Source organism: Ochotona curzoniae, unplaced genomic scaffold (assembly GCF_017591425.1).
Source record: "Ochotona curzoniae isolate NIBS_2020 unplaced genomic scaffold, NIBS_Ocur_1.0 scaffold_1852, whole genome shotgun sequence".
NCBI lineage: Eukaryota > Metazoa > Chordata > Mammalia > Lagomorpha > Ochotonidae > Ochotona > Ochotona curzoniae.
The window spans coordinates 30,403,823-30,548,001 of record NW_024467087.1 but is presented as its reverse complement, the minus strand read 5'-3'; the positions used below and the strand labels follow the sequence as shown (position 1 = coordinate 30,548,001).

At 39.9% G+C, this 144,179-nt stretch overlaps 1 protein-coding gene across 1 annotated transcript; it reads right to left on the bottom strand.

The window, feature by feature from the left end:
* Positions 1 to 30,909: 30,909 nt before the first annotated feature.
* GUCY2F (guanylate cyclase 2F, retinal) lies at positions 30,910 to 141,854 on the bottom strand. The gene is made up of 20 exons (XM_040999789.1): positions 141,637 to 141,854; positions 133,749 to 134,563; positions 121,732 to 122,033; positions 108,189 to 108,543; positions 106,721 to 106,805; positions 102,255 to 102,351; positions 91,491 to 91,622; positions 84,554 to 84,643; positions 66,282 to 66,458; positions 63,050 to 63,206; positions 58,061 to 58,210; positions 54,603 to 54,751; positions 52,264 to 52,427; positions 51,372 to 51,564; positions 47,790 to 47,964; positions 44,427 to 44,525; positions 41,193 to 41,287; positions 33,749 to 33,837; positions 33,567 to 33,655; positions 30,910 to 31,001 (listed from the first exon to the last, which is right to left on the bottom strand). Exons 2-19 carry the CDS (start codon positions 134,476 to 134,478, stop codon positions 33,568 to 33,570), a joined length of 3,327 nt encoding a protein of 1,108 aa, XP_040855723.1. The 5' UTR covers positions 134,479 to 134,563; positions 141,637 to 141,854; the 3' UTR covers positions 30,910 to 31,001; position 33,567.
* Positions 141,855 to 144,179: the final 2,325 nt, after the last annotated feature.

Genomic DNA, 144,179 nt, shown 5'->3' with positions numbered 1-144,179 from the left:
AGTGTGTATTTCTCTTTAGATACATTATTTCTCTTCAGAAAAGAAATGCAAAAACACCCACACATGCATACACACAAACACATACTCAGTGCCTTCCCAAACAGTGTCTTTACAAGGAAATTTAATGACAAAATGATACCTTCATTCTCGAGGGTAAGAGGTCAAAGAAACCAAATTTAATGTTTTCGCATGAATGTAAAACATTTAATTTTAAAATGTTGACATGATACTATAAAACATAGCCATGATAAATGCACACAGTGTATTCTACAGCTGTCAGGTTTATTTTTTTAAGGGAACTGTAAATTACACTGTGGTTAAGACTGGTATGCTCTATGAGGGAGTGCAGATGGCAGAATAGGGTGAGAAAGATTAAAATGGATGGAGAAGAACCAGCGGAGAAGAAGCAGAGAAGGCATGGTCCCAGGTAATAGCAGTGGGAGGCCAATGTCACAGGGATACCTGGGAAACATGGACATGTGGAAACAGCAGACAATGGAGCAGCACTGCAGTGAACAGATACCTCAGCAGCGATTGCAGCTCCACGGGCAGACAGGTGGGATGGAAAGATCACCTGAAATGTAGGAGGTCACTCAAGCCATAGAACTGAGGGGCCTGCTGATTTTTTTTTAAAATGTGATTACCAACTGAGGCAGAGCAACGGAGTGGGGTGGAGTTCACAGCCCGCAGCCCCAGACTAGCACCAGAAGCAGCATATCCACACCATTTTATTCTCCCAGACCTAGCTGCCAGTAGGTTCCAGTAAGAAGAGAGGGGAAAAGTGTACCAAAAACAAAGATGGATGCCTTTGAAAACTGTGTGATCCAGTTAAAGACACAGCTGGTGTCACCCTAATTCTAGGGTACTGCTGAGTGTGAGAAAGGATGAGCAGATAATGGTACAGCCACGACATGGGATCACAGGGTCCAGAGAGAGGCAACCTAGGTACTTAGGCTATGGAGGCAAGAGAAAGCAAGGAGAGGCACAAAGTTACACAAATTGAGAACCAGGGTTTGAACCAGATCAGTAAAGTCTACCTGTAAACCCATGGATAATGCAGCATAAAAATCAGCCCTGAGGAGAAGAATCTTCTAATCTGAATTGCAATGGCCAAGGGCAAAAGCAGAGGCACAGGCACCATGAATGGGGCTATCGGTGCCTCTCCTGTAAAGGATCAAAAGGGTATTTCAATCTCAGAATTAGCTGCTGAAAATATTAAAAAAAATGTTGGATAAAGAATTTATAAACATTATTATAAACTTCCTTAAAACCAACCAGAAGCAAAAGAAGGAATTCAAGGAATACTTTATACAAGAAATAGTACCATTGAAACAAAATCAAACTGATATATTAGGAATGAAGAATATAATAGAGCAAATAAAATACAATGTAAAGTTTCAGTAATAGAATCAGTGAGACAGAAGAAAGAATTTCAGAGCTAAAAGATATCTAAAGCAAAAATTATCCGGAATATGAAAGAAGAGCTGATTCTAAAGAAACATGCAAGACTTAAGTAGTGTCATCAAAAGGCTAAATGTAAAGGATCTTAGTACTTCCAGAAGGTGGGAAATGAGAAGCTGGATTGAAAGATGTACCAACGAGATAATAAATGAGAAATTCTGCAACATGGAGAAAGAAAGGAGAAACAAATATAAGAAGGGCAGCAAGCACTAAATAGACTCCACCACAGCACATCATGATCAAGCTCTCTTCAATTAAATATAAATAAAAGATATTTAAATATGCACATAAAAAATGTCAAGTAACTTACAGAGGAACACCAAATGAGACTCACAACTGACTTCTCAGAGGAAAGCCCAAAGGCCAGAAGAGAATGGAATGACATTTTCCAGATCCTAAAAGAAAGAAAGAAAAAAAAAATCAGCCCAGCAAAGCTTTCATTGAAAATGAAAACAAAAAACTTCCAAGGAAAGCAAAAGCTAAGACTTTGCCTATACCAGCCCAGCCTTAGAAATGCTGCTTAAAGATGTGCTACAGACAAAAAAAAAAATCCAAAGATGATGAAAGAGGAAAATATGTCAATACAACCATAAAAGAAAGCTAAGACAATGAAAAATCCAATGCTAAGATGATAGGACCAAATCATTATATATTGATAATAATCTGGAGCTCAAATGGCTTGAAGTCATTAATCAAAAAAACCCATAGGTTGGGAATCAAGATGGCAGAATTAGATAAGAATACATCTAATCAGACAGAGAAACCTTAGCCACTGTGAAGCAGAGAGGGCACATTCCAAGAAATATGAGAGGACAGAACAACAGCAAAGAGGTACCTGGAGGCTGAAAGACACAGGAAAGCAGCGGACACAATGGTGTGGTGTTGCAGTGACTGATACTCCAGTGGCATTCAATGAGTGTCGGTCTGATTTCCAGTGGCACCCAGAACTACACCAGCAAACAGTTGGGAAGGGACGTCTACCGGGAGCTCAGAGGTGAGCCCAGACAAAGAAATGCTCATCCTGCTGGGTTGTTTGATTTGACCAGGAGCATAGACAGAGCAGCAAATCCCAGACTGGTAGTGTGGGAACAGGGTGGATTTGATAGTCCAGTCTGCCCCCTAGAGCCATATCAGAGCCATTTTGTTAAAGAAGGCAAGGCCTTTTGACACCACTGGGCATGACCTGAGGTGGGAGTGAACTCATTTCTGGCTCAGCAAACTGCAACAATGTGGCATCCTACAGGTTCCACCCAAAATAGATCTGGGTAGCCCATTCAGCTCCCTGCTTGTGGTCTGGGAAAGCAGTACAGGATGACCCAAGGCCTTGGAACCCTGCACCCACGTGGGAGACCTGGAGGAAGTTCCTGGCTCCTGGCTTCGGATCAGCGCAGCACCGGCCATTGCAGTCACTTGGAGAGTGAATCATCAGATGGAAGATCTTCCTCTCTGTCCCTCCTCCTCTCTGTATATCTGACTTTGCAATAAAAATAAATAAATCTTTAAAAAAAATAGACTTAGAAGGAACAATTTACAACACATACCATGCAATATATGAAAAACACAATGCCAGGTAAATACTGTATAGGGAAATACTGGAAGCTCCTCACTAAGATCTGAAACTAGACAAGAATGTCCACTTCCACTAGTATAGTTTAACATGGTATTGGAAATCTTCACTAGAGTGATTGGGCAAGAAAAATAAGTTGAAGAATTAAAACTGGAAAACAGGAAAACAATTATCCCTGTTCACAAATGACATGATTCTATATACAGGAAAACCAAAATACTCAACAAAGAGACAATTGGAACTCAAAGCGGACTTTGACAAGGCTTCAGGGTACAAATGCAGTGAACATAAATTGATGACCATAGTACGCACAAGCAACTTGATGGCTGAGAAAGAGCTTTTAAGAACAACCCCTTTTAAAATAGTGAAGAAAACCCTTAGATACTTTGGAATAAACCTAACCAAAGACATAAAAAACTACTACATTGAAAATCACAAAACATTAAAAACAAAAATAGAAGCAGACAGTAAAAGATGAAGAAATTTATCATGTTCCTGGACTTGTAGAATTAACATCATCAAAAGTAATGTGCACATTCAATGTGATCCCCCAGAAAATTACAACAGCTTGCTTCTCAGAGCTGGAAAAGATGATGCAAAAATTCATCTGGAAACACAAGAGAACATGAATAGCCAAAGCTATCTTGAGGAATAAAAATAAAGCTATAGTAATTACAATTTCAAATTTGAAGGCACATTACAAGGCAGTGTTAACCAAAACAGTCTTGCATTAGTACAAAAACAAAGAACAATGGAAGAGAATAGAAGTGAGCTCACCCAGAAGTGAGCTCACATGTACAGCCTACTAGGCTTCAACAAGAGAACTGAAAATAATCTAGGGGAAAAGGTTGGTCTTTTCAACAAATGCTGTTGGGACAATTGAATAGACTCCCACATTTCACCCTATGTAAAAATCAACAATAAATGGGTCAATAACCCAAATATACACCCAGAAACCATCACACTATAAGAGGAAAACAAGGACGCAGTCTACAAGAAACTGACTTTGGTAAAGATTCCTCAGAAAAGTCACCATAGGGCCCTGTGCAGTGGCTCAGTGACTGGATTCTCGTCTTGAATGTATCTGGATCACATAAGGGCACTGGTTAATGCCCTGGCTGCTCCACTTCCAATCCAGCTCCCTGCTTGTGGCCTGGGAGGGCAGTAGAGGATGGCCTTGAGATCCTGTACTCACCTAGGAGACCCTGGGGAGGCTCCTGGATCCTGGCCTCGAATCAGCTCAGTTGTAGCTATTGCGGCCACTTGGGAATAGAAGGAAGGAAGAAAGGAAGGAAGGAAGGAAGGAAGGAAAGACGGAAAGAAGGAAAGAAGGAAGGAAGCAAAAAAGATATATAGAAGAGAGAGAGAGAAATAAACAAATTGGACTACATCAAACTAAGAAGATTCTGTACAGCAAAGGAAACTGAAAGAAGAGCCAAACAATAGAATTCAAGAAAATCTTTGCATACTACACAACAGATAGGGGATTAATATCCTGGATTTCCAAAGAGCTTCAAAAACTCAGTGGCGATAAAACAAAAACTCTGTGAAGAAGTGAGCAAAGAAAATGAGCAGGCATTTTTTTTTTCAGAAGAGCAAATTCAATGACAGACACAAGAAAAAACACTCAGGCACCCTAGCTAATATGGAAATGCAAATAAAAACCACAGTGAGGTTCCAATTAATTCCAGTGAGAATGGTCTACATCCAGAAACCTACTAACAACAACTGCTGATGAGGATGTAAGGGAAAAAGTAACCCTATTTTATTGTAGGTGGGAATGTAGGTTAGTACAAGCACTAAGGAAGTCAGTATGTAGAATGTTTGGACAACTGTAAACTGATCTACTGTATTACCAAGATAGTCCAATCTTGGAAATATATCCAAATAAAGTGAAATTTACATATGAGAAAGTGAAATGTAACACTATATTCATAGCAACACAATTCTCAATAGCAAAGCATAGAAACCACCCAGTTGCCTACCGAAAAAGGAATTGATAAACTGTGGTACATCTACTCCATGTTACACTACACAGCCATTAAAAAGAATAAAATTCTATCATTTTACAACTAAGTTGTTCCAACTGGAAACCATTATGGACAGTGAAATAAGCCAATCTCAAAAGGACAAATATTGTTGTTGTTAATATAAGAAAACATCCATACAAAATATAAAAAGAGATGTGTAGGTTAACTACAGTTCTCTAAATGAAATGTATACTGGAGACTAGCATACCAGGAATTGAAGATATGTTACAGTAGGCATCTCTACTCCTGAGTAAAAGGAAGACTTCCAATGAAACCATTAAATATACCTTGGCAATAAGATAATAGAATGTTAAACTATAACTATTTTTCCCTTGTTAAAAATGTTTATTTTTATTGGAATGGTAGATTAGATTCACAGAGAGAAGACACAGATCTTCCATCCACTAGTTCACCTCCTAAATGGCCACAATGGCTAGAGCTAAGCCAATCGAAAACCTCCTGGAAACAGCTCCTTTTCCAGTCTCCCACGTGAGTGCATGGTCGCAATGCTTTGGGCCATCCTCTCCTGCTTTCCCTATACTACTGAAATAATATAGGGGGATGGGGAGAAATAACGGGAAGTGAAAACTGCATCATGAAAAATAATGAAAATCATTTTTTAAAAGACTCAACCTTGAAAAAGTCCACATTCTGGAACCAGTGTGGTGGTGTTATAGGCTAATTCTCCACCTATGGCACCCATTTACATCCCAGCTACCCCACCTCTGATCCAGCTGCCTGCTATGGCCTTGGAAAACAGTGCTGTATGGTTCAGTTCCATGGGCTCCTGTGACCATGTGGAGTGACCAGAAGTGGTTCTACTTTCCTGACTTCAGCCCAGCCCAGCTTCATTTGCTATATCCATTTGAGGAGTGAATGAGCAGAAGGAGGATCTGTCTCTCTCTTTTTCTCCTTTTCTGTAATTCTACCATTCCATCTAAAATAAGTAAAACTTAAGTAAGTAGGAAAAGGAAGGAAGGGAGGGAGGGAGGGAGGGAGGGAGGGAGGAAGGAAGGAAGGAAGGAAGGAAGGAAGGAAGAAAACCCCACATTCTATCATAGGAATGTATAGTCAGACTTAACAGCTCCAATTATTAACAGCTTGGATCAAATAACAAGTTTCACAGCAAAGGGACACTGTACACATTTGTCTATCAATGTTAGTACCTTACTAGTTGCAAAACAAATGATTGACTTATGGAAACATGCATTGTGAGAATCACCCATATATTCTGCATGCTGGCAACTTGTTACACCTCAATAATAGTGATCATGTCACTGAAATCCAAGAAAATCTATTTTTTACAGTCTTCCTGAGTGCCAGGTAGAACTATATAAGTACAAGTGTATCATATCATGTATAATTTCTTATCAAATTAAACCAACTTATTTTACAGCATTTACTGCAAAGTGTCATAAAAACTGCTTCCACTTAAGCTTGCCTGTTCTCTCACTCTCCCAATATCTGGTGAGGCAACCTGATATATTTGGCATGACGACTCTCTTGGCACTGAGGGCATACCAGTAAGCGTCTTCCAGGAAACCCACAGGTATGCCTTGCTGGCCTTCTGAAACAGACTTATTTTTGTGGGTGCATTCCAAAACCTCAAATTGGTTTTGAAATCTTGGGTTATCTCCCTCATCAACCCCTGAAAAGGGAGCTTCCAGATGAGAGGTTCAGTGGATTTATGTAAACAGCGAAATCTGCTCAAGCACCTGCAGTGATGACGTTTCTTCTATGAAACTGTTTGCAAGACCTTCCCCACCAATGAACTTCAGTGTGGTTTGCTTGGTTCACGTCATTTTCTTGTACCTAACTCCGAAGTCTTGGGTTGCTTCTGTGCTGCCCAGGGAAGAGCCACACTGCAGAGGAAACAAACTGCTTTATCAACCAACAACCAAAGTGCTCTTTCCAAGTGTGGTCCTTTTATGAATAAAATAATAATTGCTCAATCTTGGAGCAAATATGGAACTCCAAAACCACATGAGAGCTTCAGTTCTCCACTCTTCTGAGACTATGTTTCTTTTCTCTCTGCCCATTTGAAGATATATCTGTTCCCTCCTTCTCATGACTGTCTTGACTGCTAATGGTGCTGCACGGTGAGATCTGATCCCTCTCGTGAAAACCCAATGAGATTTCAGAGTTGCACTAAGCTGCTGTCAGAGGGAGATACAGCTGGCTCTTAGCCAGAGCCAGATAGTAGTTGGGACCCATTGGCAACACGGTGGAACTTAAGAAATACAGGGCTCTTTGCTCAGGTTGGGGCAATAAGCTTTGTGAAGGAATTATCCAAGCACTCTGGAAATCCACTTGGATCATGTTACTTCACATCTGTTATGCTTTCCTAGAAATGTCCTCACTCCTGGGTGTGGTGAGACAGCAGAGCAAGGCATACCAGGGCAAAGAGAGACTCCCAATTCTTAGATTCTTGGCAAAATGCCAATGATCATCATGAACCACGAACACACAGTAACATGGTTTGCTCCTCTACTCCTTCCCTTCCTCCCTGCCTCCTCTTTTCTTTCCTCCTCTCTCTCTTTCTCTCTCTCATCACCTTTTACATGATCAGAAATTGAAGAAGGTTCCTGGAAGTCTATACCACATTCAGCCCAGTGAGTGTAAAGAAGTTTGCTAAATTAGCTAAAATGATTCCTGTATGACATGGAACAAACTGTCCTTGAGGCCAGGGCAGGCCTGACTTTGTCATGTCAGGGAAGCCTTGCCATTCTTGCACTCTGCCGTCTGTTGCTCTGGTTCAGATCAAGGCAGAGCGCAATGGCTCACCCTGTGTACTTTGGCAAGGCTGCCCTGTTGTAATAGGCCAGGATGAGGTTTTCCTCAAGCCACTGAACAGTCTCCTGGGAGATGGTGGATGGCCCAACCTAGCTGATAGGTCACGTACTTATAAGTCTTCATCAAGAAGTTGAAAAATGCTCAATGACTTCCATATAGATTGGAAGGAGTACAGCTGCTGTCAGGCCTGGAATACTCACCAAGGGAGGCTTTCCGAAATGGGAAGAGCTCTGAGGTTAATGAAAGGCAGTTAACTCGGCAGTGCAGCAAAAAAGCAAAGCTGGGTGTAGGCAATTAGCCAGCATGGGTGATAGGCATTCCCTACTTCTACTGACAACAGCGTGAAATGAAGCACCCTTAAACTGCAGCATATGGGCTTCAAGGGAACTCTAAGAGACAATCTGGGTTTCTGGCTAGCAATTGTCCAGGCTTAGAGGAAAATGTGGATGGCTGATTCTCAGAGGATCTTTGCTAGGTTGGAGATTATATTATTAAGTCCTGAATAGAGGGCAGGGAACATCCTTCAACATAACACTGACATCAAGATGAAAAGAAGGCACAGTGCCACAGGTATTTACTCTGGCAGGGACAATTGTGAGACATTCATTGACTCCCGCTTTCTTCTCTTCATGGTTTCACAGGAAGATTGCAGATATCCTTCCTTGCAGTTATGCAGGGCCCTTATGACTTTATTCTTTCAAAAGTGTTATAGAAGAATTGGTGTAACTTGTTCCTAATGCCTGGTTCTTAACAGCTCATAGAAATTTTCAGTTTCTCTTTTTCCCTGCTACAGGGAACATGAAATCTCATGTTCAGAATGGAAAGAGATTGGATCATTATGTTTAAGTATGTATAAATAAATGCATATGTATACATATATGACTAGGAATTGAGAGAAAACATTGTATCTGTCCTCCCATGACTGCCTAGTTTTACTTACCTTAATGATCTACAGGTCTATACATTTTGTTGCAAGTTTCAGGATTTCAGGTTTTTATGGTCAAATATTATCCCAGTGTGTGTGTATCACATTTTATTTATGCATAGGTATATTTATGCATATAACTATGTTGATTCTGTATCTGGATTATTACAAATAGTGTTATAATAGCCATGTGGATGCAGTTATCTTTACTATGCTGATTTCATTTCTTTTGGACTCAGTCCCAGAAAAAAAAGATAACTGAATCATACAGTAGATCTATTCTTAGCATTTTGAGGAGACTCCATACTATTTTTCATGTCTACACTAATTTACATTGTCACTAATAGTGTATCAACATGCCTTTTTTTACAAAACCTCACCACCATTTGCTACTTTGTCTTTTTGATAATAGACATTTTGTCTGAAGATGAAATTAATCTCATTGTGGCTTTTTATTTGCATTTCTCTGATGGTTGATGGAACAATTTCTGAAATGTTTGTTGGCCATTTGTATTTTTGGGGCGGAAAATTTCTATTTGTATTTTTTCTTTTTCTAACCATTTCTTAACTGAATTGTTTGTTTAGTCTTTTTTTCTTTCTTTTTTAAATTTTAGTTCATTGCATGTTCTAGATATCAATCCTTTATAAAATGTATGGTTTTCAAATATTTTCTCCCATTTTGTCTGTGCCTTCTGTTGATTCCTTCCTTGTGTAGAAGTTTCTTTATTATGGTTCCACTTGTCCATTTTTGTGGTATTATTTTAAAAATCATTGTATATGCCAGTGCCTTGAAATGTTTCCTATATGTCGTTCTCTAGCAGTTTAATGTCTTAGATTTAGATATTTGATCCATTTTGACTTGATGTTTGTGTAGTGTGACATTTAGGAATCTTGTTTTCAACTTCTACAAATTGAAATTCAGTTTGCCTGGAACCATTTATTGAAAAGGGTGTCCTTTATCCTGAGAATCTGATGAGTATATTTTTAAATCAAAGTTGGCTAAAGATGTGTGGATTTGTTTCTGTGTTTCTACTCTTTTTCATACATCTTTCTGTTCTTATGCTAGTAAATTCTTGTTTTAATTATAACAGTCTTATAGTATGCCTTGAAATCTAGTGTTGTTCATTGGTTACTCAATACCATGTAAACTAATTCCATAACGTTACAAAATGTTACTGATGTAATGTCGGGCTTTTAATCGATCGGGATAATACTGTGCTGGCTCTACCATCAAACCAGAGATGGTCTACCCAAGAAGCCATTGAACTTATCTGGACAATAAGATGCTGGACTCTATGCTTGGTATATGCTTGCAATGAAAGAATCTCATGTGAACTTGAACTGTGGTAATGCAACAAGGTGGAAGAATCCATCATGGGGGGAAGGTTTGGGAAGGGGTGGGGGGAATTCCAGCGCCTGTAAAACTGTGTCACATAATGCAATGTAATAAAAAAAGTAAAAAATAAATGTTTAATCTTGCCTCAGTAAAAAAAAAAAAAGAAGAAGAAAAAGAAATCTAGTGTTGCCATGCCACTTTATTCTTACTATTCAAGATTGCCTTGGCTACTCAAGATCTTTTGCTCTACATTTACTTTAAGAATTTTTTATAATTCTGGGAAGAATATCTTTACTACTTTTAAAGTTTTATTTGTTTGATGGTGAGGAGGAAGAGACACACACAGAGAAAGACAAAGAGGTTCCATTAACTTGATCACTTCCCAAATGTCTGCAATGGACACTAGATGGGTATGAAGCTGGGGACAGGAATTTAATTAGGTCTCTTGCATTGCTGGCAGGAATACAACTACATGAACAATCATTTATTGCTGGAGTCAGGAGTGGAGTTGTGCCTTGAACATAAAAACTGCAATGTGAGATATGAGAATCTCAACCAGTGTACTAGCTACTAGGTCAGATGCTCACCTGTCATTGGCATTTTGGTAGTGATTAAATCTTTTTTATTTTATTTCTTTTATTATTATTATTTTATGATACAGTTCTATAGGACCTGAGATTTCCCTTATCCCCTCCCCAATTCTTCTCCATCACTGTGTTCCTCTATCTCATTACTATAGTATAGTTCTTTATACACAATCATATGTCCATCATTGTTGGCATGGACAGGTACCTCTTGGTTGTTGTTCTGTCCTCTCATATTTCTTGGAATGTGCCCTCTCTGCTTCTCACATTGGCTAATGTTTCTCCATCTGTTTAAACATGTCCTTATCCTGTTCTGCCATCTTGATTATTTGTGATTGTATCTTAATACTGATTCTTCCAATCCACATGGGAATTCTTTAAAATTATTTTGTACTCTTCTTCATCGTCTTTCATTGTTATTTTTTACAATGTCACTTAATGGCCTTTCATGTCCTTGGTACAATTTATTTCATACTTTTTTAATTGTTATTGTAGCTTTTGTGAATGGGATTGCTTTTTATAAATTCTTTCTCAGTGGGTTCATTGTTAGTGTATAAAAATGGCAATGTTTTCTGTGTTGATTTTCTATCCAGCAAACATCCCGATTCACTTGCCAGTCCTCATAAACTGTTGGGTGTACATATAAGAATCATGTTGTCTGCAAGCAGGAGTAACTTTTCTTCCTCCTTCTTTGTTTATATGCCTTTGATTTCCTCCTATTGGTTATCAAGCTTGGATTCTTGAGTTGTCCAAGTTGAAGACGAGTTCTCTTGATGACACTTGTCAGATTCGATTTGTATGTGAGAGAAACCTTATTTGTACCCGATAACTGAGATTTAAAAGTATATTTGTTATTATAACATAGCCTATCATATTCTGACTGTAGCAATGATGGATACAGAAGCTTTCATTTATCCATGAGGGATATATTCCAGATGTTCTGTGGATGCCTGAAACTTTATATAACACCAATGTGATGCATACAATGATTTTGTTATGATAAGTCTAATTACAATAGCATGCTATAATAAAAGCTATGTAAAACTTTTTATTTCTGGAATTTTCTATTTAGTATTTTCAAACCATGGTTGATTGTAGATACCTGATACCATCAAGTCAAGAAAGGACTACTACTATAGCTTGAAATACATATATACTCAGAAGAAATAGATGGCAGAGAAACAATTTTATAGGTCAGAGATGGAGGAAGTAATGAAAGAGAAAATGTATAGGAAGAGCATAGGTTTGGGAGCCACTGCAGGGTGTTTATGGAAGAGATGCCTGGTACTCTGTACTCAAAGATGCCTGGTACTCTGTACTCCGTATTTCAACTAAGAAGAAACAACCTTTAGCTCCCCAGGAATCTACTCCCTCATCTACAAGGGCTAAGTGCTGGGAGAGAGCATTTCCAGTTTTTTAGATCAGGCTCAACCTGGTTGAGCAGGTACTGATATTCAGCAACCCATTGAGACAGAAGCATATTTTCAGATCATTGACTATACTTTACCTTAAATTTTGCATAGAATGAAGGATTTTTTATTCTGTTTTCCATCTTAAAACTAGATAAGAATTGGTTTTTAGCCAGGAACCATGATCCAACAGTCACCTGTGTTCACCCACTTAGAGGTAGATTAATGTAGCCAGATAGAAGTGCACATGAACATTATCACAGAGCTAAATTGGTTGATAGTTCATGGTACCTCCAAGGTCACAACAGTTTGTGAAACTAACTGTTCCCCAGAGGCTAGCAAGTTAAATCACCATCTGTGACATTGGCATCTTATATGGGTACCATATCCTGTCCCAGATGCTCCACTTTTGATCCGGATTCTTTCTAATGGCTTTGGGGGGGGAGGGAGTGAAATATAGTCAAGGGTCCAGGCCCCTGTGATCCATGTCAGAGAATTGGAAGAAGCTATTGATTCCTGGCTTTGGCCTGGCGCAGTGCTAGCCACTTGCAATCATCTGGGGAGTTAACCAGCAGATGAAAAATCTCTCTCCCTCCCTTGCCATCTGTGTGTGTGTGTGTGTGTGTGTGTGTTCCTGTCTTTCAGATAAATAAATAAATAAATAAATAAATAAATCCTAACACCAGAAGTTGATTGTGCCTCATTCTCTAATGGCAAAATTAAGACATAATATTTCTCTCTCTGTGTTTCTTCCCCTTGGTTTATTTATTTAGTTCAATGTCAGAGTTAGACAACAGGAAAGAAAAAGTGATCCTCTCTCCAATTATTCACACACCCGGGGGTTGCAACGGTTTGGGCCAAGTAAGGCCGAAATCAGGAACCAATAGCTTCATCCAGGTCTCCCATGTGGGTGTTAGGAGCTCAAACATTTGGGTCATCTTCTGCTGCCTTTCCCAGACTGGGATCTGGATTGGAAGTAAATCAACCAATACCTGAATCAGCATTCACCTAATGTGTTAGCATCCCAGATAGTGGCCTTACCTGATAAGCCACAATGGTGGCCCCAATCTAATGCTTCTTTTACTGCGCTGTGAAGATTTTAAGCTGCCAGGTGTCAGACATAAGTGGCAAATGGATATGATAACGAAAGTCTTTGCTTGGTCCTGAGAAGAGCCATGGTCCCCAGGGAGGTCCTAGAAATTTACAGGTCACCTATTGCTAGATATGATGATGAATGGAGTCTTATACCAGAGCTAGTCTCTCATTTTAGAGTTGAAGATGGCTTCCTGACTGTCACTATCAGTCTGGGTACATATTGTTTACCCTTATTTCTTTAAAATAAATAAGTAAATAAAAGACTTATTTTATTTTTATTTGAAAGGCAGTGCAACAGAGATAAGAGAGATTTTCCATCCACTGGCTCATTTCCCAAATGGCTGTTATGGTCAGAGCTGAGCCAATTTTCAGCCAGAAGCCAGGAGCTTCTTCTGAGTCTCCTATGTGGGTGTAGGGTTCCAAGGACTTGGGCCATCCTCCACTGCTTTCCCAAGCCATAAGCAGAAAGCTGTATCAGAAGTGGAGCATCCGGTACACGAACCAGCACCATGTAGAATGCCAGTGCTGCAGGTGGAAGCTTAGCCTATAAGAAGGCATACATTTCACAGTAACTGAAAGGTATGCCTGGGAGGAAAAATTAATTAGCTCTTCCCAGAGATTCCATTGTATAGCCACAGAAGGTTCTATAGAGTTGTTTGAAGGAACTTCTTAACTTCCACTTACTGAATGTTTGTTACTTGCTATACATTATATGTATATTCTTGTTTGAATTTCATAGAATCTATCTCAGCTTTACAGATTGGGAACCCAAAGCTTAGATTAAGAAAGCACAGCTACTTAGAAAAACACAGAACTGGGGTGTGAATTCAAATCAACCTGTTTTATTGTGCACCTCCAGAATCCCAGAATGAGGGGAAGGAATGCTTGGAAGTGTGGGTCCTTCTGCTTCCACTGCAGTTGTTCTCTTCCTCTGTCTGAACTCCCCAGTCTTTCCACTCCTTTCTCTTGCTAATAGAGCAGTAACAATATCTAATGGAGGATAGCAATTTGGTTCAGAAGCAGCCAACATAACATCCACTAAGAGAGAGTTTCTAGGGTAAAGGAAGCAATATCTACAATGAATGGACAAGTTGATTTCTTACAGAAACGGAATATAGCTGAAAAGTTACAAGCAATTATTAGTGACCTGAGGTTCTTACCTCAAACACCCAATGAGGAGGTGATGCTTCGGGGACTCAGTCATGAGATGATTTTGCTGGATACACAGTGGGCCATGAGAAGGGGAAGATTCTACCACTAATCCCTCAGGGTATCAGATAAGGAGCCATGCCGGTAAACAAGGAGTAGACTACAAGCGAAGCCTCCATCACCCTGAATGAAGCAGCAGCAAGGTGAAGAATTGAACTCAACTTAACAAAGCAGAGCAAAATCCTGTCAGCATAGAAGGACAAGCATGCGTGTTAGGCAAAGAAGAACTGTTCTAAGTTTGTGTGTATATTCTGAGTAGCAAAGATGGAACTATACTGTTGCTGCCTCGCTACATCCAGAAGCAGGACCCAGACTGTGGCTGAAAAAATTTCTATTTGTCTATCCAAGGACATTCCTGTGTTTATCATACTCCCTTACTTCAGGAAGCCAATAGAAAGAGCCTTCCTTCCATGCCTTGCTTTTTTTTGCATAGAAATATCCTCTGTGTTCTCACATATGCCTTTCTTCTGGAAAATGAACCAACATCACCGTATTCCACAGATCTATGGAAGTGCCTTCATGGAACTGGGATTAGTAGCTCTTTCCAAAAGCCACTGTGTATACAAATTCCAATCTGGGGCTATGTTTCTAATAGTTTGTGTTGAAAGTAGATGAAATAGGACAATACAGAGAATTCACAGGGGTTAAATATATTCTAAATCTACCCTATTATTTATTTCTTTTTTTGCAGTTAAAATGTAATCCTTTGATGGAATGATGGAAATTTCATCAAAATTTCATCAAAAGAAATTTTGTGCTTCTTTCACAGAATAAAAACCGGTCACCCCATGGCCCTATCAAATTAAGTGGTTTTTAATTCTTGTATGGAACTTACACTCTGAGGAACATTGGAGCAAGCCTCAATCAATCCTGAGTGTAACAATATCTGAGCCCCTTCTCTGAACCTCATTATCTCTATTTTCCCCAAATGAAGCTAACTTCCTGCTTGCTTTCTCAACTTTGTTTCCTGTCCTGAAAGGTAATTATTCTTATGCAAAGAGCATAGGCAGTGTCAGACATCTGTGATGCTATTCTGCCATTCTATGGGGGTTTACAATCATTGCTCTATCAAATGCTTAATGAAGTGCATAGACGGTAGCTCATGCACCATGCATATTTGTTAATGAAACTGTGGGCAGCGACAGGACTATTCGCAAATTAATTGCCTCATGATTTGAACATCACACATCCCTTAAGCTCATCCTCCTAGCCACTGGCAAGATTAAAGGAAACAATTTGTTCCATCAGGGACATCCCAAGGAAATTTTACAATGACAAAGGAAAATTAGAAATTTTCTCAAACATCAGGCTCTATAACTCTGCTATAGGCAATTTGTATGAAAGATATTTTTAAGGAAATTCACTCAGGGTTTTTATGACCATCTTCATATTGTCACTTCAATGCTCTAGCCTGTATACAGGTAATTTTTTCTCATTGTATAGCTGAGTAGCAAAACTAATAATAAGCCCATATAAGGGCTAAAACTAAGGGAGCTCCTACCCATTACCCAAAGCCACCTGTTCTCCAATAAGCCTGCTGTAACTACAAAGACTGTCACATCATCTGATGAACCAGAAACAATGGGGTGGGCTGTGATGTTTCCTAAGCTAGATTAAAATACTGGTGTAGGAGAAAGTTGACTATGTGATTTTTGACTCCACCTCTGCCACAATGTTGGTATATACAATGTAAGCGTCCAACTGCAGTGATTTTAGATATTCTCATTAGAGGAGAACTAACCTGAACGATGCAGCAAGTTTTTTACACCAGTGAGTTTTATAACTTCTTAAGTTCTACAATCCCTAAATAAAACTCCACAAATTTGTTTGGTAATTACCAAGTTTGAAGAAAGAAATGTGAAGCTCCCCAGTTTTACAGTGAATAGAAAAGCTGAGAGTCTTACCTTCCTTGGGTTCATGGTAAATAAGATGAGGTGTGCATCAGTGAATGTTTGTAAGTATGCTAACAGCAAAACAAACCAAAAAACCTGACTCTATCAATCTCAGTTCTGAAAAGCAGACACCAAGGAGTGAAACTCCTTGCTTCTTCAGCCCTTGGATTTTTACTCTTACTGCCATAGTTTCCTTTCTGGCTCCATCTCTCCACAGTTCTGTGTACTTTGTCCTCAGTCATATAGCAGCTTTCTCCCAAGATTGATATTCTCATGTTACCTTAATTCTAGACCTCATGTCTTTGAGCACATCATTAGCTTTCTTCTCCAAGAAGAGAAGCCAATCTTCTTCACCAGAATTGTGAGATGGTACTTGTTCACATCTCATTGTCACCCTCCAATACCAAAACTATGGTGGGGGGTATAAGAAATGCAAATGAGTTCAATACATCAGTGCACACACATTTGGCTAAAGGAAACTTCACCTGATGATATGAAACTAGCCAGTACCTGCTTGCAAGAGCCAAGCATTCAATTCTGAGAAAGTTTATAAAAAGTAAAACTCATAGTATAATTTTAATTATATTAAAGAACAAAGGAAACATGTATCTATAACTCACCACTATCTGATCATTTTAAAATATTTGCCTATACATTTATGATGATTTATGTCTCTTAGGTGTGTATGGTAGAAATACTGTATGAATGGTATTCAAAAAGTTAATGGAATGTTTACTCTGAATAACTGTAAAAAAAAAAAAAGTACCAAAATCAACTTATCTTCTAATTCCGTTTTCCCATGGGGAAAAAAACATGATGGAGTTGCAGTGTCCCCTAAATGGCTCACCAAGTAGCCCATTAACAGGCAGCCAGTTATTCACACATGTTATTTCCAACCAGCAGCAGAAGTCTGAAAGAACCACACCCTCAGCCTTTCTTTATCTTCTGTATTTGTCTAGTGGTCTGCAGCATCTGTCAATATTGCATTCAAAGTTGACTTTTCCTGAAATTTCTAATAACCTGGTTGAATTGCCAGAACATAGAGTACACAGAAATTTGTAAATATACGTGCCATACCTAATGTATGGCATTATGAGCTGAATACTGGGATGATCAAAGGAGACTTTAACACTTTAATTCATATGATATGTATTGTTAAACATTTGTTAAGTATGCACGTCCTTTGTGATTTAAGATACTTAAATTAACTTAGTCTAGGAATATATATTTGTTGCCAGTTTAAATTTGTTGAAACCAAGTCTATGAGACACTTGAGTGCCAACGGTATTTAGACATCTGAGCCAGTATTGCTGTTGTCCACCTGACACAGAGCAATGCGGGGTCTTCCCAGGTTGGACAGTGGATAGAAGTTACAGATTATTTTTAGGCACACCACGCAACCTGTTTCACCATCATCACCTCACCATTAAGATCTTTAGAAGCAAAAGTTCAAAGTGGAAGTTAGCCAAGGTAGACGTGGCATGAAGTTAAAAGGGATAATGAAGTTTATTTCCTGCACACTTTAACCTATATAAAACTTCTTAAGTTTTCCTAAAGTCATTGGCCTTAGGGGGACACAGCTCTGTAGCTAGTCCCTTTTCTCTTCATTATTCACGGCTTCTGCCCACCATCATCCATGACTGTTAAAGCTCGGAATCCTTCCTGCAGTGTGGAGTAGTCAGTTTCATTTGAGATATTAGCCAATGGCTATACAGTCAATTCATTTGAAAATCTGGGGAGAAAGCAGATACGTCTGTAACCAGACCAATCTACAATCCCCAAGGGCTTACCCAGATAATGGATGAATGTATATTCTGGCTTTGTATGTCCAAACTATAGTACCTTTCAGGTAAGTTTAACTCAGAGACTTTATCAACAGCTTGTTGTTCAGCTGTGTTAGATTTGGGCTTGGACAGCGAACACCTGCCAGGATGCCAAGATGTCTGGTGACCTTTGATGACTCGTGCAAAGTACATTCATGACAAGCCAGAAGAGGCCAGGAAAAGATGAGGAGAATAAGACAGATTGGTTAGCTCTGTGACTCTAATGGTCCCAGACCATATAGGACACTGGTGATTGGCCAAACCCTGAAAAGCAAGGAATTTCTGAGTTAGTTAATGAGGTAACTGGACCCAACAAGGCATTACCTTGATGCCCTGTCTCAAAAAGAATGCAACACATTCCTAAATCCGTGTAGGTGTTATCAAAGAGATTCAGTTAGATTCTAAATTTAGTTAGATTGCTTTTCTGATCTTCAGGCAGAATTCTGCCAAGTAGTAGAATTGGCTGGGCCATTTGACTAATAACTTACTTGCTTTCGATCCCTAAGAGCTTTTCTTACTTTAGGGAAACTGGAAGACATCAGATTTGCATGGGCAAAGGCAGTGAAAATGGCTTATATCAAAACCTAGACATTAAAATCTGCTAGGAAACATATATAAAGGCCCTTGTTTTCCTTGTGAATCTGGTGACATAACCATGAGACAGGTTAAAAAGAAACAAAAAGCTGCATTGGCCAGTAAGGAAGTTGAACCACATACAATAACAAGTTCATGACAGAGTTTTGCAGTTGATTTGAGGTCTCCTGCTCCCAGAGTTGTGCTCTTTGAAATATGTTACATTATCTTATGTCATGTTTTCCCTTTTCCCCCAAATATGTATTGAATACTTACCACATGGCAGTCATTATTCTGTGAATTTGGGATAGGATAGTGATAAAACATTCCTTGCTTTAAGAAAGTTTACATTCTCATACTGGAGAGACAATAAACAGGCTGTAGTTATACAAACACAAAGATATAACTTGTTGAGTGATTTTGATAGCCTTAAAAAATCTGAAGGAGTATTATTTTTCAATAAGGTAATCATGGGAAGCTTTCTGCATTAGAGTGACATTTGGGCAGAGACCTGAAAGGGAAGTGAGAAAATTATGTAGAGGCAAAATGGATCAGGCCAAAGGAATGATGTATGCAAAGGTTGGGGCAAGCACATGGACGATGCTTAAGGGGTAGCAATGAAGCCAGCAAACATATTTATAGTGGCATCCACATTCATTCTATATTATTCCAAAGAAGACAACATCCTTCCAGCTAAGAGAATGTAGGTTTGCAGATGATATGATCCAGTGGTCTTCAGATAGTGTGGCTGGTTACTCAGTCAGTGCAGAGACAGATTCTCCAAAAACAGGCCAAGGCTGTAACTCTGGTTCTTCAGGGTCATCATCAATCAGGAACTCAGTTTAACTGCACTACTTGTGTATCAATTCAGTCTGGGCTCAATATTAAGATTATTTTGAACTTCTGTGTTAGCTTTAGAAAATACACAGTGTTGGTTCTAGCTTTAATCAATTCACTGTATGTTAAGGGGGAGAATAAGACCAACAATAACAAACATCAGTTCAAGTCACAGTTCAGTGAGAATATTTGGCTTCATTCAGTCTTGGGGTTAGCAAATGAGTATGGCTGGTTCTAGTGTTTGGTTCCTGGTTCATTTCCTTTCAAATTCCAGTATTCAGTTTCCAGCAGAGGCTGCTTCTGTAAGCAGCAATAGACCTTCTTGAGGCACCGATGGGTATCACTGACAGGAAGCCTTCTTTCTTTTTTCTTTTTTAAAGTAATTCAATAGATAGTTTTTCCTCTGCCAAATCTTTTGGAACAAAACTTCTTTAAGATACTGAAAGTTCAACTAATAGCAATGTGATCTAATGGGTTTTCTTTATTTTGTTTAAACATTTGAGGGAATTTATTTATATTTATGGGGTTAAACAAAACCCACACACAACATTTTCTGATTCAGGTAGCTGAATATGCTTGCCCCCAGTGTTCTTCATTCTCCAGCAGCTGCCTCACTCTTCAATTGTCTATTAAGCCAAGCTTCGCAGCTATGAAACAGTCTCCTCAAGTGGGAAGTATATTTGCATAATTCAAAATTCTAAATAGTGTCTATCACAGTCAGCTGTGAAAATAGTATTATGGTCTCCTTGGATAGTTTCACATTATGTGAGATTCATACAATGTGACTGGGCCTGGGGAACCAAACTGAATCTGCTTTTGATTCTGCATGTTACTTAGACCTTCTGTAGCCTTGAACAACATTCTTAATTCAGCTGACCCTCAATTTCTTCAATTGTAGATCAGGACTCATAACAACATCTACATCCCCGGACTGTTGGGAGGATCAGGAGAGATTGCAGTTATGTTTCCTGCCCCATAGTGGATATATAGCAATAGCTTTGATGATGATAATAATATATGTTGCCAAAGGGAATAGGTTATCAGTTTCCTGATATGAAACTGACATGTTATTAACGGACTCTTCAGAAAACTAATAATGCCTAAGGTTAATAGTTACAGTTGATATGTACTCCAGGGATGATGAACCAAAAAGGAACCAAAGATTTTAAAATTTTGTTGTTACTTGATTTATTATAGATAATCCAGATCATTTCAGCACTTCCATCACAAAAAAAAATATAATCAATCTTAGAGATAATTTATCCGGTTTAGCTGTTCAGTTGATTGATTAACAAGCAGTTGATTGATTAACAAGGTGTTTGCCAGATCTCTCTGCCATATACATCAACCTTGTCTTGACTCCTGGGTTCCGCCGTGGAAGTAAAAGAAAAGCAGCAAAGAAACTCCCAACTTTTGCTCATCTGGTACTATCTCCCTGATGCTGTAATTTTTAAAAAAAAAAATGGCTAGAAAAAATTGCAAGCACTTTCCATGAGTTGTTGGAATTTACGAATAGCCACGGCTCTTTCTGAATGCAGATTAGCCAGACTCCAATGAATAGCAACCTTGGCCACAATCTAGAAGATAGTTATACCAAATTGCCCTATTACAACTGGTGAGATGGATGGTATATTAGACTCCAGTGTTTCTCTTGTCAGCATTCAACTATTGAGCTGTTCTCTGGAAGCTTGGTTTATCTCTATATACTGACCAGAAAGTTAAGGAAAACAGGTCAGAACTACCGAAGTTCATGTTTCCAATGCCTACAGCTGGCTTGCAATGCATTCAATTATCTTTCCTATCACACTCCACTGAGTTCCACATTTAAGTGAGTTAGCACTTACTGATAAAATTACAAGATCAAGTTTTAAAATGAGTTAACCTAATATCATGAAAGCACTATTTTAAGAAATTCATTTGAAAATCGGTTACCTAGCAGATCTATCAGTTATTAGTATGTAAATGCTTATTCTAGTTGTAATTTTTCATAGCAAAAATATTTGGATCATATGACTTGGAAGCTAACTTGGACAATATGTGATTATTAACTGATCCATAGGTTGTCAATTCCATACTCTTTCCCATGGGGGAAAAGAAAGCTGAATAAATGTATTGTTCACATAAACATGAGACTACCTTGTAAGGTCTAAACACTAAGTCCATTTAGAAACTGTAAGTCAGGAAATTCTTAAAAGTGTAAACTAAATAATCAAATGTTCAGGCTTTCCTTTTTCTTTGATGTGATATAACAAAGCAACTGATCTTGTACAAAAAAATGCTTGTGTGGCTTTTTCAATTAATGCCAAAGAGAAAGGGAAAAATGTAAGTTCATAAGGGAAGGTTAGAAATCACAGTGCTACATAAAAGATCTGATTAATCACTGATGATCCACCATTTTCATAATGGAAAGGAGTCAGAATATATTTAATTGATTTAAAGAAGATATCAAGGTTATTTTGTGCATTTTTTTTCAACAGTGGGTACTCTGTCAATAGCCAGTGTATGAATTCCATGGTAGCCATGCTCCTGAAATGGGAAGAAAGAAAGTTCTAGTCCTACCTCTTCCAGTAAACAATTGTGCAAACTTTGAGAAAGTATTTTCTTCTCTGGGATTAGTTTCCCAGTCTATGAAAAACGAAGGCTGAAACAAACCATCTTTGAGGTCCATGCATTTCCAGCATTGAAATACTTCAAATTGATTTGCTGCAACCACACACACACAAAAACCAAGAGTACAAAATTGGACATTTGGGAGCCTTTCAACAGCGTATTTGGGTAGATAACTAAGGACATATATCTTTGTCATCAACTCTAAGCTTAACTGATTTATTAATTTTTACGTGACAGGGCCTTGTTAGATATTTTAGACATTGTGCCAACACTATTATGAAACATTGAATGAGTCTCATTGCTGTGTTTATACTAACTGCAATCAGAGTGTATACCCTCATCTGATTTCAGTATCCTACTACTTAAATGAAATAATGCTGTAATGACTACTAGAGTGATTAGTGAAAATCACTATGAGAAAATACAAGAGACATAGAAACTTAGACATGGTATGTACTTTACCCTTTAGATAATGTAGAGAGCTGCCATTTGTTTACATTTGTTTCTACAGTTAGTATTACAGTATCATACATAAGAGGCTGAAATATCTACAGTGCTTCCGATTCACTTTTCTCTTTTAGCCAGAATTCTTATTGATAAAAAAAGACTACTGTGCTCAGTTACCAAAATATTTATGGTTGAGCTTAGAATTGGGGGTTAGATTTCTATTTGAGAAAGTGTTCCTAATTTTTGGGCACTTCATGCCACAGACCAAATACAAAAGTTGTACCACACAGGGTAGTCTTAGAAATCACCACAAATTTTAACCTCCGTTCTCTGCTTGCATGCTAAAGATGGCATCTCTGAGAATGCTGTTTAGGACTATTTCAAGAGGAATACCAGCACTCTCACCAGCCTTGTTACTTTTTCTGATCATATTCATCACCAGATTCTGCTATGATTGTTTGTTTCCAAGAGTCTTTATTTTTAACACTTGTGGAAAGGTTAGTCTGTGAGTGTGATAAAGAAGAAAAGTTAATGGTGAAAACTGGATAAAGTGGAGTGATTCTCCTGGTTCACCTTTCCATAATGAAGAATTAACTAAACAACCATGCCACGAAGTGCTGCTGCAGAGGAAATTGCACAGCCATCTCTCTCCTCCACCACATAAAGAAGAGGTTGGATTTTGTTTTCTCAGTTTGCTGCCATAGCACTTCCCCCATTTCATATTTGGCAAAACTTACTTTGAATATTTGTGATGCAGAATCAAGAGGAGAAAAAACAGAAGCAAATCTGAGAGAGAGTAAAAGAGAGAGAGAGTCTAGGAGAAGAGAGGAGAGTATAAGAGAAAAGGCAGTCATTAAGTCTGGAGGTGAAGGGAATGTCTGGGGACAGTGCTAGATGAAAAGAGAATAGAAGCTGGTGGAGTATACTCCAAAAATAATAGAATAGGGATGTGATTTTAATGAGTTTTCTGAATCTTCTTAATGGCTTTTTATTTGCATAAGAATTTGAAATATTTTGAAATTAATTTTGGTGGTTGGGTTGTCTTTCATCAAGAAGTAACTCTAACACTGGTTGGTCGTGGAGGGTCCTTATTCCGTAAGTTTCATTGATTTCATAAAATCATCTTTCCCTGAGGTTGAATGCCTCATGCCTGTAGCTGTTCAATGACACTTTGTAGTAGATCTGAAAAATTGCCTTTTACCGGTAGCTAACCACCAAAGCTCTCCCTGAGGCCTAAACCCTGGTGAGATGCAGTCTGCTGGCAATAGCACTATCCCTCATTCCTGACATTTGTTTAGAAAGTGTAACTTTTCCCACCGCTTTGACATCTATTTTCTCTCCTTTTCCAATGCACCTCTTTGAGATAGGTAGGACCAGGATGCATAATTCAATTGTCTTTTTCCAGCAAGTGATTGGCAGAAATCACAATTCCTTAGGCTCCTAATTTCAATCCTAAATGAGGCAAGCCTCTGAGAAATCAACAATGAATTGTCTGTGATCCAAAGCATCACTTGTTAGAGAAGGTAATCCAGAGTGAATAAGGGTTGTGCTACTTGTCCTTTCTTTGAAGTTCTCTATGACTAGTCTTTTTATTAAACCAGATAGAGAGTAACCTGACTAAACTATTAGTTTTCTAGAGGAATAAAGATTTACCATTCAACAGCCTTTTTATTTCTTTATGGAAAGCAAGAAAAATATTCTCATTTGAGGATTATGACAGTTTCATAAACCACATTGTCCTCTATAATAATATCTATTATAAAAAATTAGTAAAGTACATTCCACCTAGAATTTGAAAGCAGAGAAAAGGAACCTGTCTACACAGATAAATTCACACGGATCTATTTTTTACGTCACATAGAACCATGTCACTCAATTTTGTTTTCCTCCCTTTTAGGTTAGTTTGATTCAAACTAATTTTTGAGTCATCATAAAATTCATTGGTCAAATATAGTGCTAGATCTTGGGGCTTTGGGAAATTCCTAGTTCTCTTTTTTTTCTAGCATTTTCCATTTATTGATGTTTCAGGAATAGAAATAATTTTAAAAGTGGGAACATTAAGTGATATTAATTTAAAGTCTTTCAGACAACAAAGAAAGCTCAGAACCTGACAGGTAACGGTCAGCGGAGACTCACATATACCTTACTAGGTATGACACGAAAATAAGTTACTCCTCACTAGGGTATTGAAGATTTCTCTGCACACCCCTCCTAAAACTGCTCTGCACCTCAACTGTTGACACATGCCTTGTTAGAGTTATAAGCCAGTTTGAACTATCCCAAAATCCACCAAGTTCAGTAAAAATTATGCTTCAACACTATAAACTGCTAAATACAAAAATAAAAATAAACACGAGACAGCTGAATAGTACCCTATAACCATTTTAGGGTGTATAGCAGCCAGTTGTGTATAAACCAAAATGGAAATATCAATGAGGTAGTCACAGGACGTAGTTAAGAACTTGCACTTTTTAACATATCGGTCACTCAATCCCATGTCGATTAACTCCATAATGTTTTTTGTTGTTGTTGCTGTTGTTGTTTTTTGGGGGGAGGGACAACACAATCAGTTCCGTATTGTTTCCTTAATATATCTGATTACCACCCCCCCCCCCAGGAGGGCACAAAAACTAGGACAGGGGCTGGGGTGGCTAGACAGAGAGACACCCAACAACATCCGTGAAGGCTGGATAGTTGAGCTGGTTAGATGGAACTAGGCTTTAATACCCATTGACATGTATGAGAGCCGAATGGGATGTGGGACAGACTGGACTAGTCTGCTACACATAGTGGCAAACCAGGGCAGGGCGCAAGCCTGGTGGGGGTTATTGTGGGTACTGAAATCAAGCTTCCGGACTCAGAACCCTAACCATCAAATGACAGAGGACAGAACAAGTCAATCAACCACCTCAGCTGTATGTTGGCAATGAAAATACTAGGCAAACGGAGACTCTATGATGAACTATGTCAATCAGTGGATTCTCCAACAACTTCATTGTGCTTGGAGTGGTGAAAGTGGCAGCAATTCAGAACTGTTCAACTATCAAAACAACTTGAGCAAGACCCTCGGAGCATGCTCCACATCTGGGACCTGGGGTCGGTGGGAGACTGGGTGGGGCTTCTCCCTTAAAATCCTCTTTTATATCAGATATATTAAGGAAACAATAAAAAATGAATGGAAAAATATACCTCTAAACCTGTCTAACCCTATGGATTCATTTATAGTTTATATCAAAAGCATCTGTCCTATAGAACAATAGAATATATATTTTGATGTGCATATTCATTTGCTTGGAATTAGTCATCTTTGAAAATTTTTAAGTCACACCTGGAGCAACTTTATTTTGCAGTGAGCCAAAGCAATTATATAAATTAAGGGTCATGCCTGCTGTTAGGCTCTCTTAAAATTAGATTTATTAAAAAAAAAGATTGGATTTATTGTTGTTTGACCTACAAAAAAATCCAAATAGAAAAGAGATAAGATGGCAGTTTCTATAACCTCAAACAACATACAAATAAGATATTACATGTTTTGTAAAAAGTAATTTGTGTCTATCTCTTTCTCTTACCTACTAACTTTCTTGATACCAGGATATGACTATAGGCAGGTTGACAGGGAATTCTACTGCACAGACTTTATTATTTGAATGTTCTATAGTTAAACAGCCAGATAAAAAGCCCTTGATTAGGTCAATCAGCTTTGACCAGAGAAAAGGATAAAGTAAAACGAACAATTCATTGTGCCCTTTCAACTAATTAACGCTTAGTTGCTCCAACAGAGTGTTTAAGTTACCTCTTAATTGTCTGATATCACAAAGACGTGACCAACCAGTATGTGAAGTATTATTGTGTGGCTGTTTGCCACCTCCCACTCCTTGCAACTTGATTCAATTTGGATTAAGGACAAGAATGTGATGAGAAGAGTAGCTTGGTAATAGACTTGCTTATACTGTATAAGACAATGTAGAAAGAATGGGAATTCTTGCAACAATTGCTTGGTAGAGTAGCTCTAGGCAGTAAACCAAGTTACAGTACTCTGAGGAGGTGGATAGGCATCCACTCACTCCTTTGTCGTTATGCCAGGTACAATAAAGAGCAAGCATGTCACTGGAAGCTGTCTACATAGACTCAACCTCTACAACCAAAGCTCAGAGTACCACTGTAAAGTGAAAGGAAATCAATATAGGTTAATTTAAAAATCCATTAACTTAAGGTATTTTTTGGGTGGATATTGTTTTTACAATTATTTATGATGTGAACCCAAACAGAAAGAACAAAATAGAACAAGGGGTCTAAAGGGATTTGAGCAATTCTAACTTCATATGTGCCTTTACTACCCTTTCTAAATATTCTACAAAGGATATGTGTTGTTGTTAAGGTCCATAGAGAAAAAAAAAAATCTGAAAAGGACTTAACACATAAAATATGATGATTCTGGGCCCGGCACAGTAGCCTAGTGGCTAAAGTTCTCACCTTGCATCCACTGGGATCCCATATGGGTGCCATTTCTAATCCCAGCAGCCCCACTTCCCTTCCAGCTTCCTGCTTGTGGCCTGGGAAAAACAGTCGAGGATGGCTCAAAGCCTTGGGAGTGTGCACCCACATGGGAGAATGGGAAGAGGCTCCAGGCTCCTGGCTTCAGTTCCACACAGCTCCAGACATTGTGGCTGCTTGGGGAGTGAATCTTTGAAATGAAGATCATCCTCTCTATCTCTCCTGCTCTGTTGTATGTCTCACTTTCCAATAAAAATAAATAAACCTTTTTTAAGGAGTCTGCTAAGCTATATTAACAAAGTATAATGATATCTTAAACAAAGCTCAACTTACCTTTATGTCATCTAGTTTTCTTTTTCCAATAATCCATTTGAGAAGAGACAAACCAGAAAAAAATACATAAGAAAAGTGCTGAAATTAAATTGAATCTCTAAATACCTTAAGGGTAGGTGCTTGAAAAGCAGCTAATATGTCGCTAGGGACACCAGAGCGCCTGGTTTTGAGTTGTGACTTCACTTCTGACTTCAATTTTCTACTAATTTGAACCCTATAAGGCAACAAGTGGTGTCTCAAGTACTTGGGTCCCAACTACCCATGTATAGATCTGGATTGGAATCCAGGCTGCTAACATCATCCTGACTTTGTCCCAGCCATTATTGACATTTGGAAAATGAAAAAGTGGATGGATAAGAGAGTCTTTCTGCCTCTCTCTCTCTCCCTCCCTCTCTCTCTCTCTCTCTCTCATCTCTTCCCTTCTCCCTGTCCTGTCTCTTCTCCAACTAAATAAAAGACATAATTTTTGAAAGACATCTGTTAAAATTGTGTTCTAGGTATATAATGAATATACGCTAAATAAAATATCTTCGAATGGGCCTGGCACAATGGTTCAGTGGCTAAATGCTCACCTTGCATGCACCAGTATCTCATATGGGCACTGATTCATGCCCTGGCTGCTCCATTTCCCTTCCAACTCCCTGCTGGTGGCCTGGGAAAGCAGCAGAGGTTGGCCCAACGCCTTGGGATCCTGCACCCACATGGGAGACCAGCAAGAAGCTCCTGGCTCCTGGTTTTGGATCAGCTCATTCCCAGCCATTGTGGCCACTTAGAGACTGAACCAGTAGACAGAAGATCTTTCTCTCTGTATCTCCTTCTCTCTGTAAATCTGCATTTCCAATAAAAATAAAATAAAATAATTTTTTAAAGAAAATGCATTTGAAGATTTGTCTTTGGTCCTTTTTAATCATCAACCAGTGTGCTAGTAGCAACAGGCTAATAAAAAAGAATCAGTCATGCACAAGAATCAGGTTGCACTATACTAAAAAAAAAATCAAGTTGTACAAGAGAGTAAGGAGTGTTTTTTTTTTTCTCAAATGTGATCATGTGACAGAAAATGACATTCCGGTCAACAGAGTGCATATACAATAGCGATACCATAAGAGGATAATAGAGATAAAAAAATTCCTATTGCCTAGTGATGTAGCCATGGCAAAGTCACAACAAATGCATTATTCATGTGTTTGTGGTGATGCTCATATAAACAATTCTAGTGCTCCATCAGTCCTGTAAAAGTATAGCACATATGAGTATATACAGTAGGTAATACCTAATAATGATAATAAATGACTATTACTGGTCTTTATATTTACTCTCACATACTTCTAATCACTATTTTATACCGCATTCCTTATTTGAATAAAAATGTTGATTATCCAGCACCCTGCCACGTTGCACTTGCAGCAGCGTTACACATTTCATGTTTACTGTATCTCTTCATTACATTGAGAGAACATGTTGATCGATTAACCTCTACCATCTTAGCTTGTATAAGTACACTCTATGAAGGTCAAACAAGAATTAAAATCGCCTAAGGATGTATTTCTCAGAATTTGTCTTCATTGTTAACCCGTGACAAGTTCAATTAAGCAATGCATGACTATAAGGCAAACTGAAGAAAGTTTAATTTTGTTCTATGCAGAAGGCCTTAATGCGAAAGAATGTACTATGTACTTTTACATAGGCGCTAATGATAAAAATCCAACAAAGGAAAACGAGATCAGAAACATGTCAGGACTGATAGTCTAGACAACAGACATGACTGACCTTCAGAGTAGAGAAATCCCAAGGGAGGCAATAGATGGTAAGATTGGATACAAAGTTAGAGATCACTTTCAGTGGGGCTTGTTTGTAAGTGTGAGAACCTGACTGAGTAGCCCTTCTTCTTCCACAGGCCCAGCTCTGGGACTTTAGTACCTAGAGCTAAAAAGCTGGGCTGTGTCTGAGAAAAATCCTGATCCACCAAACCCTTTGGGCATAGCACTAACCCACCTAGCTTGTGCTCAGTGAGCCTTTTACACTGATAGTAGAAGACAGTGCTAGCTCCTCTAGCAGAGTGATCATCTATTTCTTAGAAACCTTCCTTAGAGTCTTGATTTGACTCAAACTCTTTTAAAACCTCAACTTTTATCTCCTTGACACAAGCAGCAGATGATACTTTATGTCGCCTTCTTCCCTTTCATGTCTAACACAAGGACTCAGAAATTCAACCTAAGAAATGTGAAAAGCAGCTCCAGCCTTTTCTGCATCCTATTGAACAGCTGCAGCACAGTACATAGACCACTGGAGGCCGAGAGCAGTTAAGTTCCTTTAACATTAATCCTGAAGGTTGGGGGAAAACAGTTGAATTCAAGCTTAGAGTGTTGATAATGGAAAATTGAAATATTAGTGAAAAAGACATCAAAGTATACCTTAGGCATTTCTTTCTTTAATGTAATTTGTTCTAAAAGAATTAAGTGCCTTACCAGCTGATATGTTTGGGTTCAGCTGCTTTAATAAAGGGACTATTTTTATAATAAAAGGAGAGTAAAAGCTTGCTTAACTATTTTAAACAGGCCTGTGACTTAAGTCTTCTTGCTTTGGTCTATGTGACTACGGCAAGCCACATTGCCAATAACCCCCTGAAAGTGAAATCTGGAAAACGAAATGCAGAAAGTGAAAACAAATGTTCAAAGGGATTTATTTTAGGGGAAAGGCAGGGGATTTTAAAGGCAGAGTAGGTACAGGAAAGGAGCGACAGCCTGAAACTCTTATGGAGTTGTCCAGTTACACCACGACTTCTGTGTCTTTTACTCTGACAGTATCTCTTCACGTTTACTCCATCATGTTCAAGTGGCTCAGAGTCCAAGGGACCAAGGGAGAAACTCACCTAGCAAGGATATTTCAATCATCTTCCCTAGATTCTTTTTTCTCAAAAGGGAAATGAAATCATGACAGTCTTGGAAAGGTTTTGAACAAAACACATTAAAAAAAAAAAAAGAAAAGAAACTCCTTCTTAGTCCTCAATTATCCAAACATAATTAACCTGACTCTTCTCCTCACCCTGTTCTCCATGCATTCCAGCCAACTGAAATCATAGTGGACTGGAATTCAGAAGTATATTTGCTGGAAGGTTTGTTTTTTTGTATTTTTTCCCCCTGGCACTGGTCTCATAGTATCTAAGTTATAAATTATGCTCATTAAACACTTTCTAAAGATTCAAACAAAATGAAAATGCAAACAAAAGGACTCCTACTTTTCTGTGAAAATATAGATCTTCTTATCACGGTCCAAGTTGATCCTGCTATTTCAGAATGACTAAACTTGGAGTTGGTGCTCTACCTTTCCTCGGGGTTCGTTTCCGTGGTAGTTTAGTTTCAAGTGATCTTTTTGGTGAAGTCTAGGTAATGAACAATGTTAATCAAAGTTACTCCCCAGAAGTTCCTTTGTGCTGAAAATAGGCTTGATTAACCCTGGAGGTTGGTCATCTTCAGAGATATAGTCATACACTCATTTCCTGCCCATGCACAGCAGTTAGTCGAACTGCAGTGAATTTTTTCATCAACTTGCCAAAAGAAGATTCAAGTCCTGGAGCTCTTGGCTCCTGTGTGGGAGAAAGAGAAATCCGTCAGCACACCTTTTATATCTGGGCCTTCTATAAGGCTTCAATATGCAAGAATTCAAAGCTCTTCACCACTCCTCTACCCCAGGAGCCGGTTACAAATGGCTGAACTTCCCTGCATCATTGAAGAAAGAAGTATTATTTCTCAGGTTTACATAATTGTGTGGTATTATTTACAAGGGCATTTATAAATTTAATCTAAATGGAGGCTAAGATGATATGGCCTAAACATTTATAAGTTGATGCTTTGGAACTTGGATCACCTTCCTCCTCAGAAATTGTGCTCTATATATGTTGGTCAGCTCTCAAAGTAGTCCAAAAAGGCTGATTGAACTCACATAGAGAAGACTTATGTCACTACTTTGCAGGGAAACCTGAGTCCTGAGAAGAGAAAGACAAGTATACTATAAGCCCCAGTCTTTGAATCGAAGAACAACTCAAAAGAGTTAAAAGAGGTGGATCTTCACTGACTATTCTACCTTCATGCCTGTCTTCCCCTTCCTCCCCTCTATCAGATCCCCCTTGTTCTTGTGCTCTCTCAAGCCCACTGCTGTGACTCTCAGGTTATCATGGAATGACTTCCTCTTTTCTCCTTATCCCGATCAAGATGAAGCCTCCAAATCTTCCTGAACAGCTAACTCCTCATTCTCCAAAAAGCACACCCATGGTTCAGGGAAAATACCTTCTCAGTCCCACCCTGACCCCAGTTGGAATGAGGTTAGAGGAAAATCACCAGATAGAGTAGAACTGAGTTTCAGAGACGGTGGCTATTGGGAACACGGTAGAGAAGCCACTGCAAAGCCCTGCCTGGGAGGTGCCTCCTATGATTGGTTCACCAAGCCTATGCCTCCTCTCATAGCATCTTTTCTTTATCTCTAAACCCACAGGACCCCATACGGATTTCCAGTTTTCCTCTGATAGTTCCTATGATAGTGGAAAAAGATCAGATGTACTCAAAATGTGTTGCCAGTTTTCTTCAATTTGAGCCTGTCTCAGTAAGTGTTACTCTGTAAATTCAAAGAAAATTGGAATCATTCTAGAATAGGTGATATTCCTGCATGAAATTAACATAAGGCATTTATTGAGAGATGAATGAGTTTTCTGGGAACTTCTGGATTTAGGTTATTCTTTTGAAGCTTGTCCAAGGTCCTTTTCTCAGAGACTTTTGTGCTTTGCAAAAGTCACCAATGTTACTATGGTCAATAAACAAGCTGACTAAAGCACACGTGTTCATAAGGCCAGGATTAGCCACAGCCTGCAGAAGCTATCTAACAAAGTGGTTCTGATGAATGTGTTTGTGAGTAGCCTAAGTGACAACCATACGCATATTAAGAAATCACTAACAAACCCACAAGCAATGATGGTGAGCCAGCAGTAATGTTTTCTGCTGCAAACTCCAGTATATTCTTAGAAATTGATGGGTTTCTGTAGAATGCTTCCAATGTCCCTACCTCCCTGTCAAAGAGAAAAACTTCAAGAGCTTCCACACCCTTTCCTATGGAGAGAGGCAGAGAAAGATAAACCTTGTATATGTCCCCATGTCCATGAATACCCCTGTACTTCCTATCCAAAGAAGAGAATGCTTCCGGTAATGGATGACTGTATGTCCCAGCTGCATATATCCTTGTATCAGTCAATAGGAAAGAGCAAATCCAGACCGAGTGACAAAGAGTCAGGGTGGTACAAAAGACTGCAAAGAAAATGCATCTTCAGTACATCCGAAGCCTATATGTGCAGGTTACCTGTGATTATCCCAGAAATGAAGAAGTGTTAAGGTTTTCTTAGAAAATAAACAGTCCCAGAGAGTTGCCAAAGTTAGTACAGAGAGACAGAAATTTTGCAAGATTCCTATGGAAGACAGAAGAAGAAAGCAAGATAAGGAGGAAACAGAAGCGTCCAAGAAAGCAATAGATTCCTCGGAGAGCAGTACATGGGGAGCATTCTTGATCATAGGTTGTTGTTGCTCGTTCAGAATCACACTGTCCTTGTGTGGGAGAAGGAACAGAGAAAACTGTCACGCATCCTAGCCAGGAAGTCAAGCAGTAGTTGGCCTTCTTTTTGGTTGGCTGCCAAATTTAAAAAAGATCAGGTAGTGCTTGTAGAGGAAATGACAGAATCACCCCCTCCATAATTGTCCCAGCCAACAGATCCCAGAAGGAGATAGCCACAATATCACTGCATTGCCTGGCTACGTGTGAGTCTCTAAAGACTTGAGGTGCTTTACCATGTGGCCCAGGTGCTTCACAATGAGACAGGTGCACCTGCCTGATAACTGGAGAGCAAGGCCAGATTTGTTAGCATTCAAACGCATTATCACTGCAGGAGCCAAGGGTCTCTCTCACAGTCCAATCTCCCCCATGTGCAGACCAGTCTCTGCAACAGGCCTCGCAACAAGGTTTTTGCCCAACTCAATGAAACTTGGAAATTCACCAGGTCCTTCACACTGTGCCAACACAGTGTAGGCTGTGACTGGCACACATGCCAAAGGGAGCCCCAGCTTTGAAAATCTGGCAAGCCTCGATGCTCTGTTTTCCTGCTGGCTATTACCTTACGGCTTGTTTCTCACCAACTGCTTTTCTGCCTTTCTTCTTTGGAAGGCTGCGATCTCTGCTGGTTGCAAGCCATGGCCCACTTGCCTGCAGGACAAGGGAAGCACCAAAACAGGTAGTGAAGAGATTGTAACAGAGCAAGGCATAGGGAGACTTGGATTAACTCTGAATTTCACTTACCCATCTCTGCCTACTGGTGGGGGCTCAGGAAGGGGCTTAGTGAAGCCTTTTTTTCCAACCAGCCAAAATGTCTCCTCTATGCCTTTGCCCTATTATAGAAAATTTGGAAAATCTTAGTCATGCTATAATAAATTTTCTTGAATGTAATAGAATATAAACATTCACTTCAGTTCACAAATTGCTTCAATTCCTCCTTCTCCCTGCCTCCTCAGGCCTTCCTTCAAATAGGTTTCCTTTGCGTATGTATCTGAGCCTCAGGAAAACTCCAGAGGTTGTGAGAGCAACCAGATGAAAAGGAAGCACCATATCAAGCTGTCATCCACATGCTTTATCTACTCACCACCATCCAGCTCCCTCTTTGAGAATGTGTGGTTGTTTAGCTAAATACCAACCAAACATCTGGATTCTCAATTGAGGACTTGTTTGTCATCTTTACCCTGAACTCTTGGCACTAGGCAAGCCATTTGTGTGTTCTATACAGAATACATACATGGAGATTCTTACTCCTTCACTCAACACAATCCAATAATGTCCAACTGCCCACCCACCACCATCACCAAAAAAAAAAAAAAAGAATGGACATGGCAGCCAAGCTAGAAGACTTAGCAATTTTGCGCCCAATGCAGGAACCTAGTGACTAAAGTCCTGCCCTGGAATGCGCCAGGATCCCATATGGGCCCCGAATCTAATCCTGGCAGTACCATTTCCCATCCAGCTCCCTACTTGTGGCCTGGGAAATCAGTTGAGGATAGCCCAAAGCCTTGGGACCCTGCACCCGTGTCGGAGACCTGGAAGAAATTCCTGGCTCCTGGCTTCAGTTCAGCGCAGCTCCGGCCATTGTGGCTGTGTGGGAAGTGAATCCATGGATGGAAGATCTTCCCCTCTGTCTCTTCTCTTCTCTTGTATATCTGACTTTCCAGTAAAAATTTTTTTAAAAGACTTAACAATTTTTCTTCAAATCTTGTTTTCCTTATTAATATTTTCCACTCTATATTTTATTCTAATTTTCAAGCACCCAAACATTGCTTTGGCACAATGAATGAATACCATATCCATCCATCAGCTAGACTGAATACTTATTAGTATTCTGCCACATCATCTATCTGAATATCTTGTAATGCTTTTAAAGATTGATTTAGCATGCAGACTTACAAGAGGGAAAGACTGAGAGAAAGAAATCTACCATCCATTAATTCACTCTGCAAATAGCCACAACAACCGGAGTCAGGCCCAGCCGAAGCCTGAAGCTATATTCCATTTGGATAGCAAGACTGCAAACACTTTCAAAAATTTTTTCAAAGAAATCGTGGCCATTGTAACACTTCAGGCTCTACACTTTCATATGTACCTTTTTAGAAAGGGTATCTTCGGAAGCCAGAAGCATTTCTAGATGCTTTGAATGCTGTCTCTATGCTGGGTACTTTGCTTCCCACTAAGAGATTCTAAGCAGTAGAGTGAGACTCTAAAGCGGGCCCCTACCTACAGCCTAGGTATTTGCTTGTCAAAGACCCATGTGTCTAAGAAGATAAAGGGAGTGTAAACTCAAGCTGGTCACCTCAGAGCCTGAGTGATGACTTCAGAGGAGCCCAACTTTGTACCTTTGTTCTGCCTCCTTCTTCCTAGTAAACCCCCCATGTGTTTTCTGTCCTTTCAATTCTCTTTGGACTCTATTCTCATTTCTTCCAATCTCTAAGGGAAAAAAATGTGTTTACTCAGGTTGAGAAAAGTAACAGGATGTGTTTACAATTCATTAATCTGAAAGATGGTCTCACTCGCAGCAGCTCTCATTTGGAACCGGTTTAAATTGTTTAACTTAGAGGCTCCAGTCAGGTTTCCCACTTTAGATATCAAGTCCACTGCTTTTTTTTTTTTAAATTTTATATCAAATTCATTCATCCCTCAATACTAATGATAAGAACCACAACAATAATTAGCACATTTAATTGGAGAATCTCAAAGAATGTTGCAAAGATGTGATTGAAAGCTGTGAGCAATCTCTCATCTCATGAGATGAGTAAAAAGAAAACACCACCATAGCCCATCTTTGTTAACTAGTAGGAAATTCACTCTAAACAGCTGCTTGAGGGTGAACAAACTGAAAATATACTGAAATATACATCAGGCATTCTTGCATTTATTTTACACTTCTTGTCCCAGAGCTGGGAATACAGAGATGGGTCTATCTTTCAAGAACTCATAGTATATTTAAGTAAAAACATGTATAAGTCCATGTTTTGGATTCTAAACATGTTCAGCCCAACTCCTCATTCTCCAAGCTCATTGCTGTGCTCATAGTAACAGGTAATGTGGCTTGTACAGAGGTAGCACAGAAAATAATCAGACAGATTCATTAATCAGAACTCTGAACACCTGAGTACTTAGAATACTCAAAACATCATCTTGGTAGAACATGTGAGTACTTCAAAAAGTTGGTAAAAAACAAAACCAAAAAATACATATATTTGAGGGGCCCAGCGCGGTGGCGCAAGTGGTTAAAGGTCCTCGCCTTGCACGCCCGGGATCCCATATGGACGCTGGTTCTAATCCGGGATCCCATATGGACGCTGGTTCTAATCCCGGCCGCTCCACTTCCCTTCCAGCTCCCTGCCTGTGGCCCGGGAAAGCAGTCGAGGACGGCCCAAAGCTTTGGGAACCTGCACCCGTGTGGGAGACCCGGAAGAGGCTCCTGGCTTCGGATCGGCATAGCATCGGCCGATGTGCTCACTTGGGGAGTGAATCATCAGATGGAAGATCTTCCTCTCTGTCTCTCCTCTCTGTATATCCGCCTTTCCAATAAAAAATAATAAAAATAAATCTTTACAAAAAATAATAAAAAAAATTTTAAACAAAAAATACATCTATTTGGAGAAAGAAGATTTTGAAATCCATTCCTATAGAAGACATTCAAATGTTTGTGGATGGCATGATGGCTTAGCAAACTAATCTTCTGCAATGCAGAGCCAGCATTCTATATGGGCACTGGTTCAAGTCCCAGCTACTCCACTTCTGATCCAGTTCCCTGCTTATAGGCTGGGAAATCAGTGCAAGACATGTCAAGTTCTTATCCCCTGGGCCCGTGTGGGAAACCCTGAGAAAGCTCCTGGCTCCTGCCTTCAGATCAGCTCAGCTCAGCTCCAGCCATTGTGGCTATTTGGGGAGTGAATCAGCAGATAGAAGAGCTTTCTCTCTGTCTCTCCTACTTTCTCTATCTCTGTAACTCTGACTTTCAAGGAAAACAAATGTTTTTGAAAAGCTCATGAAAATGAAGAATGTGCATGAATACAAAACGTTTTATACCATAATAAACTTTTAATTCCATTTTAAAGAACATTTTGAAGAGGCTTCATGCTTCCAGGCCCAGCCAGAGTGTTTATTTGAAGATCTCTAAGATCTCTAAGGCATCAGGACAGCTTGCCACATTCAAAGCAACTTTGTAGGTGTGAAGATTGTCCAGAGATCTGGATGACTCCTGAGATACACTGGGATGCCAAAACTAATGGTTGTAGGAGAGCATGAGTGTGTTAAGGGCTCAGGCAAGCTTCCAAACCCAAGAGTATGCAGGGAATCTCAGAGGTTTTGAAGTTTTGGAACCTATCAAAACCTTAGCATTCTGTTTACCCACTCCACTTCCACAATTCTACTTCAGTCAGGTACAGAAGGGAGACAAGGTTGGCAACAGCTAAAGCTTCAGGCAAACTTATTGACTTAATAGTAATTCCTAGGAAGTCCCAGAGTACATATTTTATCATGGTACTTTTAAAACACTTTAGGAAATCCTAACTTATTTAGGCCTCACAAAACTCTTGGAAGCTAGCTGTGTTATTAATCCCGTTCTACAAATGGGGACGCCAATGTTCATGGAGATTGAATTACTTATCAATAAGCAGATATAGCTATCACTTGAACACAAGTATACTAGACTCAACATTTTAAATGATTTTCCCTCCATACCAGTAAGCCTCTCAATACACTGAAATCCAGGGACAGGTCTGGATGCCAAAATACAACTATTAGGGCTTTTAAAGATTATGAAATTAATGAGTTTCCAGATAACCATAGATCAGAAGAGTCCTCTGGGTGGACAAGTGGAAGCGGAGAGAGGATAGTTACATGTCCAATGTCATGCAGGACATCATTGGTAGGTTGAGAATTACAGATTAAACCTTCTGACCTTCATGAATCTGTCACCTCTATTGCTAGTGTGTGTGTGTGTGTGTGTGCGTATGTGTGTGTGTATATGCACATATGTGCATTAGTGGTACAGGCATGGGTGAAAGAAAATGAGGGAAGAATGGAAATCGCAAGTAACACAATGTTAATGCTTAGAGATCTGAAAACAAATACTCTTAGGCCCTCCCTAGAATTCAGAAATATGGCCAGAAAATGCCCATGTCTGGTGAAGAAAACAAAACTGTGTAAGAATAAACATTTAATAAAATTAAGATTTAGATAAAGGTCTCCAGTTAGTATAATTGATAAGTGTAGGCAACTATAAAATACCAGCAAAGGGGCTCTAAACTTATCAGAAAAATATTGAAACAAGATTCATGTGAGAGATAACAAAACAGCATATCATTAGCCCATCAGGAGGCAGATATTAACAAAGCAAAATTGGTAAGACATTGGTAATTCTTGCCTGAGTAGTACAAAAGATGGCTGCAGTGGGCAGTCACCTGCAATGGCTAAGGTTTGGATAATGAGAGGTAATTGAGTGCAAAACTTAAGAAATGAATATTTAAGGGAGGACTATCAAGCATCAATCAGCTGAAGGAAAGGGTGTCTCTAGCCATCAACCTTGAGCTCACACATTGCTGGCCTGCTAGTCATCAATTGTGGTCTGTTTGCTCCATGTCTTGGAGCAACTGTTGCTTCCAGCATCACAAGAGTAAATGAAGGGCCCAGCGCGGTGGCGCAAGTGGTTAAGTCCTCGCCTTGCACGCCCGGGATCCCATATGGGCGCTGGTTCTAATCCCGGCAGCCCCGCTTCCCTTCCAGCTCCCTGCCTGTGGCCTGGGAAAGCAGTCGAGGACGGCCCAAAGCCTTGGGACCCTGCACCCGCATGGGAGACCCGGAAGAGGCTCCTGGCTTCGGATCGGCATAGCATCGACCGTTGCGCTCACTTGGGGAGTGAATCATCGGATGGAAGATCTTTCTCTCTGTCTCTCCTCTCTGTATATCCGCCTTTCCAATGAAAAAACAATAAAAATAAATCTTTTTTAAAAAAAGAGTAAATGAAGCATGGCAATGCTGAATCACAATTTTCATAATGTGCGCTGCTGATATGGTTTCCTGTGGATATATTGGATTTCCCCAACTGATTAGGAGCTTCGTGTCCCCCAAGTCCCCTACTGTGTATTGCACAATATCTGCCTCTGGCAAGAAAGTAGAAGGTATAGAGACAGCTGATCTCCACTTCTCTCCCTTCCTTTCATGTGATTTTGCTTTGTACCCTCTCCATTTGTCACATTGTCCCTTTCTTTTCTCTCTTTTTCTCCCTTGGTGTCTTTTTGTCAATCTCTTTTCTCCACAAAGCCTCTATTACCCCCAACAAACAAGGCCCAGCGTGGCATTAGGGAAATGATCTTTCACCAATTTTCTGCATCATTTCCTCTTATTTACTGTGCTGAGGTTCTGGAATTGTGAAGTTGCAAAGATATCTTCTGAAGTATGTCTTGTTTTGTACATGAAACACCCTAAGATGCAAATGCTCCTGAATTGATTTTCTTGGGCAATAAAAATCATGGAGGGTTGATGGCACATGTTTTATTTTCCAATTTTGGAGTGGCATCTCTTTGGTTCTTTAGCCTTTAAATGAATTTCCTGTGCCAAGAAATACAGAGAAAAGTAGTTCAGGAAACCGAGCTGCCATGTACTCCTCTTCTGAGAAACCACAGAATGTGTGGAAGCAACACAAAAGTCCTGGGGTATATTGTTAGTTGTCCAAGCAATATCCCTACCCCTACCATCTCACTGCTTGAGTCCTGTACAGAGGTGGGAAAAGAGCCTCTATTCCTTATGAATGACTCATTCCACCTGTGGGAAGATATTAAGGATCTATTATACAGAACAAATTACAACTGACCAGAAAAGAAAGTGACCAACTAGAATCAGGTTTTCCAATATTTAACTTCTGAAATCTAGTTATGTGTAAATTGTCACCATTTAGAGAATGTAGGCCCGTAACACAGTCTAATTCTTTTTTTAAAAAAATTATTTATTTATTTTTATTGGAAAGGTAGATATATAAGAGAGGAGGAGAGACAGAGAGGAAGATCTTCTGTCAGATGGTTCATTCCCCAAGTGGCCACAACGGCTGGAGCTGAGCCAATCCGAAGCCAGGAGCCAGGAACTTCTTCCAGGTCTCCCAGTCGGGTGCAGGGTCCCAAGGCTTTGGGCTCTCCTTGACTGCTTTCCCGTGCCACAAGTAGGGAGCTGGATGGGAAGCTGGACCACTGGGATTAGAACCGACGCCCACATGAGATCTTGGCACGTGCAAGGCGAGGACTTTAACCACTATGCTATTGTGCTGGACCCAACACAGACTAATTCTTAACTAAGCATCACTTAATGCTTTAGCTTTGCTCAGGAATAACCCTGAGAAATCATCTTCCCACAGCATGGTATCATGAAAAGAGTACTAAGCAGGAACTCAGGCTCCCTAAATTTCGACCCAATTCTGTTTATTGGCTTGCTATGTAACTCTGAGCAAATCATGTCTTCTTATCTGAAACAAACATATATATTTATCAACCTGCCTGGAGGCTCCTACAACAGGTTCAGTCCATGGTCTTGGGATCAATCACCCAGAGGAAGATGAGGAGAATTTAGTGGACATGGCAAAAATGAAAACCATTGTAATTCTGAACACCAGCTTAAGTGATATAGACCTAATATGCAAGAAATGTGATACAGAATGCCTGACTCTCATGAAACTGATCTTATTGCTCCTGGTTGTTGGAGAAAGACATTAAGCATACCTGTAAATAATGGGCCAATGGTCTCAATTAATCGTCAGAAAGAAAGAGTGGGTACTGAGAAGGCAGATAAAAAATCCAAACTCCCCAACACTGTGGCTTATTGACCAATCTCCAGCACTGCCAAAATGTAAGTGAATGGAAGTTGGGAAATGTAAATAATGGTATCTGTTGGAAAGTCAAATGTGACACAGTTCTTTAATAAGAAAAAACGCCACTCACAGTCTGAAAAAATGCGGAAGAGTTCTCACCCACTTTCTCCCTGCTTCCTCGGAACACATGTTTTGAAGAGAAAACAATTGAGACCAAGTGGAACAATCTTTTAAGAATCCCAAGCAAGGTTGGAGATTCTGCATAAATTATAGCTCCGGGTCTCTAGACGCCCAGGTAAACTCTGTCAGTAGACCGTGACCTCTCCAGAAACAGATGTGTCTAAGTGGTTTGGTTCAAAAGACAAAAGAACATTATACCTTGAGCTCTGTTCTTCCTCGAAGCTCCACTTCATAGCCCTCACTCAGAGTCTGCAGAATAGTAACAGTGCTGAGACTGACATGAATGCGATAAGCTGGAAAAGAAGCGAAAACATGACTTTGATTCTAGTGTCCATGGTGAAACCAGTTAGAAATGAAGCCATCACTTTTAAATGAACTAAATCCTAAGAAAAAACTGAGAAAGAGAGAGAGAGAGAGAGAGACAATGCTGAGAGTTTAGTTGTGATTTCACAGGAGGGGGAGAGGGGCTAGCTGTAGCACCCATCAGTCTCCTAGACACTGTCTCACATGAAAGGTCATGCAATAAAAAAAGATAATTTAACTTGAATGAGATGAGTAGCCAGCAAGCACTGCTGTGCTCTCCTCTGAAACATGACCCCCCCCCCCACCATGAGAAGTTTGGCTGGAGCACCTTCTCACATCAGGTGCTACTAGGGCCAAACTCCCGAGTTTTGCATCATTCTACTTAAGACACAGAGACTGTCTTTTCCATATGCATCTTAACAAGAATCTCTCAATATTGATGTACTAAAAATAAAGAATCTGTGTGAAATACCCCTGAAATCCCCACCAACTAACATTTTAAGGAGACTGAACAGTTGTGGTTGTCCTTTGCATGGGCGTTTTACTGTAGACATACATGAACGTACAATTTTTCCAACCAATGACCCCAATCAGACTTAAGATCTTTACGTGAGGAATTCCCACTTTAAAAACTAGTTTAGCATCTAAATACAATTATTTAAAAAGTAATAATTACTCGTTTACTGGGGTGATCCTTGATTTTCCAACAAACTGCCAGCCTAAAAATGAGACCTTGTTAAGGCCCGGCGCGATAGCATAGTGGTTAAAGTCCTCACTTTGCACATGTCGGGAACCCACATGGGTGTCGGTTCTAATTCTGATGGCCCTGCTTCCCATCCAGCTCCCTGCTTGTGGCCTGGGAAAGCAGTCGGGGACGGCCCAAAGCTTTGGGACCCTGCACCCAACTGGGAGACCTGAAAGAGCTCCTGGCTTCAGATTGGCTCAGCTCCAGCCATTGTGGTCACTTTGGGAATGAACCATCTGACAGAAGATCTTCCTCTCTGTCTCTCTTCCTCTCTTTCTCTCCTCCTCTCTGTATATCCACCTTTCCAATAAAAATTTAAAAACATATCTTTTTTAAAAACTGAGACCTTGTTGAAGCTGAATCTTAAATAAAGGGCCAAGTTGTATTCTCACACCCACTGAAGAAAAGGCATTCTTTTAGAAGCTGACTACAGTGTGAGTATAAAGACAGGGCTGAAAAGACCTGCAAAAAATGCTCGCAATGTTTACTCGCAATGACTCTCCTTTCCTTGAAAGATGAATGCTCAAAAAGGGTTTGCCTGCTCCTAAGTATCACATGCATGGCCAGGGTATCCCTAGCTAGCACTGTGTTACCGTGCCTTTAGCACCTGGTCTTCAGGGAACCCTTCAGTAAAGTATCACTGCTGATTGGAAATACACAGTTCAAAGGAGAGATAGTTGATTCCAACCAGCATCCAGCACTGTGGTAAGGAGGGGCTTCCAGTAGCTTCCATTCCAGAATCTCAGCTGAGTTACAAGGTGCACAGGATATATTGGTGAAATTGATTTTTTTTAATAGACTTGTCATTGTCTCAAATCTAACAAAAGATTAGATGCTTCCTCTTTACAGATCTTTAATTAATTTTAGAGCTTAATGTCTTATTTGATTCACAATAATTACTTGTAGAAAAGCACACTAACCAGTTCCTTTACAGAGAAAGCCAGTGTATATGCTTTCTTAGCATCCCTCACAATGCCTTTCTTGCACAGTCAGTGCTTAAGAAACAACTGCTGTGTGTGTCTCGCCCCATTTTCTTCCTTCTACTTCATCAGCGGGACAAGGTGCCACCTAAATCTCAAAATTCAATTTCTGTTTCCAACTCTGCATCTCCAACATGAAGTATGCAGTGTTTTCCCTGACACAGACAAGAACATGACTCTAGCTTTCTGCAAGCTTCCATCAGTCTAGAGTACTGTGCCAAATCTGCATTGCGGTTCCATGATCAATTTCACTTCATCTTGGGTTACACTTCAAGAGCAAAGTCATATTCACACAGCAGTTCCTAGATGACGACTTCCATAGCCTCTGCCGTATCTGTGGAGTTTGAAGACTTTCCCAGATGTCAGAAAATTTATTCTGACAACAGCTTCTAAGTTCCGTGCTGCCTCCTTAATCATGGCTGCACAAACTAGATTGACTAAGACTGGACCCATTGTGTAAGCCTGTTTCTGCATATGAGTGATGGGGAACGGGGTCAGACAGGGCACCACCCACTGAGATATAGGCCACCATATCATCGGGGACTACTTTCAGTATATTTGCTGCAGTTTGGGAAGAACTTCTATGACTTAGTAGCTACCAGAACTGGGACTAAAGCATACAGAGTTTCTACTTTAAAAAAAAATTCATGAAAATGATACATAGAATCTGTTTTTTTCTATTCCAGCACAAGAAGTGTTTTTGTCCAACCCTATTGTAGGTAAAAGGCAAGTTGTTTTTCTCTTTTTACATTGCTTCAGTAGTGATGATAAATAAGCATAATGTTTTTATGGTTTCCTTCTCAAACGGGAGGAAAGAAATTGAGTCTTCGATGCTATTCCTGTTTTGACAGAAACAAAATGCTTTATACACAGGCAAATTGGAATTAATTATCTCAAAATTCTAAGATCCTTAGATTGGAAGAGCGAGGGTATTTGATAAAACTAGAACACTTGGAGTATAACCAGTTCAAAGAGATGGCAAGCAGCAGTCAGTTGAGAGGCAATTTGCCATGAGTATATCTTCACAAACTAGTTGGAAAACTGAACATGTCAATCTCTTACCTAGTTCCATTCTCAACATGACTCCCCAGCACCCACCAGGCTGGTCAATTTTTTCCTTTACCCAAAAGATTGTTTTTTAAGTTGTTTTGATCAAATTGGCTGACTGCTTCACTGTCACTTAGATACAACTTCATTTCTATAACACGAACGTTACATGTTCGGTCCAACATCACCCCCTACTGGTTTGCAATTAAAAGCCACAAGAATTGAGATAAATTCTATTCTGTCTTTCTTTAAACCAGCAGAACACTGAATAATCCGCTCCCTTCCCCACTCTTGAGGAAGAGCCACTTTCCCAGGAATAGGACAGCACCGTCTGTGGATTCCTCTCTAGGTACTCACGTAGCCCTGTTGATTCCATCCGAGAAGCTGTGTTCACAGTGTCTCCAAACAAACAGTATCTGGGCATGGTAAGGCCCACCACTCCAGCAACAACTGGCCCTACAGAGTAGCAAGGGATTTGAATTACAGTTAACAGATATGCACTCAGTGCTAACAGAAGAGCACTTCAAAGGGAGGGGAAATGTAGCATTGCCAAAGAATACAAGTTATCATCCAGTGACTCTGGGAATCTGAATGATTTGTAATAAGTAATGAACTCTTAACCCAACTAGAAAGCAAGTTTATAATGATGTAGACAAGGTTCCTCTTACAATTTATACTTTTGTTCCAAGTAAAAGTTACATCCGAGCTGCTTATATTTGCCAATAGGGATAAATAAGCCTCAAGCACAAAACAGAAATATCTAGGCATGGACTCTGGATTCAGACTTGTTTGTTGCAAGGGAAAAAAATGTGACTCTTTCTTGTGCCTCAGGGTTGGAAGCAGAGATCTCATAAGTCTGTCTTCCAAACTGTAGCTATTAAGAGACATATTGTTAATGTGGTTGAAAAATCTAAAACAGGTAGACTTAACTTTAGATCATCTGTATTTGGGACATGGAAGAGAACTACATAAAGATACTTAAAATGGCATTTTATTTCATTTTAGAATGGTTTTATTTCTTGCAATTTAGCATGAAATTGAATTTCAATGAAATTGAAAACAATGCCAGCAGCCACACTGTTCAAGCGTATCTAGAAAACTTTTAACCTTTAACTTTTGGTCTCTATCGTTTCTATATTTAAAATGTTTCAGCATTATATTTTTGTTGTTGTTGTTCCCTGCATTAAAACACATAAATATATTATTCCATAAAGATACATTAAAGCTGCAAAACTTATATTTCTCATTTTTATTCACCTCTGTTTCAGTAAGAAGCATTCAATGAACACTGAGCTGAGTTCCAAGGGGGACAAAACAAGTGTAATACATAGTTTCAGTTCTCCTCAATTTTATATATCTGATTAAAAATACTACCTGATGGGAGGCAATTAAGTACCACCAACTTAAAAATGCATAGTTGAGACAAGAGAAGCAATCTAGACAACTATTCAGAAAATAGAGAAAAGTGCTTATTAGGACTTGACCCAGTCAAGAAGACAATAATGAAGAAGGTTAGATTTTATTTGGGTCTTTATTGGTAGGGTAAAATTTCAATAGGTGAAATGAGACATAAAGCAAAGGTCTGTAGTTAGGACTTAGAATGGAATCTTAGGAAACTCCTAGAAAAAGCAGTCTACCAAGGTTAGTAGCTATGTAGAAACTGGGAACAAGATTGGGTTAAGTGGACACTACACGATGGAAAATATTGAACCACTAAAGAATTTTGAGTGGGAAATTACATCTTGAAAAACAGCTTCTCCTCCCACCAACCCACCCACCCTCTCAATCCCTCAGATCAGTGTGCAGAATGCATTGGAAGAACTTAAAGTAAAACCAAAAAATCTACTGCGTAATTGTTATAGGAATTCAAGCAAAGGGCACTAGGAAGGAGGTGATAAGAAGTGGGTGGCCAGAAAGAGATGATAAAAGAGAGATACTAACGCTCTTCTTGGCTGTCTGATTGCTGATCATAAGAAAATTGACAACAGCTTTTGAGTTCTTGTTGGTTTATGAGGAATGGTTACTTAAAGATTTAAATATAGTAAATTAAAATAAACAGTGAATCATCCAAGCAGAGTAGTGCCACAGGAAATTGAAGGTGTGAAACTGGAACAAAAATGATACAGGTACCTGTCTTTAAAAGAAAAATATTAAACACGTGTGTGCTATGTGCTAAGGACTTAAGGTACAAACATGAACAGGTTATGATTTCTGTTGACATCACCTTTAAAGTCTAAAGGATAAGGGAGGAAAACACAGATTATGCTAATGACTGTAAGAAGTATGGATGGAAAGATGTAAGAACCGAAGTAAAAGGATTCTACCAAAGTGATTCAGGCAAGAGTCTGGTGACCTTAATGAGCATGGGTTAAACAAGACACACTCAAGAAATACTTAAAACATAAAATTCCCAAGAATTACTAATTGGTTGAGTGTTAAAGATCAGTGTGAAGGTGAAATCAGAGAATGACTTTGCTGAAATAGCTGAGTCAATGATGATACACCAACCGAAATACAGTATCAGTATCAATAAAGAATTATGGGAAGAAAACATTCTGCTTTAGTTGTGTTGAGCCCAGTGTCTATATGGGAATATTCCAGAGGAAATGTCAGCAGGAAGGTAGATATATATTGCCAAGGCTTAAAGGATAAGACTGCTGAACCTGTGTAGAGGGAATTGATTAGCATATATATCTATTTAAACCATGGACAAGAGTGATATCACTGAGGAGAGCTTGGGGGGTAGAGAAAGAAAGGTGGATCAGGACATAACTCTTGATAATATTATTTAAGACACAGACAAAAAAAAACAAAAGGATTTGTTAGTGATAGAAAGTGAGACCCAGACTCAAGTGGATTGATAAATAAATTTAAGTTGAAGATATGCAGACCACAAGAGATCACCACGCTAAGAGATTTGCAGGAAATGTTAGAGAAATAGAAGAGTTACGAGAACCAGTAAATGAAGTAAAGAAATGGCATTCAGAGAGTAAACAGTATGTTATGAGCCAAAGGAGGGAAAGTTTTAGGGAGAAATATCGTGAATGTCAAATATGTCTCATAGTAAGGGCAGATGAGGACTTGGGAAAGTAGGGAGGACTGAACTCAGATTGCAAAGGAGTTAAGAAGGGAGTGCATAAGGAAGCAATGACCCCGAGAGTGTCATTCCTTCCTTTAAGAAATTGCATATCAAAAAGACAGAAAAAAAGTGGGGGAGAGGAGCCTAGAAGAGCCCACCAAAGAGAAAGAGGCAGGGAACAGAGAGGGGAACGAAAGGGACAAGTGGATGAAACACCTGTGACTTCAACTTAGAGGTCTATCTATTAGAAAGCTGGGAAAGCAGGAAGCTAGATGGGGAGTTGGCAATGAATGGGGCATATCTTGAAGTTATTCAAGCAAAGCGGAACAAGAATAGGAGGGAAATATTGCAGGGATTGAAGTTTTATCGATTAAATGAGTAACATGCACTTATTGATCTTGTGGCATCAGTGAACATGGGAATGCTGGTTGTAAACAGAAGGATTTGGTACTTAGGACAAGGACTGTTGTGCTCACCATGGTAGTGCAGGTGCTGGCAAGAGAGTAAAATTAGGTAGGCATAAAAGCACTAGGTAACTTTGGACACCTGATTAATCCAGCTACTAAGAATTGGGACAAGCTTCCTTGTTTGATCTTCCCTAAGGTACATAGGAATGTTTTCACTTCAACTGGTGTTGTTACCTGAGTGAAGGCCCATTCGAATTCGGACTGGCACCTCTGGCATGTGCCGCATTTTGAAAGTGCCCACAGAGCTCAGGATATCAAGGGACATGTTGGCAATCTCAGCCGCATGCCTACTACCATTCCTCTTTGGAAGGCCTGAAGCCACCATATAGGCATCTCCAATGGTCTCCACCTGGGGATCAGAGGAAACAAAATTAGCAAGCAAGTAACTTTTTTGTGTATTTTTTCTTCAGGAGTATGACAGAGGCCAGGTGATCTTGTAAAGTGAGGAAGGCATGGAGACTGTTGATGGTCCACATTCTCAGCTGCACATTCAAACCATTTTGGGAGTTTTAGGCCCCAACTAGAGTCTGAAGTAAGTGTTGCAACTTCACAAGCACCAAGTGACTCTAGAGAAGTATGAGGCTTCAAGATATTTGAGGGCAACCTGGTGGTGTGGCAGGTTAAGCCTCAGCCTGTGGAGGAGACATCCCATATCAGCACCTGCAAGCTGCTCCACTTCCAGTCCAGCTCTCTGCTATGGCCTACAAAGGCAATGGAAGTTGGCCCAAGTTCTTGGACCCCTGCACTCAGGTAGGAGACCTGAAAGAAGTTCCTAGCTTCAGAAAGGCTCAGAATTCACCACTGAGGCCCTTTGGGGAGTGAACCAATATCTCTGTCTTGCCTTTTCTCTGCCCTTCCAATAAAAGTAATCTTTTTTAAAAAAAGAAATACATAGGTGGAGAAAAGTAGATTTCCTGCATTGTGTCAAGGATAGTCTGGAGGAACATCCCAAGAAGGTACCTAGGATGCTCATCATCATCATCACCACCATCAGCAGCATCATCATTGTCACCAACTGCATATGTCTTGAAACCAGCCTTAGGACTGTGGTTATGATTCAGCTCCAGAGAAAGAAGTTCAGTAGTCAGCAAGCATTTCTTCAGATGATTTTGTCTTAATGATTAAGAAAAGCTAAGGAATAACAAAGTAGAGTCTGTTCCCTCTGCTCTGCCTTGTTACCCATCTTCCCCACAGAAGCGTGTTCAGTCTTTGAGATAAGAAACAAGCTGAAATTTTCAGCTAAATCCAAAGTAAGCTGAAAGGATTTCTATGAAATGTGCCAGTGCTGACACACATTTCAAGCTAATTAAAGTCTGATTTTTCCTAAAGAACTCAATCACAAATGCAAGCATATGTGACATCATGAAACTCTGAAGTCGTAGTGCCTTGGCTTAAATCCAAGATCTACCATTCACTAACTCTGTGGCCTTATATAAGTCACTTAATCTCTCTATACTTTAGTATCCTCATCTGTAAAATAGGGCTTAATGGCAATACCTACCTCACAGGGTTTTCTAATTACTGCATAATTCAGTGTATATCAAATCACTTAACGATTTCCTTGTGGATGGTAACAAGCTAAGTACAGGGCATTAACATCATCATCATTACCAAGTGGATGTATCTTCAAACCAGGCTTAGAATTTATCACTGTGATTTAGGTTCACAGAAAGATGTTTAGTAATCAGCAATAGATCTGTCACAAGACTTTCTATATAGCCAGGAACAATAATCCTTTGCACCTGTAGGACTTTGGACTTCAACATGCCTCCATCCACTGTAATTGGTAGGAAGAAAACCACAAATAAACTTTTTACTTGCAAAGAGAAAGAGAGAATTATAATGCAAATGTTATCTGGTAGGAAAAACTCAGTGGCTGGCAGTGTCATAAAGTGGTGGTGGACCATTTAACTTTGGTAGGTCAGACCTGCAAGAGGTCCTAAGGGTGTGCATGATGATGTTAGAAAATCAGAGGATGTAAGTGATGCTGAACCTTCATGTGTAGACTTCTGTTGGGGGAATTCGGCACTGCATCAACCAGCAAAGGCACACTAAAAGAGAAGGGAAGGTATAGAACAGGGTCTGGTAGAAATGAGAGTGGTAGCAGGAGAGCTGAAACTAAAAGCAAATCACTAAGGCCATAATTCACCAGTAGTCTTCTCACTTCCATTTCAGATTATCAAGTGCAATGGGGGGGGGGAGTTCTAATTTTACAGGTAAGAAAAATGAAAACAAAAAACAGGTTTAGTGATTCACTGCTGCTTCAAATTCTTATTCCTTTGCACAGTGCTGCTTTTAATAAATAGGACTGAAAAATTCTATTCTAGTTTTTGGTTTATATAGCTCTTCTCTGTCATGGGAACAGACAACTAGCTCCCTACTACAACCAAAGTAGCTAATAGCTTTATCCCTAACACCTTCAACAAGTGGCTGAATAGAATCAGTTGGATTGATTAAACCAGAGGCTCTTGTCACTGCGCATGCTGAATCATCTTTGATCTTAGTTTTAACTGAATTAGCTTTCAGCAATTTGTTTTTCTCTTCAGGCTGCTTGACTTCAACAAGTTAAGACAGGTAGTCTCCATGGATTTTTTTTTCTCCTTCATGGCTTCCATGTGTGTTTCTTGAATAGCTGGCAGCTCCAACTGATTGACAAGTATGATGTCTATTTCTGAGCCCTATGTAGGTGGCTTGGCCTACCCCTGAGGCTCTCTACCTGATCTGAAAGGGTGCAATTTAATCTGAGATAAACACAGTTCCCTGTGTGTTCCTGTGTGGAACATTTCAGACTACTGTGAAGAATCCAATGAATGAAGCTACTCATTCTCCAATTCTACCTTGGTTCCAGGGATGGAATAGCTGTCTAAACTTTGGGATACCTGGGGCATCTTTTTCCATCAATAAAACAAGTATCCATGTTGCAGACATCATGGAAATATTCTTGCACAACTGAGATTTTTGATCATTTTCTGCCTAGAGACAAGACAACATTAAAAAAAAAAAGAGTAACGGAAGCATGACACCAAAATGAGTGGATGTAGCCATCTGTTCTCTACTTATTTTCTTCAATCTGCAGCAGAAAGAGTGGAAATTAATAGGCTGGAAGAGTGTGGGAAAGTGGAAGTGGGGACTTGCAGCCTCACAATTAATCACTTCCCTAGTCCTCAGATCAGAATGTCGGCTTTCAGTTATCTGTGATCATCTTAAAGAGCTTCACATCTGCTAGCACCCTGCCACACTATATCCCTTCCCATATTGAAAGAATACCTAAAAGAGGACACCAAATTTTAACAGTGTGTCCTAAATCTGCATAGCCTTTATCAAGAAGAAATCTGGGGCAGTTACCAACCGTGGCTAATATAATACTTCTCCTGTATTCCGTTTTTCTGTTTTCTGTTTTTCCTCTACAATGTCTACCATATTTCCTATGCTGTTAGTACTCTGCTACCGAGAAATAATCATTCCTTTGTCTCAAACCTCTTCTTAGACATAGTTCTAGAAAACATCTCCAAACAAATTTGACCATCAATCTCTTGCTGAGTTGAAAGTTGCTATTTTGTAAATTGGGGCATTAAATGAATTCCATCTAGCTGCATTTTCAATGAGATGCCAAAGAAAAAGATGTACTACTTAAATTTTTATTCCTAAATAAAAATATTCTATAACATTATAACCTTTATTTTTAGAATACAGTACCCAGATGAGCCTTATGTAAAAAGTGTACTCTGGAATGCACTCCTTTGATAAATCACTTACCTTGTAGACATCATGGCTGCCAATGATTGCATCAAAGAGTGTGTACAGGTCATTCAAAAGATCAACCACCTCAATGGGCTCACTCATGGCTGAGATGGTGGTGAAGCCCACAATGTCACTGAAGTATAAGGTGACCAAATCAAAACCTTCAGGTTCAACTGTGCAGCCCTTCTTCAGGGATTCAGCCACTGATCTAAAAATCAAACACAGTCATTCCTAAGACACAGGCCTCCCTCTGTGTCATGCACATCTGCTAGAACACAATTGTTCTAATAGTCACTCCCAAGTAAATGATGAGGAAGAAAATGTTGCCTGGATTAAAACATTCACTTATTCCACTAAGATACATTGAATGCTTACAGTGCACCAGGTCCTAGAATATAATATGAAACAGTCTTAGTCTGGGCCTTCATGGGGAATGTTCCCAGGTAATTGTTTTTCCACGATATTAATTTCTTCAATGATCTCCCAAAAGATGTTATAACATTAGATATTCTTAAAAAGTTGAAAACTGAGGCAAAAAAATAAGGTTTTCAACAAAGAGAGGAAAATACCTGGAAATAGAACCTTACCACTATTCCTCTAGGAACTCAAAGAACTACCTTCTTTTGTTTGATCAACCTCCTGGAAAAATCACAATGTAACATATAGGCAAACCAAGGCACCAAAACTTAAATGATCAGTCTGATCCACAGGTAGTTGAAAATGAGGATGTATGTTTTGCTACCTTGGTTTTCAATTTTACTTTGATTTAAAGGTGTGACTCAACCCCAGTGGAGTAGAGAGAACAGAAGGCAGGAAAAAGGAGCAGTTAGTCGATGGATTCCCCCCGCCCTTTTTTAATAGAATACACTGTTATAAGGATTCACACTCCCCAGGTGTTCACACATACGGTGGTAGCATCTGCGTTAGAAGCTTTTCTGTTTTCTGTTTTTCAATTTCCAGCTCTTCAGTCCGCTCCCGAATCAGATCTTCCAAGTTGCTAGAATACTGCTCCAACATCCGAAGCATAGAATCAATGATATTGGTCTTCTTCCCCTTATTGAAAGTTTTAAACTGAAGGTAAAACAGAAAGAGGAGCCAAGGAATGCTTACTCCTCAAACTCAGAGATGATGGAGCAGACCCCATTTCCTCTTAAAAGCCAGGTCAGAAGAGATGAACCAAGATATACATAGGAAATTTACCACCCACCCCAATTGTCATTCTGGCCCACTCACAGTGTTCTTTTCCTGTAGAGTAGTTCTTCCTCTACATTCTGGTTCTTTCAAGTCTGAGCAAAACTACTCTTGGTAGGCTCTTTTATTTTTCAGCTACTTTTAGGTGAACAATAACCACTTTAACAGATTTGATCTTGAGCCCAGATCAGTTGTGGGTTTGGTAAAGGAAAAGAGCGCAGGAAGTGCTATTTTATCCTTCTAGGTAGTCAACATATTAAACCCCTTCCTCTTCAAATGCTTTGTGTTGTTAGTCTTTGGACAGTGGGAAATTCTTGGCCTTCTTAGAGAGGACCGAAGAGCTTCATAATGAGATCTACCCCCAATTTCTTACCATAGGATTCAAGAATAATGGTGTTCCATAACACTTGCCATTCAAGCCACTGAAGATCATGTGGAAATGCAACTTGTCTTGCCAAATGCTATATGCTGATGATTTAGAGGGTGCTGCATGCTACAAAATTCAAATATACCTTCTGGGGACCTTGTCAATCTACATAGATGTGGAGTTTGGTGCATTATTAGAATATCCATGCTGCTATATTTAGTATGTCCATGGTATGTTTGTAATAAGACTGGGGATAATTTTACTGCGCGAACACCTCTGTCCCAGTGAATCTTCCTATGTGCTTGAACTGCGCACATATTGCACTTAGCATTTAATGAGACAAGTCCAAGGCTAGGCATTTCCTTCTGAACCATTGGGTATAACCTCCATAGCCAGTTCAGATACTTTCTTTTACTCAATGCAAAAGTACACATACATTATTGCCTAACTCAAGAAACTTCTCTCTCCTCCATGTAACTTTTATTAACTGCAGGAAGCTGAGAGGTTAGCCTTGTCATCAGACAGATTCAACTTCCACTGAAGCATTTTAGGGAGCATAGCCCCAACAAAATCTTGTTTGGCAGTCTCATGATGGTGTACACTACTATCCTTCACCAGCTTCTCTGATGCCTTCTGAAATAACATCTCTAGCATCAACACAGAGTAAATGCTTTTTCTTCTGCCTCATGTTAAGTTTTTAGAAATTTGACCTTCATGGTCCTTTGCCTTTTCCATACTATTGAACACCTGTTTGAGTGTCCTCAAGAAACCCAGTCGGGCTAATGGAGGTATTGTTAGCTGAGGACACGGATGACTTCATAGGCAGGGCCCTACAGGCTTTCAATTCAACTCTTTCTCTTTTCCGCCTCAGGTATCTGCCACTCATAAAGCATCTCAGTGCTGTACTCCAGCCAGGCTCAAAAGCCTATCTGCCAAGGCTGACAATGCACTCATGGAGCATACCCTCAACGTTAGTATCCTGCAATTTCATTGAAGCTCTAACTAGCATGCTCCAACACAGAGACTGCACCTCGGCTTCCTTACTCACTTTGCCCTTTCCTCCACCTTCTTAACAACAACCCTAGGGAAAGAACCTACCTCTTTAGAAATTTGTTTTCCTAAGTATAAAAGTTATCTCTTTATACATTGTCCATTGCCTCAAAAATAATGCCCTTGAAACTTAAGGAATCTCTGAATTTTACGGTTCACATTTCTGATTTCTTCCAATTTCAACAAACTCTCCAAAACACTATATTTTTTTTTACTAACCCTCCAGAAAACAACACAGCTTAGCTTCATAAGTTCCTAGGGTGTCCACAGCAAACACAAATCTCCAAGAAGCCCCATCTATTCCATAGTATTCCTCTTTCAACAGTCTCCAAGCCAATCCTTCCAAATATCTGGTGATTCAATTTCATTTTTGAAATACTGATCAGGCTAGACTATGGATAACCTGGAGCAGTAATTAGGACACTGAAAAGTACCATAATGAACCCTCAGGCTCTTGCAGGAAACTCTGGTAATACACCAGCACCAGGGACATCAAAGTACCCACTACCCATGTGCTTCTCCAAGGGGCATGCCCTTTCCAACTTAGCAAGAGGCAAAAAAATTCCAAGGGGTTATCCTCAGGTTTGCTGACTTTATGATGGCCTCTTGGCCAGTGATGAAATTTGCAGAGTTCTCACCTGACTAAATATTTCATCAAAAGTTGGTCGTTGTTCTGCAGCCTCAGCCCAGCACTGTTTCATCAACTGCAGGCACTCTGGAGGGGCGTACTCAGGAGAAACCACCGGTCTATACACAGGAGGAGGCCTTCTAAGTCTGTTTATAATTTCTGTCCAGATGCAAGATAAAGGATTTATAAGTCACATGAGGGGGAAAAAACAGGATTCAGCAAAGATAACTGGGTTTTGACCATAAAAAGGAGAGTTTGGGAGAAAAGACAGAAAGGCCATCTTCTTCTCTTTCTTCTTTCGTAGCCTAACTACAAATTGCATGTAAACAAAAGCTCCATTATGAAATGAGGGGAGGGTAGCAAGAAGCTAATTAGTTGAACTATTGTTATCATGTACACACTGCTTTACCATGATTCTACAAGGTTTTGGATGTGGCCTATCCAATCTCCATTCTATTGCAATAACTTCAATGTGCTGGCTTCCCTCGCCCATACCCAAATCATATAAGCCTTACAATGCCCACAAACACTCATTTATCTCTCCCCATTGGCCAAGGCACAGCATAGGCCCAGAATTTTGATCTAGAGCTCATAAAGATCCTACCAGTTGCTAGTCCATGAACTCTCACTGGAATATTTACCATGTACCAGTATAGGATGAACATTATATATATAATAGCTTGCCTGATATAAATGGCTATTAAATGACAGATTTTGAATTTAAAGCCAGTCAGTCTTAATCTACCACACTGTTCTGTTTTCAAATATCTCAAACCTCTACTAGGAGATTCCAAACTCCCTACTCATATCTAACATTCAACAGTACCCAAAGACCTAGATAAGCCAGGCTGATCTTTTCCCAAGAGAACAAAATTTCTTGGGAGCAAGAGAAAATTGTTAGCCCTAAGGTCACAGCACCTCACACTGGACCTCAAACTCAATTCTCTCTGCTTCCAGCCCAGCTTTCTCTAAGTCATTCAAACTGTTCTGGGCAGGTGTTAGGGCTAACAGTTAGTACTCTCACGCCCCACTTGTATCAGAAGGCATGCCTGGTTTGTACTCCCAATTCGAGCTGCCTATTTCAACTTATCACCAATGCAAATACTTGGTGGCAGTGGGTGATGATGGCTCAAGAAGTTGAGTTCTTATCACCCACATAGTAGATGTGGACTGAGTTCTCATTGTGGGTATTTGGGGAGTGAATCAACAAAAGGGATCTCTCTTTCTCATTCTCTTTCTCTCTCCACCTTCCCCCACCCCACTTCTTCTCACCCAGTACTATCCTCTCCACCACTTGCAACTCTTAACATTCACCTCTTGAGCCAAATCTTGCTTGCCCCACAAGTTTTCCCTTCCATCTCCTACACTGATTACAATACCTACAGATCCCGTAAGTGCTTCCCTGTCTCCATGACAGAGTTTTCTGTTGTTCTGACTTCAAAGTTCTTTATGATATCATAACCTTCAGTTCCATTAAGTCCAGTCTTCACCAGTAGTTATTTCTCCATTGCTGTATCCTGCTCTCAGTATAAGAGAGTCCATGGGAATGAATCTCTTGAAATGAAACTTCTCTACACAGAGACTCTGAAGCAGAAGGAGCCCTTGTCACTTTTTCAGAACTTTGCTGAGTGAAACTGATCATTTCTTTGCTTATGGCCAGTGTGACTCATGCTCTTGAGGAGTTCAGTCCAATTGAGATAAACAACAGCAAATAATGTTAAGTCCTTTTAGCATGTAAAACCACAAGTGAATATGAAGGCAGCACCTAATCTACACTGAGGAGTCAAAGAAGTCTTCCAAGAGGAAGGGACTCCAGTTGGATAAGGCAGGTTGGGAAGTGAGTGGGTGGAGGAATTTCAGGCATTGCAAATAGGAGAAGTGAAAGAGACCTTCTGGTTTTTAAAGCATTGCCAGTAATGCTATCTAGCCTGAATCCAGATAATGACCAAAGATAAGCTTAGAGAAATTGTGAGAATCTTGATTTAGAGGAACCTTCTTTGTCAAGTGAAAAGTCTAGACTTCATTTAACAAGTAGTGAAGAATAGCTGAAGAGCTTTCAGTAGAAGAGCAATGATGGGGCCCAAAGTAGAGCACAGAATATCTCAGTGACTTGCTTGCCTTTTTATCACTTTGAAATCTTTAATTCTGAATAAACATAGACTTCCAGAAAAAATTAAAAGTTTCACAGAGACTGCGAACCCTTCGTTGTTTCTAATGTTAGTAAGCTGCATAACCATAGTGCAAAGGAAGCTAGCATTCACACAATGTTACTACTAGAGTCCGTGCTTGAATTTCATCATTTTTCCCACATAGTAGTCTTCTGTTTCATAATCCACAAACCCATACTGCAACTGATATCTTAAGATTATTTTGTCTTTTCATGACTTTGGTACTTTGATGAGTGTTAATCAGTTATACTGTAAAGTGTCTCTCAACTGAGATTTCTCTGACGTTTTCTTCTACTCAGATTGAAGATATGCATATTTTAGCAGGAATATCACAGAAGTAATGTTTCATCCTCCTTCATGCATCATATAAAAGTACATGCTTTATTATTAGTGATGATAATCTTGAATGCTCTTAAGACAATGTCTATAGGATTCACACTTTGCGAACTTGCCATTTTCCACTTTGTAATTATTAAGTATCATGTGGCCTATACTTGAAGATTATGTATGTAACTCACTTGCTCTCACATCCTTGTCCATCTTTTTATTGTTGTTGTTGTTGTTCCATTGCTGGATCTTGCCTAATTTTTTTTTTAACTTCTTGCTTTTGAGAGAAATAGAACTCCCATCTACTGGTTCACTGCCCAAATGCACACAACATCCAAGGCTGAGTTGCAAGCAAAGCCAAGAGCTGGAATCATAATCCAGGTCTTCTTTATGGATGATAGGAACCCAATTATTTAAGTTGTCATCACTACCTCCCAGGTCTACATCATAGGAAAGCAAAGTCAGGAACTGGGGCCAAGAATTGAACCTGGGTTCTCTGATGTAGATTGCAGGCATCCTAAACAGTATCTTAAATCACTAGACCAAACATTTGCCTTTAACATGTCTTTTTATAGGAGTTAAGAATGTAAGTCTATGGCACGTCACAAGAACATTGAAGATTATCCTAATATCCAGGAGCATCATGAAGTGCACTGAAATGTTTAGCAGGGAGTGTCTCAAAGGAACAGAGGGAACCATGGAGAAAAAAAAAAAGGATAGAAAAATTAACATACATCCTATGGACCTTTGGTTATGTGATGATTTGAAACAGAATCATTTTCCTGGGTGAGGGAGTTTCACCTAGATATTTAAAACTCTCTGGCTCCAAATGTCAGACAACAAAGGCTACTGGAAGATGAACAGGCTGTTAGCACAAAGAACAAACTCCATTGGCAAATCATAACAGCTTGGGTTGGCCTGATGAGTTGGGTCAGGGTGGGTCCCTAGTGACTCTTAGTCACTGCTTGCTTACCTTCAGCAGGCAGATCCATCATGCAGAATGGAGTACCCCGGACCATCACTTCTTGCATGATGATGGCAAAGCTATAGACATCTCCTGCAAAAGAACCTAGCTTGCTGCCCTTTGGGGCTCTCAACAGTTCAGGGGCCGTCCACAGCAACTCTGAAAAGCAAGCATCATGTAATGAATGCAAGGAGAATAAACTGACATGAGAAATATCCTTAAGAGCTCTGAAAGATGATGTTTGATATTTTTGTTAGATTGGCATGCTAGTGTCCCCTGGGGCCAGAATGTATGAATGGAAGGAATTATATGCAGAGAAAATACGTGATTTTCTCCATTAAAAACCATATAAACAAACAGCAGAGGTGTGGGGAAAGCAGAGAGGCCCCAACTAAAGAAACTGACACTTGGTTTCTTGCTCTCTTGAGCCTGTAAGAAGGTGGAAGGTTTCCAGGGAAAGGTGAGTGAGCTGCCAGACTAGTTGCCCCATAAAGTTTCTGTTTCCTAAGATCTCTTTCTCTGGTGATTTGATTGTGCCAAGAACCTAGGGATTTGCAAGATATTTTCTTCAAATCTTCTCTAAAGGAATGAGAGGATGCCCAGATCTCCTCTATTCCTTTCTGGGGTCAAAAACACAGCAATTTCTTCAACTTAGATATATATATATTTATCCAAGATCTACTGTGCACCAGCCATGTGCTAGTCATGTTGATAGTGCCAAGAAAGAATCAGACCCTGCATTTGCCCTTGTGGAGTTCACAAACCAGTGGGAAAGGTAGATGTGTGTAACCGTTACTGAGATACAGTACAAACAGTTATAACAGCCACAATATATTCACCTGTTATATGCTTCCTGCATTTCAGGCCTCATTGGGGAATAAAAGATTATTCCTTTCAGAAGTTATAGCAAATAGAATGTCAAAAAATGCTCTGGGTGGCCTCTTAATCTAAAGAACTACACTTGAATAACATGAAGAGATAGCCAAAAGATGGAAGAAAATATTTTATGTTGAATTATATGGAATTGCCACTTCTTGAAGTGGAAAATTGACAATTTTATCAGGTGTAAGCTATTAAGAAAATAAACTGAGCTGATAAAATTAATCCAGGAAGGCTTCCTGGAAAAGTTAAATCTTATTTGTGCTTGTTAACATGGTCAATGATGCAGCTTTCTGAATCTGAGAGGGCAAGGGCTTTGCAGGGAGAAAAAACAGTACGCGCAAAAGCACAAGAGGCAGAAAGGAGCAAATTGCGGGTGGTGGGAGGGTGGTAAGCAGATTAGCTTGGCCTCTGTTAAGGAATAATGACAAAGAGAAATGGGGTTGATGAAGTGGGGGAGGGAGAATGGCTGGAAGAATGGGGCCAGAAGGTGAGAGGCCCTGAGAGCCAAATGAAGGCATTTGGAGTGAATACAAAAGGCAGTAGGGGTGCTGGAACTGGAGAAGGGTTTTGATGAAAACTTTGTTTGGGAAGATTAATCTGGCAACCTGCACAAGCTGAATTGAAGGAGAGGGGGAGACCAGCTAGGAAGTTATTGCAGTAAGAGAGGGCAGGGAAGTGAAGGAGGTCTGAGTGGGGAAAGGGCAGCCACATCAGGGTGGGGAAGCAGCTTTAGGGGAAGGCCATAGTGGAGAAGGAGGGACAGGGCTGCGGATGGGCTCATTGTGCTTGGGGAAGGGAAAGGAGTTGGAGAAAATGACAGGTTGATGTCCAGGTAGAGAGGTTGGAGAAGGTCTGTTAAGGGTTGGAGGTGTAAGGGGCACTACAGGGAGGAGGGGCAGCAGGTAGTGATGACTAACGCTCCATGGAGTTAGATTTGGAGTGTTGGGAAGGGTGCCTGGAGGATAAGTTCCTACAAAGCTGGAAATGAGTGTGGAAGGTCAGAGATTATTTTGATTTGTTAGTGAACCCAAGCAACAGAAACTCACTCCAGAAATGCTTCTTTTCTGCCAACCCTGATTGAAATGGTGAAAAATAAATTCTGACTTCATCTTCAGTCATGGACCAATCTTCTCTTCTTGTTCTCCAGAATACCCAGCTTCTGTCACCCCTTCTGCCTCTCCAGGCCCCTTTGACCTTCTACCTACCAACCACGCTTTCCTGTGAAAGTCCCAGATAGATTTGCTCCAGTGCCCTTCTGTGTCACTGCCTAGAAGGCTTGATAATATTAAACAAAACTAAAAAGATTGAACGATACGTTAGTCAAAGAAATACATTTCTGACCATGGCATTTTAGGCACCATAGTTTTGTGGGGGAGGGCAGAAGTGGTCATTTGGAAGCAGGGAAAATAGCATGGGACTTCTTCATCTTCCTAACATCCTCTCGCCCTGCACATTTAGAAGCACAAGAAGGGAAAAGACAGCCAAATTCCCTGGTTAAAAAAAAAAGCTGGGTGATTAGATACAGCCATTACTAAATCGTATTTTCAGAGCGCACCAGCATGTATGTTGTTAATGGCTCAAATAAGGCTTTATACTTGAAAGTCGACAGTAATGAATACATTTACAACCCACCTCCATTTCCTCATCTCAGTCCAGAATCAAGTGAGCTACTAGATATCATCAGACTTGAACTCTCCAAAAAGCTAGAACAATTACTTTGGCTTGTTTTTGTACCTACTGCAGCCAATACTAAGTCTGATCATTGCTATGGTGATAAAATTGATTTTGAAAAGCCAATGTGGTGCAGTATAGCACAAAGTAACTCAGAACTAGAAATCGAAATCTCAGCCTGGCCACTAGTTAGGATCTTCCAAATAACATTTCATCCATCTCTTCAGGTAAGAAGTGCACACAAGTTTCATTATTTCATTTCACTTCATTCTTTAGTTGCTTCAGCAAATATTCATTTGGCCAGATGTTTTGAAAGCTCTGAGAAAGGTAAACCTGTTTTCTACCTTCACAGAATTCATAGTTTGTGTGGGGCAAGACGACAACTGATTAGTTATACTGACAGCATGATGTTTCCACAACGTTCAAGATCCGAAATGATCATAAAGAGGGAAACTTAGCTGAGTGCTGGCATCATGGAAAGCCTTCTAAGGCAGTAATACTTGAGTCGAGCCCTGAAGAAGAGGTAGAATTTAGGCAGATGCAAATGTGTAGGATGAGTGGGAAGAGGAGCGTGTCCCAGGCATAGAGCGTAGCATGTGTTAAGGTCTGGAAGCAAGTTAGATCCTGTGTAAAACAACCACTGGAAGGAGTTCAGCTTTGCCATAACAGAGTTGGGGAGGGGTTAACTAAATATGAGTTCAGCAAGGATCAGAACACACAGAGCTCATAAGCCATGTAAAGAAATTTAAACTTTATCCTAAGAGGAATGGGAAGCTATTCAATGGATTTAAGCACAGCTGCAAGGTGATCAAATTTGCAGTTTAGACAGTTCCCTCTGGCAACACTCTGTGAAGACTGGACTGAGAATCCTGACTGGAGAAAGAAGGAATGAAGATACAAGACAGAGAAAGAAATAGCCCACCAGAGGAAAAACCTCTATACTCACTTGGAAACAAGATCTGTTTAAGTTTAAAAGTTGGCCAACTGTGAATTTAATGGAACATTGGGAAGCTGAATTGTTTCTTAATATCTATAAATGACTAAATTTGGCAGATTTTCCATCTCCATAGCTCCATCTCCATAGCTGTTGTCCCAATATCTTAGAATTGATACAAGGCTTTCAAGGTTCCAAACAGATTGGCCAATAATTCCCATACAACTATGTCAGAAACAAAAACAGGTCCAGAGAGAGAGAGAGGTGATATGACACTTCTTTTTTACCATGATTACCAGGAGCAGCAAGTCTTGGAAAGCAAGAATGGGCAGAGAACCAGGCAACTGCTTTTGTAAATTGCAGTTTGACTAAATGCAGTGGTTAGGGTTCAGAGGACCTGATTTGGAGTCCTGGAGCTTCAAAATCTGATGTATATCTGCCGTTTTAGGTAAATCAAAAGAATCTCCATTGTCTCATTTGTATTTTGACTAAGTTGTACTATATGACTTCCTAAAGTTAAATATTCCACAAATCTTGTAAAAGAGCAAGATAATGACACAAGTAAGTGGCCTATCTCTGTATATGTCTCCAGATCTTTCATTTTTCTTTTATATAGTGAAGTCAACAGCTTATACTAAAGATTGTTTAAGAATATGAAAATGCGGTGTGGCTTTGCCTCTCTCCTTCAGCTTCTCTTTATATATAAATATGGTGTGTGTCACGATTCTTTATCCTTGTAATATTGATCAAATTTTTAATGCCCACATTTCCTAAGTGTATTAACCTTTACTATTCTCCCCCCCCCCCGCCGCCCGTTTCTCCATCTTCCTCCCACTCTTCCCCCAGTTAATTCCCCCTTGTTCTTACCCACCCCTCACCACCACCAACAATCAACTTTCTTGGGTTTCCTGAATCTGTTATGACCCCTACAGGCATTGTTTAGTGCTGTTAGAGGTACACTAAATAGAAAACAAAACACCAAAGGGCCATTGCATGCATGCCTACTTATTTACTAGAAGGTCATAGTTCTTTCTGAAGTCATCCCCCAGAACCCACAGAGCATTCATTTGCTAGTGGCCCCCTCCTTGCTTTTCCCTCTCCAACAGACAGTACTGGCATTCTGTAATGACATCCCATTCTAGAATGCACTCTGTAGGGGGTCCAACTCCCAAATTACCCTCTATTCAATCTGACAAGTATTTATTGAGCACCTACTGTGTGCCTAGCACTAGGCCAGTTTCTCCAGGGACTTGCTGGGGTCTCCAAACAATGCAACCTAATCCTGCCACAGCAGGAAGTGAACATTGTTGCATGGGCTTTGTTCAGAAGATAAGACTGGGCAGAGGCTGCAGCACGCAGAATTCATTCAAGTCCCTTGGCTTGGAAATAAGGCTAAATTTTCAACAAAAGTGGGGAGCTCAAGTCAGCCTGAGGCTTTAACTAAGTGCCTATCTTCATTTGAATCTTGGAGTTACCTTGTGTACATTACAAGGGTACAATTCATTGCTTACCTTCTGCAGAAAGTTCCTCTTCAGAGAGTTTGAGCATTTCTAAAATGTCATGAAAGCCATAATCCGTCACTTTGAGTACAAAACGTCCATCTACCACACAGTTCCGTGACTTTAGCCTCCCATGAACAAACTCTCTGTGGTGTAAGTACTTCATGCCCTGCAGATGGCACAGCAGGATTTATTTAGCAATTTATGTAACTGTTTTAGGCTTTTAGGGTCACTTTCTAAGATTATTAATGGCATGAGCAGTTGTGATCCAGAATTAAGGCTTTAATTTCCCGCTAATACACATGCAAAGCAGATCTTTGGCAACAACCGGTTATCAGGTACCTTTTAGTAATAAAATTTTCTGCTTTGGTAGAAAATTGTATCTTGTGTATATAGAAAATCTTTGTTACTAGGAGACTTAATGAAGCTTCAGACAAAAGAAAATAGATCTTTACACAAATTATCTCCAGAAATTTGGAGATTCTGATTCCCCCCAACAGGTGTAACCCGACTCTCATCCTTTGTTGGGAGAGATAAAAGCTAGTGCAACACAGTGCCAAATCTGCATACCCTGTGACTCAAGGATTCAGCTTCTTATCTGGAGAAATGCTTGCATATACTCACAAGGAGGGAAGTAGAAAAATGACAATTGCAGCTTTACTTTTATAAATGCCATACTTTTATAATATTATATGGAAACACACTAAAAATCAAGAACTGACTCCACAAGGTTTGACTACACCAGGGAATGTTCTGCTGCATTTAAAACGAGTGAGATAAATCTGTATATTCTGACACAGAAACAACTTGAGGCCATAAAAGGAGTAAAAAAAAAAAATAGTAAGTTGAAGAACTATGTGACAGCATGTATATTAAAAAGAGTCATCTGTAACGTAAATAAATACATATGAATTACAAGCAGAGGAGCATTTGGTGTGGCAGTTAAGTGCATGAGACATCCACACCCCTTATTAGAATGCCAGGGATTGAGGCTCAGCTCTGCTGTGATTCTGGTTTCCTGGTATTGTATAGATGGAGAAGCAGTGATTTCTGGCTGAAATAGTGGGGTCCCTGCCACCCATGTGAGAGACCCAGATTGGGTTCCAGATTCCTGGCTTCTGTCTGGCCCATCCCTGGCTATTACGATCATTTCGCGCATGAAACCAGCAGAGAGATCTCTGGTGGTCTATCTTGCAGTTTCCTGCCTTCCACATAAATAAAATGACCATTTTTTCAATGAAATACATCACAAGAATAATGCTAGTAGTCATCTTGGGGGTGTGGATATGGAGAAAGAAGGTGGAGTAACACACCAGTACTTTCTGATAGATATAATTTGATTTTAAAATTTAATATACTAATTTTGGAATTATAAACAACAAAACAGGAGAAGGTTGAGGGTTACTAACTATGCTTGCTTGGCAGCTTTCATATGACATTCAAATGTGATCAACTATAACTCTCCATCAGGTGAGTTTAATTATTCTGCATATAAATTCATATGTATTCTAATGTAGCCAACTCAGACCTGTTTATTCCAAGAGTACTTTCAATTTGAAAAGGCACTGCAAACTGACCCCCTTTGCAGTTGGATGTTTTATATTTTGGGCTCACAGAAAGTGTATACTCTTCTACTATTTCCATGTGGACTTTATAGTAGCCAAGGTTTCCCCCAGGTTTTCTAATGCTAGGGCTTCAATCCTCATAAGACTCAAAGGATTGTAATTTCTAGCCTTCTCTTAACTTATTGGCTTCTTCCTAGACTACTGAAATAACAAGCAAGAGATTTGGATTCTGTTATTAGCTCTGCCACTTACTAGAAAACTGACAAACATTTATTAAAAACCTATGATGTTTGTCAGACAACGTGTAAGAAAAGATTTAGTTCTCTGAGCTTTTGTACAAGGAGGCTGATCACATCTATCATACAGAGACTCAGAATGAAGTTACGTCTTCCCCTTTGAAGTGCCCTTGAAAGGTGTAAGACCACCATACAAAGGTCATGACTGAGAGCCAGGGTTGTGGTTCTGCTGGTTAAACAGCTGCCTCCAACAGTGGCATCCAATATCAGAGTACCAATTCAGGGCTGATGTGATGGCTCAACTGGTTAATCCTCTACCTGCAAGTTCTGGCACCCCATATATGTGCCAATGTGTGTGCCAGCTGCTCCACATCCCATCCAGTTAAGGGCTAGGAAAACAGCAGAAATGACCCAAAGTAACCTTGCCTTGCACTTGCGTGGCAGACCTGGAGGCTCCTGGCTTTAGATCAGCTCAGCTCCTTCTGCTTAAACGATTTGGGGCATGAACTAGCAGATGAAAGATCTTTGTCTGTCCTCTCTCTGTAAATTCTGCCTTTCCAATGAAAATGAACAAATCTTGGGGGTGAAAAAAGCACACCAACTTAAATGCCCCCAGCTCCATTTGCTATCCAGCTGCTTGCTAATACATCTGGGAAAACAGCAGATAATGATCTAACTCCCTGGACCCTATTATCTATGTGAGAGTCCTAGATGAAGTTCCAGGATCCTGGCTTTAACATTGCCCAGCCCTGGCCATTACACCCATTTGAAAAGTAAACAGTAAATGGAAGATCTCTCTCACTTTCAGTCATTCTGTCTTTCAAATAAGTAAGATAAATCTCTTTTAAAAGGTTAAAAATAATCAATATGCAGGAAATTTAACAAGTAACTAAATATCCAGGTCATTTCCATAAAAAAATATACATACACACAATTTACATATCATTCTATGGAGATAGTGGGCTCTCTGAAAGCCCACTGATGCATCATATCATGAACCCAGTTTTTGGTTATCAGTATTCCTTGGCTCAGAAAATAGAGGCACTACTTATTAGATTGTCCTTTGGCATTTCAGGAGAACTGAGTTCCATGTTCACATCTATGGTATGAAAAAGACCTGTTTCTGAAAGATAAAAGTGAAGAGGTAGGGCTCAACAGCATTCAAGATTCTGGAAATGAGCATTTCCCCACTTGCATTTACTTAAAGCAGAAGAGTGCACAATGACCACAAAATCTAGTCCTCAAATCAGGAAGGAAGAGGTCAGGCAAACTATCAGCACCTTGTAATAGATATGCACTGTGAGAAGAATGAAGAACAGCCTTTGGAAAGGAAGGTAGAGGAGCGGGATGATCACAATGATCAGAGGAAAATAAAATATTCAAAAAATTTTAAAGCTCTAATCTTCAGGGAAAACCTAATGTTCCCTCAGTCTTTACACCAACCTTGATGAGATCCAGCAGGAGAGATGATTTAAACATCCAGTCAAGTTTCACATCCTGATTTATCAGTATGTCTTCAAGGCTCCTCCGTGAACAGAACTCAGTCACAATGGCAAACATCCCCGAATCACAGAAGAAGCCCAATAAAGGGTTAATATTCTCATGCCGCAGGTCTTTCATCTAGAGAAAGGAGGAAGAAAGGAAAGTTACAGCTGTCCTATCTTAGTTGGGCATCAGAACTTAGGGTACAGTGACTCTGCTTGACCTTCTGAATGTGAGATGTAGTAGGCAGAATTTTGGCCCTCATGATCCCTGACTTCTAATGGCACCTATGTCATTGTGTTCCTGTGCATGGAAAAGAGGAACTTAAAAAGGTGGCCCTACTCTAAGTTCTAAGTCAGTACAATAGACACTCTGACTGTAGTTTGGGAAATGCTAAGTAGATCCTCCAGCTGAGTCTGCTTAGATTCCTGGCCTACAGAACTGCCAGATAAATCAGTATTGCCTTAAGCCAACAAGTTTGTGCCATTTCTATTAAAGCAGCAGTGGAAAATGGACACAATGGTTCAAGAGGGAAATTGCACAGAGGGATCTCCAGTGGTAAACTTGTAGGTGAATGGCAAAGCTGGAGCTTTCTTCTGATTCTTTTGGGTCTCACTGGCATGGAGCTCAATGAGCCAAGAGGATAATAATGGTTAGAATAGTAAAAGATAGAATAGGCTGTCCTTCTGTAATTAGTCCCCTAGTCAGTATCTATTATTTTTGATTTTGATTTTCATGACAGTTCCTTAGGCTCAGGGATTTCCTCTTCTACCATCCCCATTTCCCCTCCCTCTTACTGTCCCCCCTATAATTACAATAGTGTAGCAACAGTCACAAGTCCACCATTCTTATATTTGAGCGTGTCCTGACATCGTAGATATGGATAATCTCATCCTATTGTCAAGATACATTTAACAGTTTCATTGGGAGTTCATCTTTTATTTGGGAATAGAGATGTATCTTCGCTTTCCAATATTCTAGTCTCAATTATACAGTTCCTCTAGATTAATATATGTATAAAAATGGTTACCTATATATCTATTGATCTTGTATTTAATGTGAACATTGCCTTATATCACAGAGAACATATGATACTCTCTTGGGATTGGCTTATTTCACTGAACATAATGGTCTCTAGTTGATACCATTTAACTGCAAATGGTCAGATATCATAATCTCCCTATATAAATATCAGGCTAGAGTTTACGAAGCTTTTTTCATATGAGGCACCTAAAATTTTTCCATATCTTCCCTTTACAAATGTTTTTTTTTCACTAATGTGAGAGCTATTTAGTGTATGACCACAACATCCAATGTGTGAACTGTATGCTAGAGACAAAGAAGAACAAAATTACTGTTGTGAGAGTACAAATTTGAAGAGGGATGACAGACAAGTAATCTGCGACTGTATTTCACCATGAAATGAGTTCTGAAGGAAGGAGCTACATGATGCTGAGCGAGTTCAGATGTTAAACAGTTCAGATGTTAACAGAGCTAAGGGAAGGTATCCCCAAGGAGATCATAACAGAGTTATCTTGAGGGAGTTAACTGGATGAAGCTGACTTAATGGAAGGAGCTGAGACAGAGAGTATTCCTAAAGCCCAAGACATAGATAAGCCACCTTTCATCACATAGATCTCAAACAATGGTTGACTGACCATAGCAGGACAGAAGTTCAGCTCCTCAGTGTCAAGGGGGTTACTTAAGGTATGACTTGGGTTCCAACATTTCCATATGAATTCATATTGTTGCTAATCTCCAGATGATTTCAAATACTTTCTTAGTGTTTTACCTTTTTTTTTTTCTATGTCATTTCCCTCACTCTGGTCTACTAAAAATGTTCTCTCCAGAGGTAGACTGCATTATATTTCAGGCCCAGAGTTTAGCAAATTTGGTGGTGAGGAAGATGAGAGATTCACTTAAGGTTATATTGAGAATCAGATGCTTGTAGAAAATCAAGGTAGAAATATTCAAGGGTTTGGAAATCAGGGAAGAAGTTAAATGGATAAATAGACACGTGAGTTGTGAACTTGTGAATACTAGATGAGAGCAATGTTAACATTATTCAAAGAAAGACATAGAATAAAAAGACAAAAAGGAAAAGAAAATGTAACATCATTTAAACACAGGGGAATGAAGAAGAGCCTGCAGAAAGAATTACAAGGGAGGACAAAGAAGAGGAAAATTTATTTAGCACAAAACACAGGAAAGCCAGAAAGGTCAGAAATGAAGAAATTATCTGGTCAATTTGATTGTTAAGAAATTATTAACCGGGACAGGCATTGTGACACAGTGGGTAAAGCTACTGCCACCATCATCTCATAATAAGCACCAGTTGGAACCCCGGATGCTCCACTTCATATCCACCTCCCGGCTAATGGCCTGGAGAAAAGAAGTGAAAGATGACCCAAGTTCTTGGGCACATTACACCCGCATGGAAGACCCAAACAAAGCTACTGGCTCCTGAAGTTTCAGCCTGGTGGGTCTCTCTCTCTCTCTCTCTTTCTCTCTCTCCCTGTCTCTCTGTAACTCTGATTTTCAAATAAATAAATAAATCTCTAACAAATAAATTCTTAATTTCAGAAACTTACTATACAGGCATGTTTGCACAGATGTATGAAGATACACACACACACTGTTAGTCCTCCATATGCATATGTTATGCATTTGTGGTCAATCGACAATAAATCAAAAATATTCTAATATATATTTGTACTAAACATGTCCAAATTTTTTAATTTTAAAAGATGCTTATTTTTGCACAAAAATATTTTGAAAACTACGTGTCATTCCTCCATAACATATATTTTTCATGAACACTTTGGAGATCTCTTATTTACTCCATTTCGATTATTTTACATGAAAATAAATTTGTGCTTTCATTTCACTTTCCATGTCATTTTCGAAGTTCCTGTGTGTGAATATGTGCATGCCTCTGTGTGTGTATGTGTGTGTATGTGTGTTTAGACTTAAAATAGCAGGAATATGAATGAACAAAAACAAACAATTCTTGAGATCTATATTGCAGCTACATAACTTATGGATTGCTGGCATGGAGACTAAAAGAATGAAATCAAGGATTATTCTAATTTGAGAACAGAGAGAATGTTGGGCTACTTATTGAGATGCAGACCTAGAGTATGAATGTGATTCTCCAGTGAGGTGATCCAAGCCCAGGCTTAATTATCTGTGATGGGAATGGAAGCTGTTAACCACTAAGGTTGCCTTCTGATCATAAAAGTCTGGCACCCAAAATTTTCTTAGTCTACTATTGCTTCAATCAGTTGAAATAAACTTGGAAACTCAGCTCACATGTAGCAAAGTAGGTACCTTCTTCTAATGCTTCATTCCCTTTTGAACCAAACAGCCCAAATTTCTAGACTCTGGAACTCTGTCAGGAGACACAGTACAAAGTGGTTATGTCAGAGATTGCTAGCTATACAACACAAATATTTTTCCTTTTTGTTATTGGACCAAGATTGCTAACACGTTTTCTAGCCTGCCTTGGAGCTAAGTATTGCCAGCCATATGTTTCAATTCTAAGCAATGGACTGAAAGATCAAATAAATGTGCTGTTTCCAGGCTAAGTATTTTTGAAAAGCAAGTATACCCCTTCTTAAGTATTTTCCTACTTGTTTGGATGAACACAGATGTTAACAAGGCCCTACGATATGGCAGAGCCTTAAGATACGCATAACCTGTATCTTCAAGTCATCATGTTTTAATAGAGGCTCCTTTCAACAAGAACACTTACTTTTCAGCCTTGTATTATGTGGCTGAAATTTAGGCTGTTGTTGTATCTGATATTGTTAAGTATTTGGAGGCCTATTTGTTTATACAATGAGCACTGCAGTAAGCAATCCTAACACAGGAAAATATGATGCTTGGGTCTTAGCCAAATCTTTGGTCATCCATCTTCAGGTATAACTGATAAAAAAAATCCCAAATAGGAAGCATATAGATACGAACATGTAGAAACATCCTACTATCATGCTAGATAATCCCATGATGCATTTAATCTTTGGAACATTTAAATTAGCAAGATAATTTAGTAACTTGTGTACTTATTGAGTAAAAATGTGCTTCAGATAACTCACCTCAGCTGGCTACCCCAAATGTTAGTCCCACGTTTGAAATGAAACCTTTAAGGATACAACCACCAGAGAATTCTGCTCCTGAGTCACACACTGGCCCAGGCCATTTTAAAGATCCCTTCACCCCTTTGAAAATGTATCTGCGACATGATGACAGCAGAGTTAAGTGCTACCTGCTCCTATTCCACAGCAGCTGATTCCACACTATGCTAGGGACAGGTATGAATACACTGTGAAAATGCCAATCTCCATGTCAATGCACCCTCCCAACCATAGAAGCAATTGCTACTTATTTTGATAACAAAAATATTTTACCTTCATTGTCCAATTACTCAGGTCCATGTCTAACATTTTATTTTGGTTAGGAGAGCTACTGGTATTATTTACTTTGTTGTTGCTACTGATTCTTTTTTCTTATACACACCTATTATTTAAGACCTTTTATCTCTGTATCAGCCTATCTACTGTCTACCAACCAGAGGCTGGTCATCATACAGAACATATTAAACAGGTTCTAATATAGGCACTCTGATGCCTGACTTCTCATCAGCAACATTTTATTCATTTTGCAAGCATTTATTGAGCAATCACTAATATGCCAAGGACTGAGCTGAAGGCTAGGAACATATGGTGAAAAAAATTACACAGTAGCTGTCATCTTATCTCAATCAGATGATAATAGAAATGAATATACACTTACAACCCCAGTAAATCCTATAGAGGAGAGGTGGATGGTGTAAGTATGCACAATTGGGTTTTGGCCAATCAAAGGCATTGGGAGGAAGTTCCTGGAAGTGAGAATTGAACTGGGAGCTACTGAGAAAGAGGATGCATGGAGTTAACACACAAAGAAAAGATAGAATAGTAACATGGAGATAAAGGGGAGCTGCACTGTGGAACAACAGGTTAAACCACACACTGCAGTGTCATAACCCTGCTGCTCCATCTTCAATCCAGTTCCCGGCTAATGCTCCCAGGAAAGCAGCAGAGCATGGACCAAGTGAGACCCAGATGAAACTCCTCATTCTGAGTTTCAGCATGGCCCAACCTGGTCCCCTGAAGCCATGTTGGTCAGTGAATCAGCAAATGGAAAACTCCCCCCACCATTTGCCTCTCTCTGCCTTTGTATCTTTGTAATTCTATGTTTCAAATAAATATAAAATAAATCTTTTAAAGGTTTATTTTTATTGGAAACTCAGATTTACAGAAGGGAGCAGAGACAGATAAAAAGCTCTTCCATCTGCTGGTTCACTCCACAAGTGATCGCAATGGCTGGAACTGAGTCAATCCAAAGCCAGGAGCCAGCAGCTTCTTGACTACTTTCCCAGGTCGCTAGCAGGTAGCTGGAACTGAAGTGAAGCAGCCAGGATATGACCCAGCACCCTCATGGGATCCCAGCACATGCAAGGCAAAGGACTTTATTCACTACGCTATTGTGCCAGGTCAAAATAAATGTTTTAAAATATGTGATAAAAAGTGGCACACAGGAAACAGCTCTGTGCTGGGAAAATACTGTAATTCAACAACTGGAGCTATTATAATTCAGTTGTCTGGAGCTAAGTGGCTGAAGGAAATATGATCAGTGACATAAGACCAAATAGGCATGGAAGAACCATATCATGCAAGGTCTAATAAGCCATTTTGATAGCTTTTCATTTATATGAAATGTGATTTTAGGAATTTGGAATATCATATAGGATGTATGTCATAGAAGACCAATATTTCTGATGGTATAACTTTTAAAAAGCACAGCATTTGCAAAAACATTCCAAAATACAATGGAAAATGTAAAAATGAAAAATAAGAACTCAAAATTTACAGAGGCAAGAACCCATCTAAGCCAAGCAGGTCATGCCAGTCATGTTCTTCCCTGGAGACGTTTGCTCATTCTTATCGCAAGTTGAATATTAGGCTTTACCTAACAGAAGGACTTTACTGGGTGTAAAGAGAAAATAAGCAATCTTTTTGGCTATTGTGCAGGATTTCTATCACAATTAATAAACTTCTGGAGACCTCATTGTGAGTTGCTGTTCTCCTAAAGTGTATTTTCTGAATATTGGGACTCTAGAAGAGACTAAAACGCTTGTATGATATGGAGTAGAATCACTTGCATTTTCTCAGCATTTAGCGAACAAAGTACTACCAGAGGAATTGGGCCTGCCATAAACGTGATTGTTCTCTTCCTCAAAAATATTTGCCAAATTTGCAATCGGGAAGAATCAGAAACTTAAAGAAAAGACTTAAAATCAAAGATTCTAAGGCACAGTCTAAATATCACAATATTTTATAGTGAAGGATACAGAGATTTGCAGACTCTTGCATGGATATGCTTGTGAAATGAAATAGAATTAGTGATGGGCTGATTCTAACTGAAGTCAGAACACACTAGAATGGTAATTGCAAATAATCAATAAAAAAAGCCTATAAAATATGAACAAAACTTTTTTTTTAAACTGACATAATGGACACTGAAGATAAAGTTGTGAAAAACAACTAAAATGGGGAAAAAATTGTATATTCCTTCAAGATTAAAAATCAATTCATCACTGTGGTAACGCAGCAAGGTGGAGAAATCCACCATGGGGAGAGGGTTCGGGGAGGGGTGGGGGGAATCCCAGTGCCCATAACACTGTGTCACATAATGCAATGCAATTAGTAAAATAAATTAATTTTAAAAAAATCAATTCATCACAACATGATACAATAAAAACGTTCTAAAATGCATCATTAATTATGTTTAATAGCCAATAAAAATGCTTAGATGTTTATACTCAAGGATAAAAAGATAGGTAGAAATTAACTTATAGATGACACAAATGTCTCTCATTCTGTCTTTCTGTCTTACCCTCTTTCCATTTCCATCTCACAAATAAACAAATGAAAATTTTTAAAAAATCACAAGAGATAGGATCATTTTGTAACAGTAAAAAAAAATCAAGACATTACAAATATAAACGTGTAAGCACAGTAAAGTGCTGGAATTGCCTCATAACTGGACCACAAGAAGCAGATTTTACATGTTTTGTTTTTTTTTTTTTTTTACCAATATTGTGTTCAGTGACATCATATGGCTAGTTCATAACCACCCACAATGGGAGTATTTACAGCACAGAAATCAGAAAATGCCCCAAATCAGAAATTTGTTTTTCAGAGAACCTGTCATTAAAACATTTGCCAGCAGATCACTGTGTATGTACCAGATAACAGAGCCCAAAGTACATAAAGTAAAAATTCACAGAACTACAAAATAGGTCAAATTTAACAGTAATTGGTAAAACAGATTAGAAAAAAATATGGCAAAAATGCAGATCTGAATGATACCATCAACCATCTTGACCTAATTGATATTCCTAGAACTTTACACCCCAAAACTATATACCATGCAAGGCTATGTGAAAAATGTTTAAGAAGACTAGATGCTAGGCCATCAAAATCCTTTTGAAAACACAATCTCACATTTTCTAATTTAATTTAAACATGTTAAAGCATTTATTGCCTTTATTTGCAAAGTGGAGATGCAAACAGAGACAGATTTCTCATCCACTGGTTCACTTCCCAGATGCTTACAAAAGCCAGGGCTTGGCCAGGCTGAGGCCACTAACTGCAAATCTATTCCATGTCATCTAAACAGGCAGAAGGGATTCAAACCCTCCAATATGAAATGTAAGGCCTCTCAACTGATATCTTAACCTGTGCCCTAATGCCTGCCCTCTCCCACTAAAATCTTTTGGACAAATATCAAAAGATTAAATTTATAAGGGCCATGGTGTAGGTTAAAATTGCTGCTTCGGGGCCCAGCGTTGTGGCCTAGCGGCTAAAACCTTTGCCTTAAATGCACCAGGATCCCATATGGGCGCCGGTTCTAATCCCAGCAGCTCCACTTCCCATCCAGCTCCCTGCTTGAGGCCTGGGAAAGCAGTCGAGGACGGCCCAAAACCTTGGGACCCTGCACTTGCATGGGAGACCCAAAAGAGGATCTGGACTCCTGGCTTTGGATTGGCGCAGCACTAGCTGTTGCTGTCACTTGGGCAGTGAATCACCAGAAAGATCTTCCTCTCTGTCTCTCCTCCTGTCTGTGTGTCTGACTTTGCGATAAAAATAAAGTATATCTCTTTTTAAAAAGCTGCTGCTTGAAACACCACAACACAAACTGGAATGCCAGTTCAAGTCATAACTACACGGCTGCCCTTCCAGCATCCTAACAGATCCCAGGAGGCAGCAGAAGATAATTCAATTACTTGGGCTTTTGTTGCCCGGATGTGGTAAACCCGGATGGAGTGCCTCTCTCCTGACTTTCATCTTTCCTAGACTCAGTTGTTTGCAAGCATTTTGGGAGTGAACCAATATATGCAAGATCCTTCTCTCTCTCTCTTCCTCTCTTTCTCTTCCTCACCTTCTCCATTTCAAATAAATAAATCTAAAAAGCCTAAATTTACAAGTTCTATTTTTTGACTGCAACAGTTAAAGATCTCACTAAATATGATCTCTCTCTCTCAAATTAATATTCCTGTCTAAGAAAATGTTTCAAGGTCTACTTTATCAAGCCAGACTTAATGTTGACACAAATACAACTCTGATTCAACTGTGACAAACATGTTTAAAAATTATGAATCAGTTCTGTTCATAAATACACATGCAATATCCTTTAAGAGACTCATGCTTTACCTACTGAGTTAGCTAGGCTGAAACAGACTTTAATAACAGCAGCAAATAATATCGAGCAATGTATTTAAAAATAATATGACATGTTCAAGTATAATTAACCCCCTCGATGTTGAAATTTATGTAATTTGTCTTTGAAAACAGTATATTTTTTCATGTTAACAGAGTGAAACAGCAAATCCTATGACCATTGCAATATGTAGTAAAAAATATTGTTGAGAAAATATGAAATAATCTCGTGATAAATACAAATTCACAGGAAAATGAATTAGGAAGAATTAAGAAGATATTTAGCCAAGAGTTAAGATATCTGCATCCCCTATCGAAGTGCCTGGATTTGATTCCATGCTATGTATCCTGTTTCCAGCTTGGAGGCCATGGGGATGATTCAAGTAATTGAGTTTCTGTCATCCAAAGGGAAGACCTGGACTGTGTTCTTATCTCTTGGCCCCAACCAGGACTCAATCGTCTTTTGCAGGTATTTGGGGAATGAGTTAACCAGTTGATGGGAGTTTGTTGCCTCTCTGTTCTGGTGTTTCCTGTCTCTTTTCCTCTCAAATAAATAAAAATTTCTTAAATAAATCAGAAATAGAAAGAACATGTGTAAAAATTAATTTTAAAAAACTAATTCAGATAGTTTCAAACTTAAAAACAAAATATCAAAGCGCCATGAATATGGGAAAGATGTCCACTTTCTCCTTTTCTACTCAACACTACATAATCTTATGAAAGCACTGATAATAGATAAAATATAAATAAATAAATGGAAATACATACCATTTTAATGGTCTGTAAGAGTCAGTACTGTTAAGACAGCTATTTTAGCTAAAGTTGTTTATAGATTCACTGCAATTTTCATTAAAGTTTTACAAGACTTTATTTATAATTTAGACTAGCTGATTCTAGAATTTACTGAGAAAAGAGCTTCGAATATACAAAGCAATCTTGAAAAGGAACAAGTGTGTGGAAGTTGAATCATGTGACCTCAGGACTTACTCCAGAGCTATGATGATCAAGAGAGTGTGGTACTGGAGTAAGGAAACACTAATGAGTGAATGACTCAGCAGGTAGAGTCCAAAAATATACACATACTTGGTCAGTCAAATTTTTCAAATAGCTTGACAGCTAATCCAAGGGAGAAGGGAATTTTTTTTTCTAAAACAATTGTTCCTGGAGTTCAGGATACCCTTATTAAAGGAACAATGTCCACATTCCAGGCTATAACACAAAAACTAATTCAAGATGAATTGTAGACTTCAACCCAGAATCTTCGATTAAAAAAAGATGTCTTGGACAAGCCACAATAACAAAGATGAAGAGACAGATGATGAATACATTAAAGGAGAAAAAGAAAATGATTAATTTGACAGTTGGACTTCCTCAAAACTAATAATTTTTCTCATCAGATGACATCATTTTAAAAGATCACAAAAACAGAAAATAAAACGGCAGTTACCAAGAGTTAGCAGGAAGGGTAAACGGTGTGGTCTAATGAGTATAGAGTTTGATACTTGCAAGATAAAAAGCTTTGGAGATCATTTTCCAACTACTGAAATATTGAACTTCAACTACTGGCACATGCAAAACCATGAGTTAACCTTAACAAGCACTATATACAGAGAAACAAACCACTCACAGAACACATTATAATATTTTGGTTTCATGAAATCCAAGGGCCACAAGAATACTAACTTATGGTAGAATTAGTATTAGAAATCAGAACAGTGCTGCAACTGTGGTAGGACAAATTACTAAAAATGGGGCAGAGAACTTTTTGGAGTGATGGGCTTATTATATGTCTTCTTGAGGAAAATATCGCACAAGTTGTGCAATTGCCAAAATTCATTCAGTGGAACACCTAAAATAGGAGCATTTCATTTTAATCAATTATACCTAAACACTTTCAAACATAAACATTGTGCTAAATGAAGTCAGTCAGTCACAAAATGCCAACTTCTATCTGACCTCACTTGTAAAAGATATATAAAGTAAAAAAATATATAAAAACAGAAAATAAAATCATATTTAATAGGGACTGAGGAGGAAAGAAAAAGGGAGTCACTTAATGGGCGTTTTCTGTAAGATGAAAAAGTTGTGGAGATCTATTCCATAGCAATGGAACATAATTACTTACCTGTGCATTTTAAGATGGTAAATTCTGTGTGGTACTTTTAATACAATTAAAAGCAAAAATAGAATGACAGAAATTTTAAAAAAAAGAGTGTCAATATCAAATATAAATACATTTAGACAACTTCAGGGAACAAACAGAAAAAAATCTCATGTGCAAAAAAATCTCATCTGAAAACTATGTATTTTTTTTCCCATTACACATGTTTGCATGAACTTTTCTTGAAGACCCTTCAATATGCATGGAATTGAAAAAAATCCACCAAACACATGTATCTTTTATTGCCATTTCCACAAACTTTTTGAAATTCCATTGAATTGAGAAGCATGTAGAAACAAAGAGCACTCTCATAAGTTGCATGCAGGAAGGTGAAATGGGAACAAGGTTGGCATTATAAAGTTAAAAGTATACTACCTTCAACCAGAAATTTCACTTTGAGGTATTTGCTCAAGAGAAATTAAAACATGCATTCATAAAAGGACTGTACAACAGTTTTCTCAGCACTTACACTCACAGTAGCCAAAATCAGAACAGCAGGAAAATGGATAATTAAGTTGTGCTACAGTTATAAAATGGAATAGTATTAAGTAACAAAAAGGGAACTCTATTTGTCTATATAATAACATGGAAAGATAGCAATCTTTATATCCTTCCATTTATATAAGGTTATGGAATAAGTGAAACAAGTGTGCATGAACATACAGAAAAAGAAAACAGAGGTTGCTTCTGGTTATAAAAATCTCACATTTATGGCAACTTCCCAAGGGTCAGCAATTGTTTTTTTAAGTATGAAAACAGTAAATATTTTAAGCTTTAGAGCCCATATATGGTTTCTGTTTTTATGTTTTCTTTTTATCAGCCTTTAAAAATGTACAGGCATTCTTTGCTTCAGTCTGTAAGTGTCCATGGACCAGATTTGGCCCATACCAATTTGCTAATCTCTTTTTTAATCATGAAAGAAAGTCTAGATTACATATACATCTCTCCTTGTTAAAATGGGAGAGGAATTATATGGGCATTTCAGTGCATGTAAGTGTACCTCAAAAATACCAAACTGTACAGGGAGGGAATTTGGCTCAGCAGATAAGACAATATTTGAGATGCTTACATCTCATTTCAGAGTGCCTGGATTTGAGTTCTGACCCACTCTTCCAGCTAATGTGCATTCCAGAACGCTGCAGGTTCAAGTAGTTGAGCTCCTGCCACCCGCATGGGACACTGGAATTGTGTTGACAGAACCTGCCTTTGGCCTAGCCCAGCCCTGGTTATTGGGGGCATCTGGGGAGTGAGACAGCAAATTGGAGACCTTCTGTATCTCTCTCCCTCCCTCTCTCTCTCTGTATAAAACTGAAAAATAAACATGAAAAACTGCAAAAACTGTAACAACCATCAAGTTAGAGATAACACAATGTTAATAATTGCTGAAAATGGGTTTGAGAAAGAGATGTCATGTAAGTCTGTTTATTTTATTTATGTCTTTATTTCCCACAATAAAAGAAATTGCTGAAAAAAAAAAGAGGTACCAGTGTGCTGGTATAATAGACCAAGCCTCTTCCTGCACTGCCAGCATCCATATGGGAACCAGTTCATCTCCCAGATACTCCACTTTCAATGTATCTCGCTGCTAATGGTCTAAGAAAGTAGCAAAGGATGGCTCAACTCCTTGGCACCCTGCACCCATGTGGGAGACCCAGAAGAAGCTCCCAGCTCCTGGCATTGGATCGGCTCACCTCCAGCCATTGTAGCGATTTGGGAGTGAACCAGCAGATGAGCGACCCCTCTCTATGTTTCCCCTTTTCTTTGTAATTCTGCAATTCAAATAAAAGTATAATAAATCTTTTTGAAAAAAATTGGGTTAGGCACTGTGATGGAGCCAATTAAGCTGCTACATGAATGCCCACATCCCATAAGGGAGTTCCATTTTCATTGCTAATTCCTCTGCTTCTGAAACAGCTCTGCTAATGTGCCTGAAAAGCAGCAGATAATGGACCAAATATTTTGATTCCCGCCACCCATGTGGGAGAATGCTACTGAGTTCCTAGCACCTGGCTTGACCTGGCTTAGGGCTGGTTGTTGTGACCATTTGGGAAATGAAGCATTAGGCAGAAGATGTGTGTGTGTGTGTGTGTGTGTGTGTGTGTGTGTGTGTGTGTTTCACTCCACTTTATATACAAATTAATCTTTTAAACAAGTGAAAAGAACAACTTTAGTATTTAGGGTATACAACTATATTACGCGATGTATAACCCCAATGTAAACTACAGACTCTGGGTGACAATGGTGCGTCAATATAAATTTATGACTATAACAAATGCACCCCAGTGTTGATAATGTGGGAGGCTACGTTTATGTGGGAGTAAGAGATAAGTGCTAATTCTCTGTATTTCTCCTCAGTTTTACTGTGGAGCCAAAACTACTCTAAATAATAGAATCTATTTAAGGGAAAAAAACCTTATTTGCTCTAGCGAAAGATGATAGTGGCTTGGACCAGGATGGTAATTAAAATATGGGAAAATTAAGTCATTGGTGACTTAAGGAAAATGGAGAGTCTCGAAGCATAGGTTACAGAAACTGAATTAAATAATAAAGTATAAAAATCATGAATTTATAATGAACCCAATGTCCTCTATTGCATGACTTTCTGCCATTCAAGTGCAAGCACAAATATTAAGATTTAGGATCACAGACCTGGCATCGTGGCCTAGTGGATAAAGTTCACGTTTTGCACATGCCAGGATCCCATATGGGCGCCTGTTCTAATCTCGGCAGCTCCACTTCCCATCCAGCTCCCTGCTTGTGGCCTGGGAAAGCAGTCAAGGACGGCCCAAAGCCTTGGGACCCTGCACCTGTGTGGGAGACCTGGAAGAGGATTTGGACTCCTGCCTTCGGATCGGTGCAGCACTGGCTGTTGTGGTCGTTTGGGGAGTGAATCATCGGACGGAAGAACTTCCTCTCTGTCTCTCCTCCTCTCTGTATATCTGACTTTACAATAAAAATAAATAAATCTTTTAAAAAAAGATTTAGGATCACACACAGAGTTTTGCATGTGTGCCTGAGCAGAAAGAAATAAAGCTATATTCAAATGAGTGATCATGAAACGTAATTTGGACAGGAATGTAGGTAAAGAAGGGCCTGTGTGCTGGGAGAAGTTAGTAATCAAAAGATTGGAAGATCTGATATTACCAAATATAGGCACAATTGAAAGAAAAGGAAGTTGGGCCCAGAGTGTAATGTTTGAATATATGATTTGGAGGATAAGCACTTTTCAGTATCCATTACAAAGATGGAAAAGCCCAACATATACTGACAACAGTGTTTGACAGAAATAGAATGGGAAAGAAGATTATTAGAGTGGATATATCCAAAAACTAAATTCTCAAAGTATTTGGATGTTTGCATGGATAATGTTGCCACAAGCATAATGGCAAGGACTTGGAGGAGGAAGAGTATGCATCACATCCCAGAACATTCAATAAATCATCAATAGTGAATATGACAGATAAACAGCAGTACCAGGTTGTGGAGAGGGTGCTAGAACAGGTGGTGTTAACCTTAAAAGTGTGTGTGTGTGTGTGTGTGTGTGTGTGTGTGTGTGTGTGTGCCTGTCTAACACAGAGAATGAAGTGTCATCAATGAGCAAGAAATACAATTCTACCACATGATCCCAAGGTACCAAGGAATAACCATAGTCACTCCTGAAGAAGAAATGGCTATGGGAAAGATGATATTCTAGGGAGAAGGTCTAGATTGACTGAGAGTGTTGTTTTTATAAAAACTTATTTCACAGCAATTAAAGTTCCCTCCTCCTGTTGATAGAAAGAGAGAGACTTTAAAAGTGAGAAGAAACTCAAGGACCTTGCTAATCAGCCCCAGATAATGGGTAAGAATATAGAATTGGAAGCCACAGCCTGGATTTTTATGCATACACTTTTGCAGAACTTGAGATTCTAAAAGATATAAAGCTATCACTTCTCTGGCCTTCTGAATCCAGTTGTTTGCCTTTCCCTTTCAAAAGCATCCATTCTCTCTGTTCTCTGCTTCCTTCTTCACTTGACTGAATAAGATCTGCTTTCTAATCTGGCCCTGTGGTACACTGCTGCAACATCTCAAAATTATCAATGCACACAGGACTCCCAGTACCAGTACAGTCAGATCCATCTCTTTCTTAATGAAGACATTTTGAAGTAATTAGAGATTCTTACATAGTGAATTCTAGAAACATTCCATTTTCTCTCTACAATTGAGTTCCTGCTTGTACCTGACATGGCCACACAGGTCAATGAAAGGAATATATAAAAAGATGCCATGAATGTAATGGGATGCAGCTTTCTCACTGCTGGAGAAGGAGGTCGCAAATACAGAAAAGGGAGAAAAGAGAAATCCCTATGACATTTGGTTAGAACCAGAGTTATTACAATGAAATCATGGTTTTAGGTGGATAGAGATTACAAATATAACCAAGTCAGTAAAGTTAGAGCCATACATGTGCACTGATATAAAAGTTAATACTAAATAACTAAATAGAAAAATTATTTCAAATAATAAAACAATAATGAATAAATATCAGAATATCTCAATCAGTAAATAATCAATGGAAGTAAAAGCTAAGTAGAAAAATTTGATGAAAAGAACAGGATATTGATACAGACCTCAAGTATATCCCTATATTTTATGGGTTTTTTTTAAAGATTTATTTGTTTTTATTGGAAAGGCAGATATACAGAGAGGAGGAGAGACAGAGAGGAAGATCTTCCATCCGTCCGATGATTCACTCCCCAAATGAGCGCAACGACTGATACTAAGCTGGTCTGAAGCCAGGATCCAGGAATTTCTTCCGGGTATCCCACGTGGGTGCAGGGTCCCAAAGCTTTGGGCCATCCTTGACTGCTTTCCAAGGCCACAAGCAGGGAGCTGGATGGGAAATGAAGCTACTGGGATTAGAACCGGCGCCTATATGGGATCCCGGGCGTTCAAGGCGAGGACTTTAGCCACGCCGCCGGGCCCTATATTTTACGTATTAATCATGATTACAAAATAATATCTCAGCGATTCTCTAGTGAAGAAACTAGGCAGAGAGTACGGAAACCAAGTCATCAAATCTGAAATCATCAGTAACGGGAAGCCTGACACTGTGGGCTTTCTGATAAGGCTCATGGAAGAGGACACATCACTTCTGTAGTTGCCTAGCTAAAAATGTGAAACCTGAATCAAACTCTGAGGAACACTGAACAAACCGAATTGAAAGACAGTGCACCAAATACATGACCTAAGGTCCTCAAAAGTATCAAGGTGCAAAAAAGGAATAGCTAAGAGACTGCTTGAAACTAAACACAACTAAAGAACTGGATCCTGTGCCATTGTCCATGTATAACAGGTCAGGATAAATTTAACAGCAGAATGACGAACTTATGCCTGCTTATGAAGGACTATACTATTGTAATGATATAGGGGAAATCAGTGGAGGAGGGGAATTTGGATAAGGAAAATCCCAGAGCCTATGGAACTGTACCATAAAATAATAAAACAAATACTTTTTTAAAAGCAAAAAATAAAAACAGTTTAAAAAAGAAAAAGAGATATTATAACAAATTATAACATATCAGCCTGTATTGGAAACTGACCGGGGGAAATTATGTAGATTTTTTGAAAGATACTGAAAAAAAATTAGAATAGGACCCAGCGCAGTACCCTGGTGGCTAAAGTCCTTGCCTTGCTTGCACCAAGATCACATATGGGTGTTGGTTCTAATCCCACGGTCCCGGTTCCCTTCTAGCTCCCTGCCGGTGGCCTGGGAAAGCAATCGAGGACAGCACAAAGCCTTGAGACCTTGCACCTGACTGGGAGACCCAGTAGAGGCTCCTGGCTCCTGGCTTTAGATCAGCTCAGCTCCGGCCATTGTGGCCACTTGAGGAGTGGATCAATGGATGGAAGATCTTCCTCTCTGTATATCTGCCTTTCCAATAAAAATAAATAAGTCCTTTTAAAACTTAGAATAAGAATAGTCATTTAGGTAACAGCAATATAAGGATGTTCTGATTTTAATATTATACCAATTACATAAAGAATATAATTGCTTTTAAGAAATACATAGTGAGATATTTAGAAGTGAGAGGGTAATGTATCTGCAACTAATCCTTAAGTTGTTAAGTAAATATATATACATACACACACACGTATGTATGTATACACACACACGAGGAATAGCAACTGAGAGATATGCAAGTAATGTCTGAATTTTGGTAGAGCATATAAGTTTCCTGCATTCTTCTTGAGGCTTTTCTAGTCACTGTGAAACTACTCAGAAATTTAAAAATATCCGCAAAACAGATGTTATGGACACTTTCTTCGTTGCATCAATGCCAAATTTGCTTATTTCTATACTTCGTTTTTCCTCTTCCCGATGTTTAGCCATATTTTGGGTTCTACGCTTTGGATCTACCTCTCTGTTTATCATCCTCAATAATCAAACCAGTATGTAATTGCCTGTGTTTGCTGAAGTTGGCTCTTTTTCTGGAACTATCTCTCATGATGTTACCTTCACTAACAGGCACCAAATCACATATGAAGGAAATAACAAACCCAAACACTTCATTCTGAGACCAGGACATATCCTATCCCAGTCACACAGTCTCAGTTTCTTTTGCCTGTCATGTGTACAGTGCTCGTGTGTGGCAGGTGTCTCATTCACACCTACCAGAATCATTTGAAATTGCCGTCTCATTAATATGGAGAATGTTAGGATTACCTTCCACCTGAGAGAACAAAAGACAGCCGCCAATTTTATAGCCACAAAGATAAAAGAATAGTCATGATTTTCAATGGGTTACAAGAAATCATTTGCACCCCTGCCTTCTCTTTAGGCTGCGTCCTTAAGTAAACCATCTCAGAATTCTTTGAACATAAGTAGTGGTATTAAGGAAATCACCATTTTTCAAATAGAAATTATCACATGCCTTTTCCAGATCTAGAAAATGGGTATGTTGAATGACTGTGGTGTTTTTGCTTGATAATAATAATGAGAACTATCATGTTATAGAGGCCCCATGCCAGAAAATGTGCAAGATGTCTTACAAGTATTATCTAACCTAGGAGGCAGACAGCACTATACTGCCTTTACGACTAGACTCTATGGCTCAGGATGACTTGCCCAATTAGTACATTTCTTTAGTGGTAGATCTATAATTTGTGTTTCACATCTCTTTGACTCAAAAACATGTACTTTAGCCTTTGCATCACATTATTATATGAAACCAGTAACAATTCTGCAGTCTTAAACACTTGCTATTGCCTACTTTGGAGACAGATCAATTCCAATGGGAATGTATATAAATGAGGAATTTTCATACCATCTCAAATACACCACTTGCACTTGACTTTATAGACTTAATGTCTCCAAAATCTCCAGAGGGAAATTTTTTCAGCCACACCCAATCACCCTAGAAAGAAAAATGCAGAAAACAATGATTAAACTTAGTTGCCTACATCTTGCAGTCGGTGTTCCTTCCATGTAAAGGTTTATTGTTAAACCATCAATCCATGAAGAGTTTTCCTTCATCTCCCATCCTCCACCATGTGCTATCTTTTGAGCTAAAATGAGACCATATGGAGGGAGAAGTTAAAGTTTAAAATTCCATTAACTCAAGACAGGGAAACAATTGCTGGTATGCACACACTCAGAAAAGGAATGATGCCACTCTGTAATGCCTCCCTTAACTAACTGCAGAAAGTGCTAGGTCATTTCACTTATTCATAGCTAAGTGATGGAGCACCAGGTTTCCTGCGATTAATGGTGATGGTTGGTGGCTGCAATTCCCACTGCCTTGAGGCATCTGTGGAGGGAGATGTAGTGCAGTAAACATTTCCTGCCTTTACTTCCATCCATTTTTCTATTATGGGACAGGCCATTGGGTGTGCATGTTGGGAGGGGGGAATGATATTATGCTTTAATCATAAACTGATCAGTTCAAATATAAATTAACTTTTTATTTGGATGCACAAATGTACTATCATAGTAACATGAGTAATCTAGACTCTCAAAGATACATTTCTGGCTTTTAAAAAGTATAAAACTGCTGTTGTTAAGTCAAAAACAGCAATTATTTTATTGTCTTCACTTCAATACCAGCGCCTGATAGATAATTTTCTTCTACATGCATAGCCTCAAGGATTCATCAGTCATCAAGCCCTATTTACATTCTGTCTACCCCCCAAAAAAATTTAAAAAGCAATACAAATATATAGATTCTTTTTGTTTTGTAATAATAATGTCTTACACTTGCACAACCCTCTCTATTCTTCAACGTGCTTTCGCATCTATTACCTATAGCCTGAAGATTCCATTTCAGGCTGCACCAACTTGTCATCAAAGAGAGATAATAAAGCAGAGAGCTCTGTGCAATCAAAGTCCCAGAATAACAGAGTGACTGCCTTAATAAGGAGTATATCCAGCTGTGACACTGCATCTGGAGACTGCCAAAGGCAAAGGCTAATGGGAGCTGCAGGCATCAGAGTTACTTACAACACTTTGTGTTAGAGAGTAGGTTCTAGCCAAGGAGCTCAAAACACTGTAATTACACAATGACTATAAGAGACTTTAAGCATCTAAACCCAACTGCATCAGCTAGAGCCTACAGAATTCAGAGGCTCAGTTCAGCCTCAATGCCTAGTTACAGCAAAATAGTCCAAGTTTCACCCAGAGATTCTGCAAGTGTGGACCTGGACATTAGCCTCACCTGGAAACTGGTTAGATTCCCAAGCTTGAATAAAACATAAGAAATCAGAATTTGTAGGAGTGGAACTTACTAATCATTATAAGTGTGTGTCCCACCACCAGAGTGCTATCCTTTTCCTTAACGCTGTGGTCCTCTCCTGAGTCATACTATCTCCATTTACTCTTCACAGAGTTTTTCTCATTGAAGTCTGCTATTGACCAGGGATCTAAAAGTAATTGACTGAAATAATGAGCTCCCAACACAAGCTTAATGCTTTACCCTTCAGAGAAAGGCATCCTATAGAGAGATCAAAGGCTAAGTTTTATTAAACTAGAAGAATAGAACTTTAATTGGGAATCTACAAGATCATGCAATGGCTGGAATATATCGGTAAGCAAATGAGTAAACAAAAATCCTTCCTAACATCACTGCAAAACTATTACTTGACCCAATAGTCACTATTGTATGCCATGGCACCTGCATGTGTTGCCTACCAATAAAAAAGATGTTTCCTCCCAATAAAAAAAAAAGGTGCTATGAGTATATCATTTATAGTCAGTGGCAACCATTTGATACACGATAGCAGTGCTGGCTATATTCATGCATTCATGGACACACTGCCATTTACTCATACGTTTCCAAGACACCATGGAGGAAAGGGGTATTCTGCACATCACCAAGCTGCATTTGCCACAGATGCCTCCTCTTCTCGTTAATGTGCAGCAGGGGGTTGAAAGGCTGGAGTTGGGGCTCCAAGAACAGGCAGGAGAGAGGAGCACGTAAAAGCAACTGCAGGAAGATAGCGAGGCGAGTGAACATGCAGGCGCACATGTGTTTCCCAGTAGCTGTACACATGCCTAGTCAAGTGTGCTGCTTTAGACTGCAGGGTGAGAAAGCTATCCCCCTCACCCTATTTCAGGACTCAGTTGGAAGGCTAGATCTCTGTGCTCTTTCCTGCACCATTCTGTTACAAGATCAATTCAACGTAAACAGTGACCTCTTAGCTAGACTGCCGCTATGCAATGCACAACCTGAACATCAGCAGGAGGAACCTTCCTGATTCTGGCTTCCTGCTAACATCTGACACCTTCTTCCTGCAATTAGCCATATTGCAAGCAGAGGTCAGTTTCTGTCTGGTTCATTAACTGCCACAGTTAGTTTACTGCACCACAGGTCATTTTCCTGTCAAATTACCAAATTTGAGATCTGCGAAGGATCTTAAGTATCCTTAGTTCAATTCTTTTTTCTTTTTTTTGAAGATTCATTTTCATTAGAAAGGCAGATATACAGAGAAGAGGAGAGACAGAAAGGAAGATCTTCCATCTGATGGTTCACTCCCCAAGCGGCCGCAACAGCTGAAGCTGCACTGATCTGAAGCCAGGAGACAGGAGCTTCTTCCGGGTCTCCCACATGGTTGCAGGGTCTCAAGGCTTTGGGCTGTCCCCAACTGCTTTCCCAGGCCACAAGCAGGGAGCTGGATGGGAAACAGGGCTGCCGTGATTCGAACCGGCACCCATATGGGATCCTGGCACGTTTAAGGCAAGGTCTTTAACCACTAGGATACCACGCTAGGTCCAGTTCAATTCTTTCACATTTTGATTAGCAAGAGCCTGAAAAGATTATGTGACTTTCCCAAAGTCACAAGACCAGTAATAGCACCAGCGAGCGAAACAGCATCTTCCCATCACTCACTTTCTTGTCCTTTCCTCTCGCTGGATTTATTTGGTTTGGGAACAGAGAGAGAGAGAGAGAGAGTGAGTGTGTGTGTGTGTGTGTGTGTGTGTATTTGTGTGTGTTAAGATTCAAATAATTCTCAGAAGGTCTGTAAGCAAATTTGTTTGGAGTCTGTGTGCATCCTACATCATGAACAATGAGGAAAAGGGGAGAGATGAGCAGGTTTTATCTTCACAACACATGCAGCATCTGTCTGGGTATTTGCTTTTAAGAGAAGAATTGATAAAGTACTTCCCTCTTCACTCACTCACGTTTTAATTAAAAGCAAGGAGTATCAAACTCTATTTGCTAAAGTTTTTAGAAGGAATTTAAAGTGTTTTTGCACTAAGGTCATGGCATATTAAGACAGAGGAGAACTATGTCGTAAAATTGGCAATGCTTCAAACTCCAGAGTGGCCTAAGTGCAGCCACTTACTCAGTCTGAGCCTCTGACTTTTCATTGATAGGAGTTGAATTTACTTGGAGGATTCTTTACATTCTTTTCAGCTCTAATAATCTATGATTCTGTGGAGATTGAGAAAGAGAAGATTGCTGCTGAATAAAAAACAGAGGTGTGTTGAAATAGAATTATACGAGATACCCAAGGTGTAAGGACAGGCGAAGGCTCTATGAACGGGAAAGGAATGGAGAAGAAAGGTCACACACACACACACACACACACACACACACACACCGGGGGAAAGGCTAAGCAACAAAGAATCAGAGTGGGAAAATGGAGAGGCAAAAGGAGTTCATTTGGTCCTCCCTGTGGCTTTCAGAGTTACACTGATGCCCACCTCAGTTCTCACACATTGACTGTGGCTCTTACAGCCAATCAGGGCATGTTCCCCCTACATCCAAGCAGACAGATTCTTAAAAACCAGCAACACAGAGCCGCAGTTTTTTTCATTGTGAATTTTACACTATAACTTTGCACCGCCCCCCTCCAAATAAGGCCTGTCACAATTCAACACAAATCAATTCACAAGATCAGCAAATCAAAGGTAGAAAAGGCCTTGGAGGGCTCAGAGTCAAGTAATTCTCAACAGTGGCTGCATAGTATCAGGGAAATAATAATTTAAAAAAATACCTGCATTATGTATGAACTGAATCAGAATTGCTGGGAGCAGGGCCTAAGCAGAGGTATTTTCAAGCTTCCTAATGAGCCTTTAATGAACAAACAGTATTGGAACTTCGTTCAACATTTCATTTTACAGTCAAATAAAGCAAGTGAAATTTACTTTAGAAACTTACAAGTGTCAATACCTCTTGTATCAGTTCATTCCAGTTGACATTCAAAAGCTATCCAATTACCTTATCTTTGGTCTTTAAGAGAAGTGAAGCTGCCAATTTCCCAATATCTCAAGTTTATACCTGAAGCAAATTTCCTTAGGATTAAATTAAGTCTAATGTAAAAATCCAGCGGGTCTCAGCTGTGAATGTAAGCCAAGCCATCAGGAATACTAAGAAAACATATTCAAGGTCAATCTTGGTGTTACATAGCTATCTTAACCGCTTTGTGAGATTTAGCAATTTACAAAGCACAGAAAACTATTTCTCACAGTGCTGGAGACTGGGAAGTTCAAAATCAAGGCATCAACCAGTCACTTGTCTGATTGAAGCCTGCGCTCTTTTTCCAGCATGATGCCTTGTTGGCGCCCTCACATGGCAAAAGGCAGAATGGCAAGCTAACCAAACACTGCTTTTTAAGAAAGACCCAGCGAAACAGTTAAGTATACATTAGCAGTATGATGCTGGATTTTCTAGCGCTGCCTATACTTACAGTGCCATGATACACTTAAATAGCATCTCACTCGTGGCCCCCTCAAACTTCATGTTATTTTCACAGGCAAAGCACAGCCATCCCATCCCCATAACACCCAAAGTCTTTCTGTTTGTTTGTTTGTTTTTGTTGCTCTATTTGTTTTACATGTAACACCCAAAGTCTTAATTCATCCCAACATGATTTCAGATATCTACAGTCAAACATAGGTGAAATTCAAGGCACAGTTTTTCTGGATGCAAATTACTTTCCAACTGAGTGTGTGTGACATCACAGGCTTCCAAAACGCAATGGTAGGACAGATAGAGGACAGATATTTCTATTAAAAAGAGGGAACAGGTCTGAGATAAGCTCAAAATCTAACCGGGCACACAGGACTAAATCTTGAGGTTTGAAAAAAATCTTCTCTGAATTCATGTTCCACCTCTCAGTCACACTAGGTTGAGTATTGGGTTTCTAAGAATCAAGGAGCTTCTGCCTCCATGGCGTTTCTGAGTGCAGTCCGCACTATAGCTTTCACAGATAAACACTGAGCATCTCAAGTTCTCATAGGCTGGCACTGCATGCTGCTGATTCTACAGGTCTCAGATCATCCAGGCAACCCTGTTCCCATGGTTACACTAAGCACTGCTCTGCTGGTTCTTAGCAGGGACACCAACCATACTTTCACACTGGACATTGCACTATTGGAAACCCTCTTCAGTGACCCTGTTTTTGCCTCAAATCTCTGCCCAAGGTCCTGAGCCTCCTTGAGCTATCCTTTGCCATCTAAGTGCTTATGGCTTGGGCTTTCCCAGCACTTGCATTGTGCAAACCTACAAAATCAGCCCCAAGTAAACATCACTGAGACTTATCATTTACACCTTCCACAGTGATGCTAATAGCTACTGTTGTTCCCCCAAGCATCCTGGATCCTTCGGAAATCATCCAGGCCTCCAGGTCCTAGCGCTCTCGGCCTGTGATGGGAATGGACACTTCAAAGATCTCCAAAATGTCTGGAGAGTCATTCTCCCATCGTCTTCATTAATAGTATCTGACTTTCCTCTATCCATACCAATGTCCTTATCAAATTTTTACTTCAGCATATTTTAGTTTTCTTTCCTCTGTGTATGATTTTTCTTTAATTGTTTACATTTTCAGCCTGAGAATTTTACAGATCTTTACATTCTACTTTCTTTTTGTTTATGAATTCTATCTTTAAAATTCCCTTCTCTTCCCGCATTTTACCATGAGCAGTTAAGAGAAGTTACACAGCATCCTGCAGGCTTTCCCACCAGATATCCTAGGCAATTGTTCTCCAACTTACCTTTTAATTCTGTTTTACATAAACTTTTTAATATGTGTGTGTATGCATGCACATGTGTGTGTTTTCTAGAATAAATGACATGTTTCATGGCCTGGATTTCAAGGACTTTTCTCCACACGCATAGTAAGTACTTGCAGTTAAAAGTTCAAGGGGGAGCGCCTGGTGTGGTGGACTGGCAGTTGAAGTCCTCACCTTGAACGTGCCAGAATCCCATATGGGCACCAGTTCTAATCCCAGCAGCCCTGTTTCCCATCCAGCTCCCTGCTTGTGGCCTGGGAAAGCAGTCGAGGACAGCCCAAGGCCTTGGGACCCTGCACCTGCAAGGGAGACCCGGAGGAAGTTCCTGTCTCCTGGCTTCAGATCGGCACAGCACCGGCTGTTGCGGTTTCTTGAAGACTGAATCATCAGATGGAAGATCTTCCTCTCTGTCTCTCCTCTGTATATCTGACTTTGCAATAAAAATAAATAAGTCTTCAAAAAAAGAAAAGGTCATGGGGGTATAGGTAAGTAGAGTCATTGCTAAGGACAGTCGTTGTCAGGTCAGGAGTATATGGGATTTTTTGCATTACTGCCTCTCAATTTGGGCTTGGCAGCTTGAAAACTCCTGTGATTTTTTTTAAAACAAAATAAATGTCAAACCTTAAGTAAACATAGATAAAACTTTGGAACTCTTATCAAATATCTCAATATTCTATAAAGAGACTACTTCCCAAGTCACTTCCCTGTTTGAAAACTCAAGAAGGCAGCAGATTTGATACCTGATGGCGTACCTCATAAATCGCTATGTTGGAGTTTTCATAGGTAGCTGGAGTTAGACTCCCTGAAGAAAAGGAGAGCCTTGGCGACCTCCCACTTTGAACCTCTGAGATGAGCTGAAAGCTTACACTGGCACGACTTCCTCTCTGTAACAGAAGTAAGAATGAAAGGTTGTAGACAAAACGCTCAATATTAGGGCAGAACCTTGAGCTGTGATGTAGATACTGTATTACATTTTCTATTTCAGTTTTTCATCTCTAAGACAGTAACAGTGCTAGCAAATCCCTATATAACTGGATGCTGACTAATTTTCCCTACATTTCATAACTCCTTGTTTTAATTTCAAAGTTGGTACTTTATTTTGTTCCCGTTGCTGATCAAAACAAAGATTTGCAGGTGCTTCCATTTCCTAATAAGGATTAGAATCAGAAATGTGGGAGGGTAAGAAACAATGTTGCAATTGTAATTTATTTGGGGATCTTCTTTTTAGAGACAAGAAACTGAGATTTAAAAAATCGGTTAAATCAGTTTCCTACAGCTAGTCACTTATTTTGTTACCAGAAGCATTATTTGCCGAAATCTAACATTTTTAAAAATGAATAGCAGAACTAGGACAGAAGCCCACACTCCTGACTCTCAGAATTGACTGTTTCTGTTACATCATCCAGAATGGCATCCATGGAAATAAGATCCACGGAATGGAAGAGAACGTGTATTGTGGTACAACAGATTGACATCGTTTGGAATGTCTGCATTACATATCCAAGTGTTAGCTCAAGTCCTAACTACTGTCTAACTCCGATCAAGCTTCCTGCTAACGCACGTAAGAAGCCACAAACAATGCCCACTACTTTGGCTCCTGCTGACCACATGGGAGACTTTGATGGAGTTCCTGTCTCCTGACTTCAATCTGGCCTACTCCTTTCTGTTGTAAGTATTTGGGGAGGGAAAGAACAGATTTAAGATATCATTTTATCTCTGCCATCATCCTTTCTCTGTCATTGTGCCTTTCAAATAAAATAAATAAATAAATAAATAAATAAATAAATTTTTATTTAAAAAATAAGTGGAGGAGGTATCCTGGAATGCACTAAGATAGCAAAAAAGCAAGTAGATCATCTGCTTATAATTTGTGATTCTTATGGTTGAGTAGACCAAAATCCTCTTCCACAACTTGCTAACTTTACAAGTCTGATAAAAGAAGACTGGGAAATAATGATATGGTATGGTTGAGTGACAAGAGGATGAGGAATGTACAACTGTGTTCACCTTTAAAATTGAATTTCTATTGTCTTCAATTGAACCCGGAGAGCTAGCAGTTGCATTTGGCATTAACTAGGGCAACACCCACTCCCCAACTCCACTGCCCTCATTTTATTAGGAATAAATTTAAAAAGGGATGCATGGGCTTGAATAATAATCTAAGAATATTAATATCATATGTCCTGGCCCTGTGCTCTTCCTACCACATCACACTTTATTTCACTCTTACCAATAAAAGCAATCTTAAGTACTTTCCAACATTCTTTCTTTAATGGTCTTTGATCAGCTGAAGATCATTAGTTAACTCTGACCTGACTTAAGCTCCTGTTAGCAAGACTATCACAGTCAGAGGCCTGCATTCTGGCCCAGTGGATTAAGACACTACTTGTGACGCCAGCATCCCCTCTTGGAGTGCCGGTTTGAGTTTCAGCTATTCTATTCTCCACTCCAGTTCCCTACCAAGTTGCCTGGGAAAGCAGAAGATGGCCCAAGTCCACGTGAGAGACTCAGGTGGAATTCCAGGCTCTTTGTGCTGGACCCAGCTCTTGCTGTTACAGGCATTTGGGGAATGAACTAGCAGAGGAAAGATCTCTCCCTCCTTCCCTCCCTCCCTCTCTGAAATTTGTGGCATAATGAGCTACTTGCTGCTTGCAATGCCAGAATCCCATATAGGAGCACTGGTTTAAGATCAAGTCTACATTTTTGATATAGCCCCTTTCCAACATGCATGAGAAGGCAGCAGAGGATGGACCGGTACTTGAGTCCCTGCCACCCACCTGGAGCAAGCTCTGTTTTCAAGCCTTTGGTACTACCTAGCCCTAGATGAGGAGTACACAAGTGCATGGATGATTCTCTCTCTCTCTCTCTCCTTCAAACAATAAATATAAGTAAATCTCCCCAGCTGTAGGCAATGGCCTAGGTTACATTGCACCTAGACAAGTGTTACAAAGCTTGGAGAAAAGCAGTCTGCAGCTGGAGGGCATCCTAGGCCTGATTAATGCCAAATTTGTGTTACCTATATCTGTGTGCCAGCATGATCATCTTTTCTATTTTACTTTTTAAGATTTGTGGGGGGCATGGGTCCGGCGCAGTAGCCTAGTGGCTAAAATCCTCACCTTGCTTGCACCAGGATCCCATAGGGGCAGCAGTTCATATCCGGTTGCTCCACTTCCCATCCAGCTCCCTGCTTGTGCCTGGGAAAGCAGTAGGCCTTGGAACCCTGCACCCAAGACCTGAAGAAGCTCCTGGCTCCTGATTTCAAGTCAGTTGAGCTCTGCCCGTTGCAGTCACTTTGGGGAGTGAACCAGCAGATGGAAGATCTTTCTGTCTCTTCCTCTCTCTCTAAATCTGACTTTCCAATTAAAAAAGAAAATCTTATACAAAAAGATATGTGGGAGCAGACACTGGCATGTCAACAGACAGGGTCTGGAGACCTGGGCACAAGTGTATATAGGCTCCAGGTAGTCAGGCACGGCCCCAGGCTGGCACCGCACACAGCCAGAGGACTGGGCTTGGGTATCTGCACTCTAGTGGGCATGGGGGATTCTGGATTTCTCAAGGTAACCAGTCTGGAGATGTGTAGGAGGGGGGACTGCTGAGGGAGAATATGATAGGTGAGGCATGACTTCTGGGGAACTTCCATCAATCTGGCTACTGTAAACGAGGGGGTTGAGACTGAATAGTTAAGAGGAGGGAAACCAGAGGACCTTTTGGAGCCAAACTAATACACCCACCCACAGAGGAGACCTGAGCTAGGATTGTTGATATCAACCACCACGTGTACCACAAAAGTCATGGCTAGGGTGCCTGCCTAGTAGGGCTTGATCACAATACCTGCCAATGAATGTTGGGGCAGGGAGTGGACCATGTTAGGCTGGGACATGAAACTAACCAGCTCACAAGAGAACTGGATCTGGGAGCAGATTCTGTGGAGGAACGTGGGCTCACCCCTGTGGGATTGCCATACCAGCTGGTTTGTTTGATGCTTGGGGTAGTGACGGGCTGAACTAGAACAACCACTGAACTCAACAACACTGATGGGCACTGGCATTGGGAACAGGCCTAACTCATCCAGGCTGTGGTGCCCGCATGCAAACACAGGAAGTTGGTGTGGGGTGGGCCAGGCTGCAACATCCACCAGCACACACAAAGGCCAACACTAAGGCCTAACACCTGCTAGTACACAGGAAATCTGTGACTAGAAGAGGGCCTGGCGGGGGAACTTTGGGAACTTCCCTACTGGGCTATCACTCCCACTAGTGAGCACGTGAGTCAGGGCTGGGTGCTGGTCAGACCAGACAGGGCTGCTTCGCTTGTTGGCACGTGTGTGGGTTGGCTCTGTAGGGGGTGAACCAGGAAGGGACAGGCAAAACCATACCACAGTGGCGCTTGCAGGAGCCAGAATGAGGTGTGGGTCACACTGAGCAAGGCTAGGTTATCAAACTTACCAGTGGGCATGAAAGCCAGGGGTAAGGACAGGCTGGGCAGGGATAGACTGCAGCACCCACCAGTGAGAGTTGGGACTGGGGACAGGCCAGGCCAGGCTGAACCATCTGATGGCAAAGGCCACACTGGGTCAGAGCAACCATGGCATGTGCAAAATCTGTGGCTGGGAGCGAGCTTGGTCAGAGAGCTAAAGAGATTCCTTGGCAAGGCTATGGTTCCCACTAGAGAGCACAAGAGCTGGGAATGGGGGCAACAAACTGGGCTGGACATGGCAACAACATCCCTGGACATAAGTGTGGACTGGGTTTGGGGCATGCCAGACTGAGCTAGACTACAGCACCCATTGGTACTCACAAGAACCAGAGTAGGTATAGAACATGCTCTACATCAGGGACCCTGGGACGACATTGGGTGGCCTTCCCACATTCCCAGGTACTAACACAGTTGGGTCCCTGGGAGTGACTGTCTCCCCTTGTCTCTCCACTTTCTCCAGATACCAAAAGAAAAAGGGAGTTTCAATGCAGATTTCTCATCTACTTTCCCCCCATTCCTTGACCCTCACCACCATAATTGATGGTCCACATGGCATGTATCCCTCTCAACTACGTAAACATCATGAAAAATAAAATGAATTCATTTCTTTAAAGTCTTAAAGTAAATTTGCTTTTAAAGGTGACCCTCTCTGTCTTTTCCACTCTCACTGTCACTCTTACAATAAAGAAAGAAAGAAAGAAAGAAAGAAAGAAAGAAAGAAAGAAAGAAAGAAAGAAAGAAAGAAAGGAAGAAAGAAAGAAAGAAAGAAAGGAAGGAAGGAAGGAAGGAAGGAAGGAAGGAAGGAAGGAAGGAAGGAAGGAAGGAAGGAAGGAAGGAAGAAAGAAAGAAAGAAAGAAAGAAAGAAAGAAAGAAAGAAAGAAAGAAAGAAAGAAAGGAAGAAAGAAAGAAGGAATTCTTTAAAAAAAACCTGTCACAGTCAACTTTAAGAAAGTGGTAGGGCCAGCACAGTAGCCTAGGGGCTAAAGCCCTCGCCTTATAAGCACAGGGATCCCATATGGGTGCTGGTTCTAATCCCAGCAACCCTGCTTCCCATCCAGCTCCCAGCTTGTGGCCTGGGAAAGCAGTCGAGGACGGCCTAAAGCCTTGGGAACCTGGACCCACGTGGGAGACCTAGAAGAAGCTCCTGGCTCCTGTCTTCAGATCGGCTCAGCTCCGGCCTGGGTAGTGAAGCAACAGATGGAAGATCTTCTTCTCTGTTTCTCCTCCTCTCTGTACATCTAACTTTCCAATAGTAAAAAAAAAGAAAAAAAGAAAAAAAAGAAAAAAAAGAAAGAAAAGAAAGAACGTGGTAAACTATTCCCAGGGGCTGATTTCTGAAATTCCAACAGTTCAAAATTCAAAAAAAGATGTAAAATTTCACTCTTACATCAACCTATACTCTCCCAGAAAGAACAAGACGAGGGAGGAATCTACAACACTTTCATTCTTTATTTTCATATCTCAGCAGAAGTACCTAGGTCTGTATATTAAGATATAAACCGTCCATGAAGGGGAGAAAGCAAGAGAAACATGACAAAATCCACATACATTTGTACATCAACTTCATTTTCTTCTAAAAAGCTTCCTTTTGTAATCTGACCTCTCCTGACCTATCAGATTTTCTAGACTGGATTAATTTTATATTCACTGAGAGTTTGCACTTTCAGACATTCCACTTGGATGGGATTCTAAGCTTGGCTTCTTGACTGATTAGACACAGCCAGCTGCATGTTTGTGACTACACAGCAATTAGGGAAATTGTATGCCTGCCTTATCTTTCCCCATCAGAACCCCTGATACAAGCCAAATACCAAAATGGATCCAGAGGCTAAGAACTATTTTCTTCTAGGACAACGCCATCCTTTTCCTCCTAGGCCAATATAAAAGAGAGAAAGAGTGATTTCTTATAAGGTTATTAAAATTCCTGCTAGTATGCATTGTTCTGACTCATACGAAGAAAACGGATGATGATTGTTTTTTTTTTATTCTCACTATGTCAAAATCACACAAGTGAAAATAAAATATCCATATCATGAACACTACTCTTGTTACTTGTGGTGATTTCATGAGAACTGGCAACTGCTTGTAACTTCAATACAGAGAGAGCAAATCTAAGTGCAGGCCTTATAGATTGCACGGGACTGTTGCAAGACCCATACCAAAAAAAAAATTAATTCAATACAAAATTGTGTTATGCTTATTTTTTTCATATTTTTCATTCAAAACATTGAGATACTTGATAGGAAATGTCATTTTAATGTATATACCCTTCAAGAAAAGATTTTTAAAACAAATTTCTTGCTTCTGAGAAAAATTGTGCCATATTTTGATACACTTAGACAACGGCTTCTAGTCACCTGATTTTACTACTTTTTAAGCGTTCATGGATTTTAAATTATCTTCTCACAGAAACAAATATTTTATCTTGGTGCCGTGTTACATATGAGGATTGCTTCAGAATTTGTATTTCAGCATTTATACCTCTCTATTTCAATAGAAAATTTTATACAAGGCATATTTAGTGTTGAGAATCCAGACAAGTTCCACCACCATAAGTCATAGGATCCTTGGATGGCATCAAATATGGAAGGTAATAGCAATAACGATTTGTGGCATAAGCATAGACTGCAGATTTCAGTGACAGTAGTAGCTTTTGTTTTCAACAATGCTTTTCCAGGAACATGATTTGAACAGTATAATGTTTATAAATCAGAAGTAAATCAACAATCAAAAAGTTCATTTGACTCCATCTGCACACAGATTACCAAGAAAATGCATTCTTAGTCAGCCAACTAATTCAATATGCTTTTCAGTGCAATATTTAGGCAAATGCCCAGAAAACAATTCTCAAATCTGGTACATGGGATTAGCAACAGTAAAGGATATATGGGTGCAATATGATGTGCTTACATCCCCATATTTTGTCACAAAACTTACTAAAATATGAAAAGACTAGTGTCTACTGTGGCTACAGACTAGCACAAACAAACCTACCAGCTACCTCCAATAAGACTTTTCCCCATATATTCTCTTCTCCAAGTTCCTGTTTATGTTGTGTTGTCATTCTAATATGCCTAAAGGGCAAGGCAGGTAGCGCAAGTAAGTAAAATAGCCTGAGTATAAGGTATTTGCAATGGGGATGGTATGATGGCTCAATTGGCTATCCCTCTGTCTGCTTCTGCCCACCTTGCTCCCTCTTATGGCTTGGGAAAACAGTAGAGGATGATCCAAAGCCTTGGGATACTGCATCCACCTGGGAGACCTAGAGGAGGCTCCTCATGGCTCCTGGCTTTGGATCAGCTCCGCTCTGGCCATTGCAGCATTTGGACAATGAACCAACAATAGAAGATCTTTCTGTCTCTGTTTCTCTCTGTGAAACCTACCTTTCCAATAAAAAAATATTTTTCATATTTTAAAAAATATTTATATCCTTTTTAAAAAGAAATAAATTATGCAATGATGGAAACCTGTCAAATAGCAAAGAACATGCCTCTTGCAAAAAAAGATAATTTCTATGGAATTACAGCTGATTGCCATCATACTACCCAACGTTGAAGCACCTTTCAATTTTAGAGAAAGTAAATTTTTATGCATGGCTTCCTAATTTCAGAATTCTTGCTACTATCTTTGGAAACTGTGAGAGCCAATCAAAAGTGGTTACCCATTTATAACCTGTGACCTACACAAATTTTGTCCTTCTTTTGAGATTCAGTTTAGATAACGAGTCTATGAAAAGCTTTTCTCCACTTACCTGCCTCATCTGAAGTTCTATTGTATTTCTAGTTTCTTTTGTGCACCAGGACACTTCTTGAATCTCTGTGTGGTGTCATTTGTTTCTCTAAGTTGTCTGTAATCTTCTGAAAAGCAGGGACTACATGTCATCTCTCACCAAAGCCTCATGAAGGACGCCTCTAGCAGGCCCTTAGTGAAGATTATCACTTCCAACATAACCACAATCAGTAAGGGTTCATTTTATGGTGTAAGCTTGACTAAATTGAGGAATAGCTAGAAGTCCGGAATGGCATAACTTTGGGTGTGTCTTGTGAATGTATTTTCAAATATGATTAGCAGGCGAGCTTACATGGACAGGTGGGAAGGCCCAGCCTCGATGTGAATAGATATTACCAACTGGCTGGGGGTCTGGAGAGACTAAATCTAGGACATGGCTGAGTCTTGCTTCAGAAATTAGTCGCTGATCTTTGTACTTAAGAATTTAGAACAGCAGATCATCTGGTATTACTCCGATTTCTAGGCTCAAATTGAGAGCTACACTATCAGCTTCCCTGGTTCTAAAGCCCTCTTACATGAACTCAACCATGCCACGAGCATCCTAGTAGCTTCAATCCACAATTTATTGTGTAACTACCTAGCTGCCATAATCACATGAGTCAGTTATCCTAAAAACCTCCCTTCATATGCCACAATACATGTCTATTGATTAAGTATCTACAGAATGCTGATTAGTACACAACCAGGAAAGAACTCCTTTAGGAACTAAACTCTCTTACCAGTTGCTTCATTTGCCAAAATCTTAATAGAAACACCTGGGGGTGCTATGATGCTATGTGGTAACATAATAAAAACTATACCTCTGCCTTTGAAGAACTAACACTCAACGGTGGAGTCAAGGGGCGGGCATATTGGCCTAGCGGTTATATTCTGAGATGCCTGTGTCCCATGTCGGAGTGCCTGGGTTTGATACCCACTTCTGACTCCAGTTTCCTGCTAATGTGCACCCTGAAAAACGGTTGCGAGAACTCAAGTAATTGGGTCCCTGTCACCTACTTGGGAAACCAGGATGGATTTCCCAGATTCCACATTCAGTTTCCAATTCCTTTTCCTGGCAGTTGCAGTCACTGGGAGAATGAACCAGCTGATGAGAGTGTATTCTCTCTCTCAAATAATAAAAATGTTTAAGTCATCAATTAAAAATAATATTGAATCCAAATACACAAATAAGAACTGCAAAGCTCAATTGTCCCTCAAAATACACTGCATTCTCTTTGACAATACAGTTCTAAGTGCTACCTAATAGAAATGCAATGTGGTCCACATATGCAGCTTCACATTTTATAGCAGGTACATTAAAAAAATTTATGCATTACTGGTGGGACGCAAATTAGTACAACCATTATGTTGAACAGTATGTATTTTCCTAAAAACACTAAAAGCAGACCTATTATATGACCAATATACCCACTTTTCATCATTATTCAGCGCTAGGTTCACACTTTTCACCATCACAATAGCAAAGATACAGAATTAATGTAGGTGTTCATAAGCTGATGAATGGATAAGCAAAATGTGGTATATATACGCAATGCAATATTACTTGGCCATAAAATGGAATCAAATCCTGTTATCTGTGGCTAAATGTGTAGAAATGGAGAACACTGTGTTACATGAAATAAGCCAGGCACAGAAAGACGAATGTCATGTGTTCTCACTCACATATGAAAGCTAGAAAAGTTTATCTCATGTAAAATGAGAGTAGTATAGTGATTACTAATGAATTGTAATAGTTAAGAGAAAGGAGGTTGGATAATAAGTATCAAAGTAGAATTAGAAGAAATAAGTTTTTGTATTCTACAGGATGGTCAGGTGACTACAGTTTACACCTTATATACTTTATTAGAAACATCAAAGCACTTTTGGTGTAGTGTTAAATGAGATGTCCACATTCCATCTTTAAGTGAAAATATCCAATACCCAACTCTGTTTCTAATTCCAGTGTTGTGCTACACAGAGGAAGGCAGAGAGGGCTAGCTCAGCCTGGTTTCTGCCAACCCTAACGGGAAACCCAGATTTAGTTCTAGGCTCCTGGCTTCATCCTGGTCCAATCCCTGCTGTTACAGAGATTTTGAAAGTAGAACAGTAGAAGGAACATTTCTGTCTCTCTCCCTCGCTCACTCTCTATTTTGCTCTTTCTTTGTCTCTATCTCTCTGTCTCTCACAGGCACTAAATTATCATTTGAACAGATTTGTTTATGTATTTGAACAGCAGAGTTAGAGAGAGAGAGAGAGAGAAATAGCTCTTGGTTCATTCCCCAAATGACCACAATGACCAGGGCTGGATTGGGCCAAAGCCAGGAGCCAGGAACAAAGACCAGGTCTTCCACATGGTAAACAGACCTAAGCGCTTGAGCCATCGTCCTGATTTCCCAGGTGCATTAGCAGGGAGCTGGATCGGGACTTGAATCAGTGCTCATATGGGATGCCAGTGTCTCAGGTGATGGCTTACTCACATGCCATAATGCTGTCCCAAATAAATATTTTTCAAAGGCTATAATAGAGGCACAAGAAATATCAAGGTATAAGGAAATGATAAATGTTTGAGAGCATGAAGATGCCTACTGTCTCATTTAATCATTACACTGTAAAAATGTATCAAGTTGTGATAATGATAAAGTAAAAGGAATTAATTAAAATGATTTTCTTATTTAACAATATGTCTAAAACATGTTTTAGGTTTATTTAAATATAATTTTAAATATATGTAAATTTAAATACATAAATATGAATTGATTTTTTAAAAATTTAGTGACATGCTTTACATGATATATACTACTTTGTAAACAATTATTTACTTAAAAGACAGAGTTACAGAGGGACGGGAAGACAAAGGAAAAGAGGAATAGCTTCAATTTATTGATTCACTTTCCAAAAGACTGCAACAGCCAAGGTTGTCAGGCAGACACCAGAAGCCAGGAACTTCATCTGAGTCTCCCATGTGACTTACAAGGACTCAAAGACTTGAGCTATCACCTGCTGTTTCCCAGATGTGTTACCACAGAGCCATGTCAAAGGACCCAAACCAGTATTTGAATATAAAATAAGGGTATCCCCTGTGGCAACTTCTCCCACTGTGCCACAATTTCAGCTCCTATATTATTTTCTACAGCCAGCGAATATGTTACTTTCACAACACATCACAATTCAGACTAGCTGCATGTCAAGTCCTCCCAAGTTTGCTTGTGGTAGGCACCTGCAAAGGGGTCATACTGGACAGTTCATTATGAAAAGGGGATACTCCTTACCTTGCTGCCAAATTGGGGATTGATAAATGTCACATCCTCCAAAGTCAGTAGAATTTTGTTGGGTCCTTTAATCAACCGGATTTTATTTATACGACGCCTGAAACAAACATGAAGTCAGAAGGTCAAAGCTACAGTTAATTTGCCCTTAGACAGCAGTTACAGAATATAAAAGATATTGATAGGATAACCACATGGATTTTTATCAAAGTACCCACAGCAAAGGGCAGCAGCATCCCTAGTCCTCACAATTTGCAGTTACAAAGACCAAAAGAGAAATGAAAATGCTCTCCAAGAGGCACCAAGGCAAGTGGGGAAGATCTTGCCTGAGCCTAGTATTTCAAATTAATAAGTAAATATTACACATCAAGGGTAGATTCCAAACAACGTCTCTTAAGACTTTATAAGAACTCAACATCTTTTATTTATGCCCTAGTATTTATCATAACTATTAGAACTGAGCAACATCAATCTCCGTTTTATCAACAAAAACACATTAAAGAAATAAAACGAAGCAAATTATATGAGATTCCTTAGCGTGAGGCAGAGTTGGAACTTGAATCCCCCATTCCCTGGCTGTTGGCCCAGGTTTCTGCCCATAAGACCACTTGTCTTGCAAACTTGCATCTGTGCGTTGCCAAAGTAACAGGTCGAAAAGTGGAAAAATCCAATCAGTTGGTTCCTTTGTCTACATGATTCCAAACAAGTAGTTTTTTTTTTCTTTCCTTTTACTGAATTGGTCTCTTGTCTGAGTATTGCATAGACACAGTTTAAACCTGATTGTCTCCAAATATGCCCATTAATTTGCAGTGAATGTAATTGCTTTCTATACACACAGGAGTTCTCCATGTCTACCCACACAGTCAGGTAGGTCTAACCAAGAAACTTAAGGTCCTAGGAGGAAACCTTTGCATTAGTCAGTGTGATTGCTTTGTTCTGTTTTGTTTCAGAGGCCACAATAACCACAGTTTCTGTTTTTCTATAATGCAAAAACGGTCACTCTGTGTAATATATTGAAAACCAAGAGCAGGAAAAACAACCACTGAATCCAAACACTTTGTCAAAGAGGCTGCAAGAAGTATACAATGTCACCAGCAACCCAGGCAATTTTTCTCAGTGACTCCACTGGTTTGTAAACAATTAATATGCTTGTGATTGCCCCTCCCAACAAGTATGCTCCTTATCACAGTAGGAGCTGCTGCCCTACAGAGAAAATTAAAAGAGCCCTGTGGTGAATTCTTGGGTAAGACACATGAATCTTTTGACAAAGTAAAGCATTGCTCCCTGCCTTACCTGATTCATATGTACAGTGAATTGCTTTAAAGAAGGCACACCTGTAAAAACAATCATACTACACAATTCACTCTAGTGAGCTTCCAATCCAGAGACTTGGGATACAGTGCAGATTCTGTCATTAATTGAGCAGGTGTGGGTAAATATTAATTAATAATTTAACCTCTTCATGTCTCAGGGTCCCTCATCTATCTAGCAAGGTAATGGTGCCTGTATGATTCACATTACAGGGTTGTTTTGAAAATCAAATGAAATAATGTATGTGAAAGTACTCTGAAAGGCGTGAAGCACTCAGAGAGTATAAGGACTCATTATTATCATTATGGTCATTAGTATTACAAAGCACAGGAGAGCTTCATAGAAAAGCAATGTAATCTGGTTCAGAGGAGTAAGGACAAAGGAGTTCAAAGAATCCTTTGTTTTGGGAAGGTTGAGTTCTTTGCACGTCTTTCTTTGTGAAAAAAGAAAAAAAAAATCTTAAACAATCAAAACACACAGAAAAGTAAGGAACAGAGAGTCACTCTCCCGCAAGTAATCACCATCTATTACAGAAACTCATCAGCTGCTCAGCTCTTCTGATTGCAGCCATGGTGGGCAGAGGGAGGAAGACAGCAAAGAGGGGGCATCTTTCGTGCTTTGTTAGCTGAAGAACCAGGGACCAAGTCACTTTGGAAAATAATGTGCCTCTCTTCCTTTCTTTGAGCTTTCTGTGACCACTTGAAGTACCAATTGTCTCAAACTCATTTTCCTCTCCAATCATTTTCCTCTCTAATCATGTTCCTCTCCAGTCTTCTTTGCCCGCCAGCCCACATGTTCTAAACAAACCCTCCCTTTTCCCCATGTTTTTTTTTTCTTTTTCTTCTTCCCTTTCCTTCCCAAGAATTACAGAATTGCATGCTGGACTCATTCAAATCCAAAGGACCAGTCATTCAGTGAGAAAAAAAAATAGCAAGAATCGTCATATGGGGGTGTAGACAATAACACTAAAAGCTGAGGGACTCCATTTGCCACCTTGCCTTAGGATGGTTTTGACATCGGGTGAACAGAACTCTTTCTAGGAGAAGCTTTTTGTTGGATGGGATGCATGTTAACTATGTATCTGATAACTGCCATTTATAGTACTCTATTTATTGGTAGCAATGAAACTAAAAGCAATAGATCTCTGTTATAAACAAGGATATGTCACAGTCATGAAATTACAAGAAAAACTTCTTTTGAACTAATGTCATTATCAAGTGTGTTTTCCCAAAGCAAAAGCTTCCTACTGTACCCTGTGGTTTTATCAGTTTTCTAATATTGGGAATAGGCAATTGCTGTAGCAGTTAAGATACTATGCTGCTTGGTGTACCCACATCTTTTAGTAGAATGTCTGCATTTGAAACCAACTGTGATTCCAGATTCCAATCAATGTACACCCCCTGGAGACAGAAAATGGTGGGCAAAAGTTTGGGCCCCTGCAACCTACGGGAAATTGAATTGCTGGACTGAAATAGCCTCAACTATTGCAGGTGTTTACCGAGTGAACCTGAGAGGGTAGGGATTTTCTCTTTGCTTCTCTCTCTCTCTCCCCTCTTTCATATCAAATAAATAAATAATTTTTAATATTTCCAATACTTGGGAGATTGAATAACAATAGCTTTTCCCAGTGATGCCAATACATTAAACACTAAGAGTAACGTTTATTTATGGTTTCAATGCTGAATTTCACAGATTCATTAAAATATCAGGGGGCAGAAGAGCTCTTAAACATCATAAGATCTAATTCTCTCTGTATAAAGGAGAAAATCTGGCCAAGGGATGTTAAGATGCTTCTCCATGGTCACACAACTATTTAATATAATCTAGGCTTTTTTTTTTGCAACTCTCCAAAATAGTCCACCCTATACCCAAGTTTTCCATTCCATAGTTTAATCTGAACTACCCTTACATATAGGCAATGAAGTGTGGTTGGGAAGGTTGAAGGGTGAAGTAGGAGAGTTATGTTTGATGCCATTTTCTGTTTTTCTCAAATTGTCCTAGTATGTAGAGGGTCCAACTGTTAAGATGTTGCAAATTCGGGCCCGGCGCGGTGGCGCAAGTGGTTAAGGTCCTCACCTTGCACGCCCGGGATCCCATATGGGCGCCGGTTCTATCCCGGCAGCCCCGCTTCCCTTCCAGCTCCCTGCCTGTGGCCCGGGAAAGCAGTCGAGGACGGCCCAAAGCTTTGGGACCCTGCACCCACGTGGGAGACCCAGAAGAGGCTCCTGGCTTCGGATCGGCATAGCATCGGCTGTTGCGCTCACTTGGGGAGTGAATCATCGGACGGAAGATCTTCCTCTCTGTCTCTCCTCTCTGTATATCTGCCTTTCCAATAAAAAAATAATAATAATAAAAATAAATCTTTAAAAAAAAGATGTTGCAAATTGATGTTGTCTTAAGCCGCAATCAGCCATGTATCCCAGCTCTGAAATAGGTCATTAGATGCTCTCCTATTTAAGGGATGTGAAGAAGGAAGACAATAATTTGATGAAGAGGATGATGATAGCATAGCCTTTTATCCAAGGAGTAATACTAGAAACAGAGCGATGTGCTACCCTGAACAATGTATTAAAACTCAAAATGAGGATCCTGGACTCCCAACAGTCAACAGACTAGCCCCTTGTGCCTGAAAAGGAGTTGAATTTTACCCACTTACTGAATGCCTACTATATATCAGCTATTATTCTAAGTGCTTTACTTTCTTTATATAATCTCCACTATGATCCTATGAATTAGTACCATTATCCCTAGAGTTTGGATTCTGTTCAATGTCTACCTAATTCTTGGAACTCATTAAAGCTGTCCCAACTCAATTCACTATTAAACCCATTCCTAAATGGGATAATTCAAGCAAACCTTGCCAGCGGAAAAGGAGCAGAGATAGTGAGTAGACAGGCCCTTAAATAGTTTTCTTTCACCATTGCGTTCACAGCCAGATCTACTCACAGCCAACATAGCTGAGGAAGTTATTCTTGGCATCATGAAAACACTTCACTCTAAATGGGGCCAGTAGGGATGGTAAATCACTTTGGAAAAATGAAAATCAGTGGGTCATGTAATGAGGCAACTGCACTGAAACATGACTTCCTGGAAACCAATATTAACAAAACTATTATGGGCTTCTATTTTGTGTGTACAAAAAGAACAAAAAAATGTACCTTATAAAATAAGCAAATCCATTAATAGACAGCAGGGCTACAAGCAAAGCAAAGCAAACCATCATGGCAAAGGCGGGGTCGATGCCTGCAGAGAGCAAGAAGAGGACAAATACCATTATCAGAAAGAAGCAGTAAATAAAAGGCACCACAGAATGATTCCCCATGCTTTCTGGTGACTCTAAAATCAAGCCACATCTACCTAACCTAATTCCATTCTTCTAAGGCACAGTCTGTCTTGTTGACTTTATGGACACAGAAAGCAATTTCACTGTTCTGAAGCAAAACCACTCACCACTCTGACAATAACAAATCACATGAATTAAGGCTGACCGGCGTGTTTCTTTGGAGGAAGAAGTCTACGAATGAAAAACTTGGAGCACCTTCATTTCAGTTAGACAGCATTAGAGTTCTTGAGAATAAATATGTTATCTCCCCTGTGAGGGGTAAGTATTATGTTGCCTTCATAAAATAAAAGACCTTTTTTAATTCAACCCTGGGGCCCACAGACCCAGTGGGTGATAGATGAAAAACATGGTACTTGTCCTTCAAGTCTGAGGGTTGGTCTGGCTTTAATAACCAACGTTTTCATCAGCGTGTAAATTGGCCTCTGAAAAATCTAAACATTTGAATAGATTGCTAAGCATTCATAAAGAAATATATGAAAATAGGAGAGAAGAGATAGTCTGTCATGCTGAAGCAATGTAGAAATCAAGGCCGATTTCAATTAGGTCCATTTGACTTTTGAATGGAGGAGGTATATGTATATGAGTGATACAGGTCTTCCAATACTGTTGTGTATTGTCTTTTAGACATTCAATGATTCCCCCTCTTTCATGAGTTAGAAGAGTTCCACCAATCAAACAAAATGCTAATACTGACTGGATGCCCACTGGTGTGGGTGACTCCGGGTTGGAGGAATAGGCATAAGAATTAGTAGCTATAGTCCCTTCCCTGAAAGAGCAATGAATTGAAGAGGAAGAGGAAGCATAATCAATATACCAGACACAATTTAAAATCATTTTTGTGCTAAGGCATGAGACAGAGGTTTTCTTTAATTCAATGGGTATTCACTGAAGAGGGGGTGCATATACTCATTTTGGGGATGGGGCCAGATTGGTAGGATACATCAAAGGATGGGCAGGTGAAGTTTGTAGCAGAGGAAACCATTTCAGGTCATGGCCTACAAAAGACCAAAGGGAAAGGTAATACCTTTCTCTTATAAAAGTAACCTCTCTGAGAAAGGCTAAAATGAATGGTGGAAAGGGTTTTAAATTGTGGGTGATTATTTCAGCCAAAAATCGCCTTTCGTGTTCTTAGCATTTGAAATTCACTAACGTGACAAGTTTATATCACCTGAACGCAAATAACTTCATGTGAATTTCAGTATTAAATTATGGCTGTCTCAAAGAAATTTCCTTGTAATTCAAACTGAGTTAAACAGACTACCAGTGATTTTTCCAGTCCTTACCTCCTCTGCAGATCTTCCCTTCATCAAACCAGCATTTTGCATCTGCCGTAGGGGGCCTGCCACCAGGAAAGTGAATAGGGGTTCCTCTGAATCGTAGCATCTCTGCTTCCATGTCCACAGTGTAGGTGCTATGGAGTTCCCATTCTTTCCAGGTAGTATCCAGGATTACGTATTCTGAAATTCCATTTCCACTTGAATCTGTCCTTATCAACTGGTTGAATCCATAGAATTGCATGTTTCTGGAATGCTGAACCAGGCTGGCAGCACTAGTCTGTCCATTTTCTTTCATAGCATTATTCATGGCTTGTGCAATAAAGTAAATTGAATTGTAGATGGTTCCAAACAATGGTGAAACCTATTTTTAAAAATTAAAATTATCCTCAGCCCTAGTCACTCTAGACCAATCACAGTATGTTCCGAGTGTGTTTCCATTATTATGGACTGCAGATCTGAGCTATGAAGACCCGGAGGGAAAAATTTTTTTCTGAGAATTTGCTTTGTTTCTCCTGGAATTTCTTGTTTTTCTCCCCCAGGTCTTCACAACTTTAAATATATCAAATATGACAATTTTATGAACAAACCAAGTCATAGACAATATACTTTTATGCGCCTAAGCTAAAAAAGTGATTTTGAGTTATAAGGGGCATTTAAAAAACAACAACAAACAAACAAACAAAAAGCAAGTGTTGTAATAGACAAGTGGAGTTCAAAGGAAATTTACCATATTAATTACTGGTGCAATATACAAGGCCAAATTCCTTTTGTTAATACTTCTGGAGCCCTAGGTGCATGTATGTGAAGGCCATAAATAATGTATCTCCCCAGTCCATGTACGTATCTTCTCTTAGTTCAAAATAGCTATTTTAGATGCATAAAGTGAACAACCAGAACTCATTTTTTAAATACATATTGTACACACAAATGTATTGTGAGCCAAATGTTGCATTGTGTAGAGAATGTGTGTTTAAATCAAGAGGCCCTATATCATGTTGGTATGCAAAGTGAATAGTTACTACAGAATTGTAATTTGGCTATGATGAACAACATGACTATGCCTATTTAATGAATGTGATAAAGGTGATACTATATGCTTTGCTTGATGCACTCATCATTAATCCTTAGGTCTGTTTTGGGAACAACAATTTTATCTTTTCCCCAAAGAAGTAGAGAAGAAGGACAAATAATTCCTCCACTGTCCACACTCCAACCCCCTATCCTCCCCACATACAACACACATACCCATATTCCATGGCCAAAGCTTTATGGTTTTCCCTAACATTTCACTTCTAGGAAGGAATTCACAAAAGCTGTGGTCATGACATTTTACCAAGCTTTGGTAACACTGATACTTGTTTCTTTAGTTTCACAGTGTCTAGAAAGCTAATCTGCTCTAGTAAACTTGATCTGATAAAAATAGGTTTAAATTTAATCATTTTTGTGTGTTGGAAATGCATATCAAAAAGGCAGAGAAGTACAGCAGCTAGAGCAAGGGTGTTTTTAAACCCTGGCTGCACATCAAAAGTATCTAAAGGGTGTCACAAATATCAATGGTAAATTCAAACAAAATCAACAAAATGAGACAGCCTAAGTCTCAGACCCAGAACTGCCTATAAACTTGACTATGCATATAGATTTTAAAACCAAAAGAACATAAGATGACACAGTGTTATGTGACCTGTTCCTAATGCAAGTCACTTATGGTCTCTTCCATAGTTTCAGTTTCCTCATCTATAAAATGAGCAAAAAGAATTGTGAATGTCTAAAACTTAGGACTCATTTGGTCTAAATGTCTTATTCTGTATGCAGGAAAGAGATTCAGAGGACTGAAGTAATTTGACAGGTTCACTCACTTAAGCATATTAGCATTAGAATCCAGATGTTTTGTTTGATAGTTTAGTGATTTCAGTTGGTGTCAATATTTCCTGTGATCCTTTATTTCTGCTCTTTTACAAAGATTCCTAGTTCTTTTTCTAGTCCAGAAACTCAATTTAACACGTAGACATTTTGTTAGATCCATATATTCTGCCTCAACATGCACACTGTAGAACACATGGACGGATGTTGTGAGTTGTCATCAAAGCATATACTCTTAGTTACTAAGCACTCTTTGAGGTATCTTTGGAGAATTTCACTAATTCCTCCTCCTTACATTCTCAAATGACCCATTTAGTCATCAGAACTTCTACAAAAGCCTGACTGTTTTCTGAGGCTTTTGTAGGTTATGACATTAAATGAAGGATGGAAGGTGCAGAATAATTTCAATACTAATAGAAAAATCACAGGGCAACATGCCCCTGAAAGCAGAAATAATAATGTTCTGCTTTGAAAGGCACAGAGCCTTCTGAGCAAAACGATTGCATTCACCTAAAGCCAAAAGCAATGACTTAAACTCTAAAAAGCAACACCCCCCCCCTTGCCTCTGATTGAGTCTTCAACCCTGCAGGCTATGCTGCCTTTCTGTTCTTGGATGGAACCCTGTTAGAGCTGATTGGTAGCAACTCTCAAGATGTCTGAAATATGAATCCTATTTTTTGAGGTTCTCTAGCATTCATCACATATTACACGCAAACACACACAGCACCACTATCACTCCCTCACACATGTATACAAAACTATAGTAGAAGTACTAGAACTGAAGGGAAAATGCATAGGATAACAACAGCATTCCTCTGCTGTAAAGGAACAAATGGAAAAATGACCCACTGCGAATGTGAAAGCTTCAATTTCTGTTCTAGTCGACTTGAGTTGGATTGCATCAAATGTGCCCTTATGTAGTGAGAACTTTGCTTTCCACAAGCCCAGTGAATGCTCTGTTCATATCAATCCCCAGACATCTCTAATTGCACTTGCTGCAAATAGTAAGAAAAGAGGCTGAGAATGAAACAAGTGAAGAAGAGGCCTTCTCCACAGACATCTGTCCTAGATTTTCACCATGGTTTCAATGAATTAAGACAAGATTGACAAGAACTCCAGTCAGACAGTTGACTTTGTTCACATCACAGCACAATGTTGAGGCCACTGATGATTTAGTCTATTATGTTTGGCAACTATGAAGACCTTAATCTGAATAAGTCAATGAATTATGAATAAATTAATAATGATTGAAATGGACACATACCATTGACGTTTTACTTACTAATTTTATAAAACTTGATCCTAGACTTCTTAGACTTTCTGTTTAAAGGAACAAGATGTAAGATAAGAAAAGTGACTTGCATTTGATCAACTTAACAGGTCACATTGTCATTAAGTGGAAAATCAGCTGAATGCATCTACTAAGCTACAAAAGATGTAAAACTTGCTTCCAAAAATTTCAGCCACAGAAGTGTATAGCAAGTCACTTTTGGTTTGGAAGGATATCACTTGAAGGGAAAAAAAATGGCATTTCTTTTGAACAAAATTCGGCACATGCAGATACCAAGAACTAAAGGGTAATTGAATTCTTATTGAAGGTGGTACATCCAATAATGTAGAATTTAAACCTCTGGATTTGACAAAGAGATGGATAATCTCTGTTTGATGAGGAACAAATGAATACAGTACCTTGATTTCTTACAAATAGAGCCACAAAGACAACTGGAGTCCCTGTGAGCTCAATCAGTGTTTTCTGATAAGCTGTCTAGTGGGCCCAAACCTGGAATGCTCTGGTCAGGTTTAATCAGCAGGTTTGAGCTGATGATTCAGCAAGATTATTTATGTGTGATATCTGGTAGATACCTCAATGAACACTAAATACACAATGCCTCCTTTGCTTATATTTCAGAATAAGAATATGGGGATGTACTATCATCATCTTGGAAATACAAAGTTCAAGTCCCTTATCCCATCCTTGGAATTATGACCAGTAAGTATTGCAGTTTCAGTTTTAGGTGTAATTCCATAGTACCACAAAATGACATAAATGTTCCCCTCTGAATATGATATACAAAAAAACCTCACTCCTATTTTATTCTCCATCATATTCTCTGCAAAGTACCAGAACCAATCATAAAAACAATAATAGCAATAATATTGTTAGCATTTATTGACATAATATTAGATGCTGGACAAGCTCATTAGCATATTACTAACTCATTTAGTATTCAAAAAAAGCTTGTGAGGTAGTTACTACTATTATTCCCAATTATTTTTTTAAATGTATTTATTTTTATTGCAAAATCAGATACAAACAGAGGAGGAGAGACAGAGAGGAAGACCTTCTGTCTGATGATGGCCGGAGCTGAGCCAATCCGAAGCCAGGAGACAGGAGTTCTTCCAGGTCTCCCAATCAAGTTCAGGGTCCCAAGGCTTTGGGCCGTCCTCAACTGCTTTCTCAGGCCACAAGCAGGGAGCTGGATGGGAAGCGGGGTTGCTGGGATTAGAACCAGCACTCATATGGGACCCCAGCATGTTCAAGGCGCGGACTTTAGCCACTAGGCCACTGTGCCGGGCCCATATTCCCAATTTTAAAATGAGGATAACAAGACAGAGAGAGAACCTAAGAAAACTTATTTCAGTCTGCACTCAAAGTCCATAATATTAACCACCATGCTATATCTTAACTTTATAAGTACTTGTTAGATTAGTTAATGAGCAATGATAAACTCACTACTGAAAGTCTCTTATGACTTTGCACAGATTTAGACTTCATTATTAAACGTGATGAAATAGCAATTCTTTACTTTTTTCCTTGTCTCAAGCATCATTCACAATGAGGAAATCAAAGAAACAGGAAATGCTAAACATCCATGCCTAACAGTATTAAGAGATATGTGTAAGCATGAACCAAAGAATATGAAGACCAGAAGATGTACAGGAGTGGAACCTGATTTGGCAGAATAGAGGGCAATGGAAGCTAAGAACCTGCACAGGAGCACATTGATAAACTCTCATGGATTAGTCATTAGATGCAACAAGAACTACGAAAATGAGGATGACTTAGAACATTAAACAAAAGAAATCAATTTGGACAACATTACAATGAGCTGTTAGGCATTCCCCATTTGATCTCTACCAGAAGTACAAGACCCCTTCAGAAACCATATTAAATTCATTCAGAGCAGCTTCAGCACATTGCATATACAATAAAAGCTGGAAATGAAATGTGGCACAAAAAATTCATGATGAGTCAGTCATTATGCTTAAGAATGAGAATCTCAGTCTCCTTGCCCCAGCATGGTTCCCAGCATGAATGTGAGTCTCAATGAGATTGTAGGTCTTTTCTCTGAAGAAAGTGATTAGCAGGGCCAGCATTATGGCATATCCAGTAAAGCTCTACTTGCAACACTGGCATCCCGTGTGAGCATCAGTTCAAGTCCTGGCTGTTCCACTTCCAATCCAGCTCCCTGTCAATGTACCTGGGAAAGTAGTAAAACGTGGCCCAAGTGCTTGGTCCTCTGCACCCAACTGGGAGACTCAGAAGAAATTCCTGGCTCCTGAATTTGAACTGATCCAGTTCTGGGTCATTGGGGACATTTGGGAAATGAACCAAGTAGATTGAACACACACTCTCACTCTCTCTCTTTCCATTCTTCTCCTTCTCCTTTTCCTCCTCCTCTTCCTCCTTCTTCTTCTTCCTCTTCTCTGCCTCTTCCTCAACAAATAAATCTTCTTAAAAAGTGACTACAAGGGCCCGGCGCGGTGGCGCAAGTGGTTAAGGTCCTTGCCTTGCATGCCCGGGATCCCATATGGGCGCCAGTTCTAATCCCAGCAGCCCCGCTTCCCTTCCAGCTCCCTGCCTGTGGCCCGGGAAAGCAGTCCAGGACGCCCCAAAGCTTTGGGACCCTGCACCTGCATGGGAGACCCGGAAGAGGCTCCTGGCTTCGGGTCAGCATAGTATCGGCCCGTTGCGCTCACTTGGGGAGTGAATCATGGGACGGAAGATCTTCCTCTCTGTCTCTCCTCTCTGTATATCCGCCTTTCCAATAAAAAATAATAAAAATAAATCTTTTAAAAAAAGTGACTACAAGTCAAGATTTACAGATTTTAACCAAAAGACAAAGAAAACCACAGAGAGAGAGAGAGAGAGAGAGAGAGAGTAGAGAGAGAGCTGGTTAGCCAGTTCTCCTATGCTGAAATCCACTCACCAACACACCCACCATGCATACAAACCTTCAAATTTGCCTACGCAGTGTTTTTAGCATGAAATAACAAAATAAAGACATGCAAATTTGGAACTAAGTAATAAAAACCAACAGAAGAAAACCTCAAAGAAACTACAATGAATGTCTTTAAGGAAATAAGAGAGAATACTGTATTGATAAAACAAAGGCAGAGTCCTATTAGAATAAGCAAACAGCAAAAACTGAATCCTGTGGATTAAAAATAAGACAGTTATTTTTTTAGATTAGTAAAAAACTTAGGAAAAAAAAACGTTAGGAACTCTCCTAGGAAAAGTTAGAAATAACTAGAGGACTATGCAATAGATATAATTAAAAGATCAAATCAGAAAACGGTGTAGCTAACTATCAGTATTTCCAGAGAGAACAAGAGCAATGCTATTGAAGAAATTATCAAATCAGTAGTACAAAACAAATATCCCAGGGTGCCACACCCTTGTGGCATAGGGTTTTATAGTGCCATAATGCAGCATAGGCATCACATATGGGCACCAGTCTGAGTTCCAGCTGCTGTATTTTCTATCTAGCTCCTTACTAATCAGTTTGAGAAAGCAGTGAAGGGCGGACAAGTGCTTTGGCCACTGTGCAAGAGTGGGAGACTGAGAAAAAGCTCCTGACTTCTGGTTTAGGACTGGTCCACTCAGCAACTGGAGTCATCTGGGGAGTGAACCAACAGATGGAACATTTTATCTCTATCTTTCTCTCTCTGACAAAATGAATCTTAAGGAAAAAAGAAAGAAAAGAAAATTTCCCCAAAAGCAGCAGAATATGGTGCAAGTGCCTGGGCCCCTGATTACCCAAGTAGGAAACATAGAATAAACCCTGGTTTCAGCCTGGCTCTGCCCTGGCTGTCGTGGCTACTTGGGAAGTGAATCAGCAGATGGAAGATCTCCATCTCCAACTCTCACACTCTGTGTGATCTTTTCAAATAAATAAATGAATCGTTAGGTTGAAAGCCCCCCCACCCACAATACAAGCATAACATACACACACAGTGCTCAGATATCCTCATTAAATTTCACAGAATCAGAAATAAAAAGGAAATCCCAAACTTAGGGGGCTTGGGAAGGAGAAATGAAAGCAATTTACATTAGAGGATTAAGAATAAAAGTAGCAATAGTGTTCCTGATAGCAGCAGTGAAAACTTTTAGACAAAAATCTATGTCTTAAAAGCACTGAGGAAAAATATTTACACTTTCTAGACTTACATATTAAGGTAAACTATCAATCAACAGTGAAAATATAATGAAGACATCTCAGATGCCAATATTTGGCCTGCAGTTAAGATACTGGCTAGAACACCTGCATCCCACATCAAAGTACTTGGGTTTAATCCCAAGCTCTGGTTCCTGACTTGGCTTCTCGCTAATGCATTCCCTAACCGTGATTTTGTGGCCCACATGGATTAGATTCCTAGCTTGTGATCTCTGTGGACATTTAGGGAATGAACCAGCACATGGGAGCTCTGAGAGTCACTGGTTACCTCTCAAATAAAAAATAAATAAATAAGTAAAAAAAAAGAAAAGGGAAAAAAAATGGAGTGGTGGGCTGGGCAGCAGCATTGTGGTCTATCAGATAAAACCATCCCCAGCACTGCCAGCATCCCCTATGGGCACTGATTCTTGTCTCAGCTGCTCCATTTCAGATCCAGATCACTACTAATGGCTTGGGGAAAGCAGAGGAAGATGGCCCAAGTGTTTGCACCCCTGTTACCTGGTGGAAGACCTAGGAGAAGCTATTGGTTCCAGGTTTAGCCCCACTCAACCCTGGCCATTGTAGCCATCAAGGGAGAAAACCAATAGTGGATGGAAGATCTCTCTTTTTTTCTCTTTCTGTCTCTATTTCTCTCTTTGTAATACTTTCAGATAAATAAATCTTTTTTTTAAGGAGGGGGGAGAAGAAAATCATTTAAAAATATAAAGAAAATCTGGGCTGAGAGCAATAGCCTGGTGGCTAACATCCTCACTTTGCATGCACCGGGATCCCACATGGATAGCGGTTTGTATCCCAGCTGCTCCTCTTCCCATCCAGCTCCCTGCTTGTGACCTGGAAAAGCAGTTGAGGACAGCCCAAAGCCTTGGGATCCTGCACCAGTGTGGGAGAGGCAGAGGAGGCTCCTGGCTTCGGATTGGCTCAGCTCCAGCTGTTGTGTCTACTTGGGGAGTGAACCAACAGATAGCAGATCATTCTCTATGTGTCTCCTTCTCTCTGTAAATCTACTTTGCAACATAATAAATAAATTAATCTTAAAAAAAAAGAAATTAAAAGTTTCATGTCAGCAGTAGCAGCTGGCTCTTCCTCCTGCCCTTAATAAGAATAAATTATTTTCATCGGTTTTCATTAAGCTCTTTATGCTTCTGCTTACCTATACATTTCTCAATATTATACTGCTACTGACATCTCTTAATTAACAGAATGTTCTATTAATCCTCTTATAACCTGTAGAGGTTTACTAGTCCTTGTTTACTTTCTTAACCTCTTTGAGACTCTCAATACAGTCGATATCACAATTTTTAAATACACATTTACTATCTTTAAAATAGTACTTATGTAGATATCACTCAATGCTAATCCAATGGGGTACTATGACTATAATTCATGTCACATGTAATTTTTTATTCTTACTGGACTTCATTGTTTTATTTATAACATTTTTTTCCCTTAATTAGCTTTTCTGTGTTTTTCCCTGCTTTCTCTTGGTTGTAAAATCCTCTGAAAACATTTTTACATATGTAAATCCTACCAGGTTGCTTACCAAATTCACTTGTTTTTACTGAGGCTTTCTTTCCTTCCACTCCAGTTACATTCTCATTATTGGAAAAATTCACATTCTGTTCTGTGTGTTGCACCCACAATTTCCACTTACTTTGTTATTTTTGTTCACCACATCCCCTATTCGCGTCTGACAAAGGTACACAGGAGGTAAATTTTTGAGATTTTGCATGTCTATGGCATAATAATTATTTTTAGTGAGATTTGTCTTAAGTTTTTTTCTTTCAAATTTATTTGAAAGAAGAAAGAAAAAGAGTGAAAAAATTCCCTTCCATGGACTGATGCTCTAAATGCCTGCAACCATCACAGGCTGAAGCAAGGAGTCGGGGGTTGAACCCAGGTCTTCATGTAGGTGACAGAAACCCAATTACTTTTTTTTTTTAAGATTTTTTTTGGGGGGGGGGGGAAAGGCGGATGTACAGACAGGAAAGACAGGGAGGAAAATCTTCCTTCCAATGATTCACTCCCCAAGCAGCCGCAAGGGCTGGAGCTGAGCCAATCCGAAGCCAGGAGCCTCCTCCGGGTCTCCCACGTGGGTGCAGAGTCCCAAGGCTTTGTGCCGTCCTGGACTGCTTTCCCAGGCCACAAGCAGGGAGCTGGATGGGAAGTGGAGCTGCCGGGATTAGAACGAGCGCCCATATGGGATCCCAGAGCGTTCAAGGCGAGGACCTTAGCTGCTACGCTATTGGCTGGGCCCAAGAAACCCAATTACTTGATCCATCGCTGCCGCCTCCCAGGGTCTAAACTGACAGGAAGCTGGAATCTGGATCCAATGGTGATGAACCAGGTACACCCCAGTGTTGGATGTAGGACATTTATACACTACTTAAACACTCTGTCTCTTTTTGCATTTGTTCACCTGTAAAACTACATGCAAGTATCACTTTGATAGCTTTTTGTCATGGTTTGTTTATTCCATTTTTAAAGGCAAGGATATAAGTTATAAGAGAGTGAAACACTGGTATAAGCAATAGACACATTTTAACTTCATTGAAAGTTATTGGGCAAGAAAGAAACCATCAACTTTTTAAATACATTTGCTTGCTGATTTATTAACAGTCCTTCTCCATAGAACTGAACACCCATAAGGACAGGAATAAATTATATAAACAATAGTTCCACAGAAAGGAGAAAAGATTGTATTTGTAATGTTTGTCAGTTTTGTTAGTATAAATTCTTCCCAGCATGACTGATCTGAAGCTACCAACATGATGTCACTGAATGCAAGAGTTAAGAAAAGATACACATAATCACCTTTTGTGATTTGGTTCCAACACGCCACCAATGGAAACCTACCTACCTTGTTTACTGTTCTCTCTGGAGCTCAGCTATTAACAATAGTACATGGCAAGTACTCAACAAATAGTTGTTGACCTGTAGGCTAAATAGAGAAAAAACAAAACAAAAAAATGTATAGGGACAGACAAGCATTGAAGTACATAATTTGATTTGAGAAATTGCGATTTATAGTTCTGAAAGTAAAATAATTTTGAAAGCTGAAACATTAAGAGACTAGAAAACTTCAGGAGAAATAGACAACTGAAGTCAGAATACTACCTAGATGTAGCTTGCCATCAACAAATAAAACTACCTTGACCTCAAAGAAATGGAAGGAAAGTAGCTGGGAGCCAGGCACTCTGCTAGTCACCTTATATGTGTTGCGTATTTAACATTTACAATAATCCTGAAAGAGTCTACAGATAGGTAAATAGACAAAAATTCTAGGTAACTTACCCAAGGACATCTGGCTGATGAGAGAGAGGAGGCTGCAATTTAAACCCAAGCTTGCCTAACCCCTTATCCTATGCACTTTCTGCTGTGCCAGCTGCCCTCTAAACTACCTTTGAGCAAGGCAACATAGGCGAGAGGGAATTTTGCTTATCACAGACATGAATATACTTTGCTTGCAAAGTGGGGGAGTAACTAGGTCTTAAATAGGCTTTCATAGAAGCTCTGGATTCTTTGTTGTAGCTCTATTTCCTTGTCTAAAGCAGAGGGCTGGCTGCCTAGCAACCAGGCTAATGGCGTCTTTTTGCCTTAATTACATTCTGTTTTCTACAAACTCAAGGGGATTGGTTCAAATATCAAAAGTAGAAGTTTTTTTATCAATTATCTGCTCATACAAACACACACATACACAGGGGTGTACATATGCACGCACACGCTGATCTTCTTCAACTGAAATAAAAGGATGACTTACACTACATTTATATAATGCCATGCATTGGCTTAAGAGTACCGAAATTTACAACCTGGTTGCTTACCTCCAAAATACAACACCAAACAACTGCATTTAGACAAAAACATTCTTAGCAATTTAAGGAATTTATGCAATTTTTGATAAAATTGGCCGTTGTTTTAATTATATGCATGTTTCCTTAAAAAGGAGATCTACAATAAACGTAACAACACAGTTCAAATGTAGAACTGTAAATGCTTATATTTTTTAAGTCACTCTTACAGTCATAAAACTCTTTATTATCAATACTCAGTTAGGAAGAGATAGGAAACGTTTAGTTTGCCTGGATCGCTCATTCAGAGAGAGAAGCAGCTTATGGGAGGGGAAAACATCAGGTGAATAAAACAGGATAGTATCATAGGGGCCAGTGCCTCAAGTAAAGCAGCAATCTACAATGTCAGCATCCCATATAATAGAGTTCCTTTTAGTCCTGGCTGCTTTATGTGCACTCCAGCTCCATGCTGATTCTCCTGTGAAAGCAGCTGAAGATGGCCCAAGTATTGGACCCTACCACCAAGCTGGAGTTTTAGGCTCATGACCTTGGCCTGCCCAACCCTGGCTGTTGGCAACCACCTGTATAGTAAACCAGAAAATAGAATATCTGTGTGTGTCTTTCTCACTGTGAATATTTCAAATAAATAAAACTTAAAAAAAGAATAGCATAGAAAATGTATCAGACATAACTTGCCACCTACCTGACAGCTTTCTTCCTTACGGATAGAATCTGAATTTTTTCACACTTTCCCAACAGCTCTAAGGTCATCATGGCAGTCTTACGCCTCTTTCCTGAATATTAAGCAATAGTCTGGGGCACAATTGTGATCAAGAAGATATGCAGGGAAATCTATTCAGTGAATATCTAGGAAAGATTTCCTCTTCTCAAAAAGAAGCATAGAAAAGGGAAACTGTCCATTTTCACCTGTGCACACTGCCACCTGTCTGTGATAACTGGAGTTATGACAGCCATCCTGGGACCATGATACCAACCAACTCATATGGGCAAGATAATCCATTGTGGTTTGTAAGATGAAATAAGAAAAAAAAAATGAAGACATCAGCAAGTTGCTGCATTAATGAACCTTGATGCTTCCACCTCCAAATTTTGAAAAATCATTATTTAGGCCCTGTCCGGCATTCTGTTACTTGCAGCCAAAAGCAATATGACTTATATGGAATGCTAACAAATGTTAGAACTTTAAAACTTACATATGTGTCATTTGGAGTGCTTCCAAATATGCCTGTTTTCTCCTGTGACAATCATCCAACAGACATCTATCTATATTCTTCCATTTTGACTTCATTTGTATCACCATCTTCCTCTCCAATTCCTATCTTCTTTGTTCTTCTTGGCTCTCTGTTCTTTTATCTACTTTCTTCTGCTCCCTTCTCCTTAGGGCATTTAGCCTTAAGTGTTTATGAACTGAATCTGAAATATGTCTGTAAATCAAAGAGTGCTTCAAAATGCTCATGGAAAATGAAGTCAAGAGAAGTTTATTTTGGTGTGAAAACATTTCAAAATTGTGTATGAAAGGGATCTTCAAAAAGTTTAATTACATATTAAGAAAAGATATGCATGGATTTAGCAATCCTCTTGTACCAAAATAATCATCTTTTAATTTTATATTCCATGGACTTCTTGAAGTACCCTTGTACATGCATCCAAACATACACAAATATTTTTTCTTATACATTATGAAAGAATATTTCTTTCCGCATTCCAGGTGATTCCTTTCATGCAGGTATAGCTATTCTGGAAAAAAAAATTCCTGATCTCTCTAACCTCCCTTACTTATTCCTCTCAAAAAACAAACTGGTTAGTTTAGAAATAAAGCCAAGCATATGCATAACCCAGTCCCTATTATCTTGTTTCTCTTGGGAGTAGGCTACCTACAGGAAGTATGTGCTCTGTTGTACTCATCCAACTTATATATTTAATGTACAATGCATCAGGTCTCCAGTATTCCAGCAATGTCAGCAGCTGTGTGTAAAAGTCTGCGTGATCCTCAGTTTCAGTATTGGGAAGCTCAAATGCCTAGAAAAGGAAACTGCATCCTCCAAAACCAACATTATCAATAATCAAGGTGATATTTTGTTGTTCACCATGGCTTTACTGCTAAACTGGATCAGCACTTATTTACTAAGCTCCCTTGAATAGTACCAGTATGTATTAAAGTTCTTTCCCAGTTCTTAAATAAATTTCACCTATTCTTTATGACTACATAATAGTATTGTAGATTGCTAAAGGATAAGAAAATTCCAACAGTGTCTTTATTTTTTAAAATTCTCTTCAAATAAAATGTATTTTTAATCTGTGTGTGGTTGCATGCTATTGAATGGCTTGCCTACGAAATACAGGGTGTTGACAGTAAAAGTAATCATACTTACTAAGCCAAATTTTGTTTCTCAGCTCATGACAACTTGTGAATCCACTTACCTGATCTAACTCCAGCTTCTCAGGAATTTCACCCCTTGTTGCTGCCTCCGTATAAGCCTGATAGAATGTCTTCTCTTGAGACTCCATTGTAATTGTCAATACAGCATCATAGGCTTCTCGGAGCTTTGGGTTATTCCTTAGGACCTGGTATGGAGTGTGCTTATAAGGTAAACTGTAGAGCAGGGCATCGTAAGGAACAAACACATAGGTTCCATCAGTCATTTTCAAATCATGAGCCCATTCCAAGAGCTCTATTTGAGTCTGTCCCCCAATCAAAGCCGAATGCATACACATGATGATTACTGAAATCAACAAAACAAAGAGGTTACAGTAACAATATGTTAATAAACTATTGCAGATGCAAAAAAAAAAAACCACTAGAGATTGAGTAAATACACAAATGTATTGCAACGAATTTATGAATGATTTCTCTCTTCTGCAATCAAGATAAGCAAGATACTGACATCCTGGGGCAACCACTTAGCTTACCATTTACCAGATCAGATACCAGTGTCCTATTGCAGAGTACCTGAGCTTGATACCCAATTCCAGGTCCTAATCCCGGCTTCCTGCCAAAGTAGACCCTGGGAGGTATCAGTCCCATGAGGGCAGACTGGATTGAATTCTTGCTTATAGGTATGCCAAGAATGGACTAGCAAATGGAAGGGGGAGTTCACTCTCTTGCTCTCACTTTCCTTTTCACTCAGATAAATAAAGTTTTTTAAAAGAGGGTGAGATCAAGAGCTGAGCTTCAGGTATGCCCAGGGACTGTTAATTGGCAAAGGCACAACAGTGACATTCCTACAGACTGAAGAGCCTATTACTACACAGGAACAAGAATTACTTTAGAAATGGTAGGTAGCATAATAACAAGCCTTTAGGATTGGAAAAGCAATGTTTATATCGTAACACTGCCAGTTATTAGCTGTATAGCCTTGGGTAAATTAGTTAAACTCTCTCTGTTTCATCTGTAAAATGGGGGTAGCAATACCTACTTCATCGGATGATAATGATATGATAATGATGAATGAAAGAGACAATTCACCTAACAGGTTAAGTGTATCACTCTCAATAAATAACGGCTGCTATCACACCTTAGACTATGAAGAAGAGGAATATGGGAGAGATTCCCACAGCCACTCTCGCTTTTAATCTACTTCCTACAAACATGTACTCCAATAGATTTTAACCAAATGTTTGTACCCGTACCACGAGTTAGACAATGAATAGCACTTACACTTGCCTCTGAATACTATTATTATTATGAGTAATTTGTTCAACGTTTCAAAATATAGCTTCATTGTAATTGGAATTACTTTTCACCCAATGTAATTCTCCCTAGACTTATGAAACTATGTTGTTTGGCAAGGCTATGCTAGACTAGATTGGATTAGAGGGGCAACAGTTAAAGAATGGCAGCTAGGATCATATTACTGGAAGTCACATATCCCGTTTTGTCCTTGGCATGCTATAAGAGTTTAGTTTAAGCTAACTTTGGCTTCAGTGACCACATCTTTAAATGTAGATTCCAGTGCAGTTCACAGATACATTGAGTAGTTTAATTAGATAATCACTGGAAAGCACTCTGAGTTCTTTGAAAAAGGACAAAGTCATACAACCACTGGTAAATGCTAATTATACATGCATACAGGGGCTATTTAATCTCAGGATGTAAGTGTGCACAGCCACCCTCAATGGCTGGTTATTGACATTTCCACATTGTTTCATTTATTTACAAAAATCTCCTTCACACTTGTTAGATAACCCCAGAAAGTTATCCCTTAAAGCTGAAGTTGGCATCCATTGTATATCTTAAAGTTTAACTAGTGACTTATGATGGTGATTTAAATACACTATACATTCAATATGACATAATGTGGATTTTCAAATAATGATTAGCTTCTTCAAAATTTACGGAATTTCAAACTGTTCTTAAAAAAAAAGAATTAAAACATATACTTACTTTGGTGTAAAAATTAAAATGCATGCAGTTTTTCATAATGTACATTGTAATGAACTTTTTAAAGACCCCCTCATATCTAGACTTTTGAAGTCTACTCTTGATGATTTTTGTGGCTCTACACATATTCCAGTGTTCAACTCATCCTTGAAATTCCCTAAGGAAAGCTTTGGAACTAGTTCATGAGCCATAGAAGGAACCCAACTTCACTTTTTCACAATTACACATTATAAAATGGGGAAATGGAGCACCATAGAGATATGAAGCAAAAGTTGGTTTTGAGAAAGAGAAACTAGAACCAAAAATATTCTATAGATACACCATTTAAGCATACATCAGATTGATTAATCAACCCAATCACAGGTCCTTTGAGAGGAAAAATTGGGTTAAATCATGGGCTTCGATTAAGCAGCCAGTTTATTCAACAGAATTCTTTATGGGTAGGTCAGTATCAGCATTGTCATTCTGCAAAAGCAGAGAGTAAATGACTTTGTCAATGTTACTCAAAGCTATAGAATTCCATGTAATTTACATAAAAGAGTAGAAAAATAAATTTACTTCACTAAAATGGTAAGTAGATTTTGGTGCTGGTTAAAATATGGCAAATGCTTAAGCAAATACTAAGTGTGAGGAGTTTTCTTGTGGTGTACCATCCACATGCACACTTCAGAACTGAGGTATTATTCTGCCAGCTGCTGTGGGCTATTAGCAGCTGAGAGCTGCTACCTCTCCATGAATTGTTCTCTACCCAGGAGAGCCTCTTCTGCCCAAGGGCACATCCCCATAGTAATATGCCAGAGCCAGCTTATGCTCATTCACAAGAGCCACTGAAGAGTTGGCTGTTAAACAATTGCTATTACACTGTACCACTTCCTCTGTATTAGCTGCATATTACGATTGGTCAACATGGAGAAAGGAAGGCCCAGACTCCTGTCAAATCTTCAGGGCTAGTTCTTCTCTAGAACTAACCAGGGAACGAGCAGAGGTCTTTGATTGTATTCTTATGCAGTTCTGTCTGCTCATGTCCACTGCCATCATTGCAAGAGCACTCACTCAGCTATACTCAACACTCCATTTGACAGATGGATTTCTGGAAAACTGATTTGGAATACTGTATTAGAACCCACATTGCACTCTAAACCAAATTCTAGCATAGCACTTAAAAATTCATTTCCTTATTTATTTCAGCTTCTGCTATGAAGCTATGAGCTTCTTAAGGTCAGGGATGGTGTCTTACTTATCCCCATATCTTGGTACATGTTATTTACACAGTGAAGGTTGCATAAATAGGTGTGTACAAACAATCTTCAGGAGAAAGATTGTACACTTGTGTGCTTTTTGTGGGTTCCTTTCAGACTAAGACATATTTCATATTTGGATTCTTAAGATGGAGGAACAACTGCAAGTGATATTTACCGATTAAGTAAATACAGCCATGCTTGTTTTTAATACCTAGTGTCATCAATATGTCCAAGGCCTTGTCTCAATATAGGTTTCTCCTTTTCATTATTTTTCTTTGACCCACACTGATGACATTTCAAACAAGGGGTCCAAATCCCTACAACTTGGAAGATCGTTTGAGATTATTTAGCCTATCTTGTCTTCCTTATTTTGAAGAAGAAGAAATGGAAAATTCAAGACAGAATTATAAAAAAAACCTCCTGTATTTTTTGGTAATAAAAACTTGCCTCTAAACCCAGTTAGGGAGCATAAATATTGAGTTCAAACATCAGCATCTTCATTTAATAGATTGAGCTCTTCATGAAAAGAGGGATTTGTGGATGTATCTGTTTTTAAAAGGTGATTTTACCAAATAGCCTTATTATCTCAAAATTACATTCATTAAAATTGGATTTGACCTGTAAATTGTTGTTAGGAGAGGATTAGCGTACAGAAACCTTAAATCCTAGACAAGGTCTGAATCAACAGGTGGTAACTGAATAATACCAATTTTTAAGTTTCCATCCTGATTGTTAACATTCAAGCCACTGGCAGCCAAAATAACAACCAAGACCTACAGCTGTCTTAGATCATATGCCACTAAGGCATGATATTAGCGCACTTTCTCTTGGCTTCTGTCTCCACACTGTGGTACATTGTCAAATGCTCTCCCTTTCACCCTCATGTCATGAGACTCCAGAAGTAAATGCCAGGAGACTCCAGAAGCAAATTCCCAAGTCACACAATTTCTGTTTCTCTTCCCATACATAAATATTCTATCCACTATTTCCTTGACATAGAGGACTATGTTCCTCAGAAGGCAAACTTCATATTATTTTTTACAGATTGCCAGCTATGGAGTCCTCCATTGAGGAACTGGAACTCAACCATACACCTCGTGAGATGGAAATGTTTCAACTAGCCAGTGATGCAGGCAGCAGGAATCACACCTGCGTCTGTGAGTCCTTAATATTGTCTTCAATCCACAGGAAGCCCCTCCTATTCTTCTTGTTCTTCATTTTAACCATTTGGTAAGATTGCTTATGACTGACATTCATTTTGATCCATCTCATCTCAGCAATTGTTGAAAGAATGGGGACAGGAAGCAAGAGGAGGGAAGCATATAGATTTATCCCAAGCCAAGCATTCCATACAAATTCACTCTCCTGTGGCCATATTATGAAAGATGCAGATTTGTTCTTTCTTCCTCTTTGTTTCCTGTCACACAGTCTATAAAATGGCTGCATTAGAGAAGGACGAGGCCTGCACTGCAACAGAGTAGGCTATTCCACTCACTGTCTGCTACCATGCTGGCATACCACATTAGATCATCAGTTCAAACCCCAGATGTTCTGCTTCCAATCCAGGCCCTTGTTAATGCACCTGTGAAAGCAGAGTAACATTGTCCAAGCACTTCGGCCCCGGTACTCACATAGGAGACCCAGGTGACATCCGGTTCTTGGCCTAGCCAGCCCAACCCCAGCAGTTGAAACCATTTAGGGAATGAGTCACCATATGTAAGGTCCTTTCTCTCTCTCTCTCTCGAGTTTCTCTCCCTCTCTCCTTTTCTCTCGTTCTTTTTCTCTCTGACTCTGCATTCAAAATCAATAAATAAGTCTTCAAAAAAAAAAAAAGGAAAAAAAAACCTGAAGCTTCTAGAATTCTAGAATGTGCATGTTACAATGTGTATGTTTTACAATCCCTACCCCCAAATCTTTTTCAAAGCAATATGCCTTCAAAATATACTTTAAGAACACTGTGGGCATGCCGTGATAAACTAGTGGCTGAAGTTCTTGCTTCACATGTGCCGGAATCCTTGCCTGTGACCTGAGAAAGCAGTCAAGGACCCTGCACCCATGTGGGAAACCCCGAAGAGGCTCCTTGGCTCCTGACTTCGGATTGACTCAGCTCCTGCTGTAGCAGCCACTTGGGGAGTAAACCAGCAGATGGAAAAATTTTAAAAGAATACTGTACTGGGTGATATATGGTTGTCTGTACCAGCTTAAAAAAATCTTCATACTTTGGGGCCGGTGCAGTGGCCTAGTGGCTGAAGTCTGCATCTTGCGGGCACCATGATCCTATTTAGGCATCAGTTTGTATCCCAGCTGCTTCACTTCCCTTCCAGTTCCCTGCTGTGGCCTATGAAGGTATTAGAGGATGGTCCAAAACCTTGGGACCCTGTACCAATGTGGGAGACCCACAGGAAGCTCCTGGCTCCTTGCTCTGGGTCAGCAGTTGTGGTCACTTGGGGGGTGAACCAGTGGATGGAAGCTCTTTCTCTCTCTCTTTCTCTCTGTAGATCTAGCTTTCAAATAAAAATAAATAAATTTTAAAATCACACTTTTTCTGCTTGAAGTTGTAAGGCTAACACTCACTTAACTACCGAGGGCATTAGAATCATCTAAGTAGTTCAAAATAATAATAGGCATATATGTCGTATTAAATGACATCATCAGCATCCACTCAAGGTTTGTTTTTTCATATCCAATTAGACTGGTATTATAAATGCATTTATTGCCTTGACATTGCTACCTTTCTTGAGACAGCTTTGCAATATTTCTCAACAGCTTTGCAATATTTCTCAACAGCTTTCTTAACATACTATTTACAGATGGGGCCTTTTAAATATAGGAATCATAAATGTTTAGAAATGGCCCCTAGTGCTAGATTTTCAATAAATTTGATCATTACTAATAACGGACACTTTCATTAGAAAGCAAGGTTTTCTTTAACCAATTACATTTACTTGCATTTATCTATACTAAATCCCACACCAAATTTCCTTTCAACACTAAGGCACTCTGTGATAATTTTGTCAGTATCACTGTGTTTATTACTATAGGAAAACAGGGTTGACAGTTGATACCTTGGTACTTAAAAAGAATTTCAACAGTGTACCAAAAAGTTATAAAAACCAACAGAAGGGCTGAATTGTATGCCAAATGCAGAACACAAGATCTCAAGTGAGTGTGCTCTGGGAGCATAGCTCTAGAGGACAGTGGTCAGCAGAATGAACAGTAATCCTCCCACAGAAGAATTACCATTTTTTTTCTTCAAGATGTATTTATTTGAAAGGAAGAATTACAGGGGAAAAGGGCATGCATACACAGAGAGATAGTGAGAGGGAGAGAGAGAGAAAACTCTTTTTTCCACTGAGTGACTTCTCAGATGGCAACAAGGGCTACAGAAGCCAGGAGCCAGGAGCTTCATCCAGGTCTCCCACGTAGGTGGCGGGGGCCCAAATACTTGCACCACCTTCCACTGCTTTTCCAGGCTTACTAGCAGGGAGCCAGTTGAAAAATGGAACAGTCAGGACTTGAATGTGTGCTCATATGGGATGGCAGCATCACAGGTGGCAGCTTTATCCACTGTGCCACAGTCAGCCCCAAATGCTGGTTCTCAAAATATGCTTTGGTATCACCTGGGAACTTGCTAAAAATGCAAATTTTGAGGCTGGCACCATGGCACAGCAAGTTAAACCTCCACCTCTGGTGCCCAGGATCCCATACGGACACCAGTTAGTGTCCTAGGTGCTGATAAGCATCCCAGCTGCTTTAGTTCCCATTTAACTCCCTGCTTGTGGCCTGGGAAAGCAGTGGGGAATGGCCCAAAGCCTTGGGCCCCTACACCCATGTGGAAGACCCAGAAGAAGCTCCTGGCTCCTGGCTTCTGACCAGTGTAGCCCCAACTATTGTGGCCATTCGGGAAGTGAACCAGCTGATAGGAGATTTCTTCCTATCTCTCCTGCTCTCTATAACTCCGTCTTTCAAATAAAATTTTTGAAAAATCTTTTTTTAAAAATGAAAATTCTGAGGACCCACCCTAGCTTTCTTGAATCAGACATTCTGAGGGAAAGGACTCTGATTCAACAAGCCATCCAGGAAATGCGAGTACACACATAAATTTGAGGGCCATTGCTTTGGAATAACTGCACAAATATCCTACATTTCCATTCACAAGCTCTGTGATAATAGGTGAGTTATTTCATTCTTTTTAGCCTCAAATGTCTCATCCATAAAGTGCGTAAATAATCTTTGGCCTCATTTTATCAAGTTATTGAAAGAATTGAATGAAATTGCCCATAAGAAACTCTTAACAATGACTAGCACATAATAAGTTGCCAATATATATTAGCTATTTTACTATTGTTATTATTTTTATGTACAAAAAAAATCTTCTGTAGATGGGAGGAAACTAACCAAGACTCTGATAATAAGACAGGAACAAGGATCTAATTTTGCAAGGAAGGCCACCCTGACTACATCGTATTTGCTCATCATCATCATATTCTAACGAAGTGTTTCCAGTTTAAAATGACAACCTAAAATGGCCCAACATCCTGGTAAGCTTAAATTCAAAGGATTTTACACTCAGTCAAGCACAAGGATGACTGATAGGCAAAGAGGTAAGGAATAGACAGGAAGGCTTGAAATAATCATTTGAAAAATAATCAGAAAACTGTAGGTAATCTGTTAGCCTCCCCTTTTGGGTAACTGTAATCCCACTAGTGGTCTGCTTGCTGAGTGGATGTTTCTCTGTGCCACTGAACAAAAACCTGCAACAAAGTTCGTGGTTGAAGAGTAGAAAGCAGAGGGAACTTTGGACATCACATCCATTCAGTTAAATTGTTTTGTGGAGGGTATAGGCTACACAACCACACACAGCAGCCACAGTGGCTTTGTCTTTCTTTAGTATCTCTCCCATTCAACTTTGCTTATGATGAAGATAATTAGTTGTTTATCCCATAGTTAAAGGAAAATGAGTTGAGAGTCTGGGAGAGACTGGATCTTCCGTGCTGCGGCTATTTGCCACACCCTTTGGTATCAGTAATGACCACAGTTACCTGCTGGTTACTGGGAAACTCATAGCTGTTGCAAACCTTAGAAGACCATACCCATCTCTTGAGTAATCTCAAGGGTCAAACAAGATAAACTACATGCAAATGCCTTGTAAGCTCTAGAATGCAATGTCGAATTCTGATTGCTTTTATTGTCTCTGGCAGCATCTAACAATATCTCTGATGTTTACCCTCCCAAGGGCCCATAGCTGCCATTATTTTTATTATTGTTAGTATTATTAGTATTAGTATTAGTATTAGTATTGTTGTTATCATTGCCCTTACTACTAAATCTCTCATTTCCTTGGTATTATGTAAGGACAATTAGACCTCTTCCTAAGAAAGATCCTTCTCACTCCACTAAGGTGCTAGTGAGATTTTCTCATCTGAAACATTAATGTATAGCACATGGAAGTGACAAGCCAGCCAGCACCTCTTGACTCCCTTCCACAGCCATCAGCACTGTTACTGGCACCTGGGAATACCATCAATGATGCTATGAACAGATCAGCTCAAACAAATTTTTCAGCTTTTTCTATTACTTCCAAACGTTGCAAGGCCTCAACAATGGAAAGAGTCCCTTTGCACTGTATTTTGCACATGATGAAGAGCCCTTCCCTGAGGATTTGCTTGAAGTCCATAGTGCTAAGATATATTCTTATACTCTGCAAAATAGGAAAGAGATCAGGACCTACATTCAATAGTCCTTCTCAGCTGAAGTCACAAAAAGCACAGCACATTGTTAGTTTTTCTTAGTCAACATACATAGCAGCCAGAGATATTTGGCTAACACCTTACTCCCACCAGCTGGGAGGAACTAGAAGTATGATCATCTGTGTTTAGTGCCTGGTGGTTTGCAAACTTTCTCGGTGCTGTGCTTACCAAATTCATAGTCATTGACTTCTAGCTCAGTTTCTTATCCTATCTTCAATTATTTAATGGAACTGGAGATTTTTCCTGAATCCTACATCACTTGGCTATAGCCCTGACACCCTGCTTACATTTATTTATTTATTTATTTATTTATTTATTTATTTATTTTAAAAATCACCTTTTCAGACAGAGGGGAGAGACAGAGAAATTTTTCCACCTGCTGAGTTACTAACCAGATGGCCACAATGACCAGAGCGGGGTCAGACTGAAGCCAGATGCCAGGAGCTTTATCTGAGCCTCCCACATGGATGGCAGGAGCCCAAATACTTGGACCATCTTACATCATTTTACCCAGGCAACTAGGAGGGAACTGGATGGAAAGTGAAGCTGCTAGGGCACCAAATGATGACCATATGGGAGGCCACTGCTACAGTGATTTTTCCAGCTCTGCCCCAATGCCAGCCCCTCTACTTACTTTTACTCATTCCCTAGACCTTGCTTCTGCTGCTTGCCCTAGGCACATCATTGTTCCCAACGGATAGCAAGTAGACAACAAGGACAAGGCTTACCTTACTTTGATACTCATTCCCCTTCCACAGCCGCTGCTGCCACACTTCACTCACCAGGCAAGGCACCCTCAGATTCCACACTTGGCTGTATCAGTCCTGGGTACCACATACCACTTTGCCTGGTACACACTGAGCCATGCTCAGATCACAGCCCAATCAATATTTTTTTTCTTGCCCCTACCTGCACCATATTCTGACTCATGTCACTTAGATCCCAGAATGCCTCATCTGACTCCTAATCCTAATTCTTCTCGGTCTGACAACCCCCAAAGGCTTTCAGGACCTGGATTTATTGAACATTTCATGTTAGAGGCCAAAATGCCATTCCCAAGTATACTCCTTGGAATGAATGGGATTTGAAACTTTCATGGAATGTAAATTTGCAGGAGGCACCAGGCTTCATGAAGCTTGCTAACATAGTATAAGGTTATGATCCGAAAAATGTTCACCTGCATCTGGCATTTTCACATCTGGAAATGGAGATATCTTTAAGAACAATTCTGTACTCTGCTTTTAAAAGTATGGAGCTCTATTACGAAGTAATTCAAGTCACTCTGATTGCTTAGCATTGCAGGATCTTGCAGACTGGAGCTACAGACAGACCCTTGTAGTTCCTGAAACTAAAACCTCCTGCCCTTATCCTCCCATAATGATCATAATTAAGGGCCAATATTGGAGACACTTGAAACTTGAGCTGGGCTTCTGGTTACAGACCAGGTCTAAGCTGGGTCATTCTCTAACAAGCAAATTGTTATGTTAAGGAAATGACTGGGACCAGTACTAATCCTTGAAGTAATCAGCCTGATGAGTAGTTTGAGCTATTGGTCTTAATGTGATGGAGTGGCTACAATAGGGAAACGAATAGTGGTTCCACAAATCACTGACACTTTCAGAGAAAGATAAAGTGGAGCTTAAAAAAAAAAATGGAATGGGGCTAGCATACTGGCTCAACAGGCTAAATCCTCCACCTGCAGAACTGACATCCCATATGGGTGCCAGCTCCCGTTCCAGCTGCTCCACTTCCAACCCAGTTCCCTGGTGATGACCTGGGAAAGCAGCTGAGGATGGCTCAAGCCTTTGGTCCCCTGCACCCATGTTGTGGACATGGAAAAGTTCCTGGCTCCTGGATTCAGATTAAGTCAGCTCCAGTTGCTGTGACCATTTGGGGCGTAAAAAAGTGAATGAAAGATTCTCTCTCTCCCTCCTATTTTTATTGGAAAATCAGACTTACAGAGTGAAGGAGAGACAGAGAGAAAGAACTTTCATCCACTTGTTCACTCCACGACTGGCCCCAACAGCCAAAGCTGAGCCGATATGAAGCCAGGAGTCAGGAGCTTCTTCCAGGTCTCCTACATGGGTGCAGGGTCCTAAGGTGTTGGGCCATCCTCGACTGCTTTCCCAGGACACAAGCAGGGAGCTACATGGGGAAGTAGGGCTGCTGGGACACAAACTGGCACCCATATGAGATCCCGGGCCCAAGCATGCAGGGGGAGGACTTAGCCACTGCGCCTTCATGCCAGGCCCAAAAATAAATAAGTATTTTGAAAAATCAAAACCAGATGTTACAGAGGCCACAGTGTTAGTAAAATGGATCTGACTGAAAGAGGCCAGGAGGCGCTTGCTGATGGTAGCTCCAGAGAGCTAAGTGCTTTCCTTCACACTTTGTCTATCAGCTCTGCAAAAAAAATCATCTTTGAGCATAAAAATTACCAGTAGAAGGGGACACAGGAAAATGGAGGCCTGCCTCCTGGTTGTATCAAGGATGACACGGGTTAATACACAGTAAGTACTGTTTTTACCCTATCAATATGCTTTTGTTTATCATCTAGGTGTCCTCCATAGCAGCTAGCTGTGTTCTGCAATGGCGGGGAAAGAAATCCCTGCCTTGTGAGGGACAGCATTTGGAAGTCCAGAGAAGACAGATTCTAAGTGAGATGTGCTGACACATGAAGAAGAGTGCCCTGGAAGAAGTCAAGGGCACATCTCTCCTGGAACAAAGTGAAACCATGCACACCATCTCTAGGGGCTGGTCCGAAAGCACCTAGCTCCTAAGAGCAGACAAACCCCTGCAGGGTTCTTCAAGCCATTCTTGTCTGCATAGGTACTCAAACCAGGTACTGCCACCCCAGGGGCCTCTGAATTTCAGAAATGGTTGTACTTTTGTTCATGTCCGCAAGATAGGCACTGTTAAAGCATGATGGCCGTGGGGCCTGAGTGGGACTGAAGGAGCACAAAGGCAGAAAGAACTAATCAGGACGTGAGGGTAGGAAGCCTTTTGGAGATGGTAATATCTTTCATCGAAGCCGCCGTTGCACCCCAGCCCAGAGAAAGTACTCACTGCGAATTCGGTCGGCCTGGCGAATCCCTTGGAGAATGTTACCCATGCTCTGGCTGTCTTCTCCTGTGGTCAGGACGACCCCTACAGGCAGGCCATGGCTCTGAAGAGCACTTGCGACTTGGTTGGCTGTGTGCACCCAGATGTCTTCATCTGAAGAAATGACTCCAGCATGAGCCCACTGGAAATATTTCATGACAGTTACAAGTACCCGGATGGGAGAAGGGAGTGTCCGAGAAAATGTTGTGTAACTCTCCTTCTTGTTTAATTCATAATTCACACAAGCCCAAGAGAAAATCCCTTTGTTCCAGCTGGTGCCCAGGAGCGCAGCTGCCTCACAGTACCCAGGGTTGGCAGGTCCAATAAATCCTGAGGCCATCTGGTGGTGGGAAATAAGACTGGAGAGGGCCCTCGAAGCCTGGCAGTCTTCGTTGAGAATCACGTATTCAAAAGTGTGAACCAGATCAAGTGATGAGTTCTGGTTGATTCGATCAATTGCTAACTGAGCAGCAACCTGAGGCAGCGCCTTTGAGAATAATGGATCACAAGTCCAAGGGCCCAGCACTCCTATTTTGTAGGGCAGGGACCCCACCTGCTGCAGGAGGGACAAGAGTGCCAAGAGGAACAGGCACCACAGGAGCTTGGAGGATGCAAGACCATGGTGTCCTGGCAGTCTGTTGGGAGCCACAAGGCAGCACATAAGGTGAGACAAAGGCCAGGATCCCAGGAACATAGCCCTCCTGATTCCAGTAAGCCAACGATGAGTTCCTGCAGCGTTATTCTGCCCCTCTGAGATGCACAGGAAGGTTTCCAAATGTCTGTCAATCAGAGGAAAAGGTTTGTTACTTACATTATTTCTGAAGCTTCTAAAAACATCAGTTATGGAAGAATGGCATAGAAATGGTGTGCTCTAAGCTGAATATTTATTTAGTTATTTATTTATTTTTGACTAAAACTGCTTACTCCTTGTTTAAGTAAACAACTCTTCTGCCCACTGTTCAATCGCTTACTTCACCCACAAGTCAGGCAATCGCTGAAGTTCCTCCTTGTTTCTGCCCTCACATTCAGTCCATTGGCAAGTCCAGTTGATTAAACATCAGCTACCACTTCCCACTTCACAGTGTCACGAAGATTAGGTGGGATAAGAAAAGGCCTGCCATGTCATTAGCACTGTTTTAGTCATTTTATTATGATTTTTATAGTTCCTAATATGCTGTTTTTCTCTTCCATACTACTCTCTTGGAGAGACAAGTGTTAGTTAACAGATTGTGGTAGAGAAGGTGTTAACACATAATGGTAATGTAGAGAAAAAAGCTATATGATTGAGGTGTCCCAAGGAAGCAGATCTCTCTGAGTTTAACATCAAAAACCGCCAAGTGAATGGAGTCACAAAGGGATTTGGTGCTGAGAGCCTTCCAAGAAGGAGTAATATGCAGAAAGAGGCAAGGGCAATACATGGGAGCTTCAAAACACTCATAGAAAATTTAATTAAAAGATGCTTAAATCTGTGCAAAAATTATTTTTGAAACCCATGCGTAGAGGTGACATTTAAAGTTCATGGTGTGAACCATGAATGGATTTATTCCTGCAGACAGAGGTAGGATGCAAAGAAATGACATTCTCAGATTTCCAATTCAAGTATCACTCTGACAGCAGGGTACACACTCGAGTGATAGGGATCAAGCTGGAAAGCCCAGGAAAGCAACACAATGTGGAAGAGAATGGCATGTTGGAATTCCAGGATAATGACATGTAGAGAATAGAAAGCATGTTCAGTGTCAAACTCTAACACGAAGTAAAAGTAGACTAAAGATAGAAAGGTGTTCACTGGATTCGGATTCAGACTAAGGATGCAAACGAAGAGACCACCAATGAATAAAACATGAACGCAGATTCATCAAGCAGAGTAAACAGACTAGAGAACTCTTTCAAGATGACACACGTGTCATGCAAAGGTTTTCTTGAACTAGCCCTTATCTTTCCCTAACACCTCATCTCCTTTTGTTCTTACTCAATGTCATAATACATTTTGAGTGCTGCTTTCTAGACTTGAGTGAGACCATCTGTAAAGGATGTGGAAAGTGTCATTTTCTCGGCCGTGGATGCCCTCCTCCCTTCTCCCTTACTACCCTTGTAGGTTCTCCTGATGCCTATTTTTGTTAGACTCAGCAGAAGTGTGACAGCTACAGCTAAAGTTCACTGTTTCTCCACGTGTGTTTCACATTTGTGACCATTACAAAAGGTCTCACTTTGATTGTGAACTTTCTCTGTTTCTGCTCCTCTGTATGGAAAAGATACAGAACTGTTTGCTATCTCTGCACTTACAGGATCTCCTACTTTCAACCACAAGGAGTGAGCAACATTGAGAGTTCGGAGAAAACAATCTGTTCCAGTGGGAAGTCCCAGATGTCCTCTTTTTAAAATCCATCTATTTTTAAGATTTATTTATTTTGGAGTCAGAACAGCGGCTAAACAGGCTAATCCTTAGATTTGCAGCCCTAGCATCCAACGTGGGCACCAGTTGTAGTTCCAGATGCTCCACTTCCGATCAATTTCCCTTCAAATGGCCTGGGAAAGCATTGGAATGAGGCTCAAGTCCTTAGGCCCCTGTACTGACATGCGAAACCTGGAAGAAGCTCCTGGCTTCTGGCTTCAGATAAGCACAGCTCTGGCCGTTATGGCCATTTGGAATGTGAACCAGCAGACAGATGATTGCGTTCTCTCTCTCTCTCTCTCTCCAGTCTCTGTCTCTCCTATCTAAAAATCTGCCTTTCAAATTAAAAATAAGTCACAGTTACAGAGAGGGAGAGATAGAAAGATCTTCCATCTGTTGATTCACTCCCAACATTCCCCACAATGGCCAGAACTTGACTGGTCCAAATCTGGGAGCCAAGAGCTTCTGGGTTTTCCACCTGAGTGCTGGGGACCAAGCACTTAAGCCATCCTGCACTGCATTCTGAGTCTATTAGATGGAGCTGGATGAGAAGTGGAGCAACCAGGAATCAAAATAATATCCATATGGGATGCCAGCACCACAGGCAGAGGATGAGCTTGCTGAGCGACTGCACCAGCCCCAGGTCCAAATACCTAGCAAAATGCACAAGACATACTACGCATCAGATACGTGTTTGTGTAATGAATATAAAAACATTAAGTGACCTATTCTCAGGAACAACTCCAATAGACATCATAAGAAGAATTATTTGTTTAAATGAGGTGGTAATGAGGAAAAGTCTTAGCAATGCCTTAATCCTATAGAAAAAAATGGTATGATTCTTTTCTGGACTGATAATCAGCACTGGTGTGCAGCAATCAAGAACAAGTGGGTATTCATTACTAGCAGTTCTGCCTGTGCCAGCAAGCTTCTTGACATACCCCAAAGTTTGTGAGAAACCTTTACTCTTCAAGACACCAGCCTGGGGTATCCCCGGCAGATCACAAAAACACACCAAAGCACCATGCCCTGACATTTGCGCACAGACAAAAGCTGGTTCAAATGAAGGTCAAGAAATGCATATGAGAAGAAACACCTCACAGAAAGGTGAGCCAGAGGCTCAGGGCTGTGTGTGGGGAGAAACAAATTTCCAATATTGCTTCGGAGCTGGTTGGAAGATGGTTCTGGGCTTATTATACGCATAAACCCTCAAATATGTTTCTGGATGCTGCTAGATAATCTAATCCAGCCTCTCTCTGCAAACAGGTTAGTTACAAACACTAATGCTGAAGATATGAGGATGAGATGTTGATGCGTGGAGGGTGAGTTGTAAATTTGCCTTCAAAGAGTTCCCAGTCCAACACCATAGACTGAGCACTGGTTAAAAGTCAAATGTTTCTCTCCTCACCTTCCCTTTCCTTCTATCATGGCAGCATTTGGGAGTTAGGACACTTCAGGAGTAATTCCTTCTCTGGAGTTGCACAGAAGGAATCCCTATTTCTGATCTGCATTGTGTCAAGAATATTGAACCATATTTATCTCTGCCCTGATAGGATCTCACTGTTTTTACCACTAGAAGTAAGCAGAATTGGGGTCGATGTTGTAGCACTGCAGGTAAAGCTGCCACATGCAGTGACAGCATTACAAATGGGTATTAATTCATGTCCCAGCTGTTCCATTTGCAATCCAGTTCCTGGCTAATACGCCTGAGAGAGCAACAGAGGATGGCCCTAGAACTTGGACCCCTGGACCCCTGTGGGAGACACAGAAGAGGCTCTTTCCTCATAACGCCAGACCAGCCATTGTGGCTATTCAGGGAATGAAGATCTCCTCTTTTCTCCTCTTCTCTCTCTCTGTCTCTCCTCTTCTCTCCTCTCCTCTCCTCTCCTCTCCTCTCCTCTCCTCTCCTCTCCTCTCCTCTCCTCTCCCCCTTCTCCCCTCCTTTCTTTCTCCCCCCTGTATATGACTATGGTTTTCTTTTTTTCTTTTTTTTTTTTTTATTGGAAAGGCAGATATACAGAGGAGAGACAGAGAGGAAGATCTTCCATCCAATGATTCAGTCTTCAAGAAACCGCAACAGCCGGTGCTATGCCGACCCGAAGCCAGGAGACAGGAACTTCCTCTTCTGGGTCTCCCACGCAGGTGCAGGGTCCCAAAGCTTTGGGCCGTCCTCGACTGCTTTCCCGGGCCACAGGCAGGGAGCTGGATGGGAAGCAAGGCTGCCGGGATTAGAACCGGTGCCCATATGGGATCCCGGGCGTACAAGGCAAGGACCTTAACCACTGCGCCACCGCGCCGGGCCCATGACTATGGTTTTCAAACAAGTAAATGCATCTTATTTTTTTAAGAAGTACATGATATGGAAGGCAACCAACATGGAAGTAGACCCCTAATACCAGAAACCAATACTGTAAGGTGCTATGGCTTGGGAGTGGTTTCTATAAAAATTCATGCTGATATGTGCCCCCTCAGTACATAAAAATATTGAGAGGCAGTGGGAACTTTAAGATATGATTAGGTCTTTTAGATGGATTAATGAGATTTTTGTGAGAGTCATTCTCACAGAAATGCATTCGTTTTCAAGAGAACAGGATATTATAAAGCTATCCTAGCAGCTCTCCTCTCTCACCACGAGATCTCTCTTCCCTCTGTGCCAGCTCACTGCTGTTCCACACCCTCTTACCATGTGATGTTAGCTGCCATCCCATATGGTGCAGCATGAGGTTCTTGCCAGATGCAGCCACCGGATCTTGACTTTCCATGCATCTAGAATCATGAACTACATAAACCCCCCTCCTTTATCAAGTTCCCAGCCGCAGGTATTTTTGCAGTAACAACATAAAAGGCGTTTAAGACAGAAGACAATCAACTACCTGTTCTCCCCCTTACGAACCACTGTGATGGGTTCTTTCACAAACCTTTACATCTGAGCTAGAATTGAGCACTTGGAAATACAGGCTGAGATTTTTCGAGGTTCCAGTGATGTGCCAAACACTCAGCTGCACGCTTCACATGTATTATTCCGTTTTTTTTAATGCACTTTTAAAAACTCAGTAAGATTCTTTTGAGGTGAGTGTTATGACCATTACTCACAGAGAATGAAACTGGGATTCAGAAAAGGGAAAGTAATTTGCCTGAGAAATACAATGGTAAAAGGGTTTTGCATCACTGTTGATTAAGCACTGTGCTAGAAGGCCAGTAACCTAGGAATTCACTGAGAAGCCCATATATGCTATGCTATTCAAATGGAGGTCAGATGACCACTGATGACCACTATTTAAAAAAATGTTTTCTTAATATCTCATGAAGGAACTAATGAATTAAAGATGGAGGATGAACAGAGCAAGTAGACAGGAGCAAGTTGGAATTCATTCTCCAACTAGAAGGAATTGCCCACCAGTGTTTTAATCCCAGTGCTGAGAAAGCTCACTTACCTCTGACTCAGGGCACAGCACCGCACAAGCAGAAGTGGGACCCACCAGTCACCTTGTCTTCTGTATAAAGCTAATCCTAGTTTGAAGAATGGAAGCTATCAAGAGTGTACCCTGTAGCCTATTAGCTCTGATTCACAATTTCCTTGTCTGCAAAATGAGGGTAAATCTAATGTCATCTTTTTGAGATAAGGGCTTAAATAAATTAGGAGGCTAAGCATACAATGGTTTTTCAACAAACGCTAATTCTTGCTTGCTGTTCACAAAGAGCACTGCATTGGGAATCAGAAGGCCCGTGTTCCAGACCCCCTTCCATTACTGAATCACCGCTGGACACATCATTCCCTGCCTCGGGGCTCTCTTGTGCTTCCCCCGCAGCACGAATACAGGTTCTGCGAGACCCTTTCTTGTCCAACATATATTGATCCTGGTATTCTGTACTATTGAAAGACCGCTACTTCTCAAAATCTGTAGTGCTAAACTGCTCTTGGAGTTTATTCAACACTCTCTAACTCTTGCTGCACTAATTAACTTCCTGTGAGAAATGGATTGCCCCAAGTGGTTTGTACTGACTTGTGTCTCAGAGATTCAAGTTCTTCATGATTTTTACTTGGGTCTATAATCCTCTTTCAAGTAACTGTGATGTCATTGATGCCTCATCTCCCATGCAGTTCTAGAGACAGCTTTGGCCGAGCGGTTATTTTTTCAGTATTGTGCTATGACTAGAATCACAAACGAAGTGAAAGAGGATAGAGTCCTGGCCAAGAAATCTCATCAAGAAAAGCAATCACTTGCATTTAAATGGAGAGTGCAGCAATGCTCACTTAAGACCTTATTTAAAACCTGGCGGGGTGCTCTTGGGTTGTTTTGTTTTGTTCTGTTGTAAAATCAGCCAGTATGTAAGCTTGATCTTCAAACTTCTAGCCCAGTCCTCTCCTCTCCGGTCAATTGGGAGAAAAACAAGTTAAATAATTTGTACTGATATGTAAATGGATGCTAGCATGTCCCTACAACTCCCTAACCATAGTGTTTATTTTTAATACAGGTGGGCAGACATTCACATCAAGAAACTCTAGTGTTGTAAATTCAATTTCATCCATCAGTAGCAGATAGGCAAAAGGAGATTGACCATTTTAGAGATAGAAAACTGATGGGACCTGTGCTGCTCAGGTCACAGTGATCTATTACAGGTGGCAGGCTGGCATTTGAAATGTTAGAATCCAGGTCTTCTAAGCACAATGCCTGCCCTTTCCTAAATTCGAAAACCTTTGCTCTAAATAAAATAAAATAAAATAAAATAAAATAAAATAAAACAGCATTTAGCCTTCACCTGATAATTTGGATTTAAATTAAAAAACAGAACGCTCTTATGAAAATAAGTTGTCTTATTGTCTTCAAAAAAAGAAACAGTTGTAGGCTTCCCTGGAGTTAATGGCAAACATGGGCATAAACAAAATAGAGTTGGAAGGTTCTGCATTTTTGAAACAGACTGCTCTGAACCCACAGTTGTTCTGGAGCAGCTGACTCAGGCGGTAACATAGAAGGTGGCTAGAGCCTCGGGGATGCATCATTTCCTGGCAGGTAGCTTTCCCAATCTGGTGGGAAGTTTGTTCTTTAAAAATGTACAAAGAAAGACTATGACAAATAGCTCGGAGGGAAATGGTTCCTCATCCCAGCTTGTCAAGACAGGGCCTTCTCAGGATGATTGATCTTTGCAGTTACAGCCTGAATCAAGTTAACAGGTTGTATAAGACAACATCAGGAAGAAATCAAAAAGAATCATGAGGGAAACTAAACGAAAGCTTAGCCGAGAGCCTTGGAGCCCAAATCTTAATTCAAAGTCTTTCAAAGGCTCCTTTTCCTTTTTCCCCTTCCCCTATTATTTCCTTCTTTCCTTCTTTCCTTTCTTCATTTTTCCTTTTTTTCTATATATGGCAGTAAAATGAATGCATCTCAAAGGCTGAGCTCACAAGTGGGCTGTTTTTCCCCATTACATTCATACAAACAAGAGCCATCAACTACTCACCATGCAATCCACCGCTTAAACATCTTCAATCCACTGCCTGCGCATGCAAATCTGACAGAGCCAACCCAGTGTGTCCATTTCTGCACATCCTCTACCCATTCATAATCCTGCCAAGAACTCCAACCTGTTGATAAATTTCATTAATTGGGTGAATAACTGAAAGTGATAGTGAACCTTTTCAAAATCACTCTTTAGCATCCCCAGACCAGACCTCGATTAGGATTTAGAGTGACACTTTTAATCCTTTAAATTGATCCCACCTGTAGCCGAGTTAGTACTGACCTAAATGCGTTGACCCAGAGATTAACAGACAATTAGAGTCCTCTGGATAAATGTGTCCTCTACAGACTACTGCCTTCCACCTTTCAAAGTCAGACTCACATTCCCCGAGATTGTGCCTTTGTGGTCTTCCTTTTACCTTTTGTCTAATAAACACAAAGCATTTTCTTTCCAGGACAGCTCTAAATTCCAGGATATTCATCAGCTGTGGTTCCATCCCAGGCTATGAAAGGTGATCAAGGCTGGGACTCTGCTAAATCCGAAGTGGGGGATTGGTCATCTTCTATTCTCCTTAAGTGACTTCTCTTAGTACCTTTTTTTTCCAAGACAGACCCAAAATCCTATCCATGCCATTATATGTGCACACACACACACACACACACACACACACACATATTTGCTCTATCCTTTGAGAACTATCTTTTGCCCTTTATCAGTTCCTAGGCACCATTCACTCAAGGCCCTGTTGTGGATGCCCAGGGGTAAGAACTAAGACATTAATGACCAAAACTGGCTTCTATTAAATGCGGGTTTCTATGCAACAGACATTTTTCAATTAGCTTCACTGAGGTATGAGAATAGCTCACCCACACAGCAGAAAATCCATCTTTTTGAAATGTATAGTTTACAGGCTTTTATGTGTTTGTTTTCAGTATATTCATGAGGTTGTGCAAACATCACTGCTTTGTTTTGGGAAAGGATTTTATTGAAATGCAGTGCACATACCAAGCAGTGCATGTAAGTATACAAGTAATGAGTTTTGTGTCTGTGCACAGTCACAACCAATACTCAAGAAAAAAACATTACTAGTGCTCCAAGACTCCTCACTATACTCCCTCCATGGCCTTAAAAAAAACACGTAATAAAGAAAATATCACATGGTATGATTCAGCATCAGCAGTTTTCAATGCTTTTTTAAAGACTTATCTGAGAAAACGAAAGACATCCACAGAGAGAGACAGAGAGAGAGAGATCTTCCATGCACTCCCCCAATGGCTAACACCAAGAGCCAAGAACTCTATCTGGGTCTCCCCCTTGGGTGCCACGCACCCAACCATTTGGGCAATTTTCTGCTGTTTTTCCCAGAACATTAGCAGGGAGCTTGAGAACCAGTATTCACATGGCATGTCAATGTCACGAGCAATGGCTTAATCCACTGCACCTCAACACTTGATCCTACCGCTTTTCAATTAAAAACATTCCATTATTCCCACAAAGAAATGTGGTATCTGTTTAAAAATCACTCCCCACTACTCTGCTTGCTCTTCCTAGACCCACTAACTGACTTTGTGGCTCTACAGGTTTGCCTATTTGGGACATTATATAAATGAGACAATATGGCATGGTCTTTTGTGGCTAGCCTTTTTCATTCAACGTATTGTTTTCAAGGTACATGCATGTTCTAACATATGTTGCCTCATAGTTTTATGACCAAATAATACTCCACTTCTTATCTATTTATCAAATGATACATTTTGGGGTTATTTCCAGTTTTTAGCTATCATGAATAAAGTTTCAATTAAATGTGTACATACTTTTGGGGGGACATAATGTTTGCACTTCTCAGGTAATATAGCATTGCTAGGTAGTCTAGAAATCCCATTTAAGTTTTATATAGCTATGAAACTATTTTTCCAAAGTTATCTGTACCTTAATATCTTCCAATAAGCAATGTGAGTTCTTGTTGCTTCACATCTTGGCCAACACTTTTGATTTTTGTATGATTGGTACTTCCATACACACCTTATGTAATCTTATATTCATAACAACCACAAAGATATATATTAGTCTCCCAATTTTGTAAATGAAGATATCAAGAGGGCCTGGCACAGTGGCCTAGCGGCTAAAGTCCTCGCCTTGAACGCTCTGGGATCCCATATGGGCGCCGGTTCTAATCCTGGCAGCTCCACTTCCCATCCAGCTCCCTGCTTGTGGCCTGGGAAAGCAGTCGAGGATGGCCCAAAGCCTTGGGACCCTGCACCCGTGTGCGATACCCGGAAGAAGTTCCTGGATCCTGGCTTCGGGTCGGCATAGCACCGGCCGTTGTGCTCACTTGGGGAGTGAATCATTGGATGAAAGATCTTCCTCTCTGTCTCTCCTCCTCTCTGTATATCTGACTGTCCAATAAATAAATAAATATTTTTAAAAATGCATCTTTAAAAAAAAAGATATCAAGAGCAAAGTAAACTAGGCCGTAACCATATGTATTGAATGCTGATAATATGGTAACATTTCTGGAAGCTATCTCTCCTGCAATCTTCAAA

Excerpts from the sequence above, each read along its gene's own strand:
- GUCY2F (XM_040999789.1), bottom strand. The coding sequence starts at position 134,478 with ATGTTCCTGGGATCCTGGCCTTTGTCTCACCTTATGTGCTGCCTTGTG. Across the intron at positions 63,207-66,281 it reads TCCTGCTGGATCTCATCAAG|GGCATGAAGTACTTACACCA; the intron begins GTTGGTGTAAAG and ends TGCCATCTGCAG. Across the intron at positions 47,965-51,371 it reads GCAGCCATGATGTCTACAAG|GTGGAGACCATTGGAGATGC; the intron begins GTAAGTGATTTA and ends TCTGATCCCCAG.